The 133,881-nt window shown below is 40.0% G+C and overlaps 11 protein-coding genes across 16 annotated transcripts in view; 8 read left to right on the top strand and 3 right to left on the bottom strand.

Annotated features, from left to right (window-relative positions):
- Nucleotides 1-297, top strand: part of krt1-c5 (keratin, type 1, gene c5) — a 15,578-nt gene extending 15,281 nt beyond the window's left edge. The window contains exon 11 of the mRNA XM_073466555.1: nt 168-297. Coding sequence (XP_073322656.1) covers nt 168-283 — 116 coding nt within the window. The 3' untranslated portion in view covers nt 284-297. The remainder of the gene's footprint in view (nt 1-167) is intronic.
- Nucleotides 298-8,446: 8,149 nt separating this feature from the next.
- Nucleotides 8,447-35,067, top strand: shoc1 (shortage in chiasmata 1). The gene is given in 32 exon segments (XM_073465720.1): nt 8,447-8,532; nt 8,655-8,827; nt 8,924-8,996; nt 13,058-14,532; nt 14,986-15,118; nt 20,447-20,522; nt 20,622-20,751; nt 20,971-21,061; nt 21,150-21,340; nt 21,469-21,631; nt 21,754-21,859; nt 21,937-22,078; nt 22,175-22,270; nt 23,267-23,396; nt 23,682-23,776; nt 25,101-25,346; nt 25,628-26,098; nt 26,954-27,178; nt 27,321-27,515; nt 27,667-27,759; nt 28,531-28,712; nt 28,961-29,033; nt 29,269-29,338; nt 29,661-29,836; nt 29,935-30,040; nt 31,157-31,268; nt 31,593-31,714; nt 31,847-31,934; nt 32,202-32,333; nt 32,443-32,637; nt 33,832-34,585; nt 34,982-35,067. Coding segments are annotated over 32 exon segments (6,486 nt in total).
- A 5,224-nt stretch (nt 35,068-40,291) lies between these two features.
- Nucleotides 40,292-40,630, top strand: tal2 (T-cell acute lymphocytic leukemia 2). The gene has a single exon (XM_073465471.1). It carries the CDS (start codon nt 40,292-40,294, stop codon nt 40,628-40,630), a length of 339 nt encoding a protein of 112 aa, XP_073321572.1.
- Nucleotides 40,631-46,582: 5,952 nt separating this feature from the next.
- LOC140996263 (UDP-glucuronosyltransferase 2A2-like) lies at nt 46,583-62,860 on the top strand. 2 transcript variants are annotated; one of them, XM_073466604.1, is made up of 7 exons: nt 46,583-47,311; nt 57,137-57,763; nt 57,970-58,118; nt 58,275-58,406; nt 59,421-59,508; nt 60,378-60,597; nt 61,766-62,860. In XM_073466604.1, exons 1-7 carry the CDS (start codon nt 46,588-46,590, stop codon nt 62,055-62,057), a joined length of 2,232 nt encoding a protein of 743 aa, XP_073322705.1. In that variant the 5' UTR covers nt 46,583-46,587; the 3' UTR covers nt 62,058-62,860. The 2 variants fall into 2 exon arrangements, with proteins under 2 accessions (XP_073322705.1, XP_073322704.1); XM_073466603.1 differs by lacking the exons at nt 57,137-57,763; nt 57,970-58,118; nt 58,275-58,406; ... (1 more) ...; nt 60,378-60,597; nt 61,766-62,860 and adding exons at nt 47,536-47,684; nt 47,841-47,972; nt 48,669-48,756; nt 54,032-54,251; nt 54,654-55,084.
- A 1,237-nt stretch (nt 62,861-64,097) lies between these two features.
- On the top strand, nt 64,098-73,819 carry LOC140995804 (UDP-glucuronosyltransferase 2A1-like). 2 transcript variants are annotated; one of them, XM_073465913.1, is made up of 7 exons: nt 64,098-64,836; nt 69,771-70,397; nt 70,623-70,771; nt 70,861-70,992; nt 71,693-71,780; nt 72,865-73,084; nt 73,282-73,819. In XM_073465913.1, the coding sequence occupies exons 1-7, from the start codon at nt 64,113-64,115 to the stop codon at nt 73,565-73,567; spliced, it is 2,226 nt and encodes a 741-aa protein (XP_073322014.1). In that variant the 5' UTR covers nt 64,098-64,112; the 3' UTR covers nt 73,568-73,819. The 2 variants fall into 2 exon arrangements, with proteins under 2 accessions (XP_073322014.1, XP_073322013.1); XM_073465912.1 differs by lacking the exons at nt 69,771-70,397; nt 70,623-70,771; nt 70,861-70,992; ... (1 more) ...; nt 72,865-73,084; nt 73,282-73,819 and adding exons at nt 64,961-65,109; nt 65,266-65,397; nt 66,477-66,564; nt 66,781-67,000; nt 67,326-68,428.
- A 173-nt stretch (nt 73,820-73,992) lies between these two features.
- On the bottom strand, nt 73,993-82,843 carry LOC140995803 (uncharacterized). Of its 2 annotated transcripts, none has more exons than XM_073465909.1 (16): nt 82,635-82,843; nt 79,937-81,549; nt 79,753-79,848; nt 79,098-79,356; nt 78,602-78,930; nt 78,343-78,486; nt 78,139-78,253; nt 77,961-78,032; nt 77,738-77,875; nt 77,446-77,559; nt 77,288-77,361; nt 77,083-77,187; nt 76,147-76,262; nt 75,713-75,851; nt 74,658-74,778; nt 73,993-74,408 (listed from the first exon to the last, which is right to left on the bottom strand). In XM_073465909.1, the coding sequence occupies exons 1-16, from the start codon at nt 82,777-82,779 to the stop codon at nt 74,320-74,322; spliced, it is 3,669 nt and encodes a 1,222-aa protein (XP_073322010.1). In that variant the 5' UTR covers nt 82,780-82,843; the 3' UTR covers nt 73,993-74,319. The 2 variants fall into 2 exon arrangements, with proteins under 2 accessions (XP_073322010.1, XP_073322012.1); XM_073465911.1 differs by having other exon boundaries at nt 74,282-74,408; nt 79,098-79,353.
- A 317-nt stretch (nt 82,844-83,160) lies between these two features.
- On the top strand, nt 83,161-89,442 carry poli (polymerase (DNA directed) iota). Its single transcript, XM_073465914.1, has 10 exons — nt 83,161-83,345; nt 83,484-83,615; nt 83,719-83,883; nt 84,291-84,437; nt 84,646-84,882; nt 84,998-85,176; nt 86,534-86,625; nt 86,704-86,837; nt 87,150-87,370; nt 88,026-89,442. Exons 1-10 carry the CDS (start codon nt 83,252-83,254, stop codon nt 88,803-88,805), a joined length of 2,181 nt encoding a protein of 726 aa, XP_073322015.1. The 5' UTR covers nt 83,161-83,251; the 3' UTR covers nt 88,806-89,442.
- Nucleotides 89,443-89,532: 90 nt separating this feature from the next.
- LOC140995806 (ras-related protein Rab-27B-like) lies at nt 89,533-94,225 on the top strand. The gene is made up of 5 exons (XM_073465915.1): nt 89,533-90,850; nt 90,997-91,082; nt 91,711-91,814; nt 92,003-92,126; nt 93,334-94,225. The coding sequence occupies exons 1-5, from the start codon at nt 90,698-90,700 to the stop codon at nt 93,521-93,523; spliced, it is 657 nt and encodes a 218-aa protein (XP_073322016.1). The 5' UTR covers nt 89,533-90,697; the 3' UTR covers nt 93,524-94,225.
- Nucleotides 94,226-98,555: 4,330 nt separating this feature from the next.
- On the bottom strand, nt 98,556-102,086 carry LOC140996584 (alpha-N-acetylneuraminate alpha-2,8-sialyltransferase ST8SIA3-like). Its single transcript, XM_073467020.1, has 4 exons — nt 101,929-102,086; nt 100,899-101,021; nt 99,217-99,774; nt 98,556-98,838 (listed from the first exon to the last, which is right to left on the bottom strand). Exons 1-4 carry the CDS (start codon nt 102,084-102,086, stop codon nt 98,556-98,558), a joined length of 1,122 nt encoding a protein of 373 aa, XP_073323121.1.
- A 1,806-nt stretch (nt 102,087-103,892) lies between these two features.
- LOC140996098 (cyclin-G2-like) lies at nt 103,893-108,638 on the bottom strand. Its single transcript, XM_073466346.1, has 8 exons — nt 108,465-108,638; nt 107,754-107,877; nt 107,502-107,639; nt 107,032-107,282; nt 106,821-106,899; nt 106,630-106,728; nt 105,933-106,135; nt 103,893-104,779 (listed from the first exon to the last, which is right to left on the bottom strand). The coding sequence occupies exons 2-8, from the start codon at nt 107,874-107,876 to the stop codon at nt 104,668-104,670; spliced, it is 1,005 nt and encodes a 334-aa protein (XP_073322447.1). The 5' UTR covers nt 107,877; nt 108,465-108,638; the 3' UTR covers nt 103,893-104,667.
- A 372-nt stretch (nt 108,639-109,010) lies between these two features.
- LOC140996099 (coiled-coil domain-containing protein 158-like) lies at nt 109,011-120,105 on the top strand. Of its 3 annotated transcripts, none has more exons than XM_073466347.1 (23): nt 109,011-109,224; nt 109,347-109,404; nt 109,741-109,889; nt 110,159-110,346; nt 110,445-110,560; nt 110,639-110,960; nt 111,061-111,104; nt 111,858-111,968; nt 112,089-112,170; nt 112,479-112,598; nt 113,230-113,424; nt 113,572-113,808; nt 113,924-114,092; nt 115,488-115,640; nt 115,990-116,102; nt 116,405-116,563; nt 117,386-117,478; nt 117,657-117,779; nt 118,210-118,370; nt 118,667-118,729; nt 118,920-118,972; nt 119,334-119,496; nt 120,009-120,105. In XM_073466347.1, exons 1-22 carry the CDS (start codon nt 109,095-109,097, stop codon nt 119,453-119,455), a joined length of 2,961 nt encoding a protein of 986 aa, XP_073322448.1. In that variant the 5' UTR covers nt 109,011-109,094; the 3' UTR covers nt 119,456-119,496; nt 120,009-120,105. The 3 variants fall into 3 exon arrangements, with proteins under 3 accessions (XP_073322448.1, XP_073322449.1, XP_073322450.1); XM_073466348.1 differs by having other exon boundaries at nt 118,670-118,729; XM_073466349.1 differs by having other exon boundaries at nt 117,660-117,779.
- Nucleotides 120,106-133,881: the final 13,776 nt, after the last annotated feature.

A 133,881-nucleotide genomic window follows, 5' to 3' on the forward strand; every position in this document is an offset into this window, starting at 1 on the left:
AAAATTGTTAAAATATTACATTTTGGAGCAGACAAGCAAAACAAGCAAACAAGCACTCATGCAGACTTTGTATTTTTAGTAATTAACTATTAATGGTACTTTTTAGTCTGTCAAGTCAGTTTTTTTGTGATTAAAGTGACTTACTCTGATTTAATTCTGTGTTACAGAAGACCCCGATATAAGGACCAGGAAGATTGTAAAAGTCGTTACCCAGACCATGATCAACGGCAAGGTGGTGGATGAGTCCAGTGAGGTGGAGCAGATTGAGGAGCGCAAAAAATGAGCCCAATTGTGTGCAGGGAGGAATAATGTGTCCATAATTCAACCCAAAATGCCTGCTGGCTTTAGGTAATTTTTTGTCATATGTTTTACTTATTTTGCATCAGGTTTTAATGCCTTATGCTTGCTCAATATAATACTGAAAAAATAAAATTTAAGTTCTCTTTAAAATAGTCTTTTTCAGCAATATATTTCTTTATATATGATCACTTAAATGAAAGCAGAAACTCGTAATCTTAATGTAATGATCCTCTGAAATGTTAGAATAGTCTGTGTGATTATACACGTCCAAAGAAATGCCTTCAGATTGTGCTGGGTCTTCATTTGACACTGGAATTACAGTAATAATCACCTCACTTGATCAGACAAAGAATCTTAACTCCAGGTCCACTCATGAGCTGTTTTTGGGTTTGATTGACACATTTAACACAGCTCACACATCTCAAAGTCTTCCTCAGCAGATGGTGTTTGCTCAATTGCTCAAAATGTGAAATAAAGTTAGTCACCTGACGATTTCTTCTTCTTGTTTTCAAGGTCAAGAATGAGCTTTCACACTAAACCTTTAAAGGAATAGTTTGCCTAGATGAGAAGATTGATACCACTCTCATGTTTGGTATGGCAAATATGCAGGTGCAGCTTTAGGTCAGTTATCTTAGCGGACTGTTATCTATGAAGACTGAAAACCAGGATAAACCACTATCCTCTTTTGTCTAGCAGTCATAAAGTCTGTCTACCAGCACCTCTAATGCTCACTAATAAACACTTTATGTCTCATTTATACAAAAAACAAACTGTAAAAGTCTTTATGCTAAGCTAAGCTAACCAGCTGCTGGCTGTAGGTTCATATGAGAGCAGTATCAATCTATTTATCTTGTTTAATTTTAGGAGTATTTCCTAAAATTGTGAACTATTTTCTTTAATTATTATGTCAGAGGTTTTGTGGAAGGTTACAGTAAATGTAATTAATAGAAGTTCATCTTCCTTGTATGCGAAACTGTTTCCTATAGAAAATGTCTTGACCCTGCAACAATATCTACTGTATGTGCACGACAGTTTTCATGTGAAATAGTGATGAGAGTATTGTGATGTGCCGTAGCTTCATGATAGAAATAAACAAATCAACCAAAGCCAATGTACAGTGTCAATAAAACACAGTGTTTATAAATAAGTGTCCCCGTCATTTTAGAGAGATTTCAGCTCAAACAGAAACTTCAACTGATACTCGAGGAACATGATAGGAAGGAGGAACAAAGAAACATATGATTCTGCACCAAGAGGGCAGAAACTACCAAACCAACATATAGTAGTATCACGTAGCAGGCTTTTGTGTAAAGTATGTGAGTGTTGTGTTTCAGTGTCTTTCTCTGAGAGTTTGCGTGCACATGTACATGCAGCTTAGAGGAATTAAAGTAATGTTGGAATATAAATGCTAGAAATACATTTCAGGTGTGGACAAAGTGTGACGGAGCTCCATGAGACAAACAAAAAGGGCCAGAGCAAAATCCTAGACAACTGTGAATAAAAGCTGTTGTGCTGTTATTCTGGGTCACTGTGATAATGGAGGACCACTTTAGATGTCATGGAAACACGGAGACAATGGGCTCACAGTTCAACAACAAAAGTTAAAAATCGTGTCAAAGGTTTGTGTTCTTCACCTGAGACTTTCAAGCGGTCGACTTCAAGGAAGATTGGGCAGATTGCGTTATACTTTATCATGTATATAGAGTGTGTGTGTATGTGTTTATTATGTGTGAGTTTTTCTATATGGTTGTAAGTGGACCACCTGCACTGCTGGATGGCTTCTAATTTCTGAATGCCTAAAACTGAAGTAATGGTAAAAGGTTCTGCCTGACTGTATCATCTCTCACAATTTTAAAACAAAAAATGAACAAGATTGTTTGTTAAACAGCGATATTAAATACAATTTTAGAAAAAAAATTGGAACAAGATTATTGGCATTGTAATAGGTTGGAATATTCTCACAGCTCTTGCAGATTTATTTTAAATAAAATAAGACTTTAAGGACAGTTAAGCACTGCGATTACTCAATAAGCAGATTTGTTTAAACTGTGAAAAGGTTTTCAAATACAATCTGACTTTGCAAAATGATTAGTAACTTTAAAAAATGTAGTAAAAGTGCAATATTTCCCTCTGAAATGTCAGAGAGTAGAAGTATAAAGTAGCAGAAAAATTGGATAAAGTACCTTTACCTCTATCAATATTGTATTTGAGTAATGTACTTTCCACCTGTTCCAGTTAGCTGCAACAGCTACAGTGATTTAAAGGTGGCTCTGCCTTAATATCTCTCCAGTCTAAAACTATCATTTTAATCAAATTTTAATCTAGTGTTGTTTTTAAAAAACAAAATAGTGTGAGACACCGTAACAATCCCACACATTTCTTTCCCTTTTTTCTCACCTGTCATGAAGCGATTCAGTGACAAAGTGTTTGTGTTACTGTCTGCTCTGTTCATGTTCATGATATACTGGACAGACACACCTGCAGGTATCTGCATAGGTTCAGTCATATCCTTGGTATCAGCTCTATATACACCGTCTTTTGATAGAGTAGTAAATAACGCCTCCCTGTGGTGAAAAACATGCAGTGCCGCTGCAGGAAAAAAAAAACATTAAAAGCTGTAAATGGGCTATCTAAAAGTAATACCTTAATACCTTACCTACCTATAATATTTATTATATAACGCTGCAGCTTTGCATTTCATTGTATTTTATCTGCTGGCCTTAATGAGAATCTACCACAACAAATATGAAAATATGAAGTCAGAAGTGATGTGAGGACGTTGTGGTGAGATTGCTTCTTTCTTGCTTTAACAATTTTCTGGCACACTTTGGTGTGGAGCTCCTGTATCCAATAAGAAGATGTTTTCTGTTTTCCTAATTGTTTTTTTTAATTTTAATAATGCCTTCACAAATTAATACATACGCAGAGAAACAAACAAAACATTCAAAGGGTGGTGAGCCTTGTGTCTAACGGAGCTGGGGTTAAAAAACAAAAAACATTCTGTCCTGCATACAACACCCTCTGTCACCCTTATTCTCGACATTTTGACTTTTTCTTGAGATGCTAATGAAAATTAAAAAAACCCTAATACTCTTCTGTACATGACAGATGTTGTAAGTACAGAACCGAACAATGTTTACAATCTATCTGTAATTTAAAGAGATGACCAAGAGATGATGTCAAATTGGGGGTCAGTATCTTGCTCAAGGATACTGCCAGGTCTCTAATTCAGGCTTAAGGGTTACGGGGTTAGGGTTCAGGGACTTTAAGGAGGGTTACACCTAAGGACAATGTAGACTAACCAATTAACCTTTCTTTTTTGTACGTCTTTTGACTGTGGGAGGAAACCGGAGCACCCGGAGAGAACCCACAATGGTTAAGGGTTAGGGCTCAGGAGTTCAGGGACGAGCCACTGTGATCTGAACTCTGGTCTTATTCTTAGCTGAGCCTCTCATATCTGATCTGGAGAGCAGTGTGACTTTTTTAGACTAACTGATTAACTTAACTTTTTTTGCATGTCTTTGGACTGTGGGAGGAAGCCGGAGCACCCGGAGAGAACCCACAATGGTTAAGGGTTAGGGCTCAGGAGTTCAGGGACAAGCTACTGTGATCTGAACTCTGGTCTTATTCTTAGCTGAGCCTCTCATATCTGATCTGGAGAGCAGTGTGACTTTAAGGCAGCTTGTGATATTCATTGTTAATGTCACTCTGCCCTCTCATCAGATCATTGCTGGTGGAGCCTGAAATCAGTGTCACTGATGTGTCCAAACTGAAAGTTTGACTTTGCCAGGTGTTGTGCCTGAAGCTGGGATAAGCTGTACTAAGCTCTCTCGAGAGCCAGATTTGTGCTTTTCCTCCTGAGTCTCAGTCTGTCTGGTCAAACATTCCTTGAGCTCGACACGGTGCTTCTCACACTTGGTCTTTTCTTTTACCAGAGCAGACGAAATTTTATCAATTCTCCGCTGTAACTCTAAGTTTTTTGTGATTTCCTGTTTTAGCTTGTCTTTAAGTTTTGTCTTGCTCTCTGACTGTTGTGCTCTGAGTTCATCTACCATCTTCACGAGCTTATCGATGGTAGATTGACTCTCAGAGTTGGCCTCGTTTTTTTTTGCTCTCTCATATTCTGTCTCCATAGTCTTGAGTTTAGCTCTGATATCTGCGTTCTCTTTCTTTTGCATCTTTATCTTTTTATATGCTCTCGAGAAGCGATCATTCTCCTTCTTGATTGCCTTCTCAAGTCCGCTGCGAATTTCTGCTTCCTTCTGCTGCTGGTAGACAGCAGCCTCATAGTCCCTCTGGAGGTCACAGTTTCTTGTTCTCTCATCTCTGAGGTCAGAAACAGACCGGTCGACCGCATGCTGCAGGGAGAAAAAATTGCTGGAGGAGGCCTCCAGATCCCTCCGAAGCGTCTCAATCTCCTTCTTGTGCTCTTCAAGTTCAGCTGTCATTTCAGTGATTGTGACTTCCAGCTTGGCTTTTGTCTGCTGGAGCTCCTTTTGTGACTTCAATAGATCGGCCACTTTTGCTTGCATGAACTCTTTTTCAGCATGTTCCTTCTTAATGGCCTCCTCAAGTCTGCTGTCATTTTTCTTTGACATCATCTCTTCATGGGACTCACAGAAAGTGTGGTGTTTAGATTTAAGTCTCTCATTTTCTGTCTCCATAGCCTTGAATGAAGCTTTGAGAATTGCGCTCTCTTCCTTTTGCATTTGCATCTCTCTAGATACAATGGAGTAACGAGCCCTCTCCTTCTCAAGGGCATCTTCAAGTCTGCTGCGAGCCTCTGCGTCTTCCTGAAGCTGTTTTTCACTCAGCTGTCTCTTGTTTTCGGCAGCCTCAAGTTCATTTTGCAGGCAACTGATTTCAGACTTAAGGGCATTCATTTCGGCACAATTCACCCTGTCACACTCTGCTGCTTCTTTGGGCAGACTAGAGGAGGCCTCCAGATCCCTCTGAAGCTTCTCAATCACCTTCTTGTGCTCTTCATGTTGAGCTGTCATGTCAGTGATTGTGACTTCCAGCTTGGCTTTTGTCCGCTGGAGCTCCTTTTGTGACTTCTTTAGATCAGCCACTTTTGCTTGCATGAACTCTTTTTCAGCATGTTCCTTCTTAATGGCCTCCTCAAGTCTGCTGTCATTTTTCTTTGACATCATCTCTTCATGGGACTCAGAGAAAGTGTGGTGTTTAGATTTAAGTCTCTTATTTTCTGTCTCCATAGCCTTGAATGAAGCTTTGAGAATTGCGCTCTCTTCCTTTTGCATTTGCATCTCTCTAGATACAATGGAGTAACGAGCCCTCTCCTTCTCAAGGGCATCTTCAAGTCTGCTGCGAGCCTCTGCTTCTTCCTGAAGCTGTTCTCTACTAAGCTGCATCATGGTTTTTTTGGTAGCCTCAAGTTCATCTTGCAGGCAACGGATTTCAGACGCCATTTGCTGGTTTGCCTGAGTCGCGAACTCGAAGTCCTCTGCTTCCTTCTGCTGCTGGTTGAGAGCATCCTTCAAGGCACTCTGGAGTTTACTGTTTCTTGCTCTCTCTGCTTTGAGGTCAGAAGTGCACTGGTTGACTGTCTGTTGCAGTGCGGAAGCAAACTTTTTCTTGGCTTCAAATTTGCTTTGGAGATTCTCAATAATGGACCGCATGTGTTCAAGTTCATCGTATGTCGGTGGTCTTTCCACCTGCTGCTCATTAAAGGGAGCACAGGAGTAGTTGCCTCTGCTGGACACTGAGGGCTGCTGCTGGACTTTGTCCATCAGCTGAAATGCTTCTGTAGTCTCAGGCTGCAGCAAGATGTCCTTCTCAATGTCCTCCTCAACTTCTGTACATAACTCTGAACACTCTGAGACCTCACTTTCTTCTGAAAACTCCTCAATTCCCTGCATCATATTCCTCTTAGCGCCCTTTTCAAGCTCCTGTACTTCCCCTTTGATGTTTTTATCCTTCTTCTTCTTCTCCTTATTTCCAAAATTAATGTTATCAGAGGGATTCATCTTTGGGGTCTGTGGAGCGGCCAGGGGTGGGATGGAGGAAAATCTTCCTGTTCTAGGTGTGTCCAGAACACACTCCTGAGACTTCTCTGATATCTTAGATCCACCGCTCTGTGGACCAGGTTTTGATTGTTGGCAGGTTTTGATTGACTTTCCAATTCTCATCTCCTTCCTCTCAATCCCTGGGATCAGTGGAGGGGTCAGAGATGTCCTGGCCGGCAGGCCCAACAGGCCCGGCAGGCCCAACAGGCCCGGCAGGGAGACAAGTCGTCCTTTTCTGTTCATCTTCTTATCTTGAAGAAATTGACGCACTTTGCTGAAAATCTTGCTTCAATACAGCTGGGATAAAACCTGGCTTCGTATATTCCTGAACTGACTGCAACACCTCTACTACTGTGATGTGTGTCTTATAGCAGTGATCAGAGGAATGGAAGGAATGGTCACACTCAATCAAAGAGCTTCCCAGCTTTAGAATCCAGATCAAAGCCCCAGTTCTCAATTTCAATCAATAACATTCTATCCTGCTCTCCCATTGGTTGTTAGCCATGCTAATAGTGTCGGTGTAATGTATCCAGTCACATAAAATCAAAACCATCTTCATGTCAAATGGGACATGTGAGAAAGTATGTTTTCAAGTCCTCAAAGGCTTCCCCACAATGCATCTCCTGCATGGATGTCTTAGTATTATAATGGACAATAAAAGGTGATTAATGGAAGATTTAACAAATAAGTCAATGCATCAATTAACTGCTTTTCCTAGATGCTTCAAATATAATTTTCTTTGCAATTTTGCTATTAATGCTATCAATTAGGGTGAACGAACAACTGATTCATCCTCAATTAATGATCTTTGGCTGCGTCTCTGCTGGACACAACAGTTCCTGATCGACGCCTTGTCTTCACCACAACAAAACGTTGTCATTATGTAAGTTTGCCTTAATTATACTTGTACTGTTCTTTGTATGACTTTCACAGGTCAGAAAATGACAGCTGTTTTCCTGCCCAGATGTTCTCTGCTAACAGATATAAAGCTCTTGACTATGTTTTTGAGGTGAGTGTGTGGCTTGTTAATTTAGCCTGATTAATAGCCCGATGTTCTGTAGCCCAGTCCATTTTGTACTAACTTTTGGTCTTAATCCCATAATATGAGTTTGTGTTTTCTAAATGGGGAAGGGAATATTACAGTAAGGGAGGACAAACTCCACACCTTCTTTGACTGCTCTTGATGAGTATAAGTAAAAGTCACCATTTTCTGTTCTACTACTTTTGCCTGAGCATAACATTTATCCCTTACAACATAAAGTGTTTGAATAATCAGAAAAGTTGCATGAAATAAAAGTACTCAATTAAATACCTCAAATGTATACTTAAGCGCAGTACTTGGGTAAATGTACTTAGATGATCACATTCCACCACCACCAGTATCAGAGTAGACAGAATCAAGGAACGACCTGCTGTGAGACTGGACCATTTTCACACTTAACTGAATTTCTTCTGATTTCATTGAACAAAAACAGGCAGTCAGTATGAAATTCAATCTTTATCAAAAAAAAGTGATGATATTGACTTCTTTTACACTTGTTATAGGAAAGGTGATCTCCACCTGCAAACTCTTTGTCAATGGCTCTGTGCTCGATGACCTGGGAGAAATAACGCAAACAGTTAATTCACCAGAAAGGTGATTTAAAACCCCTCTCAGTGTGCACCATTTCAATCTCATTATGTTTCATAATTTGAGTTGTAATATCAATATTTATTTATTCCAGATTTAAGGTTACTCTGAGTGAAGTGAAAGGGGATGTGGAGCGGATACCCAGCTCTAATCCTGACTCATTGAATGATCTAGACTTGGATGAGTATATTTGTCTTTTAAAAGAGTCCCAGATCAAGGATCAATGTCAGGAATCATTTTTCAAGTTGACAGCTGACCAGATGAAGCCTGGAAGTCAGAACAAAGGTAACTCAACGTTCCTGGCAGCGCTTAAAGAATATCTGTCTCTTATTTACTCCCTTCCACTCAAGTAACTGATTTGACCGTGACACCGATCTTCTTTCTCTCTAAAAATATGTTTACATCTGTCAAAGATCTCCTCCTGCCAGAAGAGCTCATGGTTGTCAACTACTTGTCACAATTGAAGAGACATTTATCCACACTGAAAGCCATGTTGTCCAGGTTGAGGACCCTTCCTGTGGCCGACCCTCTGCTGAGCTCAAGAGGAGATACCCTCTCTGAGGACACCATATTCAGGTTTGAATGTTCAGTGGTTGTTGCATCCTCAAATATGCTTTTAAGGTGCAAGAAATGATTCTTACCTGCTTTATTGTTCCATTCATTTCCTGGTTTGTGTGTAATGTTAAAACTTGTTTCAGGCACTGTGCGTCTTATGAGAAGCCTCCTGATGTGACCGCCACTGATGTTCAGACGTGTGCAAACATTGACACAATGAATCTGAGCCAGGAAGATTACACTGCCTTTTCAAGCATCCATGTTGTTCCTGAACAGCTGGATGAAGACACTCCAGTCGTGGATGTGCTTCATAGAGGTGAAGACAAGATGAGATCTATTTTAGATCAAAGTAAAATGCACAGGCAAGTTAGATGAAACATTTTAGTCACAAATCTTCACGTTTCCCTTTCAGATGTATCAGTACCAGTAGACATTTCCCGTGAAATACCAGAGGACTCCAGCAAGATGAATAGAGGCCTGGTACAGTCAGAAGTGGCAGGTTAAAGTTACTGTAGGAGCCATTTTTTATGTTGTGCAGGTATTTGTTTTTCCACTAGGGGAAGTATATTTCAGTTACTTTCTTTTACCCCAAACCTTGCCCCAGCTGTTGTTGATCAGAAGTGTTGATTAGTTTGAGTGGAGTGGTGGTGGAAGACACACACAGTTTTTACACGGCAGCCAGAGAAACAGTAGAATCTCTTTTTGTTCTGTCAATTTACCTTATCCTTTTTGTTCAAATAAACGGGAACCTCACCCAAAGATATTACTTTTACAACTTTTCTTTTTTATTCGCTCTGGAGTCGAGTCAAGAACGAACCATCCCAAACCACCACAGGTGACAAGTTTTGCTTTTTGAATAGTCACCACACAAGTAAAAACTGTTTGCCCTGGATGGAGGACAAGTAAAGAGCTTTGCCCTGGATGAAGGAAACAGCATTGTTGGAAAGAGGCTGCTGCTGCTTGGATCAAGAGGAGGCCATGGAGCTTGCAACCCCTCCCTCCTGTTCATCAGACAGAGCCAGAGGAGAAAGGTAAAGGACGCAGCAGACAATAAAACTGCATGATTGAAGAAACTGAGCCTGTTTGAGTGATTTAATGGAACTGGACAGTCTTGATGCATTGGATTGTGGAACTGGATGTCATGGATGTTGATGAAATGAAAGTTAATTGGAAAAAGGAGGAAATAATCAGCACCTGTGAATGACTGCAATTGTTCTGCTGCTGACGTCACAAGTTGACATATTTACAGTGTGGAAATGGATGAAAATGCTGATGTTGAAAATGTTCTTGAGGAGCGTGTTGCAAAAAGTGATGTTCCAACTGCTAAAGGTGATGTTGCAAAAATTGAGGAGCGTGCTGTAAAAAGTGATGTTGAAAAAAGAGAAAGAAAATTAACTGCAAAAGGTGTTTCACTGCTAATTGAAAACCTGCAAAGGAACCGGAAGTTAACCTTGAATCAAGCATCCAAAATCAAGTTGCAGATCAATAATCTGTTATGTGACAAAATAACAAGTGATACTTTGTGCAGTGTTGAAACCCTTTTAAATGAGTTTAACAAACTGTGTGAAGCTGCTGCTGAAACTCATGGTGCATTGATGGAAATGCCACTGCCTGAAGAAGAATACAAAAGGCAGCAAACATGGTTTGAACAGAAGTTTAAAGCAAATGAGAAATTCATGTGTGATGTGTATAAATGGTTGAAGGATGCACCAGAACATTGTGACAAACAGTCTGTAATACAGGAGGATGAGATTCAATTAAATGCTGACCAGGAGGATGAGATTCAACCCAATGACAGTATTTCAAATGTTCTCCCCCCTGGAAAAACACGGGTCTCATCTAAGTCTAAATCTTCATCCAAATCTTCCATCACAAGTTCTGCATGCTTACGAGCAAAGGCTGAAAAGGCAGCATTGATCCAACACATGGCTGCTTTGGAGAAAAAACATGCACTGGAGGCTCAGGAGGAGAAACTGCATGCAGAACAGGAACGATTAAAAAGACAAAAGGAACAACTGGAAATGGAAACCCAACTAGCTGCTGCTACAGCTAAAATAGCCATACTGGAAAGCAGTATGGTGGGAAGTGGCTCTACACCATCTGATGGAATGAATTCATATTTCGATAAAGCCACAAAATCAAAAATGGAAATGTCACAGAGGTCAAAGTTTGAAACAGTGCAACAACCACTCTCACAGCAACCACCTTCACACCTTCAGGATGCACGCCCTAAAGAAAGAAAGTATGTACAAACACAGCCTACAGAAACCTTCACTTCAATACAACCTATGCAATTCCTACCAAGAGCACCAGGAGGCAACACAACTGTCTTCAACTCACTGCAAGGTCACAGGTCAAGCAATGTTTGTACCACGCCACAAATGAACACAAATGAAAATAAAATACAGGACATTGGCAACATTATGCAGCGACAAACAGAAATCACTGCTCAGCTGGTTCAACAACAACACTCAGCATCTCTTCCACCTCGAGCAATACCCATATTTGATGGTGACCCTCTACAGTATGGATCTTTTATCATGGCATTTGAACAGGGAGTTGAAAGAAAAGTCAATAATCTCCAGGACTGCTTGTACTACCTGGAACAACACACCAGGGGGCAACCTAGAGAATTGATCAGAAGCTGCTATCACATGTCAAATGATCAAGGCTATCACAGAGCCAAATACTTGTTAAAGGAACACTTTGGCAATGAAATGAAGATTGGGGCTGCTTACATGGAAAAGGCTTTAAGTTGGCCACCAATAAAAGCTGAAGATGTTGGTTCTCTTCAAACATACATGTTGTTTTTGAGAGGATGTTGTAACATGATGGAAAGTCTACAGTATATGGCAGAAATGAATGTACCATCAAACCTGAAACAGCTTGTGATGAAACTGCCCTACAAATTAAGAGAAAGATGGAGAGCAGCTGTTTGTGACCTACAGGAGAGACGTGGAAGTAGAGTTTTGTTCTCTGATTTGGTCAACTTTCTGGAACATCAGATCAAAATTCTCTCTGATCCTGTCTTTGGTAACTTGCAAGACACACAAACTGCTACATTTAAAGGAAAAGCTCCCACAAGATTTTCACCCAGGAATAAAAATCCAGCAACTGTGGCAGCTGTAAGCACTTCAGCAGGTATAAAGTCTGCACAAACACCGCTCATCCATGCCTTGTCTCTATCAAAAGGCAAGACCACATCATGTTGCATATGTAAAGAGGATCACGCAATAGAAGATTGTGTACATCTTAAGAACAAAGTGCATCGTGAGAAACTTGATCTTTTAAGGCAAAGTGGTGTTTGTTTTGGTTGTCTAAAACCAGGTCATATCAGCAAAAGCTGCAAGAAACGTCTAACGTGTGATGTATGTAACTTCAGACATCCCACAATGCTTCACAACCCAGCTAAATTCAGAGCATTTGAGCAATCAAGCAACACGGTTGTCCCTCAGCAGACCTGTGCTCGCACTGGGGCCGGTACGCAGAAATGTGTTCTCTCAATTGTACCTGTACAAGTAAAGGCTAAGAATGGAGACAAAATTTTGACCACTTACGCTTTTCTTGACCCAGGAAGCTCAGCTACCTTTTGTACAGAACGCCTGATGAGACAGCTGAACATGGACAGCATCCAAACACACATCTTCCTGCGAACAATGGGACAAGCACATACTGTAAAGACTCATGTTCTGACTGGACTGGAAGTAGCTGGTTATGATGAGAACAGGTTTCTAGACCTACCTGAGGTTTACACTCAGCAAACCATGCCGGTTACAAGACACAATATTGTAACAGAAAAGGATCTGAGAAAATGGCCTTACCTGGAAAAGATTAAAGTTCCCGAGCTTGAAGTTGGAGTGGATTTGTTGATTGGCACAAATGCCTCAAAGCTTTTGGAACCGTGGGAAATTATTAACAGCTGTAATGACGGACCCTATGCTGTTCGGACCCTATTGGGGTGGGTGGTGAACGGCCCACTTAAAGGAAGTGGAAGTGATGCAGGGAAGAATGGCTGCCCTACTGTCACTGTCAATAAGATCTCCATTGATAAAGTGGAACAGTTGTTAATCACGCAATACAACCAGGACTTCAATGAAAGGTCATGTGATGACGCTTTAATATCAAGAGAAGACATGAGATTTCTTCACATAATGGAAAAAACAATTCGCCTTGAAAACAACCACTATTGTGTTGATTTACCCTTTAAAGTTGATAATGTCATAATGCCAAACAATCGATGCATTGCTGAACAGCGAGTCATGAGTTTGAAAAGAAAGTTTCAGAGGAACACAGAATATCATCAGGAGTATGTGCACTTCCTAAATGATGTCATCAAAAATGGTTATGCGGAGCAGGTGCCTCAACAGCAACTGAATGGAACTGAAGGTAAAATCTGGTACATACCACATCATGGGGTTTATCATCCCAAAAAGAAAACATTGAGAGTTGTATTTGACTGTGGAGCAAGTTTCAAGGGCACATCTTTGAACAGCCAGCTGTTGCAAGGTCCTGATCTCACAAATTCCCTTTTTGGCGTTCTTCTCAGATTTAGACAAGAAGCAGTTGCCATCATGACCGATGTGCAGGCTATGTTTCACCAGGTTCATGTGTCTCAGAAACACGTTGATTTCCTTCGATTTTTGTGGTGGCATAATGGAGATGTGACACAACCTGTGGTGGACTTCAGAATGAAGGTTCATATTTTTGGAGCAACTTCATCACCGAGCTGCGCCAATTATGCCTTGAAAAGAGTTGCTGATGACAACACGGCTCAGTACAGTGACGAAGTATTAAAGACCATCAAGCAAAACTTTTACGTGGACGATTGTTTAAAGTCTGTGTCATCAGAAGAGGAAGCTTTGCAAATGGTACAAGATCTCACTGCTGCATGTGCCAAAGGAGGCTTTCGGCTCTCAAAGTGGATGAGCAACAGTCGAGCAGTTATTGCAAGCATCCCTGAAGAAAATCGTTCCAAAGCAACCAAAGAACTCAATTTGGATAAAGACAATTTACCTGTTGAAAGAGCTCTTGGATTGCACTGGTGTGCGGAATCAGACATGTTCATGTTCAAGATTGCACTGGAAAGTCGTCCATGTACCCGCCGTGGAATCTTGTCAGTGGTTAATTCTATCTATGACCCTCTTGGTTTCTTGTCACCGTTCACACTGCCTCCCAAGCTGATGCTGCAAGAGCTGTGCAAAAGAAAAATTGGTTGGGATGACACAATACCACCAACCTTTCTGCAGAAGTGGACACAGTGGCTGATAAATCTGCACAAATTGTCACTGTTAAAGGTGGAACGGTGCATCAAGCCAAAGAACTTTGGAAAGGTAAGCAATGCACAGCTGCATCACTTCTCAGATGCTAGTGAACACGGATATGGCGCTGTTTCTTATCTGAGATTGAAAGGCATCTCTGATGAAGTTAACATTGCTTTCATGATTGGAAAATCCAGAGTCACTCCCATGAAACAAACCACAATACCAAGGCTTGAACTCACTGCTGCTGTATTAGCTGTCAGACTGGATAAGATGATTACCAAGGAGCTGCAACTGGAATTGGACCAGTCAGTGTTCTGGACCGATAGCACGACTGTGCTTAATTACATTTCAAGTGAAACAAAGAGATTCCACACATTTGTGGCGAACAGAGTGGCTGTCATAAGAGAAGCCACAGAGGTGGCCCAGTGGAGGTACATTGGCTCTAAGCAGAACCCCGCTGATGAGGCTTCAAGAGGACTGTCAGCTGATGATTTTCTGAAATGTGAACGATGGCTCAAAGGACCAGAGTTTCTGCTGACTGAGGAAAGAACATGGCCAAAACAGGAGGTAAACAAACCTGCCGTCACCTTGGATGACCCTGAGGTTAAACAAGACCTCACAGTTAATGCTTGTGTTGTTGATGATGCATCCAATACCATGAACAAGCTTCTGACCTACTTTTCAGACTGGGAAAAACTCAAAACTTCAGTCGCCTGGTTTTTGAAGTTTAAAGATCTGCTTCAACAGCTAAGGAAAAACGGTAAAGCATGCAATAAAGGACATCAGCAACACAAAGCAAATATGAATGTTCAATCATTGACACGGGATGACTTACATACTGCAGAACTGGAAATTGCACGCCTCTGCCAACAGCAAAGATTTCACAGGGAAATCTCTCTCTTGGAGAAAGGCGCATCATCTGTGCCAACCAACAGTGACATCTACAGGTTGGATCCCATACTCCAAGATGGGCTGTTGAGAGTAGGAGGTCGTCTGAGAAAAGCATCCATGCCTGAGACAGTAAAACATCCAATAATTCTGTCTAAAGATCAACACATATCCAAACTTATCTTACAACACATTCACAAGCAAGTGGGTCACGCTGGACGCAATCACATGATATCTACACTTCGAAAAACCTACTGGATAACAAATGCAAACTCAGCCTGCAGAAAAATCATTGCTGATTGTGTTACCTGTCGTCGTCTTCAAGGCAGAGTTGGAGAACAAAAAATGTCTGACCTTCCAGCTGAAAGACTCCTGCCAGATTTACCACCATTTACTAATGCAGGTGTGGATTATTTCGGCCCTATTGACATCAAAAGAGGTCGCAGCATGGTCAAAAGGTATGGTGTAATCTTCACATGCATGACTAGTCGGGCAGTACACCTTGAAGCAGCCCACTTACTAACAACAGATTCATGCATAAATGCCATCCGACGGTTCATGTGTCGACGTGGGCAAGTCTACAACCTCAGGTCAGACAACGGCACCAATTTTGTTGGAGCTGAAAGAGAGTTAAGGGAAGCTCTTAAAGCCCTGGATCACAACAAAATTCAAAGTGCTTTGGCAAAAAGAGGAATAGCATGGACATTCAACCCTCCTGCTGCATCTCACTATGGCGGAACATGGGAGCGGATTATTCGCCTCATACGAAAGGTGCTGTATTCCATTGTCAAACAGCAAACTATGGATGATGAAAGCTTTTGCACTATCCTTTGTGAAATTGAAGCCATTCTCAACAGTCGCCCAATAACCAAACTATCCGATGACCCTAATGACCTGGAAACACTTACACCCAACCACATTCTTCTGCTGAAGGCCAAACCTCTTCTTCCTCCTGGACTGTTTGATGATAGTGATGTATACATCAAACGAAGATGGAGACAGGTATAGTACCTGTCAGACTTATTTTGGAAGCGGTGGGTAAGAGAGTACCTTCCACTGCTCCAAGAAAGACAAAAGTGGACAAAGCCACGAAGGAATTTTTCTGTGGACGACATTGTTATTATCATGGACCCTTCTGCTCCAAGAAGTTCATGGCTAATGGGTAAAGTGACCAAAACCTTTCCAGACAGGAGAGGTGTTGTCCGGTCAGTTCAGCTGAAGACCAAGACAGGCTTTCTGGAGAGACCTGTCACAAAACTCTGCATGCTGTTGGAGACATAAAGATTGTTATTAAAGACTGAAATATGGATTGACTTCTAAAGAAAGAAGATTTGATTTATGGACATTTACTTCTAAAGAAAGAAGAAGAAGATTTGCACACACATACACATCCTTTTTGGCTCCTTTTTGAAATATGTTTATATAATTGTAAGTGCACACCAACACAATTATGGGGCCGGTGTGTAGGAGCCATTTTTTATGTTGTGCAGGTATTTGTTTTTCCACTAGGGGAAGTATATTTCAGTTACTTTCTTTTACCCCAAACCTTGCCCCAGCTGTTGTTGATCAGAAGTGTTGATTAGTTTGAGTGGAGTGGTGGTGGAAGACACACACAGTTTTTACACGGCAGCCAGAGAAACAGTAGAATCTCTTTTTGTTCTGTCAATTTACCTTATCCTTTTTGTTCAAATAAACGGGAACCTCACCCAAAGATATTACTTTTACAACTTTTCTTTTTTATTCGCTCTGGAGTCGAGTCAAGAACGAACCATCCCAAACCACCACAGGTGACAAGTTTTGCTTTTTGAATAGTCACCACAGTTACAAAGACTGACTTGTTAGTTGATCATGTGTGGACATGTTGTTTTTTTGTTGGTGTTTCTTTGTAACTTTGGTTTTGAAAGGTGCTGTAGAAATACAGTTTTAATAGAAAGAGACAGTTGTTCTTACATTAGCGCTCATTTGGTGCAGTTTCATGTCAGTGTGAATATCCTAAAGCTTGTCACTCCATTGTGAAAAGTTTTACTGAGATGCAGTCAAAACACACAAATTCCCAGAGTCTGATGTCACTGATAAGTCCGAATGGTGTTGTTTTTGTCACCTTGATGAAATACTTGTAAAAATCCAAATATAGATGTTTCTCAGACTTTTAAGAGTCTATTAACTTGAGAGCTTCCCGTGAGGCCATACAAAAAGATTTACAAGCACAGGAGACAGCAGTTGTTTTGTGAAACCCAGAAAGAAAAAAAGTGTGAGACACCGTAACAATCCCACACATTTCTTTCTCTTTTTGTCAGATATAGAACAAAAGCACTTCTTTTTCTTAAGGTTGTCTTTGAACTACAATATAGTCAAACCTTCTGTGAGATCTGATGTAGAATCACCTGGCATGAAGCGATTCAGTGACAAAGTGTTTGTGTTACTGTCTGCTCTGTTCATGTTCATGATATACTGGACAGACACACCTGCATGTATCTGCATAGGTTCAGTCATATCCTTGGTATCAGCTCTATATATACCGTCTTTTGATAGAGTAGTAAATAACGCCTCCCTGTGGTGAAAAACATGCAGTGCCCCTGCAGGAAAAAAAACCCCATTCAAAAGCTGTGAATGGGCTATCTAACAGTAATACCTTCGTGAGGATTCAGCAGTAGTGGAGGAAGTATTCTGATCTTTAGTGAACGTAGTAACACTGCAAAGTATTGCAGTGTAGAAATACTCTGTTTAAATTCATATTAGCATCCAAGTATACTTTAAGTACCAAATATATGTTCTCATCAGGCAAAGTGGCTCATTTGGGTATAATATTTATTATATAACGCTGCAGCTTTGCATTTCATTGTATTTTATCTGCTGGCCTTAATGAGAATCTACCACAACAAATATGAAAATATGAAGTCAGAAGTGATGTGGTGAGATTGCTTCTTTCTTGCTTTAATGTTCTGGCACACTTTGGTGTGGAGCTCCTGTATCCAATAAGAAGATGTTTTCTGTTTTCCTAATTTTTTATCTTATTTTAATAATGCCTTCACAAATTAATACACACACAGAGAAACAAACAAAACATTCAAAGGGTGGTGAGCCTCTTGTCTAATGGAGCTGGGGTTAAAAAACAAAAAACATTCTGTCCTGCATACAACACCCTCTGTCCTTAGACCCTCGACTCGGATGAGGAAAAACTCCACGAAGAAAAAAGGGAGAAACCTCAGGAAGAGCAACAGAGGAGGGATCCCTCTCCCAGGATGGACAGGCATGACTACGGAAGAGTATTAGGGCCAGGGATGAGGGAAAAAATGAGAGGAGAAAGGTTTTTTTTCCATTATGCACTTCAAGAAAAAAGTCTAAATGTTGCATAATGAAAATAAAAAACTTCCTCCTGACATTTTTTTTCTCACCCCTGGCCCTAATACTCTTCTGTACATGACAGATGTTGTAAGTACAGAACCGAACAATGTTTACAATCTATCTGTAATTTAAAGAGATGACCAAGAGATGATGTCAATTTGGGGGTCAGTATCTTGCTCAAGGATACTGCCAGGTCTCTAATTCAGGCTTAAGGGTTAAAGGGTTAGGGTTCAGGGACTTTAAGGAGGGTCACACCTACAGACAATTTAGACTAACCGATTAACCTTACTTTTTTGTGCGTCTTTTGACTGTGGGAGGAAGCCGGAGCACCCGGAGAGAACCCACAATGGTTAAGGGTTAGGGCTCAGGAGTTCAGGGACGAGCTACTGTGATCTGAACTCTGGTCTTATTCTTAGCTGAGCCTCTCACATCTGATCTGGAGAGCACTGACTTTTTTAGACTAACGATTAACTTAACTTTTTTTGCATGTCTTTGGACTGTGGGAGGAAGCCGGAGCACACTCTTAATCGGTGGGATCAGTGGACGGGTCAGAGACATCCTGGCCGGCAGGTCCGGCAGGGGGGAAAGTGGACCGGGTTTTGATTGTTGGCAGGTTTTGATTGTCTTTTCAATCCTCATCTCCTTCCTCTTAATCTCTGGGATCAGCGGATGGGTCAGAGACATCCCGGCCGGCAGGGCTGGCAGGTCCGGCAGGGCTGGCACGTCCGGCAGGGGGGGAAGTCTTCGAGGTTTTGATTGTTGGCAGGTTTTGATTGTCTTTTCAATTCTCATCTCCTTCCTTTTAATCGGTGGGATCAGTGGACGGGTCAGAGACATCCCAGCCGGCAGGGCCCGCAGGACCGGCACATCCAACAGGGGGGGAAGTCTACGAGGTTTTGATTGTTGGCAGGTTTTGATTGTCTTTTCAATTCTCATCTCCTTCCTCTTAATCTCTGGGATCAGTGGACGGGTCAGGTCCGGCAGGGGGGGAAGTTGTCCTTTTCTGTTCATCTTCTTATCTTGAAGAAATTGACGCACTTTACTGAAAATCTTGCTTCGATATAGCTGGGATAAAACCTGGCTTTGTATATTCCTGAACTGACTGCAACACCTCTACTACTGTGATGTGTGTCTTATAGCAGTGATCAGAGGAATGGAAGGAATGGTCACACTCAATCAAAGAGTTTGCCAGCTTTAGAATCCAGATCAAAGCCCCAGTTCTCCATTTCAATCAATAACATTCTCTCCTGCTCTCCCATTGGTTGATAGCCATGCTGATAGTGTTGGTGTAATAATGTATCCAGTCGCATAAAATCAAAACCATCTTCATGTCAAATGGGCTATGTGAGAAAGTATGTTTTCATGCGATGTGACCCTTTAATTCATCTGCCAACCCCCAAGTCCTCAAGACTTCCCCACAATGCAACTCCTGCATGGATGTCTTAGTATTATAATGGACAATAAAAGATGATTAATGGAAGATTTAACAAATAAGTCAACGCATCAATTAACTGCTTTTCCTAGATGCTTCAAATATAATTTTCTACCAATTTTCGCAATTTTGCGATTAATGCTATCAATTAGGGTGAACGAACAACTGATTCATCCTCAATAAACGATCTTTGGCTGCGTCTCTGCTGGACACAACAGCTCGTTGTCATTATGTAAGTTTGATGCTAACTAGCACAGTCGGGTTATTCAAGTTTTATCTGCTCAATTTGCGTCGTTTAAGCTTTAGTTTCAGCAGATTAATGTACGAGTCCAAGGCGATGGAAAATAAGTTAGCCAAACAGCGTTGTAACTTTGCTAGCTTACTCGGAAAACATAGCTAAGCTAACTAACTAGCTAACCAAGCTAAAGTAGCTGTTGTAATAACGTTAGACATCTTAAGTAACGTTACTCTTTATTATCGGAGTACTTGTACTTGACTTGAGTATTTCCATTTTCTGCGACATTATACTTCTACTCCAGTAAAATTCAGACTGAAGTATTGCTGTTTTTACTCCAATGCATTCATGTAATGCCTTTTATTAATACAAAATATAAACAAATAAATGATCGTGATTATGATTAGACTTTATTGATCCTGGGGGGAAATACACAAGCCACAGTATGTGAAGTAATTAAACATTTACCCACCTTTATCAGCTAATCTTATGAGTAATTTACACATTAATGCATGACTATAATCTAGGGATATAACGTGATTCTGATGTCGGCCATTTTGCATAATGAGTACTTATATTTGTGTTATACATACATGTAAGTACACTTAAAATTAGTCAGGGATATGTTAGTGTTTCACTGGATTGCTTTTCTTCTGGGATTTGTGTTTTGTGAATAAGTTTTGGGGACCAAAATTAAGAAATTAAAAAGAAAGAATCATGACATCAATGTTTGCCTTAATTATATGTGTACTGTTCTTTGTATGACTTTCACAGGTCAGAAAATGACAGCTGTTTTCCTGCTCAGATTTTCTCTGCTAACAGATATAAAGCTCTCGACTATGTTTTTGAGGTGAGTGTGTGGCTTGTTAATTTTTCCTCACAGTTTGTCATTAAACCCTGATGCCATGTTGCCCTGCCTCCCTCCTTCGCCTGTCTGTCTTCCTTTCAGGCCACCACTAATCAGAACGTAATGATGAATTTGCTGGCGCTGCCAACACCTTACTTCACTGGCGCTAGTGACCTGTACCCCCACAGCGGAAAGCTGCCTGATGTCACCTACAGGACACCGTGGGTCAGAGGTACACAAGTCGACCCTGGTTTTGGCATGTTTTATGAGTCATGACGAGGGATTAGATTTAAGTTCAACACAATATATAGCCCGATGTTCTGTGGCCCAGTCCATTTTGTACTAACTTTTGGTTTTCATTTAATTGAACAAATTGAACAAACAGGCAGTCGGTATGAAATTCAAACTTTATCAAAAAAAGTGATGATATTGACTTTTACACTTGTTATAGGAAAGGTGATCTCCACCTGCAAACTCTTTGTCAATGGCTCTGTGCTCGATGACCTGGGAGAAATAACGCAAACAGTTAATTCACCAGAAAGGTGATTTGAAACCCCTCTCAGTGTGCACCATTTCAATCTCATTATGTTTCATAATTTGAGTTGTAATATCAATATTTATTTATTCCAGATTTAAGGTTACTCTGAGTGAAGTGAAAGGGGATGTGGAGCGGATACCCAGCTCTAATCCTGACTCATTGAATGATCTAGACTTGGATGAGTATATTTGTCTTTTAAAAGAGTCCCAGATCAAGGATCAATGTCAGGAAACATTTTTCAAGTTGACAGCTGACCAGATGAAGCCTGGAAGTCAGAACAAAGGTAACTCAACGTTCCTGGCAGCACTTAAAGAATATCTGTCTCTCATTTACTCCCTTCCACTCAAGTAACTGATTTGACTGTGACACCGATCTTCTTTCTCTCTAAAAATATGTTGACATCTGTCAAAGATCTCCTCCTGCCAGAAGAGCTCATGGCTGTCGACTACCTGTCACAATTTAAGAGACATTTACCCACGCTGAAAGCCATGTTGTCGAGGTTGAGGACCCTTCCTGTGGCCGACCCTCTGCTGAGCTCAGCAGGAGATACCCTCTCTGAGGACACCATATTCAGGTTTGAATGTTCAGTGGTTGTTTCATCCTCAAATATGCTTTTAAGGTGCAAGAAATGATTCTTACCTGCTTTATTGTTCCATTCATTTCCTGGTTTGTGTGTAATGTTAAAACTTGTTTCAGGCACTGTGCGTCTTATGAGAAGCCTCCTGATGTGACCGCCACTGATGTTCAGACGTGTGCAAACATTAATGAGGAGTTTGTTAAAGAGTCACTGATGAAGGAAGAGGTAGTTAAAAATGATAAATACCAAAAGGTGTGCTTATGTATGAAATGGTTTTAACATTGGTAATTTTTTCTCTATAGTCTCTGCTATTGCCAGTTGTAGTGGACACAATGAATCTGAGCCAGGAAGATTACACTGCCTTTTCAAGCATCCATGGTCGTATGAATGTTGTTCCTGAACAGCTGGATGAAGACACTCCAGTCGTGGATGTGCTTCATAGAGGTGAAGACAAGATGAGATCTATTTTAGATCAAATTAAAATGCACAGGCAAGTTAGCTGAAACACTTTAGTCACAAATCTTCACGTTTCCCTTTCAGATGTATCAGTACCAGCAGACATTTCCCATGAAATGGGAAGTCCAAATGAGGAGTCCAGCAAGATGAATAGAGGCCTGGTAGAGTCAGAAGTGGCAGGTAAAAGTTAGAAAGACTGACTTGTTAGTTGACCATGTGTGGACAGAAATCTTTTCTACAGCAGCTGATTTACCAAAGTTTACCACTGCTAGCAGCGATGGAAGAAGTATTCAAACCAAATGCTCGAGTAAAAGTCGCAGTACTCACTATTAAATCACAAGTAACAGTCCTGCATTCCAGATTTTACTTCACTTACTAGTACTCATTTTGCAAAATGGCCCCGATCAGTGTTATACTATTGGATCATTATTAATGATGTTTATATGTGTAAGCAGTACTGTTGTGTGTCTCAACATATTAGCTTCTGACAGTAATGGATGCTACACATCCTGAACAAAAAGAGAAGCCTGTTAATTTCTTCAATAAAATTAAATAAATACTCCTACGCCTTTCACATGTTGCTTCATCACATTTGCTCAGTGCTTGATTGCCAACAGGTGTTTCTTTAAATAATCAGGTGCTGATTAGCGGAGAATCCCGCGAGGTCATATTACCTTATACAAACACACTTCAAAAATCAACAGCAATGGGCAGCAGCAACTGCAATTCCACTATTCAAGTCTATAAACAATTTCCACTTTACAAAAGATACAACTCAGAGTACACAGTCTGGCTGATCCATCTACAATACTACAGAAGATAAGCAGATACAGAACGCATACCATTTCATAAAATATCATAGATATATCACAGAGTACAGAGTACATGAATTTCCTCACAAGAGACATGTCAAAATGGTAGAAAAGATTAGAAAAAGAGTGAAATACATTAAACTACGTCACAAAAGTCCGGATGTATGCATTGCCAAATGCCAACAATCTAATTAATTGAAAAAAGTAGAAATAATAGAATAATGAATAAATAATATAAATCAGGAAAAAGAGGTTATTATTACAGAATTCTTTCAATGTCAAACCCACCAACTACAGCTCTACTCACCTTTTATAAGTATGAGGCTGGTAGCTGCTATGTTCTTAAAAGTAATGTTCCTCTCAGGACGTGTGATCCCTCTGACTGAAATGGAGCTGGACATAACTTTGACGTCAACTCCCAAAACCAGTCCAACCCAGATCTGTCTGTCCACATGTGAACTCCAGAAGGAGGAGTTGTCACCGCACAGCAGACGGTGAGTGATGGTACCAAGTTACCATGTGGTCAGACTGGTAATACAGCCGTTATCCTGGTGAGATTTTCATATATTTTTTATCAGTTACTGAACTTACGGAAAGAAAACTCACTTAAATTGCTCTGATAGTCAAATAGTGGACGTGAAAAGCATTTCTATTACAAAAAAGATGAACAAAATCCTATTGAGACAGTAGCCACACAATTTACATGTCAAATTCGTCTTTTTAATGCAATTGTTGCGCCATGTAGAGAAACTCTTATATCATTAAGGATTGTCTTGTAGGTCTTTGGTGTCAACAAGCACTCAGAGAGAGATGGAGGCGGCACTTTGGAGGGCAGAGAAGCATCCGACCTCTGTGGTGGGCTTTGTGTTGGCAGGTAATTACAAGGTTTTGCTTTACAGTTTTGTAATTAAAGGGCCACTACTCCAATTCGCCATCGGTGATAAGCGTATGATAGCAAAGCTGTGAAGCTTACTCGTTTTTAAATTGAATTTTTTACAAACTTCCACAAATTCTTGAACAAACAAACATTCTGACAAACAGACAAATAAGATGCATTTAGGAACATTCACATATAGGTGCAACCTAATTAAAATATTCAAATAAAGATTAGACAAACATAGAGAAGTGTAAAAGACCCTAGCTAAATTTGTAGGCTTGGTCTGTTAACTATAACATGGGTTGGTTGTAATAAACACAAGATTGTAGTTTTCTTATCTGTGCTGCTTAGTTTAACATTAGCTGTAACATAACAGGATATCCAAAACTTCTATCCACAACAACTGGATAATTGGGCATCCTAGCACATAACCAAATAGCTTAAAGCAGACTGTTTTATTATGTTGTGTTGGAGTTTGTGTGTGATGTAGACGAGAAAGACAGACATGGGAATATCTCCTCTTGATATTATTTTAATGAAGATCAATCTTCAGTCGATATGTTACAACTCATATGAAATATCACATAAATATTCACTATGACGTTAAAACACAAGCCCACAGTGGACACAAACTGTAGCAAAAATGTAGATGAATATTTCATGTCAACAAAAAACTCTTTGGACACTTATTTTTACTGTAGGGTTCCACATAATGTGTGCATGTACTGCAACACTACAGCACAGAGTATTGTAGATGTAATAAAGAACACACCTGGTTCCTGGATATTTCTGGATTACACAAACACACACACTTATACACACAATCAGTGACACGTTAAAGTGCCTTGGCCTCCGTCATGAAGGGCTGCTTTAAGCTTTTCAAACCACCAGATGTCGTTGTTCTTCCTGAATTTAAAGCTTCAAATCGGTTTGTTAGAATGAGATTTAAAGGATACAACAGAGTTTTTGGGGGACACCTCTGCTTCTGCAGCCTCTAAGAAGCAGACATTCATTTATTACTATACAGTTGTATACACACATGCATGTTTATTAGCTCATTGTTCAGGATAATCCTTAGTAGTTTTCTTTAGGTTTTTGTCAGAAGAAAATTGTTTGCTGGTGCCTCATTTATTTAAAGTATAGGAATACCTAATATTTAAACATTTTATTGCAAATTGAGTTTGTTTAGTTATTTATAGTTAAACACAAAATGTTGACAAATACTATGTGAAAGGCTCTTTGTTTTAGAGACCTACAGTATACAACATATGTCTTTTACAAAGAATGTAATTTAAAATCTAATCTGCTGTTTTTCTTCCAGAGCCTCAAATATGTGACTCACCTGTTGAGTTCCATCCTCTGTCTGAGGCCTTGAAAGTTATAAAGTTGGAGAAACAAAATTTTGTCTGCGTTGATGACAAACTGCAGACTGAGACGGAGACAGGAGACCTGGAGGTTTATTTGTGTGGCAACTGTGAGTTCACGGAGGACACGAGATCTGAGTTTACCCCCACCAAGCAACTAGCGATGGAAGACTTCAAAAAACTGTCACCTGAACATGACGAGGGTGGGTAGTGTTTTTTATTGAATCAGTTTTGTTAGAGGATGGAAGTGAATATGGTAATTATATCAAAGTAGAGTGGGAAGTGGGAATACATACAACAACAACATATTTTTATTAGAACATTTATCTCTATTTATAGAAAGAGTTGCAGCCTAACCTCCTGATTATTGCTCTTTATGTATTGCATCCAACCAGTCTTAGTGATTTAGAGCATTAAAATTGTAGAGATTTAGAGATTGTTGCAGCAGATTTCTGACATATTATCTCGTCTCCTCTGGTCTCAGTCACAGACAGATTGATCCTAGTGAATCCTTCAAATAAAACTCAGTTTCCTCACCTGGAGAAATCTGAAGCAGTTGCTTTTCCTGCTAAAGCTTCTACAGATGGTACCCTTCTTCAAAGTGAAACAGAAGCTGACTCGTGTCAGGAGACCTTCCTGATGCACACTGTCAACACCTTCAATAAGGAAGTAAAACCTGCTGCTGCCAACAAAGATGAAACTTCAGACGAGAGGTTTTCAGATGTTGTAGCTGTGTTTTCTGCTCATAAGATCAACACAGAGGGAGACAACCGTAAGACAGAGCAGAGCGTCTACACTCTCGAGAAGACTGCATCCTCAACAGTGAAAATCAGAGACAATCAAAAACGTCCACCAGAGAAGGACCTGGACCCATTGTCCTATTTCATGATACTGAGATCTCAACAGACTGCTCCAGTTACTGCAACATCTCAAAGCTTAACCAGCACTAAGACAGGTTAACTTTTGTTGCTGCTGTGGCTAATTTGGTTGAATTGAATTAATAATGTGTTAGCGCCTTTATGTTTTGCAGCGTGATTTTTATACATTTTTCTCCTGATAACTTTGTTTTTTGTACACATGCATGTCACAAAAATGATTAATTGCAGCCTATTTGTAGGTAGGTATTTCACTTTGGTACTTATCCTACTTGCAGTGTGGTCTAATAACTCAGTTGTCACACACTGTGATCTCGTCTCTTCCTCTTTTTAGCAGTACCACCGGTGAACCAACAAACACCTGAGTTGCAGCCTCCTCCAGAGCAGATGCAAAGATCAGACAGGAAGCCGACATGTATGAGTGGTGCTGTCTCACAAAATGTTACCAGAGAGCAGATTTGATTTTGGTTTAAACTTTGGTGCCATCTGGTGGTCATATTAAGAAAATGTGGCCTCCGGATCTGTGGGCACAAGCCAATCAAATGCAACTTTGCACATATTAAGTATTATTATCTTAAATATTTTTATCTTGTGTTAATTTCTGTTGTTGTGTGGTACACGAATGTCATGAAAATAAATAATAACACAGCTTTAAATGGTTTGTCAAGTAAGCAATTAGATGATTGATATAGTTAAAATAAATCTGCAAAATATTTTGGTGGTCAAAAATCTTAATTAAGTGATTAATAGATAAATCACTAAAATGATCTGTAGAACAGTCCATCATGTAAATAACTGCTAGTTTATTTATTAATTTCATTTAAACAGTTTCAAGATAGATAGAAGATACTTCACTTTGGTACTTATCCTACTTGTAGTGTGGTCTAATAACTCATTTATGTCACACACTGTGATCTCATCTCTTCGCTTTTTAGCAGCACCACCAGTAAACCAACAAACACCTGAGCTGCAGCCTCCTCCAGAGCAGATGCAAAGATCAGACAGGAGGCCAACGTATATGAGTTGTGCGGTGTCAGGAAATGTTACCAGAGAGCAGAAATCAGCTTTTCAGTCGACGGGTCAACTTATCAGTCGTCCTGTCAGTCAGCCCATCCCTCAGAACAGATGGGACAGCAGAGTGGTACAAGTCCAGGCTACTGGTACGACACTTTCACAGCACCTTCACCTTCATGTATACCAAAACATGTGACTAAAACCGTCCTAGTTGGATGAAAGCATTGTTAAGATGGTTCAGATAGTGTTTGAAGTCTGTTTTTTAAACCCCTGTGTGCTGCCTTACAGACAGCCAGCAGCGTGCGTACTGTGAGCTGCTGGCCTTCGCTCAGCCTTGTTTGAACTCTGCCAGACAGCTGGGGCTCAACTTCCCGGTGTGGGGAGACTTCAGCTGCCTGGCCCCAGACCAAACACACTTCCTGCTCAAGCAGCAGGAGAAGGCACTCTGCAGGGCGCATGGACAGAGCGCAGAACTGGTCAGAGGTATAAAATGTAATTTCAAAATGCAAAAATAAATTTGTAAAGCCTAAAGATTACTGGCTTTTAACTGTGTATGGTAGTAATGAGATATTAATGTAGTAAATCTTCATAGGAAAAAGTATGAAATCTACTGTTTGTGTTGTGCTGCATGCAGATCAGGAACTGCTTTTGAACCAGGCGGGTCTGATACACATGCTGGTGACATTCAAGGAGCTGCTGCTGAAGTGCAACCTCAGTACTGCATTGGGTCAGTCTAAACTTACTTTAAAGACCACTTTAAAGCTTGGTGTCTAATCTGAACTAGTTCTATAGTTAAGATTTAAATGTTCATACTTAATATAGAAAAACATCCTCAGCTATAAATGTTTTTATTTAAAATGTATTAAGGGTTTAGCACTTTAAACTTTGTTTTAACAGGATGGAGTGGGTGTGGTTGAGCAAAGCAAACAGCTAAACAAGTCTCATTACGTTCAGTCGAAACCAATGGGAAAGTTAGGGGTTTTAACAGAAAAAGCTCATGCAAATGAACCGAAACACTTTTAAATTTGGCTTAAAATGTTATGGCCATGAACTGTAAGACCCTGTCGCTCAGAAGAAGCTGAGTGAGTATGTATGTTTTTAAAGTTAAAATGTTTATCAGAAGCAAAAGATCTTCATTGACTGTTTTTTTTTTTTTTGCCAAAACAAACTATATAAACAAACTCTTCTTTTTTTGTAACTGAATAAACAAACTGACCTTAAAGGACAACACAATTTCATACTGTTTTACCTTTCTAGCTTCAAACACTGTTCTAGGGACCTTATTTTCCTCTGAGAACAGCTTGTTTATTCAGTTATGGAAAAGATAAATATTTCTGAGTCTGTAAAACTACGTAGTGCCCCTTTAACTTAATCAAAGCTACGGTTATTTTCCCAGTTGTGATCCATCAGTGTGTGTTTAACGATTCCTGAACCCCTGACTCTAGAATAGTATATACCAAAAATGAGATGTTTACGGTCTTGTCCTTATGCACTGAAGAGTACCTGAAGCAGGCAGCTGAGGCGTGCACAGAGCCAAGTCTGAAGCAGCTGCTCAGGAGGCTGCAGATCATCCTCTACCTCAGTCACAAGGACCTGGAGTCCAACCTCAAACTGCAGCAGCTGCAACAGCTGCTGGCTGCATGGTTGCACAGCAGGAAAGAACAGGACACCGTGGACAAAGTCAGTCTTCACATTGAGAGGAGGAATATAGTTTTTTGTTAAATAATTAATTGTTAATTAATTGTGTACAAATTGTGTCACATACATGTATTGCATTTTGGAAACACCTGCTATAGTTGCAGTAGGTTAAGAAGATGAAGTAAGATAACATAAAATGCAATTATATTGTTCCATTAATCATATATAACAATATGATCACAATCACAATAAAATGTTTATTTGCTCTGGTCTTGGCTGTCTTTCTGTAGATTCTTGTCGTACTGTCAGTTGACTGTGAAGACAGCAGATCTATAATCATCAACAGCTTGAGCCAAGTGACTGGTGAGCAACTCTTGATCATTTTTTAGCCATTTCACTAATCAACTATCAACAGCACTACTAATAAACTAAAGTGATGTGATTTAATACAAACTAATTAACGAGGACCTTTTCACTTGTGATTCTGGGCTACAAACTCACAAATCACAACCCAAAACAAAAGAGTCATATTACTTGTAATAATAATTTTACAAACACATGATCATGAATGTGTCATGCTTGTTTTTTGTCATCTCAGGTGCTCCTGTAACTACAGTTTCTCCTGAGAAGGACAAGAATAAATTGAATGGTGCCAGTGTGGTCAGCAGGTAAAAATGTGCCCTATTTATCACAATAATTACAATCATATTTAAGAGTGTTTGTCATTAAATACATCCAGATTTTGGGGTAGTTATTTCATGTCTTGTCACTTATAAGACCTATACAGCAAATAACTGTTTACAGTACTCTTTAGTTTGAGGTTGTTGCCCCTGAGGCTTTCATTAGGGCAAAGTATCACTCCATACTGTACGAATAAAGAGCAGAAGTGCTTTGACATACCAGAGTAACAGTAATAGTTGCTGTGCTAAAGGAAGTTTTCAAGCTGCTATGTTGAAGTGTTGTTTTCACACTCCCATCCTGTTCCACCAGCATACGCGACAGTGTGTGTGTGGTGGTGTGTGAGCAGCATGTAGGTCCCGACTTCCCCTGGAGCTGTTTCTCCCTGGTGGTGGAGTACGACCATCCAGGCCAGTCACCATGGGTGGCAGTCTGCAGGGAGAGGAGCATCAGTCACCTCGCCTTTGACACAATCATGTCCGACCCTGGTCAGCTGCCACCAAAAATATGTTATACACACTATTATACAGTGATGTGTTAAGTGATTTGTTTTACTCTAACTATGTGTGTGTTTTTTCCCCAACAGAGAAGGAAAAGGCCTCGTGGTGCCTGGAGGACAATGTGCCGTATGTCTTGCTTGTGACAGAGGGGCTTCTCAACTGTCCACTGCTGCTGCAGACACTCGAGTCAGGGTACGTTTTCACATTCATCTAGTCTGATTTAATCATATCCAGCTAGCAAGAATGACAACAACCTACTATCTAATTGGACTTCCATTTTTAGACAAAACCCCCATGGGATTAATTGTCAGCAAAAATCGTTTTGACAGTTTTACAGTCCAGTAAGACTCCATGCCAACCACAAACCTCATGATCTGATTTCTATGTTCTACTGTAAGAGCAGGCTCTGAATATGATAACCTATTAAATATAAGTATGGATGGAGGCAGGATGAGGTGTCACTGAAAACTTTTGCTTTGTTTTCATTAAACCATTAGATATTGAAAAAGTAAAAAGGTCATCATGCATGACTTCTTATTGTATATATAGAAGTTCTTTACTTCTACCTGGCTATAGGTGGTTATTAAGGCTGCAAATAACAAGTGTTTTCAGTATCAATGTTTTCATTCAGTATTAATATTTTTGATGAATCATTTAAATAGAGAAAACAGTGAAAAATGTTCATGCGTATCCCGACTTTGTTCACTCGACATTTATATCAAAGAGAAAAAGCAACAAACCATTGTCACATGGTGGTGGCTGGAGCCAGAGAATAACTGTACCTATGAAATCAGTTATCGAAACTGTTGCCAATTAACTCTCTGGAGATTTAATAATTATTTTCATTATTTCAACTTTAGTGTTTATGCTACTGTATCTCTCTTGAGGTAAAACTTACTGTAATGAAGTTTCAGCTGGCTAAGGTGGTTTTTGAGGCATCAGGTCAGGACACAGAGACTGGAACTACTGAAGGTTTTAGGCATCAGGTACGAAGGCACAAATATACTTTGGTGTGGGGTTAAACAGTGTGTGGTCTTTAACAGCAGACTTATCCTCATTACGAATGTTATAAACAACAGTTACAAGTGACGGGCCCTGTATTAGTTAACTGAAGAGTCCACATAGTTTCTGTCATCTAGAGCCTTTTCTACACTCTACACTCCAGACAGGATATTATCTAAGAGGACAAGCTGAGAGTAAATCTCTGCAGAAATATTATTACAACCAGGCTTTTAAAAATGTTCAGCCAATAATAATTTAAATGCCATAGGTGGAAAGGTGTCTGTATGTGTGTGTGTTATGATACAGGTTTAACATAACTATGCTGGAGAGGAGCCACTGTCCGTCGTTGCAGATGCTCGGAGGGACTCATCACTACGCTGTGATCACTGTGGATGAAAGCACTGCTGTCATCATTCAGGTACCAGAGACACCTGCTGCATACAGAAGCAGAATCAGAATCAGAATCCTTAAATTGTCGTTGCACAAGTGTACAACGAAATTCTAGCAGCATCCGAGTATTTCACACAACAAAATAGAGTAAAAAGTGCAAGGCAAGTAAGTAAAATGGTACAGCCCTCTATGAAAGATACTTTAAAGGACAGATGCACACGAATCTATGATGCTGAAATTCTTCCATGTTGTTATCTTCCCCTACTGAGCTTCTTTGGTATTGCATGGGAATGCGTCAAAATACGTAATTTATTAATTAATTGTGTGTGATTTTGTGCGTGTGGGCGAGCAGGAGGAGGATGAACTGTGTCAGGAGCGAGCCAGTGAAAGAGTAGTGATGAGGCTGACCGCTCTCTCTTTGCAATACAACTGCTGTTGGCTCATCCTGCACTGCCCAGACAGCCAGGGAGGAGGGTCAGTGTCTACACACACACACACACACACACACACACACAGACACACACACACACACACACACACACACACACAGGCAGACATCTCATACATAAAGGCTCACCATCGCTGCTTCTGTCTGTGTGATGGCAGATTTTCCAGTGAATCCTTCAGCCACCTGGTGCTGGTTTATTCGTCTCTGGTTCTCTTCGGCATGAAGTCAGAGAGTCTAGATGTTAAGGTAGAACACAAACACAACACAAATGTATTTTTCTGACCTCAACTGTTCATGGTTTTTTACTATATATCCTTGTTTCCTAAGTCATAGAGTACTACCAGTCATATAGTGGTAAAAGTTCACCCCATCATTCGGTCGTTCTGTTTCATCATTAAAATGTTTTTTTAATTGACTCTCTCTGCCCACTATATCTCTTAAAAAATAAAGTTACTTGTAAATTACAGTGGTAGGAAAAATAACGATATAAACCACCTCTACTGTGTTTGTCAGGTGCTGATTGTGTCTGAGTTGACGGAAATAGCCAATTGGATCAGTCGCATCTGCTTCCACAGCCTGATGGCTGATGACAGGGACCCTCTCCACTACCTGGACAGAGACTGGCTGACTGTGATTCCCTCAAAGGTGATTTATCCATGCGAAGATGCATAGATCAGTCTAGTATTTGGTTGAGAGGGTTTTCCTTTGGCTTCATTAATGACTTGTAGGATCATTTCATGGTTAACGCCTGAAGAGAGGCTCCTGCTGTGCCTCCAACTTTTGTTTTCTTTCTCTCTAGGAGGAAAAGTCGCTACTCCAGTTCCCATGTATCAACCCTCTTGTTAGTCAGCTAATGCTGAGGAGAGCACAATCCTTCCACTGGCTCCTTGGGGCCTCTCTATCCCAGCTGAAGAAGCTGCTCCCTCAGGTGCCACAGAAAGTCCTCAAGGTGATCAGAGATACATCAGTACAGTTAATGTCAGTGGCTCTCAATACTGGGTCTGAAGCACACCAGAGGTTGACAAACTCCAATTTATGGGATGAAGAGATTTAAAAACTATGAATTATTTATTTATCATCCACTGATCTTTTTACAAATAGTAAGTTTGAATTAAACAAAAAAGGAGAAAAAGTATCTACACTTTCAACTATAATTGTTTGTTAATATGTTGACTCCTGCTAGCCTGGTTCCAGACTTGAATCACTGTTCGGTGATTCAAACAGTATTTCAGCTGGTTGAAGATTAGGGCGACCAATCAGAGTGTTGTGGGCAGAAAAAAAACACAGCTGTACAGGTTGTTTGTGCTTTTATAACCAAGAAACTGGCATATTTTCTCGACTGCTTAATTTAGCTACTCCTACTTAAAACAACCGTTACCACAGTTTCCGTGGCAACTGAAAACGATGTTGGCAGCAGACACATGTCATTTGCTAATTAACTGTTTCGGGCCAAACACAACAAAATGACCCCCCCTCCTCCCAGCTATGGTGTTGACTAACATGAACACAATGTCAGGATGAATGAATGAAGTAAAATGGTTGTTCAGTCTGATTATCAGACTAGATTCCTGTTACTTTTGTTGTGACTGTTTGTCTTAGAATAATCTAAAAAACACATGAACCTGCAGTTTGATTATCCAGTTGCAGAAAAGTAAGCCATCAAACACATTCAATTAAGTCATAGCAGCCATTGTGGTTTTCAAGTTGGGATAAAACTGCTTCATTCAACATGAAACAGTTCATGTGATTTATCATGTTTTTGGTGAGCTGACTAAGAATTTGGAATATTTTTTCAATTCAAATATCAATTAATCTAATGATTATTCTCTCAACTAATCACTGAATAAGTCTATGAAATGTCATGAAGTAGTGAAAAACACTCAACACAACCTCCAAAAGCCCAAAGTAACGCTTTCATATTACAAGATTTGTCCAACCAACAGTGGAATACTAAAATAAATCTCATTTACTAATGTGTGGCAAAGAAGAGCGGCGAATCCTCTCATTTGAGAAGCTAGAATCAGCAAATGTTTGCTCGAATGATGTTAAATGATTAACAGAATTTCAAAATGTGTGGCAAAATCATCTGTAGGTCAGTTTATACATGTCCAGTACTTAATAGTCCCTCTACTCCTGGTTTTAGCTGTTCAGTGACACCACCTCCCTATACACACGGACCGCAGACCCAAACCAGCCAGAGTCTCAGACGGTCGTCACTCAGACAAACCAACAAACCTGCCTGCCGAGCAGTCCATGGAGTACCACTGCTGACCCGAAGCACATAAACTCTGACCCTCAACCAGAACCCCCCACCAACCCCCATCCAGAACTATTCAGTAGTGGCCACAACGCCAGCTTCCTGCTCGGAACTGATTGCACCTTCTGTGATCCAGACTCCAAGGTGCAGAATGACGACACAGATTTCAGACTTGACCTGAGTTCCTCCTTTGGCAAGCGAGATGTTCACCTCAAGTGGAGCTGGACCAGCGGTGATCCATGGAAAGAGGAGGACAGAGGCAGAGATGAGGTGAAGCCTTCTGGATGGAGAGGCAGAGCTGGAGCAGTGGGGGGAGTTGTTGAGAGAGTAAAGGATGAGTGGACACCAACAAAGCTGGACAGTCCTTTCAAGCTGGACTCCATGTTTAGCTACAGCCCCATCCTGCAACAGCCAGCCGACAGTCACATGTCAACATACTCTACAGTCCAGCATCCAGATAGCCGCCACATTTTCTACGATCTGAGCCCTCCTGTAGAGGTCACGCTGTGGGATCGAGGGCAGAGCAGCAACCACGGCCTTACCAGTGGAGGGTCAACAGTTTCAGCCAACTATGGCTCCAAATGCTGGATAGGGCAAGAGAGGAAGAGGAGTGGTGAGGCTGCAGGTTTGGTTGGAGCAGGTGAATGATAGTGGCTGTAGGTGCTTTTCCATCCACCTGTTCTGTGAGAAGGAGAATGTAACCGTCTTCAAATATATCCATGAAACAAATGCCACATTTCTGTCATGTTATGCACAGTTTTTCATCATTTCAGGTTTGATTTGCGCTCTTTTTAAGTACATCATCTCGCTTCGCTCTCTTCCTCTGCTATAATTTGATGCCACCTTACTGAAGAATTAGTGCGTTCAGCTGTTTTTCTTAATAACCCAACTCCTAATAATCACATAACAGCAGTGAATGGAAAAAGTGCTTTTTCATATTTCTAGAAAATTGCTAAAATTTAAAAAAAAAATTGCCTTTTTAAAGCTTTATTGAACAGATTGAGGTATTTACTTGTGTTTTTTTGTTTTTTTGCAGTGTTGACACCACCGAAGAAGGGCAGGTTAAGCTATGAGAGGGTACCGGGCAGAAGTGACGGACAGACAAGGCTTAAATTGTTTTAGGCATGAATGCTTTGTCTCTGTGGGCTTTTTGAGAATGAAAAAAATGAGAGCAATATATCCCTACAGTTTTGATACATTCAGGTTATTAATTACATAAAAGTTGAGCTTCAGAGTTTTTATTAATAGGAATATTAACTTAAGTTAAAGGTTGGCTAGTTCAACTGCAAAAATTCTGCATTGCAAGCTATGTTTCCTGGACTTTTTTTGAAAAAAAAAAATTCTACTTTTGTAAATGTTGATGAGTTTTTTGTATAATTTTTCTTTTAAAACAGTTGGTTGCTATTGAGAAAATGACCGGGAACATACAATAAATATGTGAAGTTATTGCTGACAAAGTTATAAGAATTCAATCTATTTGGGCAAGTAGTGTATTATAAAATACTGATATTTTATCATTTTACTAATATTTCCGAGTATTTTGTGTGTTAGTGTTATAGTTTTATTATTACTGTTTAATGACTTTTATTTATAATGCTTGTTTATTATTATATGTTATTTAAATGTCCTGCCCCCTGTAACTCTTGTTATAAAGTTAGGAGTATGCCTTCATCAAAGTTGTAATTGTTGAAAATTCTGCTCATTAACACTTAAAAAGCATTACATGTGCTTACGACTACATTACGATACAATGTAAATGAGTTTGTATTTTGCTTTTCAGTAATAAATAAAGGGGGTATTACCAATTTCTTCTTACAAAATAAGCTTAAACATCAAGATTACAACTGTGTGCACATTTTGCTTTTGTTTTGTTTTTCCCTGCATATTGAGCATGCTCAGTAGTGAAAAACAAATTGTGATTTATGGTCGGAGGAGTGGGATCGGGGGTCTTTCCCAGCTAAACTGATAAAGCTTCTCATTTTAGCAGCTCCAATGGTGGGGCTATTTTTTTCCTTTTTCATTTAGTGAAGCAATCCCCTTATCATCGTCTCTCAGCATGTGGAGAGAGTGCTTATCTTCACGAGCCAGCAGAGTGAAGCCAGCTCCCTCAGGAATGATCCCCAGACAAAGACGACCCCCGGGGACATCGACTCCAAGCCTCCCTGCCTCTGGACAGCCATATCCAGCACTGGCTAGCCACCATCAATAACCCGCCAGGTTTTTTGTTTTTTTTAAACATCTCTCTCTCTTTCTCTGTCTGTCTCTCTGGCCTCTGCCTTCTAACAAGCAGTGGACAAACAAAGAGAGAGACTAAATGGTTTGTTTTTTAATGGCACAGGGACAAAAGCCTAGCCTTCCACACACGAAGGCTAGGTAAATAGCAGCGTAATGGTGCTGTAATTGCCCCTGACTATACTTTAGCCCTGGACTGAATTGGGCAGGAGATACATTGTGGGAATTAACAGGCTGTTTAAACCAAAGCCATCCTTTAGATCTGCAGCTGTAAAGGTCACACAGCTGTTATCTTTAATCACAGGCGGCAGTTAACTGTGTCACCTGTGTGTTTTCCCTTCTCTCTCAATAAGACCCAGAGCCCCAGCATTTGTTTGCTTGAACCTGCACTGATTTATGATGGGAAAAACAATGCATCCATGAAGGAAAACAGTCTCAGCAGAAGCAACACGGAGTATTTTGACACAGTAAACAACATCAGAACATTTAAATAAGATGAGGTATTGAAGAAAAATGTCCCATGCGGAGTCATCAGTGTTGAAATCACTCTACCAAATCCTACAAACAGCTATTTCTAGTCAACAACGGCCCAACAAGAAGTAACAAATGTATCCTCCCTAATTACAAAGTGTGCAAAATTTACAATCTGTTACAGATTAATTGGAATTAATTAAAAAAACCTCGATGTTTGTTGACAGACTGTATGTCTTTACAATTCACTGGGTGTGCTGGTAAATTATATGTTAATTACACATTCTTAAATTAATTTCCAACACTGACAACTTTACAGTATTATTGTAACATTAAAACAATATTTATTGTTATTAATTTACAAAGATGCCAACTTTGACTTTTTTAAGAAAAAAAAGGATTCATGAAGGGAAACCCAGACATGTTTCCACGTCACTGAATCACTTGGTCAGCAGTGAATCACCTGATGGTTGTATTGATTTCTACATTTTAGCTATCAGTGTATTGATCAGGACAATCTGTATCAGTGTAGAGCCAGACAGTCAGAGCTCATTTCGTTGTCATTTATCCAGAGTTTATCAGGGCGGCTGATAATTAATTGTGAACCAATAATTGGTGTCATAGCAACGCGACAAGTCTACATCTACTATGCTGCTGGTGTTGTAATCTGAGCAGTAAATACAAGAGTAAGCTGGCAAGGGTCTGCAGTGGGGTCATCAAACTAATCAGACGTTTACTGGCTGGTGTTTTTCTTAAAATTTTGTACATTGCATTTTATTATTTTGAGTATTCATACTGTCAGTGTTATGTGTTTGTATGTTTTCATGTTTTAATGAACTTTAGGTTGGCCAAAGACAATTTTCAAGTATATACAGCAGTGTAAATCTAAATCTAAAGAGAAGCTGCAACTAATGATTATTTTCAGTATCGATAAATCTGCCAATCATTTTCTCATTTAATCGTTTGGTCTATAAACTTAGAAAATGAGGTTACGATTTCCCACAGATTTATTTAGATGGTTAGTATTATTTGACCAAAACCTGATATACAAAATTTGATAAACGTTTATATCAACATTTTTCCACTAATCTATTAATTGAACAGTCTATAAAATGTCTCAAAGATATTTAGTTTCCAAAAATATAAGGTGGAAAACAGCAAATCGATTGAGAAGCTGTAAATATTTCCCGTTTTTGCATGAAACATGACTACAACAATTATCAAAATACTCGCCGTTTCTTTCAAAAAACTAATTGTTGTAACTAATAAAGCTACAGCGCCAAGTCTGTGTCCACGAATTGTCTAAAACAAACAGCAGTAACTTCAGTCAGTCATGCTCTTTGCTGACTGGACTTCATGTGTCATCAGTGTGCTTGCATATCAAAATGCTACACTTAATTCAACGTCATTAACTCCACAAGTGCCTTCCTAACTCATCACGCTTAGACTGCCTTCAGCTCCAACCTGCATGGCAGCTAAAGCCCAACAGATCAGGTGTAATTGCTCACTTGGCCTTGGTCGGTGTAATGAACTCATTGGTCAAAATGTCCCACAGCGAGTGTGTCTGCAGACCTTCAGCCTGCAGTGGAGGCTGGAGAGCCAAAGAGCGGTGGCGCCTGGCCTGCAGGTGCAGCCTCTTGGACGTGCAGGAGGGCCCATGAATGGCCGATTCAGAAAACGGCCCCCATCGGGCCTGTTCTCCAGGCCTGGGGCTAATCCCAGCCCCTAATCGGATTATGTAAATTCCTACTCCACACAGAGACTTTTATGGAAGGCTGCGTCTTTGAAACAACACTTGAAGGGTGTAAAAAGAACAGTGACAATTGGTTAAACTAGACTTGTTTTTTTATCTGAACGGAGGTTGAAAGTGGGAGGCAGAGAGGGGGGAGAGAGAGAGAAGTGAGGAGAGGTTGTAGGAGGTGAGTCAGGACGCTGCGCTCACCCTCTTTCCTCTGTAATTTATGTGTGGCCCCTTGGAATGGCTCAACAAGATTACCATAGTCATAACAAAACCCATATTGTTCGACTGTCAATCTGGATATGGTATTTTTACCTTTTGTGGCCCAATCAGGCTGAATTCAATAGCAGAGCGGCCGGTGATATCAAGGTCTTTCCCTCGGCGGAGGGGAAGGTGGGTTGTCCATGCCTAATGTCAGAGAAACAGAAAGGAACAAGTGTCCACAGCAGTAAGAGAAGGATCAGAGAGATGAACGTCTCAGTTTCACTTCAATAGGAATTTATTTGTCACCTTTAGAGCGAACCTTCAAGGATTAAATGAGCAATGAATCATAAAAGCAGCACAAATAGTCACTTAAAAGGCTGTTGAGCGCTGCAAAAAAAAAAAAAGCCAGAATCCCTCCAAATGTTGCACACAAACGCTTATGAAAATCATTTAAAGTGACGACTTATGGACAGTACGATTGTGAGGCCACCTGCATTGGTTGTAAATGGAAAAAAGAGAGGGGGGGGTGGTGTTTTAACACCAACCTCACACAATGCCACAGAGGCTCCACAACAGCACACGTCACACAATAGGGTTCACCCTGCTATAAAATGTGGGATGCGAGCATGCAGCAGTCTTACCCCTTCTCTCTCTCTCTGCTCCCCATCCCTCCCTCCCTCAAACTCTCTCTCCCTCTTTCACTCTCTCCCTCCCTCTCGCTCATAAGGATCTCTCTCAGCGAGCATGACAAGACGTTACTGAGTGGACATGAACACCGGACTCCTGGACAACTGATGACCTGCAGAGGACGGCTCCGCAACTGAGATTTTCTGCACATTTCTACACACGCACAGGTAAGAAATCAGTCATATATTCAAGGATGTATTTTTCTTCCCTTGGGGCCACGTGTTTCCGCTTTGATCACGTAAATAATTAATCAACAAGAATGTGTAATGCAAGGGTATATTTGCTTGTAGCCGTTGTGTAATGTTAAATAAATTATGTTCATTTATAGCAGACTTTGCAATCAGAAGAACAAATTATCATTTTATAATGATAATTTTAGAAATGTTTTTCTTAAAAAGCAAACTCAGTATTTAGCATTTAATAGCATGATATAACCATGTCAAAATGGTTTTAAATGCATTGTAATGCATGATATTCATAAACAGTGTTTTGTGATTCATTATCTGTTTACACATGAGCCTCCACTTATGGGTGTCCACAGGAAGAGTTTAAATTATTGACAAATATCTGCTTATAACTAAAAGTTTAAATACTGCTATAAATACTTAATACTTAAGGTTAAATGTTAAATCTATAATTTATATCGACAGCTTAATGTCTGGTATAAGCAAACAAAATCTATATAAAGAGGGAAAATATGAGGCTTGTGTTTAGCAGAAAACAGCAGCAAATGACAAAATTAACTCTGATAAATGAATTCTATCATCATGTGTTATGTGGCCAGTTTTTCTGCTCCAGGCTTACATTTACTTCATCTCCACCTTTCAGTCAGCCACCTCGGCACTGGGATTATTTTACGTTAAATCACTGAAGGCGAGCATAAAATCTTCCCATTTATGAAACTGGAACTTGCGCATGTTTGGCATTTTTGCTTTAAAATGTGACTGAAAATGAATTTTTCAAAATGGCTTGATTGCGGATTAATTTTTTATCAACTGATCGTTGCAGCTCACCATGACCAGGAAGGTGTTTACCAATACGAGGGAGCGCTGGCGCCAGCACAACGTCAACACCGCCTTCGCCGAGCTCCGTAAACTCATCCCCACCCATCCTCCTGAGAAGAAGCTGAGCAAGAACGAGATCCTGCGTCTGGCCATGCGCTACATCAACTTCTTGGTGCAGCTGCTGGAGAGCCAGAGCGGCCAGCCGGCCAGCCACTCCCCCACTGCTCTGCTCACCTTTCTCAGAGGAAACATGGAGCAACTGCACTCCCCTCCTCACCCCTGGGCCATGACCAGTGACACAGAAGTCCCCTCACCTGGATCCAGCTGCGACAGCTCTGAGGCCTGGTAGAACCACGGCCACAAACACACATTCAAAAAAAAAAGAAACTCTTGAGTGGACTTCCTGACCCTTTCCCTGGGTTTAAAAACTGATCTTGTCCTTTCTCAAGACTAATTTTTGTCTCTGCATTTGTCACCTGTGTGTGACTTGTGTTTCAATGCAGAAGCTGCAATATTGTGTGATATTTGTGGACTTTGGTTGAACATGTTGGCACAGCCTCCTCAAATATGATTTGCAGGTGAAAATTCATTTGTATTTTGCATGGATGTGTAAAAACCTGGATGTACAATATTCCCTTCATGTCCTCGTGTTAATATTCCTTGTTTCCGGCTGCCTGGAACTAATTTAGTTTTGCAATGAGAGGGTGTTTTTGCTGATGAGGAAAATGGAGGGGATTAAGGAATTTCTCATTTCAAGCGATAGATTCAGCAAAGCATTTGAATAGATAATGGCTCAGCCAATTCTCCAGACTGCAATCGTCTCAAAATAGCCAAGGGCACTTTTTTTTTTATCGACATGCTGTTTTTTTTACCCGAGAAGACTAAATCTGACCTTTACTTTCATTTATCAAGGTTATGTGACTTCAGAAGAATCAGTTCTGAGACGGACCGTTTCTCATTCCTTTTACATAACAATGTTTTTGTTGATTACTGACTTGCTGCACTGAGGGTTGGGCTGAGGAAATTCGGCAAAACTGACAATCCTCTTGCAGTAATTACATGCTTCACCTCACTAATATCTTCTTATTTAAATGTGTTTTCGTTTGAGTTTTTGTAAAATACGCATGTCATACAGCCAAAGATTATGAATTGATTGTCGACTGTGAAGTGTGCTAATTATCTTCTGATACCTCTTTTGTAAGTTATTTTGGTTTGCTTGTGAATATACAGTATGTTATTTATTTGAACTATTTATTTATTAAATGATTTGTTAAAAAAACAAACCCTTTATGAAATTGTTTTTACTCCAATAGTTACACACGCAAAAGTATTTTTTTAAAGCAGCTGAACATTGAACTTCTGAGCACTACTAACTTAATCTAATCATGTTTTGAGTTGTAGTTTGTTCTCACTGAAAAAACTAAAAAAGTATAATAAGAATACCCACAATACAATTCACAAATGAAATGGAGGAGCTGCACACAGCTGAAAAATAAATAAATAAATATTGTGGTAAGACAGCTCCAGGAAAAACAAAGAAAGAAAAATTGACGATTACATTCTTGGAAAAACATTTGATTGAAATGTATCAGCACACATACTGCATTATTTCCTGTTAGTATAAACAGTTAATGTACAAAAAAACCCACTTAACTGGAAAAACAGTATGCAAAGACTATTTAGTATGTAGTGTAGAGATTATTTCACACTGTGTAAGACACAAGGGATCTGAAGTAAAGAGCAGAGCTGCTGCCTCTTTGTTCGTGCTCAATAAGCCCAGAAACATTGGTCCACAAGTCCTGTGATGACCGTGTGGACACAAAGCTGACCTCTGCTCTCCGTTCACTGACCAGAGGCCTGAGAGAAGAGCGCTAAAAGTGACAGCTTAACTTGTGACCCGAGGGTCGGTGGTCATTCTGGAGTCAAACACTGCCCAGTTGACCAACGTGCAGATGGAGTTTTCTTCAGTAAAATGCCACTTTGTTACTGCACATGGAGTTTGATAGCACTGATGTCATAAATATTAAGTATAAATGCAGGAATTAAAGATGAGCCCACTGTTTACTCTTGGGATTTATTATTGAGTAATCTATAATCTGTATTTATATATTTGTGTGAAATGCATTCTTTTGCATCTCTTAATATTTTGGATCTTTTATTTCATTGTTACTCGGATGCAGACGCTTATTACTTTTTTCTGTTGTAGTTTGATGTTTTGTAGCTCCAGCACCTCAGCTAAGTTTGACACCGGATGAGCAGTATTTTTTCTTTAATTTTGAATTTCGCCTTTACCCGAAATTAACGTGACCGAGGGTCTACCCTCAATGATATTCTAGTTTGAATAAGGATAATTTCCAAAATATGCTTTTTTTCCCCCTATTAATCGATTAATTGTTTAGTCTAAAAAAAATAGTGAAAAATGCACATTATAATTTCCAAGAGTTCAAAGTGACATTACTTGTTTTGCAGAAAAAACTGTCAAAAACAAAAGATATAGTTAATATAACATAAAAAACAAAGAAAAGCTTAAGATGCTCACACTAGAGTAAGACTTCCACTTGTTCCATGATTAAAGAAGTTGCTGATTAATTTTCTGCCAATCAACAAACTGATCAATGGACTATCTGTTTCTGCTTCCTCCAATACCAGCAGTTTTGTTTGCAGCCGTCTCCATTTAAACCGAGGTCAGACATTTACATGCCTAATCGCTTATTGTGACTGTAGAAAATGTGCCCCGTTTTCAGGCAAAAGGCTGCAACGAACTGAGCTGAAGAGTAAACACTGAGTTGGTTTCGGGCGCTTTCACCCCGGCTGTTAAACTCTGGCTAATGGTGTGTAAACGGAGCAGAGGGCAGCTGGACACACTGACTGGAGGCCTGTGGGAACTGACAGGTGACTCTTTGTAAACATGCCAAAATACTAAATAAATCATATTGTGCTGGGAGAGAGAAAAACAACTGTACAGCAGCAGTTTGTCTCAAGCACGGCATGAATTTGGGAGGTATTTAGATCTTGTGTCATTTCACGGTGAATTGAACAATTTCATGGTGAGTTGAAATAATATGAAATAAACCTAGTTACTGCTTATAAAAAGATGGACTTCTTTGTAATAACGGATGTAATAAAAACTGCTCTTTATATGTTGAATGTTTTGGCGTAATTCAGATTTGTGCAATGTGCAATTATTCAATCACCATTTGAAACTGGATAGGAAGGCACGTGACAGCTTCTGCACATGTGCTGTCAGGCTGTGAAATGCATTTTGCTGATACACCTTATTTACAGAGATCGCCCAATCACAGTATGAGCATTACTGTGACCTCGACTTTCGAGCTGGATTATGAAACCCTGCATTGAAAATAATAACAAATCTGTACGCTTCTCATTCCCTCCACCAAGTATATTTTCCTGATTGACTATTCTCTCCCAAGTATGTGGGTAATCGTCTATTGAGAGCACATTTCCTTATCAGCGTCTAGCACACTGTCTGAATCTGTTATCACAATGGGCCAGATCAGTGCAGGCAGCCCCTCGCTCTCCCGGCTGAGGCGCCCATGAAAAAGAATTTCTGGAGTTGGGTGCCAACCGATAGGCCCTGAGCTCTTTATCCCCTTAAAGCCAATTCACACTCTGCATGTTTAAATATCTCAGCTCAACCCCTGCCCTCCCACTCCCGTCATGCACTCGAACCCCCCTCCTTCTTTCCCTTTCCTCTCGCTCTCTCTCACCCCCTCCACGGCTGCAAGTCCAAGCGTGGACTGTCGTCGCGGCCGACCTGGAGCCCGGATGGGTGGGTGGGATGCAGGTGCAGGCTGGTTGGAGGGTGAGAGAGGAGGGGAGTCATCCATTGTTGGGCTGGACAGCACCCTCTCTCCTCTGGAGCACCCTCTGATGGGGGAGCCCACTGACAATCACGCATCCTAATCTGATTATGCAAATATCTACTTCAAAAAGCAATACGCTGTAACCCCTACTCTGTGGTGGAAAGACAGAGTGAGGAAGACGGATGGAAGGAGAGGATGCAGCAGGAATGTAGAGAGGGAAGCGTAGATGGATGAATTCCCAAGAAAATTAAATACAAGGGCGAAATGCTGTTAGACTCAATGATTTCACAATTCTTTACGTAACACCCTGATATACCGTACCACCAGGGGAGGTCTGAGAACAACACAGTATACACTTACACACTCTGAATGGCCACTGACTCCCTCAACAGGGCATTGAATTCAATATTCAAATGCTTATTGTTTTTCCAGACGCTCCTGAATCCAGCGTCAAAAGGAATCTACAATGTTAATGAGGGGGACAAAGTACCCGCAGTTAAGATTTAGACGCCCAAACAGTCCGAGGTGACATTTCCCAACAACAACACAGCCTCAACACCACTAGTTCCTAAAGGCACGGTCGACAACCCCCGCCTCCACAATATTCACACCGAGCTGACCTCTCTGCCCCCAGCAAGTTTCTGACATCAGCTGTCTCATTCTCCTGCTAGATACAGCTCTAAAGCAGGACTACGAGTGCACAGCCATGCTGGCAGCTCTGTGAGACTGAGGCACCGCAGTACTTATATTATTATTATCACTCATACATGAATGTAAAAGCAGGATTTTACCATTGTAGTTGGTTCAGGTGGAGCAAATTTAAACTATCTTAAAGAGGACTGCAACTAACAATGATTTTCATTATGGATTAATCTGCTGATTTCTCTAATAATAGATTGATTGTTTGATTTTAAAAAAAATCGGTGAGGAATGCCGTCACAATTACACACCATTCTGAGTGACATTTTCACAAGGCTTATTTTGTCCAACCAACAGTTCAAACCTCAAAATGGTTGGGCTAAATAAATTAAAACAAATTAAAAGGAAAAGCAGTAAATCCTAACATTTGTGAAGCGGGAACCATTTAATGTTTTTGCCATAAATGATTAACAAAATAGTTGTTAAACAAAATTGACTTATCGTCTGTTCAAACAAATTGTTGAAACTGTAGTTGAATATACAGTTGAGTAGTTTAATTTATAACAAACATTTATAAGTACTTTATATGTCTTTGTATGCAAAAATCAAAGTAAAAAGTACATTTCCCTCTACAGTGTAGTAGAGTCGATGTAGCAAGAGATGAAAATACTCAATACTGGTAAAGTATCTAAAAATTGTACTTAAGTAGAGTACTTGAATAAACGCACTTTGTTACATTGCACCCTGGATGGACTGTTTATGTTGAACATCTTATTTAAGCATGTTAGCATGCTAACATCTGCTCATGCCCACAAGTACAACTGGAGTTAGTGGGATTGTTCTTTTGTTTTTGCAGGTATTTCGTCAAAAACCCAAGTATTGGACTATTATTTTTGTGGCGTTTTGTGCCTTTTTTCCCAGTGTTCTGTTTTCCCTCGTGTTTTCTTGTGCTCCTCACCAGCCTGATTTCTCCTCCACACCTGTCTTCTATCTGTTTAATTAGCCCAACTACGTATTGGGACATACTAAATCGTTTTCTGGCATTCTAGATAGTATGGTAATATGGGTATTAGAATGCAGACCATGACAGCCATGACAACAACTAGTCAGCCTTGTATGTTGTGTACATTTTACATTTTACATACAATGTAATACATTTAACGACAATCAATCCAACAGTTGTTATATTTCAGTCTGGACCAACATGGTGGCTTGTGTGGCTACTTTTGAAATATGCCTTCAAAACAAAATATTCTATATCACCATTCTATCCTACCCCCTAACAATCCTGAAGTAATAATAGTAATAGTAATAATCCCCCTCTCACAAAAACACCACCCTCACTTCAATGGTATGCAGAGGGAACTCTAACAATCATGCACATGCACACACAATTTCCTCAGAGTGCCCCAGCCCATGTAGCTGAAATCATTACCCGTTTTTGTCATTTTACTCCACCTCTCCACAGCTAACAACTAGAATCTGAGTATCTGGAGTCTGTTTTTACTTTCTGTTGTGGATTTCTAGTACAGGATAGAGACCATTCTTGTTGTTTAGTACTTCCTGTTAACATTACAGCCGCTATCTTTGTTTAGTTAATGATACTTGGATATTTCTTTTTATCATAGAAGGATCAGGTCACAGCAAACTTCACCGCGGACAAACCAGTACCATGAAGCTGGGGCAGCATATCTCTCCTTGTGTTCTGCTGGGTATGTGTCGTGCAGCATTAAGGGGAGCTACGAGCCAGAGTTCAGTCTTGTAAAGTTAATTATTATTTTTCTACAGCACCTTTTAAAAGCTATCAGGTCACATCAGGATTTCCCCCTGACAAACAGCCACCATGAAGCACAGAGAGCGTCTCTCCGTTTGCGTCCTGCTGGTACTTTGTGTGACATGGAGTGCAAATGGAGGGAATATTCTGGTGTGGTACACTGAAGGCAGCCACTGGATTAACATGAAGCCTGTGCTGGAGACGCTGGTGGACAGGGGACACCAAGTGACTGTTTTGGTTCCGAGCACGTCCATGTTCATGAACAAAAGTGAGCCTTCCCGCTTTAGTTATGAACCCTTCAACGTCTCTGTCTCAATGGAGGAAATGCAGAGGATAATGGAAAAGATCCTTCACTTCTCCATATATGAGATGCCTCATATGAGCTACTTAGAAATATACATCAAATTCACAGGTATGATGAAGAACAACCTGCTATACTCTTTGAAGTATTTGGATGGCGTGCTGAAATCAGAAACCATAATGAAGAGGCTGAAGGAGGGAAAATATGACCTTCTCCTGGCTGACCCCATCTACCCTGGAAGTGAGTTAACAGCAGAGATTTTGGGCATCCCCCTGGTTCTCTCCCTGCGCTTTTCCATAGCCCATAACTGGGAGAGAATGTGTGGTCAGCTACCTGCTCCACCTTCCTTTGTCCCCGGCGCTATGAGCAAACTGACGGATAAGATGGACTTCTCAGAGAGAGTGTGGAACTTCCTCTTCTACGCACTGCAGGATGCTGTGTTTGATTACATATATTGGCCAGAATTAGATAAATATTACTCTGAAGTCAAAGGTGAGTAACTCAGGAACAAGAAGCACTGTGTGTGACAACACATTTTCTATGGACAACACAAAGTTCAAGGATAATTTAATTGCTTTTGATAAATTACAATGATCTTTTATTGATTTGATTTTGATTTCAATTTGATAATTGAAGTCAATTTGAAAATTATCTATCTCATCTGAAGTATTGGGGATACTTTGCAATGGTTGGCTGTCGTCCATTACATGTGACAGGAAAACCCACCAGTGCCCGTGAGTTGATGGGTAGAGCAGACATCTGGTTGATGCGAACCTACTGGGATTTTGATTTCCCTCGTCCGTTCCTCCCCAACTTCAAATTTGTTGGTGGGATCCACTGCAGACCTGCTAAACCTTTACCAAAGGTAGGGCTGTCTCCGCTATCAAAGGTCTACTAATCTATTATTATACCACCACAGTATTTCTGATTACACAATAAAGAAAATCAGCCACTAAACTGCTGAGAAAAGAAAATAAATAGCTGGTTGGTTTGTATTGAGATAATGTTTCTGTTCTTGTAGGATATGGAAAAGTTTGTGCAGAGTTCTGGAGACGCTGGCGTCGTGGTCTTCACTTTGGGATCATTCATCAAGAACATCACCACGGAGAAGGCAAACATGATCGCATCGGCCCTCGCTCAGATCCCACAAAAGGTCAGTGGCATTGGAGCACCTTGGCTACAGTGCATGGTCACAGCCTTTGCAAGTTCAATTCTAGCCAGAGTCACAGGTCGACCTTTATTACATGTCATACCCCTCTCACCCGTTTCCTGCCTGCCTCTCTACTATCCAAAAAAAGACAAAAGGCCAAAAAAGAGCAGAGGACGATCTCTATGTGCCAACTGGCATTAACTTGAATGACCCTTAAACCCTTAAACACCCGATCGTATGAGAGTGCTTTGTTGTATATTTCAACGTTTTAGCTGATTGATTGCAGATTATTTGTACTTTCACATTTCTACTGACAGCTTTAACAGCAAACTGGGCAGTCATTTATTTCAGTAGAAAACACATTTGCAGGGTCTTGAAAGTATCTTAACATAGGCAAGCCATCAAAGTAAACATTCAGTGGTGTCACATGGCAAAGCAGCTGCAAGCCTATGGGTCTATTATATATCATGTTGGCATTCAATAAAAGCCAGCACCTTTGTGCAGGGTTAGAAGTTAATCAGCTTATGATAAGATAGGCGATCAACTGTAACACTTGATTTGTAGTTATGTATTAAAGTTATAATGACATGGCAGTTTTTTTCTGGTTGAGTCTGGAAACTGGGACAGGTCGTAAGGCATATATACCATTTAAGAATTAGCACTCTGTTAGTCTAACAGGGGTTTTGCCATTGTTTAAAGGTGCTGTGGAGATACAGTGGAGCAAAACCAGAGACTCTGGGTGCCAACACTAGGTTATTTGACTGGATCCCTCAGAATGACCTACTGGGTGAGTACAACCTTTATAAAAACCTACTGAGGAGGCCTTCACAACAGTAATCCTCATTTAGCCACATGTCAGCCAAGAGCAAACTGAATAAACCAGAACTGGCCTCATCTCTTGAGAGACCTGAAATTCAGGTGTACAAAGCTTGTTGCATCATACCCAAAAAGACCCAAGACGTGATGACTGCCAAAGGTGTTTCAACTAAGGGCGCATTCACACCAACAGCAGTTGGTGCACATTAAACAGTCCATTCGAACCAAAAGCTCTTAGTTCAATTCGTTTTCGTCGGTGTGAAAGCATCAATCGCACTCGGGTGCACACTAAATCAAGCGGACCGAGACCTCCAAAAAGGGGTGGTCTTGGTCCGCTTGGTCCCTCTGGTGAGAACGCGAACCTGGACCAACTCAGGTATAAACGAAATGTATAAACAGCATAACAGATTCTACAGCCTAGAAATCTAGACCCTAGCGGTCTGGCTTGTCAGGCTATAGCCTACCTTGTGGGTCTTTGGAAAGGTGCTTGTCTCATCATCACCATGACAGCACTTGTGAAAATAGCGCGTCTCCTCTCCCTGAAATGACACGCTATACGTCTTCGGCGAATCCAGTACATCTGCAGATTGTTCTCCAGCCGCAGCTCATTCTGAAATTGGATATTTTTGCCAGAAATGGCTGATATTGACAATATAAAAAGCAAGGACCAGCGCAAGTAACAGTGTACGAACTTGTCGCTCCATTGTGAAAGTCCAAATTGGCGCTTATTTCTACCGGAAGATGACGAAACATCATTCAGACCAATTTTGGTCCGTTTGCATGTGTGAACGCGTACCACACCGCAGTCTGTATGCTACAATGTAACAAATTTACTGCCTGGTGCGGACCAAATAATCGAACTAGCGGTGTGAAAGCCCCCCAAGTACTGAGTTAATGGTCTGAATATTTATGGGTCAGGGACAAATAAGGGTTTGCATTATGAGCAATTCAAAAATGTTTTAAAAGCTTGCATCAGGTTTGCTAAAATGTATATTTTGTATTTATGTTGGTTTCATGTTTCATGTGGTGTAACCACAACAAAAGGAGAAATATTAAATATTTTAAATAAGTGTACTTATGAAAACAGTTACTTAATTTTAAAATATCACATGAAAATAGATTTTATTAGGATTATTTTAAATTAAAATTGTATGTGTTTTTGTAATATAGAGCAGGACAAATGCTGAAAACACTTTGTTTTCTAAATAATATTTGACAAATTATGTATAAACTGTTAAAAAATATGTTAATACATTGCAAAAGAGGATTACATCTTATTCCACATGAATTTTCCTGTATATTATAATATTTTTATGAAAAATACTGGTTACACCAATTGACACAAACCAGTTACAACACCTGACTATGTTGCTTCTACAGCCAAAGGCCATTGTTTGTTGAAGAAACTGGCACTAAAATCAAGCATGACAGTGAACAAGGTCAATTGCACTTTTTTTTATTATTTTCAATGAAGAAAAAACTGGTCTCAGGGCAGAATTCGTGTTTTAAGGCAACGTAGTTGGAAGAAAGGGAGTCAACTGTCTCCTCTGGTCTCAGGGCAGAAGTTGTCTGAGGGCAGGTGAATCCCTCCTGGTCTCAGGGCAGAAGTCGTATTTTTCTGTTTTAAGGCAACGTAGTTGGACAAAGGGGAGTCAACTGTCTCCTCTGGTCTCAGGGCAGAAGTTGTTTTGTAGGATTTTGCTCATGGCTGTTTAGTCTCATCTGGTCCCAGGGCAGAGACCATTGTTTCCCACAATTTTGTCTGAGGGCAGGTGAATCCCTCCTGGTCTCAGGGCAGAAGTCGTATTTTTCTGTTTTAAGGCAACATAGTTGGACAAAAAGGGAGTCAACTGTCTCCTCTGGTCTCAGGGCAGAATTGTCTGAGGGCAGGTGAATCTCTCCTGGTCTCAGGGCAGAAGTCATATTTTTCTGTTTTAAGGCAATGTAGTTGAACAAAAGGGAGTCAGTTGTTTCTTCTGGTCTCAGGGCAGAGACCATTGTTTCCCACAATTTTGTCTGAGGGCAGGTGAATCCCTCCTGGTCTCAGGGCAGAAGTCGTATTTTTCTGTTTTAAGGCAACATAGTTGGACAAAAAGGGAGTCAACTGTCTCCTCTGGTCTCAGGGCAGAATTGTCTGAGGGCAGGTGAATCTCTCCTGGTCTCAGGGCAGAAGTCATATTTTTCTGTTTTAAGGCAATGTAGTTGAACAAAAGGGAGTCAACTGTCTCCTCTGGTCTCAGGGCAGAATTGTCTGAGGGCAGGTGAATCTCTCCTGGTGTCAGGGCAGAAGTCGTATTTTTCTGTTTTAAGGCAACGTAGTTGGAAAAAAAGGAGTCAACTGTCTCTTCTGGTCTCAGGGCAAAAGTTGTTTTGTAGGATTTTCCTCATGGCTGTTTAGTCTCATCTGGTCTCAGGGCAGAGACCATTGTTTCCCACAGTTATAACTGAGGGCAGGTGAATCCCTCCTGGTCTCAGGGCAGAAGTCGTATTTTTCTGTTTTAAGGCAACGTAGTTGGACAAAGGGGAGTCAACTGTCTCCTCTGGTCTCAGGGCAGAAGTTGTCTGAGGGCAGGTGAATCTCTCCGGGTCTCAGGGCAGAAGTCGTATTTTTCTGTTTTAAGGCAATGTAGTTGAACAAAAGGGAGTCAACTGTCTCTTCTGGTCTCAGGGCAGAAGTTGTTTTGTAGGATTTTGCTCATGGCTGTTTAGTCTCATCTGGTCCCAGGGCAGAGACCAATGTTTCCCACAATTTTGTCTGAGGGCAGGTGAATCTCTCCTGGTCTCAGGGCAGAAGTCATATTTTTCTGTTTTAAGGCAATGTAGTTGAACAAAAGGGAGTCAGTTGTTTCTTCTGGTCTCAGGGCAGAGACCATTGTTTCCCACAATTTTGTCTGAGGGCAGGTGAATCCCTCCTGGTCTCAGGGCAGAAGTCGTATTTTTCTGTTTTAAGGCAACATAGTTGGACAAAAAGGGAGTCAACTGTCTCCTCTGGTCTCAGGGCAGAATTGTCTGAGGGCAGGTGAATCTCTCCTGGTGTCAGGGCAGAAGTCGTATTTTTCTGTTTTAAGGCAATGTAGTTGGACAGAAGGGAGTCAGTTGTCTCTTCTGGTCTCAGGGCAGAGACCATTGTTTCCCACAATTTTGTCTGAGGGCAGGTGAATCCCTCCTGGTTTCAGGGCAGAAGTCGTATTTTTCTGTTTTAAGGGAACGTAGTTGGACAAAGGGGAGTCAACTGTCTCCTCTGGTCTCAGGGCAGAAGTTGTCTGAGGGCAGGTGAATCCCTCCTGGTCTCCTCTGGAGACTGTCTCCTCTGGTCTCAGGGCAGAAGTTGTTTTGTAGGATTTTGCTCATGGCTGTTTAGTCTCATCTGGTCCCAGGGCAGAGACCAATGTTTCCCACAATTTTGTCTGAGGGCAGGTGAATCCCTCGTGGTCTCAGGGCAGAAGTCATATTTTTCTGTTTTAAGGCAATGTAGTTGGACAAAAGGGAGTCAGTTGTCTCTTCTGGTCTCAGGGCAGAGACCATTGTTTCCCACAGTTATAACTGAGGGCAGGTGAATCCCTCCTGGTTTCAGGGCAGAAGTCGTATTTTTCTGTTTTAAGGGAACGTAGTTGGACAAAAGGGAGTCAACTGTCTCTTCTGGACTCAGGGCAGAAGTTGTCTGAGGGCAGGTGAATCTCTCCTGGTGTCAGGGCAGAAGTCATATTTTTCTGTTTTAAGGCAATGTAGTTGGACAAAAGGGAGTCAGTTGTTTCTTCTGGTCTCAGGGCAGAGACCATTGTTTCCCACAATTTTGTCTGAGGGCAGGTGAATCCCTCCTGGTCTCAGGGCAGAAGTCGTATTTTTCTGTTTTAAGGCAACATAGTTGGACAAAAAGGGAGTCAACTGTCTCCTCTGGTCTCAGGGCAGAATTGTCTGAGGGCAGGTGAATCTCTCCTGGTGTCAGGGCAGAAGTCGTATTTTTCTGTTTTAAGGCAACGTAGTTAGAAAAAAAGGAGTCAACTGTCTCTTCTGGTCTCAGGGCAAAAGTTGTTTTGTAGGATTTTCCTCATGGCTGTTTAGTCTCATCTGGTCCCAGGGCAGAGACCAATGTTTCCCACAGTTATAACTGAGGGCAGGTGAATCCCTCCTGGTCTCAGGGCAGAAGTCGTATTTTTCTGTTTTAAGGCAACGTAGTTGGACAAAGGGGAGTCAACTGTCTCCTCTGGTCTCAGGGCAGAAGTTGTCTGAGGGCAGGTGAATCTCTCCGGGTCTCAGGGCAGAAGTCGTATTTTTCTGTTTTAAGGCAACGTAGTTGGACAAAAGGGAGTCAACTGTCTCTTCTGGTCTCAGGGCAGAAGTTGTTTTGTAGGATTTTGCTCATGGCTGTTTAGTCTCATCTGGTCCCAGGGCAGAGACCAATGTTTCCCACAATTTTGTCTGAGGGCAGGTGAATCCCTCGTGGTCTCAGGGCAGAAGTCATATTTTTCTGTTTTAAGGCAATGTAGTTGGACAAAAGGGAGTCAGTTGTCTCTTCTGGTCTCAGGGCAGAGACCATTGTTTCCCACAATTTTGTCTGAGGGCAGGTGAATCCCTCCTGGTCTCAGGGCAGAAGTCCTATTTTTCTGTTTTAAGGCAACGTAGTTGGAAAAATGGGAGTCAACTGTCTCTTCTCAAAGCCATGCAAAATAATGATTTTATCCTAACCTCTCAGAGCTTTGATAATACAGTGGTGGATAAATCACCACTTCTTCATAAGAAATATAACACTTAACACCTTTAACACACATTTAACAGGCATTATGATGGACACCTATGTAAGCACATGGCCTCGGTGTGAAGATTTCAAACACATTTTTTAAAATAAATACTTATTTTTACAATTATTATGAATGATAAATGTTTTCCTGGGGTCATACCATTTGACATGTAACCCTAAGCACACCTGACCATACCCTAAAAATGTCAAATTATCAAGATTTCAAAGAGAGTTACTAACCTCGTCATGCAGCAGTTAGGCTAATCAGGGGTCGTCATTGACCCTAATGTCAATGTGATATTTAGATTTTTCTTTTAAAAAACTGCAAACAATTTTAATAAACTGTTTTCACTTTATCATTATGGGGTACTGAGTGTTCACTGATGAGGGAAAAATGAATTAAACTAAGTATAAGGCTGAGACAAAAAAACATTTTTTAAGAAAAGTAAAGGGGTCTGAATACTTTCTGGATGCACAATGTGTTTCATGATTTTTGTTACCCTATCAGGTCACCCCAAGACCAGAGCTTTCATCACCCATGGTGGCACAAATGGGATTTATGAGGCTATCTACCACGGTGTCCCCATGGTGGGCATCCCCCTGTTCGGTGACCAGCCAGACAACATGGTCCATATGAAGGCTAAAGGAGTTGCGACTACCGTGGAATTGAACTTTATGAAGACTGAGGACCTGAGAGATGCAATCAATACTGTCATCAATGACAAATCGTAAGTTCTCATATCTACATACCTACACTTTGTCTGTTTAGGGCTATTATAAAGTATTGAAAAACCATTTTCTAGCATTCCTCTTCTTGTTCTTTTGGTTTTTGGCAGGCTACATGCGTATTGATGTATTACTGCTGCCTCTTGCTATTAGACTTGAAAAGTACTGCACAATTGGTAAAGTTCACAAGGCATCACAATCTATTTATGTATTATGTACCAGCTTACTTCAATGTCAAAATGTGTACCGCTTGGCAGGTCTGTTTAATGGCTTCCCTGTTCTTAAAATAAAACTTAATTCCTTATTATCCCCACTCTTGTGGAGGCAAAGAAACGGCAGTATAAAAATTCAAAAACCGTAATGCATTTAACCACATTTTCACACTTGTATATCCACGTTCATAGGTACAAGGAAAACGCCATGTGGCTGTCCAGTATCCACCACGACAGACCAGTGAGCCCTCTGGATGAGTCAGTATTCTGGATCGAGTTCACCATGAGAAACAAAGGGGCCCAGCACCTGAGGGTCCAGGCCCATGAGCTCACCTGCTGCCAGTATCACAGCCTGGATGTCCTGGTCTTCCTCCTCGCCATGGTTCTGCTCCTCATAATTATCTTCATCAAGACCTGCAGTTTCTGTTTACGGCTGTGCTGTGGCAGAAAGGGAAAGACAAAGAGAAAGAGAAAAGCTGAGTAACTCACTGAATTCAAATGTGGTTGGGTTTTGTTTCACCCATCAGTTATTTACACAACAGTCCACTGGTTGTCCAGTTTGGCTAAAGCATGTAATGAACCACAATGCCCTGACTGGAATTTGTGGCTTGGGACGAGTAATTGTAACTACAACTAATTAGGGCAAAGAAATTTAAGAGAAATTCAAACAAGACTAGGTTGAAACCTAGCATATGACTGGACAATATATGGTTGTGTGCTAAACTGTAGCCAGATCACAATACCTTTCTTTCTCTCAACCTGAGGAGGATATAAATTCGGCTGCCATGTATTATCTGTTTATGTATGTGTTTGAGAATAAAGATGGCAGTTTTTCCTCCCCGCTGTTGTCAAGTGCTTGCTCATTAAGAGTATGATCTAGGATGATTGGTTGTTTGCTCTCTTCTGGCATTGCAGTCCGGGACAGCCTTCCACCTATTCTATGCAGTCAACCTCTAAAACAGGGTAAAGCTTGCAGATGGGACCAGTCTTTTTACCAGACGACAGAGCAATAAATCTTTAAATGAATATGTAAAATCTTTGCTTCTGTCAAATCTGCATTAAAGCATTGTATTCCATTGCCGTTGTAAATGGTGACATTAATGGGGTAATAATCTTATAATCAAGAGGTAATAAAGGTTAATGTTTCCACAATATTGGAAGCTACCATCAGCACAATACCCTCAAAATCACATGAAAATTCTTGGAAGTCAAAATTAGTAACTACCATTACAAATTAATGCATTTTTTACCTGGAAACAGCTTGACTTGATGTTTGACAAAGTGCAAAAAGTCACCTAAGTTTGGTTTGCGCTTTTCTTTTTCGTAAATATCTTCTGAATCATTCCCTCAGTTTAAAGGGAAGTTTTGGGATTACAAATTGGACATTAGCAGTCATGTTAAGTGACTGTTTTTTCGCTGCCACGATGCTCTTGTAGGAGGGATTTGGCTGTTTCAAAAAACATCTCTCAGTACTCATGTGTAAACAGATTTGTACAAAGTCTCGTGGATGTCCTCAAACGTATCTTTCAGGAAAATACATGCAGTCACATTTTGTTGAACCGGCTTGCATATTCTTACTTTGAATTCAAAAGGATCACCTTTAAAAACAGGTATTTATCTTGGAGGGTAGCTTGCCCTTTGTTGTTGCATCACCAACATCTCTATCAATTAGTCCTTCAAGTGCTGGACCCATACAGTGGCACCACCTATTGGCCACTACTGAAATGGCTCCAACATTGTCTTCATTAAAACCCACTGCTGCAGTGCCTGTTTAAAATGTGCCTGTTCAGAAAGAGTTGATTGCTTGGCCTCTGGTGTTGCTGCTTGCAATCAATCCATGATTTTCTTTTGATTAGTTGATTAACCTTATGATTTATTTACAGATTATTCGAGATGTTTTTATTACAAGATTGATATAACAATTAATTTAGCAAACATTTTGTTATTTTCAGTATATTATTATGATATTGACAACAACAACAATAATAATAATCATAGATCCTATTTCTCAGGCACCCAGACAGCTCACCTGTTAGTGTGCACCCTATGTACAGAGGCTGAGTCCACAGTACAAATGCAGCACAGTTTAAGTGTGCCTTCTAGTGATATAATGAAAATAGCACTGAATTATCTTTATTAGGTGATGATTTGTGTTGTGGTGATATTTTCACCTGCATTCCCTTTCTTATGGTCAGTAAAACAAACAGCACAACCAGGTTTCTCTGGGTGCTATACAAGGTAGTTGCTGTGTCCAAATTCCACTTGTCCAAGTCCATTTAGCTAAAATCATTATCTTATTGTGTCTTTTAACTCTGTCTGCCCAAAGCTAACAAGTAGAATCTGTGGATTTCCTATATGTGGATTTCTAGTACAGGTTACAGATTATACTACTAACTATTCATTTTACAGCCGTTACCCTTCACCTCAAACCGTTTGCTTGGGCTGTGTTCGTTATCTAATGTGTCATGCAGCACAAAGAGGAGCAATGAGCCAGAGTTTAGTTAATCATTACTTTTCTTCAAGAATCTTTTAAAAACAATCAGGTCAGCGTACACTTTCCCCATGACAAACAGCCACCATGAAACTCGGAGAGCGTCTCTCCGTTTGCGTCCTGCTGGTACTTTGTGTGACATGGAGTGCAAATGGAGGGAATATCCTGGTGTGGTACACTGAAGGCAGCCACTGGATTAACATGAAGCCTGTGCTGGAGACGCTGGTGGACAGGGGACACCAAGTGACTGTTTTGGTTCCGAGCGCATCCATGTTCATGAACAAAAGTGAGCCTTCCCGCTTTAGCTACGAACCCTTTAAAGTCTCTGTCTCAATGGAGGACATGCAGAAGATAATGGACAAGATGCTTCACTTCTCCATATATGAGATGCCTCATATGAGCTACTTAGAAATATACATCAAATTCACAGGTATGATAAAGGACAACATGCAGTACTCTTTGAAGTATTTGGATGGTGTGGTGAAATCAGAAACCATAATGAAGAGGCTGAAGGAGGGAAAATATGACCTTCTCCTTGCTGACCCCATCTACCCTGGAAGTGAGTTAACAGCAGAGATTTTGGGCATCCCCCTGGTTCTCTCCCTGCGCTTTTCCATGGCCCATAACTGGGAGAGAATGTGTGGCCAGCTACCTGCTCCACCTTCCTTTGTCCCCGGCGCTATGAGCAAACTGACGGATAAGATGGACTTCTTGGAGAGAGTGTGGAACTTCCTCTTCTATGCACTGCAGGATGCTGTGTTTGATTACATGCTTTGGCCAGAATTAGATAAATATTACTCTGAAGTCAAAGGTGAGTAACTCAGGAACAAGAAGCACTGTGTGTGACAACACATTTTCTATGGACAACACAAAGTTCAATGATAATTTAATTGCTTTTGATAAATTACAATGATCTTTTATTGATTTGATTTTGATTTCAATTTGAAAATTATCTATCTCATCTGAAGTATTGGGGATACTTTGCAATGGTTGGCTGTCGTCCATTACATGTGACAGGAAAACCCACCAGTGCCCGTGAGTTGATGGGTAGAGCAGACATCTGGTTGATGCGAACCTACTGGGATTTTGATTTCCCTCGTCCGTTCCTCCCCAACTTCAAATTTGTTGGTGGGATCCACTGCAGACCTGCTAAACCTTTACCAAAGGTAGGGCTGTCTCCGCTATCAAAGGTCTACTAATCTATTATTATACCACCACAGTATTTCTGATTACACAATAAAGAAAATCAGCCACTAAACTGCTGAGAAAAGAAAATAAATAGCTGGTTGGTTTGTATTGAGATAATGTTTCTCTTCTTGTAGGATATGGAAAAGTTTGTGCAGAGTTCTGGAGACGCTGGCGTCGTGGTCTTCACTTTGGGATCATTCATCAAGAACATCACCACGGAGAAGGCAAACATGATCGCATCGGCCCTCGCTCAGATCCCACAAAAGGTCAGTGGCATTGGAGCACCTTGGTAGCAGATTGGCTACAGTGCATGGTCACAGCCTTTGCAAGTTCAATTCTAGCCAGAGTCACAGGTCAACCTTTATTACATGTCATACCCCTCTCACCCGTTTCCTGCCTGCCTCTCTACTATCCAAAAAAAGATAAAAAGGCCAAAAAAGAGCAGAGGATGATCTCTATGTGCCAACTGGCATTAACTTGAATGACCCTTAAACCCTTAAACACCCGATCGTATGAGAGTGTTTTGTTGTATATTTCAACGTTTTAGCTGATTGATTGCAGATTATTTGTACCTTCACATTTCTACTGACAGCTTTCACAGCAAACTGGGCAGTCATTTATTTCAGTAGAAAATACATTTGCAGGGACTTGAAAGTATCTTAACATAGGCAAGCCATCAAAGTAAACATTCAGTGGTGTCACATGGCAAAGCAGCTGCAAGTCTATGGGTCTATTATAACTTTTAACGTAAAGCTAAGGGTTTTTTGGTTTCATTTTCAAACATTATAGTTCATAGTCAACAACATGCTAACAATGATGGACTACCATCTGAAGTAAGGTAAAGTATGAGAAATGATTTTGATTTCATGTTGGCAATCAATAAAAGCCAGCACCTTTGTGCAGGGTTAAGAGTTTATCAGCTTATGATAAGATAGACGATCAACTGTAACACTTGATTTGTAGTTATGTATTAAAGTTATATGACATGGCAGTTTTTTTCTGGTTGAGTCTGGAAACTGGGACAGGTCATGAGGCATATATACCATTTAAGAAGATTTGTTGGAGAGGATGCAGATGAGATCTTATTAAACATGAGGGAAAGTAACAAATCATATTGGATAGATTTTATATTTACACCAAAACCACAAGACCAACCAAAGAAGTGTCAAAATACAACCCTTCTCCCTTATTCTTTCAGCATGTATTTTTAAATGTACTGCGTATTATGACATAAAATTAGCACTCTGTTAGTCTAACAGGGGTTTTGCCATTGTTTAAAGGTGCTGTGGAGATACAGTGGAGCAAAACCAGAGACTCTGGGTGCCAACACTAGGTTATTTGACTGGATCCCTCAGAATGACCTACTAGGTGAGTAAAATCTTATAAAAACCAAGCCATGAGGTCCAACCAAGATAGCGAAAATTGGTGCGGCAACTCCTGTTTGCCAGATCCGAGCCACAAGCAGGCAATACCTTGGCCACATGTCAGCCAAGAGCAAATCCAGGCCACAGTTTATTCTATTCTGGTGGGCTGGATCTGGCGGCCCAAGTGGCGCCCATCATTCCATGCGGTATGAGGGCCAGATGAGGGTGTCTCGTACAAGCTGGGTTCAGAGACAAGACTGTGTCGAAGCACAGATTTGGGGAAGGCAGCAAAACTGCGTCAAGGACTCAGGTACTCGTCAGGGTGAATGGAAAGCTGAACAGTAAAAAGTACAGAGATATCGTTAATGAAAACCTGGTCCAGAGGGCTCAGGACCTCAGACTGGGCCAAAGGTTCACCTTCTGAAAGGACAATGACTCCAAGCACACAGTCAAGACAACACAGGACAGGCTTAGGGACAATACTGTGAATGTCCATGAATGGTTCAGCCAGAACACAACGAGACATCTCTTGAGAGATCTGAAATCAAGGTGTACAAAGCTTGTTGTATCGTACCCAAAAAGACCCAACATGTGATCACTGCCAAAGGTGTTTCAACCAAGTACTGAGTTAATGGTCTGAATATTTATGTCAATGTCATATTTCAATTTTTCTTTCGAAAAGCTGCAAACAATTTTAGTAAACTGTTTTCACTTCATCATTATGGGGTACTGAGTGTTCACTGATGAGGAAAAAAATAGTATAGTAAGTATAAGGCTGAGACAAAAAAAAATGAATTTTGAAAATGAAAAGTAAAGGGGTCTGAATACTTTCTGGATGCACAATGTGTTTCATGATTTTTGTTACCCTATCAGGTCACCCCAAGACCAGAGCTTTCATCACCCATGGTGGCGCAAATGGGATTTATGAGGCTATCTACCACGGTGTCCCCATGGTGGGCATCCCCCTGTTCGGTGACCAGCCAGACAACATGGTCCATATGAAGGCTAAAGGAGTTGCGACTACCGTGGAATTGAACTTTATGAAGACTGAGGACCTGAGAGATGCAATCAATACTGTCATCAATGACAAATCGTAAGTTCTCATATCTACATACCTACACTTTGTCTGTTTAAGGCTATTATAAGGTATTGAAAAAAACATTTTCTAGCATTCCTCTTCTTGTTCTTTTGGTTTTTGGCAGGCTACACGCATATTGAAGTATTACTGCTGCCTCTTGCTATTAGACTTGAAAAGTACTGCACAATTGGTAAAGTTCACAAGGCATCACAATCTATTTATGTATTATGTACCAGCTTACTTCAATGTCAAAATGTGTACTGCTTGGCAGGTCTGTTTAATGGCTTCCCTGTTCTTAAAATAAAACTTAATTCCTTATTATCCCCACTCTTGTGGAGGCAAGGAAACTGAAGCATAAAAATAAAAATAAAACATAATGCATTTATCTACGGAAGCCCTAAAGGGCCATGCATTCATACATTTAATTTCCTCCGTTTTCCCGTGATAATGAGTTAATTTCATTTGTTTCCTCGAGATCTCGAGTTATTATCTCGAAATAACAACTGCCGTTTTCCCGAGATAACGGGATAATTTTCTCGAGATCTCGAGATAACGAAACTTTGTTTTCCCGAGATAACGATATAATTAATTCAAGATGTTGAGAAAACAAAACGATAGTGTAGTATATTAAATCATTGCAGGAAACATCATTCAGTGTAGCAATGTCAGAGGAGCAGGAGCATATCGATCACAGCGTCACATATCTTTTCAATCAAGGCCTGACACAGGCTGAAATAGCATTATGCCTTGCTATTACAGACAATATACACATTAGTGTGCGTAATCTAAAAAAGACGGTTAGCAAAGCTTCAACTATATCGGCGGCGCAATCTAAGTGAGCCTGATGTCGTCGTTAACTACATAGCTGACCAGCTACGAGGTCCCGGGCATCTCCATAATCTCAGGCCTATCATATCACAGTCATTATCTCAAGATCTCGAATTAATTATATTGTTATCTCGGGAAAACAAAGTTTCGTTATCTCGAGATCTCGAGAAAATTATCCCGTTATCTCAGGAAAACGGCAGTTGTTATTTCGAGATAATAACTCGAGATCTCGAGAAAACAAATGAAACTAACTCGTTATCACGGGAAAACGGAGGAAATAAAATGTATGAATGCATGGCCCTTTAGGGCTTCTGTATTTATCCACATTTTCACACTTGTATATCCACGTTCATAGGTACAAGGAAAACGCCATGTGGCTGTCCAGTATCCACCACGACAAACCAGTGAGCCCTCTGGATGAGTCGGTATTCTGGATCGAGTTCACCATGAGAAACAAAGGGGCCCAGCACCTGAGGGTCCAGGCCCATGAGCTCACCTGGTACCAGTATCACAGCCTGGATGTCCTGGTCTTCCTCCTCGCCATGGTTCTGCTCCTCATAATTATCTTCATCAAGACCTGCAGTTTCTGTTTACGGCTGTGCTGTGGCAGAAAGGGAAAGACAAAGAGAAAGAGAAAAGCTGAGTAACTCACTGAATTCAAAAGTGGTTGTGTGAAGAACTGATGGTTGAAAAAAAACAACAGTCCACTGGTTGTCCAGTTTGGCTAAAGCATGTAATGAACCACAATGCCCCGACTGGAATTTGTGGCTTGGGACGAGTAATTGTAACTACAACTAATTAGGGCAAAGAAATTTAAGAGAAATTCAAACAAGACTAGGTTTAAACCTAGAATATGACTGGACAATATATGGTCGTGTGCTAAACTGTAGCCAGATCATTGCACCAGTCAGTGTTAAGGTCTATAATGTGACATTTTGGATATAAATGTTCATCTTCAGTTTTCCAATTTGTAAAATGCTTGATTTGAAAAACAAAACAAAACCCAAAAAAAAAACCTTTTGTATATATGATGAAGAATGATGACACAAATGACACTAATAGTGAATGGAAAAGTTAATTAACTAGTTTATACAAGGTGAAAGACGATCTCACATTACACATTCGTTTTCTCACGCTGTCTCACAATTTTTCAGCCTTTTCTTTGCTCCCTTAGAGTTCCTCATAGTTCGTGCTATGATCTGAGTTGGAGTCTTGAGCCTCGTCCTGCACATGAATTGTAAACTTGAATTGAGTCTTTGTCCAGTGAATGTTCCACTTCTCAGTGAACTGCTCTGCTTGCCTCACACATGAAATGATAATAATGTCAATTCATAATGTCACACAGGAAAGTGATCTAATACCTTTCTTTCTCTCAACCTGAGGAGGATATAAATTCTGCTGCCATGTATTATCTGTTTATGTATGTGTTTGAGAATAAAGATAGCAGTTTTTCCTCTCCACTGTTGTTAAGTGCTTGCTCATTAAGAGTATGATCCAGGATGATTGGTTGTTTGCTCTCTTCTGGCATTGCAGTCAGCCTTCCACCTACTCTAAACAGTCCATCCTCTAAAACAGGGTAAAGCTTGCAGATGGGACCAGTCTTTTTACCAGACGACAGAGCAATAAATCTTTAAATGAATATGTAAAATCTTTGCTTCTGTGAAATCTGCATAAAAGCATTGTATGCCATTGCAAATGGCGACATTAATGGGGTAATAATCTCATAATAAAGAGGTAATAAAGGTAAATGTTTCCACAATATTGTAAGCTACTATCAGCATAATACCATCAAAACCACATGAAAATTCTTGCATATTCTTACTTTGAATTCGAAAGGATCACCTTTAAAAACAGGTATTTCTCTTGGAGGGTAGCTTGCCCTTTGTTGTTGCATCACCAACATCTGTATCAATTAGTCCTTCAAGTGCTGGACTTCCGTGGCCACCCATACAGTGGCACCACCTATTGGCCACTACTGAAATGGCTCCAACATTGTCTTCCTTAAAAACCCACTGCTGCAGTGCCTGTTTAAAATGTGCCTGTTCAGAAAGAGTTGATTGCTTGGCCTCTGGTGTTGCTGCTTGTAATCAATTCATGATTCTTCTTTTGATTAGTTGATTAATCTTATGATTTATTTACAGATTATTCAAGATGTTTTTATTACAAGATTGATATAACAATTAATTTAGCAAACATTTAAAAAATGTTATTATTTTTAGTATTTTATTACAATATTAATAATAATAATAATAATAATAATCATAGATCCTATTTCTCAGGCACCCAAACAGCTCACCTGTTAGTGTGCACCATATGTACAGAGTCCACAGTACAAGTGCAGCACTGCTTAAGTGTGCCTTCTAGTGATATAATGAAAATAGCACTGAATTGTCTTTTTGAGGTGATGATTTTTGTTGTGGTCATATTTTCACCTGCATTGCCTTTCTTATGGTCAGTAAAACAAGTAAAATTTGTAGATTTCCTATATGTGGATTTCTAGTACAGGTTACAGATTATTTTACTAGCTATTCATTTTACAGCCGTTACCCTTCACCTCAAACCGTTTGCTTGGGCTGTGTTCGTTATCTAATGTGTCATGCAGCACAAAGAGGAGCCAGAGTTTAGTTAATCATTACTTTTCTTCAAGAATCTTTTAAAAACAATCAGGTCAGCGTAGACTTTCCCCATGACAAACAGCCACCATGAAACTCGGAGAGCGTCTCTCTGTTTGCGTCCTGATGGTACTTTGTGTGACATGGAGTGCAAATGGAGGGAATATTCTGGTGTGGTACACTGAAGGCAGCCACTGGATTAACATGAAGCCTGTGCTGGAGACGCTGGTGGACAGGGGACACCAAGTGACTGTTTTGGTTCCGAGCACGTCCATGTTCATGAACAAAAGTGAGCCTTCCCGCTTTAGCTACGAACCCTTCAATGTCTCTATCTCAATGGAGGAAATGGAGGGATTCATGGAAAGGTTCTTTCACTTCTCCATGTACGAGATGGATCATATGAGTTACTTGCAGATTTATATCAAATTCATGGATATAATGACGGACAACCTGCTATACTCTTTGAAGTATTTGGATGGCGTGGTGAAATCAGATACCATAATGAAGAGGCTGAAGGAGGGAAAATATGACCTTCTCCTGTCCGACCCTGTCTTCCCTGGCAGTGACTTAACAGCAGACATTTTGGGCATCCCCCTGGTTTTCTCCCTGCGCTTTTCCATGGCCCATAACTGGGAGAGAATGTGTGGTCAGGTACCTGCTCCACCTTCCTTTGTCCCCGGCGCTATGAGCAAACTGACGGATAAGATGGACTTCTTGGAGAGAGTGTGGAACTTCCTCTTCTACGCACTGCAGGATGCTGTGATAGATTATATATCTTGGAATGGATTAGATAAATACTACTCCGAGGTCAAAGGTGAGTAGCTCAGCCAGAAGAAGCACTGTGTGTAAAAACACATTCAAATTAAAAAATAATCTATCTCATCTGAAGTATGGTTGACACCTTGCAATGGTCAGCTTTCATCTATCACTTGTGACAGGAAAACCCACCAGTGCCTGTGAGATGATGAGTAGAGCAGACATCTGGTTGATGCGAACCTACTGGGATTTTGATTTCCCTCGTCCATTCCTCCCCAACGTCAAATTTGTTGGTGGGATCCACTGCAGACCTGCTAAATCTTTACCAAAGGTAGGGCTGTCTCCGCTATCAAAGGTCTACTAATCTATTATTATACCACCACAGTATTTCTGATTACACAATAAAGAAAATCAGCCACTAAACTGCTGAGAAAAGAAAATAAATAGCTGGTTGTTTTGTATTGAGATAATGTTTCTCTTCTTGTAGGATATGGAAAAGTTTGTGCAGAGTTCTGGAGACGCTGGCATCGTGGTGTTTACTTTGGGATCATTGATCAAGAACATCACCACGGAGAAGGCAAACATGATCGCATCGGCCCTCGCTCAGATCCCACAAAAGGTCAGCCAATCGGTTACAGCGTGTGGTTGCAACCGTCGCCAGTTCAATTCAAGCCACAATCGGTGGTCAACCTTTATTGCTTGTCATACCCCTCTCTTCCCTGTTTCCTGTCTGCCTCTTTACTGTCACTATCCAATAAAGGGGGGAAAAACCCTAAACACAGTTGTATTGGTTTTAATGGCGATGAGAGTATTGTGATGTAGAGCTGCATGTTTTAGCTGATTGACTGCAAATTACTTTTCCTGCTGACCGCTTTCACAGCAAACTAGGCAGTCATTCATTTTGGTGGAAAATCAACTCGCAGGGACTTGAAAGTAGCTCAAAATACAGTATCCATCAAAGTAAATGCTTAGTCGCTTTGTTTTTATGCTGGTGTTACATTGTTATCATATGGCAAAGCAGTTGCAAGCCTAGGGGACTTTTTTCTTAACTTAACTTAAATAAATATTCAAGGCTTTTTTGTTTTTATTTTCCAACAGTATAGTTTTTAATGAATGCTATGTGAGCGGTGATGTGTGACTAATTTTTTAAAAAGTCGTTGTTTGAAGCGGTAGTGTCAGTTGATGCGATGTGATTAACAATCTGAAGAAAGGTTCAAGGATTAAAGTGATTTTGATATCACGTTGGCATTCAACGAAACAAACACCTTTGTGCACTGACAGAAGTTAATTAGCCTATAATAAGGTAGGAGGTCAATGGTAAGACATGATTTGTAGTTATGTATTAAGGCTATAATGACATGGCATTTTTTCTAGTCGAATCTGGAAGTTGGAACAGGACGTCAGGCAAGGAGGACCACTCAAAAGTGTACAAAATATATACTGTCTAAGAAGATTTGTTAGAGAGGATGGAGATGAATTGGTTTTTTTTAAAATATGGAACAGTAACAAATGACATTGGACACCTAAGAGCACAAGTTAATTGTCAAAGATCGACCATTTCTGAATAAAAGCACTCACGTTTTGTTACAAATCACAACTAACTACTCTTCCTTATTATTTCAGCATGTACTATGAAATGTTTTTTTATGTCATAATATTAGCACTCTGTTCATATCAGTGTTTTACCATTGTTTGAAGGTGCTGTGGAGATACGGTGGAGAAAAACCAAAGACCCTGGGTGCTAACACCAGAATGTATGACTGGATCCCTCAGAATGACCTACTGGGTGAGTACAACTTACTGAAAAGACTTTTTAATTTTATTTAGTTCGACACTACAAAGAACAACAGCTTGATCCCAGATGTTGTGGTAGAGAAAAATAATTCAAACTGGTATAGTATAAGGCTGCTACATAACAAAATTTGAATTTTGTAAAAAAGTAAAGGGGTCTGAATACTTTCTGGATGCACAATGTGTTTCATGATTTTTGTTACCCTATCAGGTCACCCCAAGACCAGAGCTTTCATCACCCATGGTGGCACAAATGGGATTTATGAGGCCATCTACCACGGTGTCCCCATGGTGGGCATCCCCCTGTTCGGTGACCAGCCAGACAACATGGTCCATATGAAGGCTAAAGGAGTTGCAATTATCGCAGACTTAAACTTCATGAATACTGAGGACCTGAGAGATGCAATCAATACTGTCATCAATAACAATTCGTAAGTTCTCATATCTACCTACACTCAGTCTGTTTATGGCTATTATAAGGTAAAAGTTTTCTAGCATTCCTCTTCTTGTTCTTTTGGTTTTTGGCAGGCTACACGCTTATTGACGTATTGCTGCCGCCTCTTACAATAAGTTCACAAGGCATAAAAAGCTATTTGCACATTTTAGACTGACAAAACGTACCTAATGTACAAATTTTAGTTTTACAATAAAACTTAATATCCCCACGCTTGTGGAGGCAAAGAAACGGAAGTATAAAAATTCATGAAACATAACGCATTTATCCACATATTCACACTTGTATATCCACGTTCATAGGTACAAGGAAAACGCCATTAGGCTGTCCAGTATCCACCACGACAGACCAGTGAGCCCTCTGGATGAGTCGGTATTCTGGGTCGAGTTCACCATGAGAAACAAAGGGGCCCAGCACCTGAGGGTCCAGGCCCATGAGCTCACCTGGTACCAGTATCACAGCCTGGATGTCCTGGTCTTCCTCCTCGCCATGGTTCTGCTCCTCATAATTATCTTCATCAAGACCTGCAGTTTCTGTTTACGGCTGTGCTGTGGCAGAAAGGGAAAGACAAAGAGAAAGAGAAAAGCTGAGTAACTCACTGAATTCAAAAGTGGTTGTGTGAAGAACTGATGGTTGAAAAAAAACAACAGTCCACTGGTTTTCCAGTTTGGCTAAAGCATGTAATGAACCACAATGCCCCGACTGGAATTTGTGGCTTGGGACGAGTAATTGTAATTACAACTAATTAGGGCAAAGAAATTTAAGAGAAATTCAAACAAGACTAGGTTTAAACCTAGCATATGACTGGACAATATATGGTCGTGTGCTAAACTGTAGCCAGATCATTGCACCAGTCAGCGTTAAGGTCTATAATGTGACATTTTGGATATAAATGTTCATCTTCAGTTTTCCAATTTGTAAAATGCTTGATTTGAAAAACAAAACAAAACCCAAAAAAAAAACCTTTTGTATATATGATGAAGAATGATGACACAAATGACACTAATAGTGAATGGAAAAGTTAATTAACTAGTTTATACAAGGTGAAAGACGATCTCACATTACACATTCGTTTTCTCACGCTGTCTCACAATTTTTCAGCCTTTTCTTTACTCCCTTAGAGTTCCTCATAGTTCGTGCTATGATCTGAGTTGGAGTCTTGAGCCTCGTCCTGCACATGAATTGTAAACTTGAATTGAGTCTTTGTCCAGTGAATGTTCCACTTCTCAGTGAACTGCTCTGCTTGCCTCACACATGAAATGATAATAATGTCAATTCATAATGTCACACAGGAAAGTGATCTAATACCTTTCTTTCTCTCAACCTGAGGAGGATATAAATTCTGCTGCCATGTATTATCTGTTTATGTATGTGTTTGAGAATAAAGATGGCAGTTTTTCCTCCCCGCTGTTGTCAAGTGCTTGCTCATTAAGAGTATGATCCAGGATGATTGGTTGTTTGCTCTCTTCTGGCATTGCAGTCAGCCTTCCACCTACTCTATACAGTCCATCCTCTAAAATAGGGTAAAGCTTGCAGATGGGACCAGTCTTTTTACCAGACGACAGAGCAATAAATCTTTAAATGAATATGTAAAATCTTTGCTTCTGTGAAATCTGCATAAAAGCATTGTATGCCATTGCAAATGGCGACATTAATGGGGTAATAATCTCATAATAAAGAGGTAATAAAGGTAAATGTTTCCACAATATTGTAAGCTACTATCAGCATAATACCATCAAAACCACATGAAAATTCTTGCATATTCTTACTTTGAATTCGAAAGGATCACCTTTAAAAACAGGTATTTCTCTTGGAGGGTAGCTTGCCCTTTGTTGTTGCATCACCAACATCTGTATCAATTAGTCCTTCAAGTGCTGGACTTCTGTGGCCACCCATACAGTGGCACCACCTATTGGCCACTACTGAAATGGCTCCAACATTGTCTTCCTTAAAAACCCACTGCTGCAGTGCCTGTTTAAAATGTGCCTGTTCAGAAAGAGTTGATTGCTTGGCCTCTGGTGTTGCTGCTTGTAATCAATTCATGATTCTTCTTTTGATTAGTTGATTAACCTTATGATTTATTTACAGATTATTCAAGATGTTTTTATTACAGGATTGATATAACAATTAATTTAGCAAACATTTAAAAAATGTTATTATTTTTAGTATTTTATTACAATATTAATAATAAGAATAATAATCATAGATCCTATTTCTCAGGCACCCAAACAGCTCACCTGTTAGTGTGCACCATATGTACAGAGTCCACAGTACAAGTGCAGCACTGCTTAAGTGTGCCTTCTAGTGATATAATGAAAATAGCACTGAATTGTCTTTTTGAGGTGATGATTTTTGTTGTGGTCATATTTTCACCTGCATTGCCTTTCTTATGGTCAGTAAAACAAGTAAAATTTGTAGATTTCCTATATGTGGATTTCTAGTACAGGTTACAGATTATTTTACTAGCTATTCATTTTACAGCCGTTACCCTTCACCTCAAACCGTTTGCTTGGGCTGTGTTCGTTATCTAATGTGTCATGCAGCACAAAGAGGAGCAATGAGCCAGAGCTTAGTTAATCATTACTTTTCTTCAAGAGTCTTTTAAAAACAATCAGGTCAGCGTACACTTTCCCCATGACAAACAGCCACCATGAAACTCGGAGAGCGTCTCTCTGTTTGCGTCCTGCTGGTACTTTGTGTGACATGGAGTGCAAATGGAGGGAATATTCTGGTGTGGTACACTGAAGGCAGCCACTGGATTAACATGAAGCCTGTGCTGGAGACGCTGGTGGACAGGGGACACCAAGTGACTGTTTTGGTCCCGAGCACGTCCATGTACATGAACAAAAGTGAACCTTCCCGCTTTAGCTACGAACCCTTCAGCGTCTCTATCTCAATGGAGGAAATGGAGGACTTCTTTAATGAGTTCCTTCACTTCTCCATGTACGAGATGGATCATTTGAGCTACTTCCAGATTTACATGAGATACATGGAGCTGATGACGGTCGACCTGCAGTACTCTTTGAAGTATTTGAATGGTGTGCTGAAATCAGATACCATAATGAAGAGGCTGAAGGAGGGAAAATATGACCTTCTCCTGGCTGACCCCATCTACCCTGGCAGTGACTTAACAGCAGAGATTTTGGGCATCCCCCTGGTTTTCTCCCTGCGCTTTTCCATGGCCCATAACTGGGAGAGACTGTGTGGTCAGGTACCGGCTCCACCTTCCTTTGTCCCCGGCGCTATGAGCAAACTAACTGATAAGATGGACTTCTTGGAGAGAGTGTGGAACTTCCTCTTCTACGCACTGCAGGATGCTGTGATAGATTATATTTCTTGGAATGAATTAGATAAATACTACTCCGAGGTCAAAGGTCAGTAACTTAGCTACAAGATACACTGAGTGCAACAACACATATTCTATAGACAAAACAAAGTCCAATGATGATTAAATTGCTTGGAATTAATTACCATGATGTTATATCCAGTCACTTTCATCAAGTATTTGATCGTCTAAGTAAATAAAGCTTAGCTATTCTCTCATTTGAAGTATGGGTGGTACTTTGCAATGGTCGGCTGTCATCCATTACATGTGACAGGAAAACCCACCAGTGCCTGTGAGATGATGAGTAGAGCAGACATCTGGTTGATGCGAACCTACTGGGATTTTGATTTCCCTCGTCCGTTCCTCCCCAACTTCAAATTTGTTGGTGGGATCCACTGCAGACCTGCTAAACCTTTACCAAAGGTAGGGCTGTCTTGTATATTAGAGGCCTATAAATCTTTTATCATACCACCACAGTATTCCTGATTGAGATAATGTTACTTTTCTTGTAGGATATGGAAGAGTTTGTGCAGAGTTCTGGAGACGCTGGCATCGTGGTCTTTACTTTGGGATCATTCATCAAGAACATCACCACAGAGAAAGGAAATATGATCGCATTGGCCCTTGCTCAGATCCCACAAAAGGTCAGTGAACAATCTCTATGTGCAAACTAGAATGAACCTAAATGACCCCTGAACACAGTTTTGACGGCACAGTGGTACACTGTCGTCAAATGGCAAAGCAGTAGCAAGCAAAGGATAATTTTTAAAACTCTTCTTGTGAAAAAATTTAAGGCGGCTTGAACTGTCTAACTGCCGAGGCTTAAACTGCCATTTCAAGAAGTGACTTTTTAGACCAGTCACTTCTTAGACCAGCTGTATCAGATGATGTTATATAATAACACACTGTCATCTGAAGGTTCAACTCTCAAATTAGATTTTCATACCACTTTGGCCTTCAATAAAGCTAACTTCCCTGCAGAGTTGAAAGTTGAATCAGCTAATGATTAAGTAGGAGGTCAGCAGTAACACATGATTACATGACTTATGGTCATAAAGTTCTACAATATTGTGACATAAGGCAAGGAGAAACAATCAAAAGAGTGAAAAATATGTACCATTTAAGAAGATTTTATGGGAAGGGTGGAGATGGGATTTTTAAAAATAAGGTACAGTTACAAATCACATTGGATTTTATATGTATAACTAAAACCACAAGTTTATCAATGAAGAGTGACCATTTTTCTAGTAAAAGTACTTTAGTTTTGTAACAAAATACAATTTTTCCCTCTTTAATTTAGTATGCATTAAACACGTCTAAAGGTGTCTTTATTATTGTTTATAGGTGCTGTGGAGATACAGTGGAGAAAAACCAAAGACTCTGGGTGATAACACAAGGATTTACGACTGGATCCCTCAGAATGACCTACTGGGTAAGTACGACTTTCATATAAACCTACTGAACAGGCCTTTGAGACAGTAATCGTAATGACTTTTACTGTAAAATGAACTAAGGTATCCACCACATTGTTTTGTTTATTATCTAAATTTGAAAATGGAATAATCCTAAATGGGACATATAAGAGAGATCAAAGGAGTGGTGACGTAAGTACTCACATCTTTTACTAAAGTAAACCTAGCATTAGCAAAGTGAGGAAATACCCTGTTAGTAAAAGTAAATAAAATCACAAAAGTGTTAGCATTAATAAATACTTAAAGTAAACTTAACACTGGTGAAGTTAGCAGAAGTGTGGCTTAGTTTAATTAATTTATACTGCTGGGTAGCTTGTCAATGTCCCCCTTGGGATCAGGTCTTGTCTTATCTTGATAGATTTTAACACATCATAAATCATTTGATGATTATATTTTGTATTATTAATTGACATCTGTAACCAGTGACTTTAGTTATAAAATACTGTGAAGTAGAAGTGTAAAGTAGCATAAAATGGAAAGACCAGTACACAAGTACCTCAGAATTGTGTTGAATACAGTACTTGTTCTTTATACAACAGCTGTAGCCCACTACACACTTATCATATACATTACGTACTTATTTTTCTAGAATATTGCTTTTGCAGTCCATTTTAATAAAAAAAATTAACCCACCAACTATTTTACACCAACGAGAGAGGTTACAATACTTGTTGCTGTGCTCAAATTGCAACTTCAGAATGCCATTGCCAGCTTAACAAAAAGTAAATGTTTTTTCCAAAAGATGGTTATATTTTGTCTTGTGAAGTGTGCCTGGAGCGGTTTCTTCGGCCATTTCATCATCATAAACAGTTTTAAGTTTGGGGGCATTTACATAATTTACTTGATTGTGTACTTTTTTGTCACTTTAATATATACTTAAAACCTGCTTAGATTTAGTGTGTAGTGTGTAATTGTAGCACAAATACTTGAGGTTGGGGCTTGTGTTTATGACAGTCAGTCAGCATATGATAAAAGATGTGCTTTAACAGCTTGCCTCAATTGGAGAAAGTAAAGTATGGCTCATGATTTTTGTTACCCTATCAGGTCACCCCAAGACCAGAGCTTTCATCACCCATGGTGGCACAAATGGGATTTATGAGGCTATCTACCACGGTGTCCCCATGGTGGGCATCCCCATGTTTGCTGACCAGCCAGACAACATGGTCCATGTTAAGGCTAAGGGAGCTGCAATTATTGCAGACCTTAATTTTATTAAGACTGAGGACCTGAGAGATGCAATCAATACTGTCATCAATGACAAATCGTAAGTGCTATTTTGCGTTCACATTTACATTTACAATACAGATTTACGAAATGCCATAAAGGATCCATTATCTAATGTAGTATGGCAGGGTTCAGTTACCAACACAGAGTTTCAAGGTCACAAATTGATTAGAAAACCACTTGATGGCCTTTACCCCTCCTACATTGGTATATACTTATGTATATCTACATTCATAGGTACAAGGAAAACGCCATGCGACTGTCCAGTATCCACCACGACAGACCAGTGAGCCCTCTGGATGAGTCGGTATTCTGGATCGAGTTCACCATGAGAAACAAAGGGGCCCAGCACCTGAGGGTCCAGGCCCATGAGCTCACCTGGTACCAGTATCACAGCCTGGATGTCCTGGTCTTCCTCCTCGCCATGGTTCTGCTCCTCGTAATTATCTTCATCAAGACCTGCAGTTTCTGTTTACGGATGTGCTGTGGCAGAAAGGGAAATACAAAGAGAAAGGCTGAATAACTGACTTTATTCAAATATAGTTGTAAAGAACTGATGGGTGAAAAAACAACCGTTCACTGGTTGTCCAGTTGGTCTAAAGCATGCAAGGTAACCCCAGTGCCCTGGATTGGAAGTTGTGCTTTGGGATGAGTAATTATCACTTCTTTGAAACAGTCGGGGCAAAACAAATTTGAAAAGACATGTCAGTTTACAGCATCTGGTATTGTTGTGAAACGACTTTGTTACGTTTTTTGTTCTGTCACCATAAACTTGCATTCTAATATATGTGGTCAGTCTTCCTGTTTGCTCCTTCATGCATCAACAGTAATTACTTCAATTGCTGACAGCTGTGTGCCAATTTGCATACCTGCACCTGAGGCCAGTTTGACATCAAAAGCTGAATGTTCATTGGCTGGTGTAAGTGTAAGAGAGAAAACACGCACACAGAGTTTTCATTCTATGCCTTTACTTAATATTAATGACACCCCTCATGACCCAACAGGTTTTCTTGGCACACAACAGTGCCATTAACAATATTTATACAGACATGGACATATGGGCTGTAAATTATGATACAACAGAAAATATTGTATTAAGTAACAAAATCAAGTGATGTAATCCAACTAAAAAAAAAGATGAACAGCCCTACTGTATCATCAGGACAAAGCAAAAGAGCTTTACACAAATATCAGTGACTGTAAAATTTGCATAACAATATAATTTTTGTGTGTTTGTGTCTGTGGGTGGGTGGGGGTTATGGTGTTTTATTTCCATCATTTTTTCAGTTTTCCATCTTCTTTGACCTTCCATAACATAAGCTCCATGCAGGCAGCAGCGTCTTCTGCAGTGTCGTGGCCACAAACTGGTGAAACATTGATACAGCACATTTAAACAAGTTCAAATTGACAAAACATGCATTTGCTATCAATCAGGTACATTGTGTCAAATACATGTTAAATTGTTTTTTTAAAATTTGTAGCCTGATTATGATCCATTTCTTTATTTCAATTTTGAGTTTGTTTCCGATGTATAGTTGAGTTTAAACTCAATAGACATTCAAATAAAACAAACACTTGTATGGTGGCTGTGGCTATCCATGATGATGACCCACCACGCTCTTGGATGATCCTCCTGAGGTATTCGGCAGTGAGGTTGTTGAGGGTCAGCTTGTGAGGGGGGCCCAGACGATGGGGGAAGACCACTGTTGTGTCCACCACCATCCCATGGAGCAACTACAGTAAAGAGGAACAGACCTGACGCTCTTATTACCGAGACTAGCCTGTTTAATAAAGTCAATATTACTCTCTTTAATTATAAAGAGGTACACGAAAAAAAGAAACTCTAGCTGGCATAGCAGACCAGCTGGTGTGCAGCCCAAAACCTTCACCTTAAGTGTACTAGTACCACTTATGAGTCGCCTTTAAGAGAACTCAAAATTAAAACATTTGTGTAATTGTTTGGACCATATATAAAAGAACTAATAAAAAGAAGAATCTAAAGCAGCGCTACTAAAAAGCATAAAATGTTGATTGCCAACTACCATTTGTTAACCGCTTATGTCTTTTATAGAAAACGTGACCACACTTTCTCTTGTAAATGCAGTCATGTGTCCGACGTGTTATGATTTATGAGACTGCTTACCTTGACATAGTATTGCCATATTTACATCTTTTAATTCTTCTCTTAAAAACTCATCTTCCCAAAGACCTATCCACCTTATTCCTAGCCCCCATGATATGGGCGTGACTTCCTGTACCATCCCCATGGAAAATGCCGGTTCTGGTTAAGTGACAGGACACCAATTTCCCTCCTTAGAGCAATTGGTACAGTCCAAGAGGGTGAATACTACTACTTTCGAGTGAGTACTACCAACGCCATTATTGCCTACGCCACTCAGCCATCAGGAAAATTAAGTTATCTATAGATGATCCCATGAATTGTCAAAAAAAGTTTAAAAAAAAATAACTAAACTTAACAAATAAATATATTCACACATGAATGGTGCACAAAGATAGTCCTGAAGGTGGCCATGATAATTTTGACTGGCTTTTTGTTACAAATCTCTTTTACACAAACATGCTCACAGCCTTCTTTTGAAAGTCTTGTTCATAATCCCAGGTAAACCAGGAATTGAGAGTTATGTTGGAAAAAGCTTACAGTAGTCACCTTCAGGGCACAGAAGTCTGTTTCCAGGCCGTGTCCAATCAGAATGGTGTCGGCGCTAATGAAGCTCAGTAAAGTCTCCTGCACCTCTCTGAGGGAGGTGCAGTTACCCTTCACATCTTCCTCACTGATGCCTGAAAACCTTGACAAGTACAGTGTCATTGATACATAAAGTAGTCATTTAAGTACCTTCATTTGATCAGCCAGCCTATTGGTAATGATCATTGGACATTGGCCAGTGCCTTTCAGCTAGTGACAATACCACTTGCACAGCTGTGTATTCCATATTTTCTTAATTCTCTGAAGACAAAGTACAAGTGCTTTACAATCAACTTTTAGGCTTTTGCCAGTTTTCATATCAACTTTGGGTTATTTCCGAGGAGAGACACAGCTTATATCCTTATTTAAAGCAACAGCCAAGTTTCTTATTACATTACCTGGTGTTATAGTCGATGATCTCATTATCAGGTCTGACAAAGGTGTCATAGACGACTTGCACACTTGAGTTGATCAGCGTCACTCTGGACAGCTCCAGACCATGAATAGTGTAACACTATGAAGACAAACGCATAACAATATTGACTGTTTTCAGTGCGTACTTAAGTGGAAACAGACAGATGGACCACCAGTCAGCCTTCATTTTCCCAAGAGATTTTAGTGCCTGGTGGCAGACAACAATGTATAGTGACCCAATCTCAACACTGATGGGGTTATTTTTCTATAGCCATTACATTGTGCAATCAACATTTACTTTATAATGTTACGTTAAAGCAAAATAACTGTCAATCGCCAATCTAAGGCCAGCTAAAAATTAAACGTCAGAATTCTTTTTAACTTCATCCGTAGGTGAAGGTGATCTGGGTAGATGGGGACCTTGTTTTAAAATGTAAAAAAATATAAAAAGGCTGATAAAAATTGATTTGGAAAGACAATATTTACACCCATGTTGTGCAGTTGAGCTGGTGCACCCACTTAAGACGGGATGTGCACCAGTTTAGCAGCTACAGTAAGGATATTTGCTTAAAAAAGGGTGACTTGGATTACACCGGACAAGCTGTTTGAAGCCATTTTATGTTTTCTTTCAGTTGTTTTTTTAAGTTTTAACTTGTTTTGACTTTCCATCAACATGGGGGCGAGTAGATAATGACAGAATTTTGCTTTTTTGGTGAACTTTTCCTGTAACTTTATATTGTGGAAAGCTGAAAAGCTATGCAGTCATCATTGTGATGAAAGAACATAAAAGGATCTGGTGTTGAAATGTTTCATTCTGTCAATTAACTAGGCTACACTGTTGTTGTCTTCAAAAACTGTTTTACTTTTGTGTTACTCTGAATTCATGTGGATCATATACCACCAGTTTTAATCTGATTTACCATTTCACAATCCAAGGAGTAGACCCCAGGACAGCCTGTATTGGAGACTGGTCGGGGTACAGTTGAGACAAATCCATCCAGGCTGAGTGAATCATGGACATGCAACTGTTGAAGACAAAAAAAATATGAATTCACCTGCTGGTACATTGGCGGAGGTCTAAAGAGGAAATCAAGTGATGGAATAATCTACCACTTTTTTCCTTACCTGAAACACCTGACATCCAGGTGCTCCCATGACTCCCTCACAGCAACTGTAGCGGGTCTCTACTCCACCTGGCACTGTGATCAGTTATGGAGTAGGCTGTATAGTAATCACTTTTAAGCATTTTGGATGTTTTTAAAACTATAACTATATATACTCACCTTTATTCTTAACTGCTTTCCCATAGTGGTAATTACACTCCTCCTTACGGATGTGTTTGCCTGTTTTGCTCACAGAATATGTCGCCCCACATCGACAGCAGATCCTCTTGAGGGCTTCAATGAACAAAACAGAAAAAGACCATCACCACAGAGCAATGTGTTGAGAAAAGAAACCTTCACTGTAGTTAAGTATAGCACAGGTTAAGGCTGCCCTCTAGTGACATGATATGAGAATAGCATTAAATTGTCTCATAGTTGGAGTAAGAGTTATGGGAATATGTTTTCTACTTACGGTCTGCTTTGCCTTTCTTATTGTCAGCAAAAAGAATAGCAGAACCGGGTTTCTCTGGGTGCTGGACGGGATAGTTGCTCTCAATCAGCCTCTCCTCAGTCAAAATATAGTCCTTCAAACTCTCATACAATGCCTTATCTGCCAGAAACACACATTTACTGAGAAGCTGCCAACTAATTTGATGAAATGAAAATGCATTCAAAAGGAAACCAATTTATCTCACCATTTCCTTTTAACTTCTTCAAGTTAAGTGGAATATTGCCTTTGAATCTTTGGCTGCTGACTTCGTTTTCATCTGCACCAGAAAAAACATAAATGGATTACATATAACTAAATTATGTCTTACAATCGGCATCAATTACATGTTTCATGGACAGTTTGAGTTTTCCACAAGTTCTGACCTTTAGCAGCAACAGCACTTTGGTTCTTTAGCCTCTTCAGTGCATTCACTGCAACACTCATATATTTGAGTTTGTTCACACTGCGATTATACAAAGTCCTCTCTTCTGCAACTGCCTATCAACATTAACAGGGTAAGAATTAAATGGATTAATATCTAGACAGTAGTTTGTCAGTGAGGATGATATTAAGTGGCACAAGCTCACCTTCTCAAAGGCTTCATTGACATTGGCTGTTGTTTTGAGGAACTCCTCTGTGAACATGTTGACATAACGCTGTCGGGTGTCATGGGGCACTTTGTCTTTGGCAGCCTCGCCATTCTGCTTCAATTTACGTTTAGTGGGAACTGGCTAAAAGAACATATTTATCATTAATATTCAACAGATGAAATGGGTCTAACTCACACAAGACACAAGTTAAATTTCTTGAAAATTGCCACAACAAAGGCTGCTTTTTGCTTCTCACCTTAACCGTAGCAGCTGTAGGAATAGTGGAGGAAGTGGCCTGACTTGAATGTGCAGATGCAAAGGTCAGTGAAGGCTTGCGTGCCTGTGCCGGGATGAGCACCGGCGCTGTTGTGCGGTATCTTTGCACAGTGGTAGCTGCAGGTGGATAATATGTTTGTTTCATAGCGACAGCATTAGTCTGCACTTGACTGATTGGGGTTAGCACTGAAGTAACTGGGCAGGAGCTGGAAGTTACAGGCAAAGGGAAGGTGCCCTGTGGGAGGATCAGATGCAAGTTGTTGCCCATTCCAATCACTGCAGTCCCCAAAGGTATGTAGTTCACATAAGCTGTGAAAAGACAAACGCACATGCAGATATGATGCACTCAGGTAAAGCAACCACAAGAAAAAAAAAAAAAATTCTACTCCAAGTTTTGAAAGAAATGCTGCTTGACCCCACATTTTCATGGTAATATTTAAAATAAATCTTGTCCAGTACAGCCAACAGAAGCTTACCATTTTGCACATGAACAGGCTGCAGGTTTTCAGGGGTTTGAGCTGAAGCAGAAGGTGCGCTCTGGGCCTCTGGCCTCCTCTGATAGGTTGAAGAAACAAATGCCTGACCACCTTTAACTGAGGTGGTCAGCATGGAGGCTCTCTGCTGTACCTGCTGGATCTTGGAATTGACAGCAGGCTGGGAGGCAAATCCTGACACCACAGGCCCACGTAGGGGAACCAGCACCTGGGGCTGAGGTCTGTTTTTAACCACAGGCTGCTGAATGGAGTGAGTTAATCATAAAATGTTCTTAAAATTATGATTCAGGCTTGAAATTCATATCTGTAATCTCGAGGGGGTAGTAAGCCTGAGAAAAATTGCCTTTTTTGAAAATTAATTTTACATTACACAGTAACTATGCTTAAGTTCCATATTATCAAATCCATTAAGTTTTACTACATGAATGAATGTAAGTAGTTTCTTTGATCATTTTATAAACTATATCTTTGAATTAAAGATGGAAAAAGTAATGAAAAAAGTCATTTGCAGTGTGCAAAAATCTGTGTATTCTTAAAGCAATACTTTAATACAGATTTCTGTATTATTAAAAAGATGAGAGCCACCCCCATATATGAAGACTTAAGAGTAACCATGTCATCTGTATGTAGCATTTACCTCTGTATGTTTGGCTTCATGAGCCGTCCTCTTCTTTCCTGCCAGTGCTTGGGGTTTAACATTCAACTCTGCCTTCTCCACATCCATGGCTCCAACCTTAAAATGACAAAGTGAGAGTAGGGATCTTTACACTGTGGAAGATTTCTCTTCACCTTGAAATGTGAGTGTCTTACAGCATACTTACAGACACACTGGGCTGCACATCATTTCCCTTATCCTCGTTGTTTGCCTCCATGAAGATCCTGTAGCATTCCTCCATCGGGTCACTGTCAGACAGCTCAATTTCTGAATAGTTGAGCTCATCTTCATCGTCAGAGCTGGTATCAATGGTTATTACTTCCTTGTTATCCACTCTCCCCAAAAGCTGCTCAGTTGATGTGGATGATGATTCAGCTCTGCATGTCAAACTTGAAGCTGAAGAAATGTCCCAAGTCGGCCCATGGCTGCTGCCTGACACTGATTCTGCCGGCTCCAGGCAGCTTTCAGGTGGCGCATGGTTAACCGAAGCTTCACCCAGCATCTGTCCTGGAATTTTGCTTGTTGTTTTCTGGCTGTGGAGCACCATTGATGGTACAGATTTTGTGGAAGACCACTGATTACTCCCTCTGTTCTGTGCTAGCAGATCTGTTTTCTGAGCTTGCTTGGTGTGTTGCCTTAATTGTGAGTCTGAGTTAGCAGCTGGAGCTTTATAAAAAAGTGAATTCTTAGATGGAACATTATATGGCTGCATAGGATTCATTTTCTCAATACTACGGGGCAGCTCACACTGAGGCAATTCAACCTGAAACGTCTTTTCTTCCTTTTCTGCCACCAGATTTTTACAGTTTTGATATTTCTGGTTTGTGGTGGCAGGAGGACTTGCAGCTTCAGGACTTCTATCCACTATTACTTCAGCAGTCTTAAAATGAGTGATTTTATAGCTTTCTCTTCCCAGATCTTCTGAATCTCCAGTCAAGTCAACTACACTCCCATCAACTGGTATATTTTTGCGTTGTTTGTTTTCATCTAGATCAGATGAACCTGGATTGAATTCAGCACTGCAAAAACTATAAACTCTACTTTCTTCTACCGTGGGTGCAGACTGAGATCTGACCCTGCACGCCTCAGTGTCTGCAAGGCTCAGTGGTGGAGAATGATTTGAAATAGTTGCTGTTTTGATCTCAGTCCATTCCACAACTTTATCGTGGAGGGATTTGCCAGCAAGAGAATCAACAGGTCGCCCTCTCTTTTTGGCAGGCGAGGGAGGAATGTCAATAATCAAGACGCTGTCTTCATTAGAGTCATCAAGTGGCTCTGGAGATGGCAGTTGGGAAGGCTGAGGCTGATATGCGACTGGCTTCTTTTGGTCAGAAGGCACAGCTTTTCTTGCTCTTTTCAAACCTTTACCATGTTTCAGTTTATGCTTTTTACATGATGAACTGTAAGAGCTCAAGTCAGCAGAAAAGTTGGACAGAGGGTCATACTCCAAATCAGTCCTTGGTTTTGAGTTGTCAACCACGTACTTCTTTCCTCGGGAGAGTGTTTTAGTGGAGTTTGTGCATGAAGACCGTCCAAGAGAACCTCTGTCTACAGTTTTACTTGCAGTCTCAGACTTGGAAACAGAGTCATTAGGCACAGAGTTTCTGCTGTCTTGCTGTACGGTCTTGTAGTGCGACAGGCGCCTTTGCTCCTGCTCCACCTCGTGCCTTACAGTTTCAATCTCCTTGTTGATCCGCTCCAGCTCCTGGAGGCATTCGTCTTTGGTCTCATCATTCACTGGTGCTTCAGAGTCAGCATACAGATAGCCATGTTGTACTCCTGTTCAAAAGGGATATGAGATGGGGCTTACTAGCATTAGTGATATGACTGAAACTAGGGCTGGGCGGTATGGCCTTAATATCACAATATGTTTAGGTCATTTCCTAATATAGGATATATACCTCTGAATTTTGAAATCTTCCCAAAAGCACATGGACATGGTAGACAAAATCAAATATTTTAAACCAAAATGCCCTACTTCAATATCGATACTGCAACAATATTGTAATGATGACTATTGGTACTTTCGAAGAATACGAACAATGAGATTTCTGATCAATAATCATCACTAATGTGGATATAATGACTAAGTGGGTAAAGACAGGTATTAGAACAAGTAGAGCAACCTGGTAAGTTCAGAAAATGACATTTTTTACTGTCATGCAGCCTTTAAAACCAGGAGTAGACAACACTTATGCATATCACAATACATCAATATCCAATATCAAAAATGATTTATAGTCTGTTATCACAATAACAATATATATCGTATATATTTTCATGCCTAATTTTAAAACTACTACATGGTAAGATTGGGTTAAGTATAAATAAGCTGTGCAGAGTGAAGGTGTGGTGACCTGTGGCTGCGAGAAAACATCTTTACACTTCCATAAATTGTGTGTGTGTGTGTCAGAGAAACCATGCTTTTGATTGTTTTATAAGACCATTATTTTAACTGAAATGGACAAAAAAAATGCTTAATCTTAACAATACATAAATAGAAAGAAATCAAATAAAAACAATAACAGGAATCAGGACAAAATCAGGAGAAAATGTGATCCCACTACATATTAACTACATTTTAACCCTTCTTTTAAAGAGAAACTTGCAGCCTCATGCATTAAGGTATTAAGTGAGTTGGTTTATCTTCAAACTCGCCAAGTTTTTTTAAAAAATATTAACCGCTAGCGTTAACCTATGGCTTAGTTTACCCACTTTAATCTTAAATTACACTTTCTGTGTAATTTAATCTCAATTTACACTTTGTTTCCGGAAGGAAAAAAAAGCAGAATATGCAATTGAAAACTTTAAACAGGAAACAATTTGGGTTACGTTAGCTGGCTAGCATACCTCAAAACACTGACCTGCATGTATCGATGATTTATTGGAGGCACCGAACACATCCCGCAACTCTGTGGCATGTTTGTACAAACAGTGTGGCCTCTCACAAAGCCCACGTTTTGATATAGGACAATTTATGTCAGCGAAAAGACCGGACGAGGGAAACATTAGCAAAAACAAAAATGCCACTTTTCACGATGCGCAACACCGCTCGTTTTAGCTAATTAACCAACTGTCGGCAGGCAGGTGCTCCAACTGGAACATGTGGTGACGCCGCCTCAAATTTATAGGCTCTGCTAGGGTCGCGAGACGACAATAAAATGACAAAGTTTTTAATCCCTAAATAGGTATTTTTACGAGAAATAAAATTAAAAGTAACTCCGAATACATATAACACACTAACTTTCCTTTTTTTTAAATTTTATTTTTTATTTTTTAAAAATCAAATTAATTGCAGTTCCTTGTGTTGCAGCAATCCCTCCACGTCGGCAGATGGCGCTGCTGCGCAAACCTAAGCTGGGACCTACAGCGACAAAGTATTTTCCGTGTCTGGTACACTTGAACTACCGCAAGCACCACAACAGCAGGCTTACATGGCGTATTAAATAACAAAACATACATTAAGTCCACGTTGTTTGAAATGGATAAGAGCGAGGATGAGATGGAAGAGGATGAAGCCGAGTGGAAGAACAGTTTCGTGGATTCAGTCCCATTCAGCCCCGCTACTGCTTCTGGTAAAGTATGACAGGAGAAACTTTCAGTGACGGTGTGTTTTGGCTTTCAGTTGGCCTTTGACGTGCAGAGACGAACACGACTCTGTGTGTCGGCTATCTTCATGTTTCAGATGGTAATTATTGAATGCGTAATCTCAGTTTCAGGTCCGAGCCGCAGTAAGACAGCAGGACCGACACCTGCACACAGAGTCATTCTGCACTTCGACCTTGACTGCTTCTATGCTCAGGTGGAAATGATCAGAAACCCAGCACTGAGAGAAGTACCTTTAGGTCAACGGATTTAACTACTACAATGCTTCCTCTGTGGCTGTCAGATGTGTTTCTGTTAAAGCCCAGAATATTTTTGTGGTTCAATAATGTGTCTCATCTTCAGGTATTCAGCAGAAATACATCATAGTCACCTGTAACTATGTGGCAAGGGAGCTCGGTGTCACCAAGCTGATGTCTGTTACTAGTGCGAAGGAGAAATGTCCTCAGCTGGTGCTGGTTAAAGGAGAAGACCTGACACACTACAGAGAAATGTCCTATAAAATGACAGGTAGGCAGGAGCAGTGCATCACACATAAATGCTCTGCAAATAAAGCTTCAACTAAATACTACATTCTGCTTACTGTATGTAGTTTTTCAGCATTTATAGTAATATCCACCCCAAAACATGCTCAGTACGCACATGTGGCCAGTAAATCCAAGGTCCATTTGCTGTTAGGTGGTTGTCGCAGAGAATAATTAAGCTAGTGTTAGATGTTTTGCATTTCAGCAAGGAGCAAGAGAGTCACTCTTTTCTCAACGTCTCTTGCTGTACTGCCACTATGACTATTGCCTCTGCTTTACTCATTCTCACATACAGTGTACCCCACAGATTAGTGCAACAAGGTCATGCTAACATCATGTATATTTTCTGTTTGTGTGCTCTTCCTCCTTTACCTTTTCTTGTCCTCCATCCAGAGCTGCTGATGTCCTATTGTCCACTGGTAGAGAGGCTCGGATTTGATGAAAACTTCATGGACGTCACAAAGATGGTAGAAGCAAGGCTAGCGGAGACACAAGAGTCCAACAACTTGTCATTTAAAGGACATGTCTACAACCATTTCAGTGAGTCACATTTGTGCCCCTGGTGTATAGCTGTACATCTACAACATCTGGCTCATGGAAATCGGGAAATGAGTTGTGAAACAAGCCAAGATGCTTAAACTTGTCAGATATTTGCATTGCACTTTCAGTTTCCGACCACGTGAAAAGTTTTGAATTTCAGGTTTTCTCAACTGCACACAGCATGATTTTCTGTTCATTTCCTGCTCAGGTGCAGACGTTGAAGCCAGTGATCATCCAAGGTTGGCTTTAGGTTCACACATTGCAGCAGAGCTGAGAGAAGCCATCCACACCAAACTGGGTCTGACCGGCTGTGCTGGCATCGCCACAAACAAGCTGCTGGCCAAACTGGTGTCCGGCTCCTATAAACCCAATCAACAAACCACCCTGCTGCCGGAGAATGTCAGCGACATCATGGGCTGCCTGAGCGGTCTCCGCAAAGTACCAGGTGTAGATGTTCAGCTTATGTTTAACTATTTATCAGTTCAAAACTTTTGTGTGTGTTTTTTAATCATATCATGCATCCCTGTTGATACATTTGTGGTCCCTTCATGTATTCTTAGGGGTGGGTCACCAAACTGCTAAGAGACTTCAAGCCCTTGGATTGGTCAGCGTGAAAGACCTACAGCTCTTTCCATTGAATGACTTGGTGAGAGAGTTCGGAGGTCCCACTGCTCAGCGCTTGAGGAATCTGGCCCTCGGTGTTGATGACTCACCTGTCACACCTACAGGGGCCCCCCAGGTAGGAAATTACCAATGTGTACTTAAGACGAGGGGTGTATGGCTGCATCCAAATGTCTGGACTTCATCGCACCTGCAGACTTTGTGGGCGCATTTGCAGGAAGTCTGCAAGTCTTGAGGGCAGTCCACAAGGGCCCTCAAGCAGACTTTCTGCAGACTTTCAGGGAGTCTGCTTGGGCTGCAGACTTCACTGGACTTCACTCATTTGTTTATCTATAATTCACTGCAATACGGCGGTAACCTTGCAGAACATTTTATGAATGTGTAAAACAAATACTTTATGGTAACATTACTTGAAATGTGTAGACTAGAAATAATATTCAACCACATCATGATATGGAAAGATTTAATAGTATAGACTGTAGAGGTAAACAAAATGCATGTTATTATTGTAGACTTTAGGGCTGTCTATCAGTGGCTTATATTTGCCCTGCAGTCCAACAAACTTGCAGACTTAACGTTATGGCAGTGAACACGTCACGGTATACACGACTAAAGCCAATGAGGTCTCAGTCCGCAAGTCCAAGGGGTGTACATTTTGGATTCAGCCTATGACAGCATTGCCAGTACTCACACTTTGGCTTTACTTTCATGCTGACAAAACAAATGTAGGCTCCTTTCTGTGTGTCTATATTGATAAAGTACATTTTTTATTTTAGTAAAAGCCCAGATATCTGTTTTGTATTACTGCAAGCATGGAACTTATCTAATCATTAATTACATTTAAAAAAAAAAAAAAAAAAAAGCAATGGATAGTGGGCCTAATAATGAAAACACAACTTACTTAGTTGCCTCAATATATGTATATCTTTTTCCTATGAACAGGAATTTCAGTGTTTCGTGAACTATAAATATAACACACAAAATAATAATAATCAGCAAGGTATATTACATAAAATGTATTAATTTGTATTTAAATAAATAAAAATGTTACTCTCTCCCAAGTGGATCAGGCCATTTAGATAGATTAAATTAGAGATGTCTGACTTTGAAATTTTACCGAAACAATTTTTAATTTAATTTGTGGTAAAGCATTAAAAAGTCTAGAAAATGGAACTTTTTACAGCCCGTGTAGTTGGCGTGTAGCACCATTCTCTATTTTATCAGTTGAAAGTAAAAGTAGGTGTTTGGGTGTCTTATTGCACAATTTGATTTGATTTGATTTGATTTGATTTGATTTGATTTGAAGAGTCGTAACAGCCAGAAAATCAAAGTAATTGTAGGGTTCAGTTATCCAGGCAAACTCATAAACCTTGTTGATATCATTAATGTCATAGTTCCTCATTAATGTCCCTTTTAATGTTAAAATGTGATATTTTATCTTTTTTCCCCCTTAATTAGTATCCTTTTTGTTTCAGTCTCTCAGTGACGAAGACTCCTTCAAGAAAATGTCATCCACTAAAGAGGTTTTAGAAAAGATTCAAGAACTCCTGAGCAGTCTTGTGGAGAGGTGAGTTATTTTGTCAGTTCTTTTAAACCTGTCATCCGAGCCACTGAATCTAACCTTTGTCGTCTATTTGAAAACTAGGATGCACAAAGATGGCAGGCAGCCTCAAACCTTCCGGCTTACCATCCGTAGATACTCAGCGACCAACAAGTGGTTCAGTCGGGAGAGTCGTCAGTCTCCAATCCCCAACCACATAGGACACAAGATCACCTCTGGTGAGCTTGTGGACAAAAAAAGCAACACTTTTCCAGAAGGAATGAATATGTGGCTTTATACAACAAATTTAAAATCAAAATTCACCATGACGTCTAGCTTTGACTGGGTCATAAACACAAAAAAGCCTCTGTAATGTCAGTGAAGATTCTCAGTCATCTAAGTCATGTTGTATCTAGATGTCTAGTTGTAGTATATCTAGATCAGCCTATGTTACATCTCATCCTGTCAACCCTTACCTCTTAAACTGCTCCAAAGTAAGTATGTTAACCCTCTGCGGTTGTTTTTTTACTGTCTCTGCAATGTCTCTATAGGCAGCACTGATGATTCTGTGGTTCAGCTGGCCCCATTGGCAATGAAACTTTTCCACAAGATGGTGGACAGCAGCGCAGCCTTCCACCTCACCCTCATTAACGTCTGCTTCAGTAACCTGCAGACGAGGGGAGCTGCCACCAGCGGAAAGGGCTCCATAACATCTTTCTTCACACACAGCACGTCTCCCAGAAAAACACAAATCTTCTCAGCTCAAAGCCAGGTAGTACACTGAAGTCATGCAGTGTAATCTAGCTTATTTTGATGGTATCTTCATCAGGGTATCTGCAGGTTTTGAAAGGTTTTAAGAAGTGTTGAATTCAGATTTCTCATAACAGGCCTAAAAAGTCTTAAATTAGATTTACAAAAATCTTAAATATTTTATTCCAATGTTTGTTATGAAGGTTTTTGTATCTGATTTTGGGCTGTTGGTAGACATGATACAAGTGCGATTGTTATTGGGCTACAATTATCTATCAGTTCTAAGTACTATATCGTAGGCGACTGGACTTGTTTCACGTTCTTGAAGATGTCTCGCCTCTTGGATGAGAGGTCACATTAATTTGATTAGTGATGAATCATATATGAATATACCGCTGGGAAGTACAGAAAAATGTCAGATAATAAGAAGTAATTCGAGGCCATATAGTTTCTACTGGTTTTCTGTCATATAGTCATTCTCAGGTCAGTTTGTTAAGAAACAGATATTAAATAACATTTTATATGGTATTAAAAATGTCTTCAAAAGTCCTACATTTTAACTTGTTAAACCCTGCAGACGCCCACTCTGCTGTTACATGATTTTGCCTTCTTAGAAATAGTGTAAGTACTCGGAATTTCTTGAAATCAATTGCTCCTCCTGTTTTATTCTCCAATAGGATGGTTCCTCTCAGAGCGGGGATAGTCACTTAATGGACCATCAGTCCAGTGTGATTACTCAACATACCACACAAAAGACAGCAGCCACAAAAAGCCCTCATAGCTCTGAGGCAGCATTACATGGGTTCAAAATAGAACAAAGCCCTGATGTTGCTGGAGAGGACCCTCCGCTTCAGGAAGTATCCTGCTCTTCAACGAGGTCAGACTTTGATGAAACAAATACAACAGTGACTCATCGTTTGCCCCCAAATGTTGACCCAGAAGTGTTCAGCCTTCTCCCTGAGGAAATCCAGAAGGAGCTGTTATCTCCTGCCTACTCAGACTCTCTCCCCAGCTCTTCAATGAGCTCAGGCAAAGCCGTTGATGTCCCCAACATAACAGAAAACAAGTCTTCATATTCATTTACAGACTCACCAAATATTAAAGACATGAAAGAGCCTGTGAACAAATCGGATCCATCTAACAGGAAGACCATAGCTAATAACCACAGTCCTGCATACGTAAGTGTATTTCCAGGAGAAAACGTCATAGGAGAAGGGAGGCTGTCATCCCACCAGTCTTCTGACTGCGAGTTCCCAGGAAGTGTGGACCCTAAGGTGTTTTCTGAGCTTCCGCCAGATGTGCAAAGGGAGCTGATGATGGAATGGAAGCAACAGAAGCCGGTCCTGAAGACCACCTCGTTCAGGAAACCAGGGAAAGGCTCGATGGCCAAAGACAGAAAGGCTGCAGGAAAAAGCAGTCAGGCAAACAATTTGTTCAAGTATTTCAAACCTGCTTAGAGAGAGACACCACTTGCAAACAGCAAAAATGTGCATTAACATTAACAAAATAAAAGAAAATTGCATTCGGAAAAATGTTACAATTAGATCCACATCGACAGAATCAATAATTGATCGATGATTGTGTGAATTCATTAGACATAACAAACTACAGCCTTAAAAATGACCATCGAGTGTGAGCCAAATAACTGGGGGTTCATTTACAAGCTTTCAGCGCTTCCCAGCCAAGGTTCAATGCTGTAGAAGAATATAGAAGGTGGGCATTAAAGATTTTCTACCATCTCTGAAAAGAAGTCATGTTCAGGCTCCAATGTTGAGTTTTATCAACATTACTGACAATGCAACAAAAACAAAACATAGAAAGCATGAGCTTGACAAAGTTTATAATTATTTGAAGTGTTTTTTGTTTTTTTTTGTCCACCCCTGTATGTCAGTGTTGATATGTACATTTGTTGCCTTTTTGAAATAAGGATATATTGTTTATAAAAGTTCATTCTGATTTCAAAGCACTTACAAACTGTTAGATTTTTGTTATGCTTTGAACATTATGTGTGAAATGTCCCTTTACCTGAAGTGACCTTTTTATGTTAGCCTTTGTAAACATCGATCAAAGTAAACTGGAACTTTAATATCTTTAGTTTCATTGTTTTCGTATTGTTTTCACATTGTTTAGAGAAGCAGGATTACTCCACTGAGCCTGTAGAAGTGGGGCCCGCTCCTTGGTTGGATGATTTCCACTGAAATCCACAGAGGCACACATTATTCACAGACAGGGGCCACAGTCCAGTTTTCAAAGAGCTCTTTTTTTCTCATGAGAAATACCAGAAAACACAAGGTCTGTAAGCACGGCCTCACTTGGTTCTTTCTGGCATGAAACTCCTCCCTGAATCACATGTAAGAAGGGGAAAAGGCTCAAGATGTGTCGTCGCATCATGATAGCGATTATTTTGTTTAATCAGGACGAGCTGAGCAACCTCTGAATGGACTTTGGTACTTCCTGCAGATAGACTGGTAAGATGCTTCAATTTTTTAGTCTTTTCGGGGAGCTGTGAAACTGTTTGTGGGTATTTGAGTCTGGGGGTATTTTAGGAAATCACCATATACTGCTTGAAAGTGTTGTCCTTATTGAAAGGTTTTTGGTCAGATAAGACTGCTGTAGGTTAGAGGGTTGATTACTCAGCCTCTCTTCACTCTGCTGATTGCAAAGAACTCGATACCATTAATCATGCACATGGGAAATGACTCTACATTTCATGGAAGTATCCCGTGTCCTATCAATGCTGTGCTGCTGGAATCTTGAGTTGCATGACCATGAATATTTCCTGAATGCACTCGCCAGCAACACAGATCAGAATATATACTAAAGAAAGTAAAATCTTCAGGATTGTTTGTGCCCTGGAGATCTCTCCAGCGTCTCTTGCATAACCAAATCTGATTTTCCATGCTGACTTTATTGGCCTGCCTGGCTTCAGCTGCAAGTGTAACTGAATCATTGCAGTGACCTTAGTGGCGTCATGCAGTGTTGAGCTGTCTGCCCACAGCTCTTCAAGTCAATGAAAGGAGTTCTGTCTGCCAAACAAGAGTGTTTTTGCGAACAGCTAAGTCTGAGAGAACTCTGGTGAGGCATTTGACTGCTCATGTAGAAGCCAACCCCAGTCATGTGCTAGTCCCTCAGCACCTAATGAGCAGGGAGGTATGACGTCCCGCTAAGCCTGTGCGGTGGGCCTGCACCCTCAGACTGAAAACTGCAGCAGGGTGGAGTTATTTCACCTTTCTTTTCTAGTTAACTCACCCACTTTCAAGCTTTCTCTTAACTCATATGGTTCGTTAGGTGATACATCAAACCATCATAGTATTGTACAACTCTGTGGCAGGTGGAGCTCAGCTGCACAATGGCTGACTGGGACTATGACTATCTGATTAAGCTGCTGGCCCTGGGTGACTCCGGGGTGGGAAAGACCACCTTTCTCCACAGGTACACCGACAACAAGTTCAACCGCAAGTTCACAACCACAGTTGGCATTGACTTCAGGGAAAAGAGAGTGGTAAGTGATGCTTAGTCCCTTATATGTTTATAATAACATACACATAAGGCCTAAAATCCTGTCTTCACGTTGTGTTTTTTGACTTAAAATATATGTAACTCAGTTCAGAAGTTGGGAAGATTATCATGCTCTGTGGTTTGGATCAGATGTACACAGGGAAAGCTGCTGATGGAATGACTGAGAGGAACTTCAAGGTCCACCTTCAGCTATGGGACACAGCAGGACAAGAAAGGTAAATCTACCTCATTTTTACATTTAGACATGTTCATTTCAAGCCCTAATGAGAGGGAGCCCACCAAACACATCTTCCTTTAGCACTAAACACTAACTACAGCTGAGGCTGACGGGAATGTCATTAGTTTTGCTGATCTGCAAATTAAAACTTCACCCTGATGGTGGCACAAGTGGAGAAGTATTTACAGTTCATCCTCAGGTGAACATGAATGTGTGTACCAAATTTCACGGCTATTCATCCAACAATTAAGACATTTCACTCAAATTCACAAATCTCAAATCTTAGCCTCGTGGGGGTGCTAGAGGAAATGTTATGGGCTCACCAAAGTCAGTAGGATTCATCCTCTGGAGAAAATGAATGTACATACCCAATTTTTTGCCAATCAATGCAACAGTTGTAGAGATACTTAGAGCTAAAAGTGTCAACCTGCTTGTGGCAACAGAGAAGACAAGGGATCACCAAAGTCAGCAAGATTCAGCCTCTGGGGACGATGAATGTTTTTACAAAATGTCATGGCAATCCATCGAACAATTAATGGACAAACAGACCGACCGATCGCTAGCATGGCAAAAAATCTACACATAAGGAGCCTTATACTGCATAACAAAAGTTGTCCTGCTTTCAGGTTCCGTAGCCTCACTACAGCTTTCTTCAGAGACGCCATGGGCTTCCTGCTGATGTTCGACCTGACTAACCAGCAAAGTTTCCTCAACGTCAGGAACTGGATGAGTATGTGTCATCTCAGCTGCCTGCTCTGCTCCGGCTCAGTACTCTTCTATTAAATCAATGCTTTCCTCTCTTGTTGCAAAGCTGCCTTCTAAACCGTGACTAAGGGAATTTCCAAACATCGTTTCAAGTTTGCTGATGCATGACTGTTTGCATCACATGGGTTTAAATGGCTTCCTCTGTTGGTTTAGGTCAGCTTCAGGCCAATGCGTACTGTGATAGTCCAGACATCGTGTTGGTGGGCACCAAAGCAGACCTCCGAGATCTGAGGGATGTTCATGCCAGGCAGGCCAGAGATCTGGCAGACAGATACGGGTGAGGCATTAAAAAACGTACTAAGTGTGTGAGACTGTGAAGTGTAGCCATCTATCTATCTCCATCCATAACACCCGACTTGCCTCATGCTTACTCCACATAAAGAGACACAATTATTTCAGTACTCAAAAAGGTGTTTCCACACATATTATTACAGCTTGATTTAAACTGACAAATTTGTTTCTTAACTAAGTCAGAATTTGGAATTGTATAGTTTTACACTTTACATCATTATTGTTTACAAACCCTAATAAATAGGCCTAAAAAAAAAAAACTGTGTCATGAATTAAAAACTCCAATGTCCTTAAAACCTGTCAATCAATGTGAATATAGACGAGAATAATTGGCAACTACTCTGTTATGATATTAAACTAAACTTCATTGTTTTTAGTAATTTCTGAATATTTTGGACCAAAGGACGAATCGATTAATCATTTAGCAGATTATTCAATAATGACAATAGTCTTAGATGCAGTGTTTTGCAGTTTCCTGTTTTGGTGATGGGGCTCTTCTTTTATTTACATTTGGATCACACATTGTACCTTTAACTCGCCAACCCCTGCATGTCAGGTTTGGTTCGTTTGGTTAGTTTCAACTTGTTACTGCCTGTTTTTTTTTTTTTCTGCTGATTTTGAGACTGTTTTTCCAACAACATGTTGAGTAATTTAGCTTGGACATTTTCAGGAGTTTTTATAACTAAAGTATAATTCAATGAATGTCATTCACAATATTTTACAATATTTTGTCAGCCCACTGTAGATGATGAAGTACAAAATGTGCTTCTTTCACTAGTAGACCATGGGATGGTGCTAGTGAGCTGTCTTTCAATCCTGCTCCAATGATCTCCCTCCTGGAGGTTTGGAACCTGTGGGTTGGAGCTCATCAGGGGTTGTACAATACATATAGTATTTGAAAAGAATAAAATAAAATGTTTAGACTATTGCTAGTTTTTATTTTTTTCTGGTTAAATACTGAAAAGTTGTATCTCTTCAGACTTAGAAGTAAAAATGAAACAATATAGTACCACTCAAGACCAACAGATGTATACAATCAGTGACATGTTTTACAAGTAAATTCTAGAAATCAAAAAAGTTGTAAACCATTGATTTAGTAGCTGCTCAAGCACACGATATGGTCACTAAATGTCAGCTTATGTTGGATCCAAACTCTTAACTCCTCTCCTAAAATCCTCCTCTGTTCTCGTCAGCATCCCCTACTTTGAGACGAGTGCAGTGACGGGCGTCGATGTAAACCAGGCGGTGACCACCCTGCTGGACCTGGTGATGAAGAGGATGGAGCACAGCTCTCACGGGGGCCGTGGCTCCGAACCCAACGGTAGCCCCGTGGCCAGCAATGAACTGGTCGTGGCACCTGTGAGGAGGAGGTGTGCCTGCTGATGTTGCCACCGACAACCACTCTTTTTCACATTTGCACCAATTAACACTGCATCTTTAAAATGTCACTGTTTGCTGGAGCTTGAACAGGGTGCCTGCTACTGTCGGTACGACAGGAGATCAGACTAGAACTTTGGAAATCTGTCCATTTTCATTTGAAGCAATATTGTTATTACAGTGTGAATTCCTATCTTGGTGTTTGCTGTCTGTAACATTATTTATTCACAGCCTGTGCATTGTTAAGTGAGAAAGAGGAGGGAGAGGAGGGAGATTGTATATAGCAACTAAATTATGCATTGCCTTAAAAACTGTGGCTGTGATTCAGCCCAAAAAAAAAAGTTAATTATTTTCAAATAGGTCATATCAGAGAAAAATACCATTTTTATTTGACACATTTAGGCATTGATGGAAGGAATATGCAGGCACATAACGTATATTTATCATGGAGTATAATCAAAAAACATTTAAGACATGGTTACATTTCTTATATGGATGATTGTTTTTGTTAGAACAACCAAGATAGCCAAAGTCCCTTACATGATTTATGACTTTTATACGACATGTACATAAGCAGCCAAGCTTTTTTATGCATTATGGAACAAAGTTGCCATGCAGATCGAACACAAGTACAAGAATGTTAAAGGGTTGTTGGAACGAATCCTTTATAGTGCTGCATTTCGAATAAAGACATTTATGTTTAGGTTATGTATGTCACGGTCTTGTCATTTAAAATGTAATGCACAAACAGCTATACTGTTTTTCTGACTGGAATTACAATCCTCACAGACTTTTTTTTTTTTAGCATCGTTTTTGTTTACACACAGTCTACACATTGACTTAGAAAATTAAGAGAAACCTTTTGGAGGAGGAAAATGTCCAGCATTCATGTCAGCGCCAGTGGATTTTGGGAGGACATTCATGGAGTCACAAATAAATTCCACCACATTACTTTAGCTGAAGCCATAAAAGCAAACGTTTGTGTCAGAAAAAGTGATATTTAGGAACAAATTCAACGTCAAAAAAGGATTTTCCACTTCTTCTTCTACAATAATACTTGTTAGTTGTCATACAGCTTCCAAAATCCCAAATCAGTCTATCTGTATCAAACTCAAGTAGCATTTCTCCTCTAAACACATGGTCTTTGGTGTACCTACAAAACATTCCTAATGAGGGAATTATTCCTAAATCTACACATCTATGACATCAATTAAATGGCCTTAAAATCAGCTGTTCAAACGTTTTCAACAGATATGTGTTTTCAAGGTAGTTATGGTGACTGAGCTGTGATTTGGAGACGAAGACACGAACATTTACTATCTGAAATGTTCATCTTGCCTAAGGAGACAGACAAAAAACGCTTTGTATGGGACAGGATGTCAAGCGAATGCCTACCACGCTAAATCTGAATGAGCACAAAAGCACACATTACATCTGGTTAAGTGTGAATGACTGCCTGGCTCTGTGTTAAACCTCACCCTGAACCAGAATTTGCAAGAAGGAGCACGTGTTGCAGAGTCATGAGATGGTCATGTGGCCAGCTTTCACTGTTTGGGCCCAGTCGCCCTGAACCCCATATCCACCAGTCTGCTTCAGTCTGGCGTGATGGGGTGGACTGTTTTTGAGAACCCAAGTTTATCAACATTTACAAAAAAATAAAGCTTGTTCATTTTTAAGTTGATCTGTAGAGGTTTGGTCCCATGTGGAATATAGCAGTAGGGTTTTTTTTCACCTTCAAACATCCCTCATACAAATATATTCTTAAGGAATACACCATCAGAAATACAAACAATAGCAAAGAACAAAATTTTACCTTCAAAACAATCTTCAAAAAGGTTGTATAAAACTAGCCTATAAGATTTGTTAGTGCCTCACATGCAATGCCATTTAAATGGATCATGCGCTTTATACAAGATGCAGTAGGTCATATAACATTCATTCATTTCTCTGGTTTATGTCACAGATACTGGAATTGATGTGGTTACATGATGAAAAAATATCTTTCCCCTGGCCAACAAAACCTCTATAACAAATAGTGAATTCTAGTATTTTTGTAATTGAAATATTGGTAAACTTCAGGCTTCTTTGTTCGTGTGTGTTAAAGAGCTGAAGATATTGTGTCCAAAATGTGTAATTCCTGATGTTTTTAGCCACGCTAGCGCCATGATTTAGGTCACACATCGGTCTTTGTCTGGTACTAGGGGTGTCACTGTATGTATACCGATAATGACAATAATCGCAATATCATTTACTTTCCATTCTCACATTGTCATAGTAGGTGGAGGCGATGCATGACTGACGATAGCTAGACACTATACCCACAGTGCAGGTAAATATTGCGATAATATTCTTATCGCCATTTCTTTTGGCCACGATTATCATGTAGTGAAAATCTGAGAATTACAATTGTCTCTCCATTTTCTTCGTTGATCCAACAGTTGTCAGTTCAAACTTTAGAGATTTATGCATCACAGAATGAAAACTGGTTTAAACTCACAAAACAATCCTCACAAAAATATTAGTAGCTAAACCACCAGGTGTAGGCTAACTGTTGCGCAACTAACTGGACCGACTCACCAAGCCAACGTTAGCTTTCGAGTCCACCTGTTTGGATTTAAGTGTAAAAGTAATATAATACGGAATTCATTTAACGGTGCAACATATCCTTGGGGCAATTGAAATTGTACTTGACAACAGTAACACAGTACACCTCAAATTATGAAATGCATGCCTTTAACTTTAGACTAAATGACCGAATAACAGATTTTTGGATATTTACTAATCATGCTAAACTACCTACATGTACAAAGGATCGGCAGTTGTCTGCCTCCTGAAAACTTTTACTATTGAAAGGAATATTAAAGCTTATTTTAATAGTATACCAGTGAAGATATTGGGCTTTAAAGGAATATTTCGCCAGTATGGGAAACATGATTATTTGCAGGAGTTAGTTGACAAGATAGATATTATTCTGATGTCTGAATGTCCAGTCGCCTATATGGATGTATTATACACCTGGATACGAGGGTGCCGCTCAGCCTCGCTTCTAATTTTGCCCAGTGGCCTCTCGCGGTATTACAGCGAAAAATTCCCCTGTAAAACTGTTGAAAAGACCTCGAAATGCGAACAGGGTCGATTATGACTTTTTCTATTATGATTTTAGATTTCGGTTTTTTTATTTATTGATCTCGGTTTTATTTTTGTAAATCTTTCCTTGAGCCAAGAAAAGCGATTAAAAAATGTCTGATGTCATCACAATGTAAAGTCTATGGGCAGAGCGGGAACTTGCAGGCAGAGCCAGCGGGAGAAAACTCGACTGCCCATATTCACTGGGCCACATAACCAGGAAGCAAACCTGGAGGCTAGAAAACTTTTTTGGTGCGAGGCAAGCGATTCTCTCCAGACTGAATAGGCGACATCTACATATCTAGTTCTTCTGTATAAATCTGTGGTTCGGCATGAAGCTGGAGCCAGCAGCCAGCTAACTTAGCTTAGCATAAAGACAGGAAAATTTAGGAAACAGCTAGCCTGGCTCTGTCCAAAGATAACAAAATCCGACCACTAGAAACTCTAAAGCTCACTATATATATATATAACTAATTTGTTTCATACTTACAAAACATTTTCTTGGCCCGGAGCAGAAGTAACTTCCTGAGGTCTTGAGGTCTTTAATTTTGTAGCTCGCTAGTTTGAAACCAGCTAATCTGTAGTTAACACAAACGTAGTAGCCTAATGGTTTTAGGAAAAGCAGGTGCGACCATAGCCCCACTAAGTGACTCTCAAGTACTGTCGTAACAATAGGTGGTGTTTTAACAAAACATGCCGCTGTTCTCAATGTATTTCCAGATTCCTCAAAAGCTTTCAAGAAATACCTTTTGCTGAATTCGTACAACGTGAGCCAAATATAAGAATTTATATTTATCTATTATCTATGTTACTTTCTGTTATTTAAATGTTTTTCTTGTGTTGTAGGAGAGCAGAAATATGGATGGGAAAATAGCAACTTTGGAAACAGGTTTAAAATCTTTTTCCACTGTTCAGCGTAAATAATAAATATGAAATGGCTTCAGAATAGAGGAAAGTGTTGTGAAGTGACATTTGGGGGTTTTCTAAGATTGCTGGGTAATTAGTTTCTGTTAAATCAAAGCCAGTGACTCTAATGAGGCTGCTAGCGTGGCTATAGACTTGTAGTCTTGTTGGAAGATAATTCAAATGTCTTATACTTTCAGAACCTAATGTAGGCTGATACCACTTTCTAAAATTCAGTATTGTAATGACAACACACGATCGTCTGTCCATGAATTTATGGCTTATTGTTGGAATGTTGATTATTATTCCAAAAATTTGAAGAATCTCAACAAAATTTGGAGTGGACAGTCACACTGTCTACAGAGAATAAAAGACACACAAGTATATATATATATATATATGTATATATAGAGAGAGAGTACAGTCTTGTAAACAAATACCATCTTCCAGAGCAGTGCAGATTGTCTGACACCTTGTGGGGGAAAAAAGGCCTGGAAAAACAGGAACTGCACCTCTTTTGAGGCATTTAATCTGATTACAAAAAAACACTGATCTAACTCCTTCCCTGAGATTAGGCAGTGATTTCAGTGTACAGAACCAGTATACTGTTGTAAAAGGCGATTAATCAATCAATACTGTGTTAAACAGAACTGGAAGAATTCCCTGTGGACTCCAGTTAAAATAGACGTTTGTTGTGTTCGAGCTGTTTAGCCACGGCCAGCAGCCATGCAAAGGAGAGTAATGGAAGCAACTGAGCAGCGTAAAAGTCCTAACTGTAGCACTGAAGATAATAATATACCGAATGAGCAACACTGCTGTGATAAGTCTGTGATTTACACCCCGAGTGAGCCTGACATCTTCATGTGAAATTACAGCGTGACGTGAGTGTGTGTTTGTGGAATGAGGGTGTCATAAATTGCCTAAACACTTATCATGCAGTGTGGGTCACAACAGAAGTTTGAGCTGAGCGGATGTATCTGGGTCACGGTCTCTGGAGTCACCTCTGTGTCTAAGAGCAATGCGTCAGGCTGAGTTTGATCACACCTTCCCTGTGCAGCTTGTAGAGCAGCTTGAACTCGCTGGGCAGCTGGTGGGTCTCCTGCCACTTGGTGGTGAATTTGGTCCCTTTCTTGTCGTAGTAGTGGTAAGGCAGGTCCTTGCCCGTGTTTGGGTCCCAGCCGAAGGGCCAGAAGCCATAGAGGTGGATCTCGTCGCACATGGCGGAGGCCAGCGTGTACATGAGGATTCCAGTGCTGAGACGTTTGGGGGAGAGGTTTTTAGTCTTCCAGTATCTGTGAGGGGAAAGATGGATCAGGCATCCAAAAATTAATCCACACAACTGTGATTTTCCCCACTATAATCCCACTTCCCTTATGACTGCACTGTACGTTCCCTATGTGCTCTATTTAATTTTCCCTGTCAATTAATGCATGTGATTATGGTTTTATCATCAACAGAATTATACTTTGAGCAGGGCTGCCCAAAGTGGGGTCTGCAAACTAAGGTGGGTAATAGTTCTAATAAAAACAATTAAAATGAGGGAGAAAAAAAAGTAATAAAAGTTAAATCCAACGTGTTTTAACTTGCAAATCACCCAAAGTTGAGGCCCTGATACAGTTAGTCTCCTAAGTCAGTTATTTCAGGTAACAATCAGATCATACTTTACTTACTTGTTGACATCGTGCATGATGTTCCCCGGCCAGGCCAGTTCAACCTTCAACTGGCCCTTGTGCTCCACAAAGAAGTCCACCAGGGTCCTGGTCACTGTGGCCGACGTATGAAGAAAGAATGCAGGGATCCACAGGATGGCTCCCTCCAGCTTCTTCAGGTTGAGGAAGAAATTATTCCTGTCTTGAATGGTCAGCAGGTTATTGTAGTACCTCTCCAGGATGCTGGGGTTAAAGGTGGTCAGGTTGGTCTTCTTGCCCACATCCTTGGAGTAGACCTCCGTGGGGGCGAAGTTGCAGCGGAAGACGAAGTCGGCATTGTCGATTTCTGGGCCGCAGTGGCTGCCTGTCAGGATGCCGCTGTTGCCCACCACAGAGCATATGCTGTAGTGCTTGTTGTGGATGGGAGAGGTGTCTGGGAGCAGGGATTTGAAGTTGTTGCTGATGGAGAAGACATACTTGTGGCTGGAGTAGTCAAAGTGCATCAGCTGGCCGACACGCACACTGTTCTTTGTGAGGGAGAAGTTGTTGGGAATGTCGATGTAGTTGAAGATATCTTTCCTGAAAAAAGAAAAATACTTCACCACTGTTCAAGACAGCTAGAGGAGATTTACCTTGATATGTACGGTCCCAGTCTCGGTAAAAAGCAATGTGATGCAGCCACAAGACATGGTGCACAGTGGAAAGCTATAACTTACTGTGCAGCTGTTACTGACAGAGTTGAAGCGATTAGTATGATTAGTCTATCTACAGAGAGTAATCAGCAACTATTTTGAGAATCAATTTATCGTTTCAGACAAAGATATGCTGCTTTCAAAGTTTTATGTCATCATAAATTGAATATTTTGGTTTATAGATCAGATTATTAGTATATTAATCAATAAAATAACTGATCATAAAATGACAGAGCTGTCCAACTATACATTCAACCAGCAGTCAAAATGCAAGAGATGAATTTCCTTTTTCTGGGGATTTTAAAGGAAATAAGTATTGAGTGCTAAAATAAGAAACACTAAACATTGATGATATGTAACTGTTAATAATCCTCCCTCCTGTCCAGTCATAAGTTGGCAGGACCCAGTTTCAGGCTTGAATCATGCTCAGTCTTTTCTGCCATTAATGAATTATTACATAGAGCTTTTATAATTTGATGCTCTGTTATAAATTAAACTACCAACAATATATAACCAGTACAGCTGCAGTGATAGGCCGATTAACCAATGATCCGATTGACAGAAAATGAATTGAAAACCATTATGATAATCGTTTTTTTTTTCATGCGTTTCTTTTTAATCATTTTGGTAATTTAAATCAATTTTTAATCATTTTGAAGTTTGGACTATTAGTTGGACAAAACAAATATTGTGTCACTTCAGAAGGATTCAAGGAGAATTATTTTATCAATTACAGTTCACACCTTCTCACTATTGTCTATATTTTTTACAAACCAAACAATCCATTGATTAATGGAGAAAATCAGCAGATGAATCCATAAGGATAGTTAAAAATGAGCTCCACTCTAACCAGCTACAGCAGCAAAATGCTGCTTTTACAAATCTAAAGATGTAACAGTCACAGGGGACACGTCTCTGCATTGACTTTTTACTATCTTTTTTATGAAAGATACCGACAGGTGCAAAACCTTCACAAAGAGTAGAAAATAGCTGAGATTTCAAATCTCTTACCTCTGCTGATAAAAAGCAGTCTTGTTAAACTTCCATTTGGACGGCTTTCCTTGGAGCTCCTCGTTCAGGGCATTAGTTAGGGGTATAAAGGAGGGGTCCAGGAAATTCATGGCAAACTGAGACCTGTGGACAACAATCACAAAAAGTATAACTGTGAGACGCCATGTGTAAATGATTTACTTTGGTGTGGTCTCATCTCATATAGGATCATTGGCGAAATGTATTTAGACATGAAGTATTATTATTCGAAAACAGTAGAATTAAATGCTAATTATCCTTTAAAATGCAACAGACTTTCAAATCTGAAACATTGAAAAGTGAATCCATTTTGTAATATCTGCATTAATCTGATCTGGTACCACTTCTAATGAGAGATGTAATGGTTCAGAAGCTTTATTAATTGGTTGATAAATAACAATTTACAGTCCATTAGTACACAACAAAAACAACTGAAGGATTTTAAATTTCCTTTGACTGGTTGGACCAGAAAAAGGTTGGTGTTGGATCTGCAGGTTAATCTGTATACCTGACATTGATAGATTATTGATCTGGCCAGATATCTCTCTTTTTTTCTTTTTTTAAAGAAATCAGATTGTGGATCAGATAAATTCATTTAAAATGTGCTGCTTTGGTTCTGCTGTAGCATTCAATCTGCAAAGTAGGCCTAACTAAAGTTATCAAATAAATGTAGTGGAGTGGAAGTATAAAGTAGCAGAAAACTGAAAATACTCAAGTAAATGTACTTAGTTATGCTCCATCACTGCAAATATTTGGCCAGTGAAGCTGACTGTGACTGTGATGATGATGATGATGCAAACCTCACAGTCCTGTGTCGCCCATGACAACAACATCAGCACCTCGGACAGCTCACTCGCTGATCGACAGGGAGAAGCATATGGCTCAAAGTGAGGGGAAAGTGATGTGTTGAAAACCTGTTCATCACATCCAGGTCGCATCGTGCACACTGGGCCCCGACTCCTCTGTTTCTATTTACAACAACACATTCAAAAAAAAAAAACAGTATACTCACCGAAATCCTGCATGGAACATAATCCTCGGGCCTCCCATGTAGTATTTAGAGGAGGCGAAGAGGCTGTCTTTTCTCAGGGACACATAGCTGATGAGCGACAGGATGAGCACGGCGACGCACAGAATAACCAAACCCAGGGCCTTGGCGATGCGGACCATCTTGGGAGCGTTTTCATTCCCTGTGTGTAGCTGCTGCGAGGCGTTGGCCTATGTTGTCATCGCCGGGAATGCACACGGCCCGTCTGCACAGTACAGACACACTGGCGCTCATCGGCTCATATAGTCGTATAAAATGGACGGCTGCTGCTGCTGCTGCTGCTGGTGGTGGTGGTGGTGGTGGTGGTCGGCTGCATGGTGAAGATGCCGTGGCTCGGTCCGCTCTCATTCCTCTGCCCGCCTGCCTACCCAGCACCCCCTGCCTGCCTGCCTGCCTGCCTGCCTGCTGCTGCTGCTGCTGCTGCTGCCTCACAGTCCGCTGTGACTCCCCTCCAAGCTGCCGGTTTAATCAAGGAGATGGAGCAGAAATGCGTGTCAACACATCCAGCCAGCTAAAAGACAAGCCCCGTCCACCAGCACCATCATCATCACCACCACCACACCACCTCCACCCCCTCACTCACACACACACACACACACACACACACTGAGCCTCCCTGCACCTCTCAGCATTAAAGAGGGCTTGTCCAGTAATAAATTGAATGAGATGGAAATAGAGATGAGAGCAATAGACAGTCAAATCCTTCACCCATGTGCCCTCTGATCTTTAATCTGAGCATTACTCAAGTAGATTCGAGGTACCTGTATGTCATTTTGATGATTCAATTTTAATGCCACTTCTCTTTAAAGGGGCACTGTGTAGTTCTGAAAAAGACCTTCAAACTCAGAATTTGAATATTTACAATATTTTTTCCATAGCTGAATAAACAAGCTGTTCTTAGAGGGAAATAAGGTTCCCCAGAACAGAACCGTTTGAAGCGAGAAAGGTGGCAGGGTCCGCCACATATAAACAAAGTGAGTTTGAAACTGCGTTGATCTTCAACGTCAGTTCGTTTATTCAGTCGTGAAAAATTAAGAGTTTGTTTATTTAGTTTGTTTTGGCATAAAACAAATCAGTCAATGCAGATCTTTCTCCTCCAATTAAAAGTTCTGACCCAAAACTACATAGTGTACCTTTAAATCTAACAGGAAATGTATCACTCATGAATAAATACTTAAAGGAGACCGATTATGCTTTTTTGATTTCTGGTGTTATACTGTATGTGCTTGAACATGTAAAAGGTCTTGAAAGTTAAAAAGCCCAAAGCTCGTACCAACGGGAGCTCCTCTCCCACAGAAAACACTGCTCCCGAAAAGCCACGTTAGTAGTCCCGCCTTTAATTATGTGACCCGGTGACATCACACTATATCACCAGTGCCCATCTATTTCAGTTGTTTATGAGAATGCTGCAGCGCTGTTTTGCTGTGAAGCTCCAGGAATGCTTTGTGGACTACAAAACTTCACCTGACTTTCCATCAGCGTGGAAGCTAGTAGATCATGACCAAATTTTCATTTTTTGGTGAACTTATCCTTTAACTTATCCTAATACTGTTTATGTATAAGTCCTCATTAATTAAATTTAATCAGACTGTTATTTCATTTATACACATTGACTCAACATTCAAGAACAAGTTTGCAATAAATGTCTATACATGGAACTTTTTTGAAAATGTACATGTAATCAAAATACATAAGGTCACCGTTTTAGGCATTACTTTTTTGAGTGTAATTTTTACTCTTTCAGGTTGGTCTCAATGGATAAACAAGTATGGTCCCTGATGTTGACTTCCTGATCTTTCTCTTCGTGACCTGGGTTTTTTACTGGTCTATTCCAATTAAATGCGAGTGTTAACACAGATTCATAAAACAAGTAGAGGCACTACAAACCCCAGATTAGCAATACAATTGAAACAAAGAAAGAAAACAAGTTTTATATATAAAAAAGCACTTTTCTTTTTATTTGGAGGGCCTATTTCTGACCCTTTCAACATGTTTCACATTATATCCAAATACAACACACATTATGTAACATTCACAAAACATAAAACTTTTTCGTCTTTTTTTTTTACAGGTTATGTACATTTTTTTAAACTTTTTTTTTTACAGTAAGCTTATCTTGGTAAACATGAACGACATCCATTCATAACATGTATTTCAATGTTTCCATGCATATACAGTCTGGTGTTTTCACACTACAATGTCTTCTATGTCACATTTGAATTGTGTATAACATACATTTGCAGAATACTGTATGATGATATCGAGTATAAAAACTAAAAAAAAAAAAAAAAAAAAGATTGAGGATGTGCTAGTTTGGTAGCTGGTATTCAACAGTGATGGTACCTCATGACTGACATCCGTAAACTCTCCCTTGTGCTTCACTGTCTTTCCTGGAATGTGCCGAGCTCGGACACAAACAAACACAAAGAGAACATCTTGGAAAAAGACATTCAGATGTACTACCATCGAGCTGCCGAGATATTACAATTTTGCATAATTACGATATGTTTTGTTAAAAGACAGACAGTAAACTGACTAAACACAGGCACTTCATGACTGAAACCTGTCACTTGGGATACCTACGGTGCACACGGTATGATGAGTGAAGCACACAGGTTTGCTCTGAAACATGGTGACCACTTTAAATCAGTAACAATTCAGGGGGAAAAAACACATCCATCACTACTGCACAGTGACAACGCATCACTTTCTGCACTTGAGAAAGGCGGAGGGGAAGAAGGCTCCTTCGCCATCACTTCCTGGCGAGCCGCATGGGCTGTCTTCTCCGCAGCTCATGTCCTCGCAAGAGTCCTCACTACAAGAGAAGAGGAGGCTGTTAACACTGTGCATAAATCCAAATCCACATATATATATATATGTATATATATATATTCATGAACTATTGTCCTCTACTACGTACTATTCTTTTACTGTTGTAGGATCAATCTGTGTTGCTCATAGAGATGGGGTTCATTAGGATTTAGCAAAGCTGAGTCCCTTATTGAATCTTATTATTTACCTTTCAACATTTGTAAGTAACTAAATTTTAAAATAACCGGAATTCAAAGATGTCTTATCACCTTTGATTGCCTGAGAAGCCAGAGACATTACAGAGACAGCCTAATTAATGTTCACAACCTGTAGGTATGACCTGAGCAGCAGAATATAGGATAAGTTAATTAAATGTATCTTACAAATGTAATTAACAGTTGTAGCCTGCTGTACTACACCAGCTATTTTCTGAAAATACTGAAGATTCAAAACTAGTAAATTGATCAGAAGCGGACAGCACAATCGCCAGACAAAAGCCAGCTGTGGCTGAATTAACGTCAATTTGTTACAGCTGATCTAATCTGCTGCTGGTGATGTTTGTTATTTTAACCAGCTACAGCAACAGTCAGCTTAATATATAGGGCCGTTACATTTGTTTTTTATTATTTCAAAAACAAAAGAAAAAAAAAGGATGAAAAATAAACTGTTTGATAAAAAGTTTGTAAGCGTCAGAGCTTAACAAATCTGAATTTTTTGTCAACCGGGGACCAACTCCAAAATGAAACCAGCTACTGCAACCCAACCCTAATTTTTCACTGTGGAGAAATTAAAAGCGAACATGGGGAATAGGTTCTCCAGGCGGCAACAATTTGGAATAATGATAATTACGTTTGGCATAACACATGTATTGTGCCTACAATGCACTGGTCTATCAAAAGTATTCTGTGTAGTGGTACGATGGTCTTCTCCAGTTCTCATTTAACCATTCATGGATCCAGTTCAACTCTAACCTGGAACTTCAACTACTTTAATTACTCTTAGCAGCTTTGACTTTTCTGAGTCATACATTTTAAGGCCTCCAGTAGTCTGTTGCCATTCAGGAATAACCATTTCGTCGATATGTCACCATCATAGCGGAGTACATTCGGTCAGTCAAAACGCAGCATGAAGGAAGTAGAAAAAACTTGTCTATTAACCTCTCACTCTCGTCCCAGCTCCCCTCAGGAATAGTGGGCAGGCCAGGTACACTGAAGTGATTGGCCTGAAGATTCTGTGCTGTTCTCCTTGACACAATCCAAACAAGCTTTTTGTTGTCTGGTTTGTTACATTCGCTTGAGCAGTATTCAGTCATGCACTTGGCCACAAGTTCCTTCCAGTAGAGCAGGTCACTGTCGCTGATCTGTGAAGAAGACAAACAGGAAACATCTGAGAGGCTGCAGACAGAAATAGTCCTCAAATATGCTGTCATCAACAAGTCATGTGTTGTTTTTTCTTTCCTCTCCACATACCATATGGGGATGTGGTATTTTGAATATAACGCAAAGAAATGTAAGAAATACTGGAATATAAAACTGACCTTTTTTATATTAGCTTCATAAGAGGTTTAAAGGCAGCTCAATATGCCATACGGCTAAAATAGTGACACAAAAAGCAAATAATGGAATTGAAAGTCTTGGTTAGGTATCGGGAATAAAAGTAAGTCCTTGATATGTATTTTTAATATGTTATGATGTTATGTTATTTTTAATATATATGATATTTGCATTACTATGTTCTCTAATACCTTTTGATGGATATTTTTTACTTTATGCAGACGTTTTATAGAGCAAACAATACTGATTAATTGAGAAAATAATAGGTTGTTGCAGCCCAACAGGTCTACTTTTTGTTTACCTTTAGATATCTTTGGAATTGCTGCACAATCTTCAACAAGGTGATGGACTGGAGGGCATCAAACTCCTGAGCAATGAGGGACAGTGCCAGCACCGATGGCTGTAAAGGAGAAAAAGAGCAGATCAGTAAGACCCGGGACTCAAAATGAATGCTGCTATGCTGTGAAATTGTCGCCTGAGAACAATCCTTACTTTTGCTTTAGAGAAAACAAGACGGCATAAGCAGGCTTTTAGCTGGGCTTCCAGTCTCGCAATGCTTGGGATCTCCTCCCTTAAAATATAGAGGGAATCCTAATGTGATCCGCCAGTAGACACCTCACAATGCAAGAATCTATTTGACCAACAAACTGGGGCAATGCATCAGCAGTGACAGGAAAAATAAGCAAAGGATAATGGGATTTACCTTCCAGCAGACAGAGATGTGAAGGCTGAGTAGTAGAGGTGTAGAAAGGTTAAGGCTGTGACTGCTTTGGGCTCCACACTGAGCTTCTCTGAGATGATTCTCTCCATGCGACACAGGTCTGACACAGTGAACTTGCTTTGGCTGATGCGAATTAGTTCTTGGGTGGGTGAGACATTGCTCTCTTCCTCAACCATTTTGGCAGCAATGTGAAGACAGCAGACTCCAATACAGGGCAAATGCTTGGGCTGCACCTATAACAACAACACATCAGCGATAAGTCTGAGTCAACGTCCCATGATTCAAGGCCAGACAAGGTCACTCTCGTGCTTTCCTTCTTCTTACTGGTGATATCAAACGTGCAAATTTGTAATAACTATAATAAAAAATCTTTATTTATGCAGCACCTCTCTTAACGAGGTTCCAAAGTTGACATATCATGCTACTCTTAAATGCGTTGTTGAAACTCCTACCTTCATAATAGTGAGGAATCTGTCAAGCAAATTGACAGCTTGAACAAATGTTTGGGTGTTGTAGCCAAAGAAACTGGTCAGGCCCCACAGCTCTTCCACTCTGGCGTCTCTGCATTTCGCAGACACCGTGCTGTGACTCTGAAAATGCACCATAAAATGTTAGACGACATCCCTGGAAATAGCATCCGTTTTAAGCCGACCCATATGTCCGCACAGGCGGCCAGAAAATGCAGAATTAGGTCAGTGGGTTACCTCTGCAGAGGCCGACTCCATCAGCTTCAGGCCAGTCTCTCTGGGAAGAAAGTTGTACTCCCTCGCACAGCATGACTTCAACTCTTTCAAGAGCAAGCTGTCAATGGCTTGAAGATCCCTCATCCTGGAAAACAGCATATTTCAATGGTTCTGCATTGCAATCCGAGAGAATGTTAAAAGCTGGTTAACGCAGGAAAACAAAAGATATTGTCCTTCAGAGACAGTGAGGCGAACAAGGGATATAAATGTTTTCTCCTTGACCACACCCACTGGTGTCAGGTGTCGCTGGAAGATCCCCCACCGCCCAAAGACCTCCACATTCCTGCTCTAATGTGAGCATAAGATTGTTGTTGTACAATATTATCAACTGTTAAATCGGAATAATGTGTAAAAATGTGTATATGCTAAAGCGAAGCACGCAGAGTTAATGTTGACATTAATCTGGGTTAGTGATAACTGTGAAAGTCTATTGAACAGAAAGTAGGTCACATAACTTATCAATCACAGAAGGGGCGTTATAACACATTTCAGAAGAGGTTGAATTAATATACTTTAGACTGTTACTTCATTCGGCTCTTGAAATATTAAGTTCAGGTAAATAACACCCATAAATGCCAAAGAGCCGAAGGCATCATAAACACACATAACGTCAATGTTAGCTAATTTAGCTAGCTTGTTGGCGTAGCTATCAACGTACGGTTAGCTATTTACCTTGCCCAAAAGCCGCCGTCGTGCAGGAAAATAGTGGCACTGCAACTTAGTTCCACTTCTCAGTTCTTCATGTCTCCATTTTCATTATTGATTATGGGCGGCAAATGTAAAAAAAACAAAAAAACAAACAAGACCCTTGATCCCCGCTATTGAAAAAGAGGATCCGCCTCCGCCCTGGAGAAACAAACAACTGCTGACCCGCTAGTAAACGCCAATGTCCATCATGCACCGCTCCAGACGCCTTTACGTCAGAGTAAACGGTAGGAAAAAAGAGGAAGTTAACGTATTATTTCAAAGTGTCGGCGCTAACGTTACTTTTACTATAATTTTAATGTCAGCTTTACTTAACCAAATATCCGACTTATTGACTGTGATTGGCAAGTAAGACAGTATAAACTAGGTTAAGTATTAGCGCAGATACACCCCAAATTATCGATAGCATAACGCTAGCTACGATTTAGCCACGGATGATGTTTCCATGGTGATGGAACTTTACGTTAACGACAGTTTACCATGACAACATACTAGCTAGCTACTGGTGTTAGCTTCGAGGAGTTGCTAGAATGTATAACCTAGCTAATTAATAGTTAACTAGCCACGCCAGCAGCTTGTTTACTAATGTGAAAAGAGATGTCGTCGGGGTTTCCGCCCTCTGACCCTCAGAGTTGTGGGCTTTCTAGCAACAATGGCGCTCATGTTATACCATTTCAATCTCCACAGATAAATACAAAACTAGCGCAAGCAGCAGCTCGGACAACAGGTAAGTTGCAACAAAGTAAAGGGGACATCTGTGTTTGCTAACTTGCTAAGCGGACAGTTTTGTTAACTTACAGTTAGTGATTTGTTCAGTTATTTACGTCTTTCGTTCAACTTTCTTTACAGAGACCCAAGACGCCTCTCTTCGGCTGAGATTTAACAGCCTGACACTGGATGAATTAAGGTAGCTAGCGTTAACAATCATGTCCATTTCCTTTTGCTTTTCAGACCTCCTCATTTCACGCGGTGCCAAAATGCCGCCTGCTTTCTAAAAACCAGCTCGTTAGCTTTTTTTAATATTTGAGCTCAACTCATGATCAGCTCTGTGTTTATTCTTGATTTCATGTCGTAATGGATGAACAAAACAGACAATCCAGGGGATACTGTGTTAAGCGAGAAATCTTGTTTCCAGGAAGGTCCCAAGTTATGAGAAGACAGGCTTAAAACATGTAACATAAAATAAACAAAAAAATAAGTAGTAAAACCAATCTGTTACCTCCTAATTCATATGTTTTCACAGTGAGGAGCTTGATAGGCGCACCAAAGAAACCCAGAAGCTTCAGGATGAGGTGGAAAATGCAACCAAGCTTACCTTGGAGAGGTTTTGCTGCGCATATGGCACCCTCACTTCACCTGGACAAAGCTGCCACAACCACAGGTTTGATGTCTGTGAGTACAAGCATCATCACCCAACATTTTGTTTTTGTAGCAGTAGCCAGACAGATGAAAAATATGAGTTATATCAGGGCTTATTTATTTCACTTTTCACAACGCTCAATGTATGATATAATGACTGAAAACTACACAAAGCTAAAGGTTCTTCTCAGTTATCCAGGTGATTTGATTTAGGAAAGTATCTAAAGTATCCCTATTAGTATCCCCAACTCTTAACTTTGACAACAATGTGTACTTTTATTCTTCCTTTGCTCTTTTGGCAGATGACTCACCTGCAGATTCCACCATTCTGTCAACCCACCAGGAGGCAGTGACTCAGCCCCTGATCTGTCATCTGGATGGTTTAAACCAAGGGGTGGCCCAAAGAGATATCAGATCTAGTGGAGCGGAAGTGATTGAAAATACAGTAGATGACTGTCTGCAACAGCTGTCTGACTTGAAGCTCAGCAAGGTTCATACTTTTATTCCAGCCATCAGTCTTATATGTTTGATGCTGTCTGAATTACTGAATTGGTTTTCTCTATGCAATGAAATATTTTATCCTCACAGACACAGACGCACAATCAACCTGAACAAGAGCCGTTCAATTCTGACAAAGCCATCATGAACCTGCAGACTGAGTTGCATAAAGTCCAGATGGAGAAGAACGTTGTGTCTGACCTCAGGTGAACAATTGAACACAGATTTACTTCTGTGGAAAAAGTGTTTAAAATCACTTTGACCCTCAGATCTTTTATTTGTAGATTGAAGGATTCGAGGATGCATGTTGATCAAATGGAAAAGATGCTGTGCATGCTGGAGGAGCTCCAAAACATCAAAAGGGCCGGGGACCAGAAGCTGCAGGAGACGGAGGATGAGGCGCTGGCGCTTAACAGGAGAGTAGAGACATTGAAACGAACTGTGAAGGAGATGTCCTCTTCACTGTTAATTCAAGAGAAACAATGTGGAGACAATGGCATCAACAATCCTAATGTCGCAACATGTTCAAAACAGCTATCGCCAGCTGTTAAGTTAACTGAGGAATTTAACGATGAAACAGACAAGTTACAGGAGAGACTTTTTTTGGTGAGTACTAGAAGTCCGTTACAGACCTTGTTCATAAGTGTTTTTTGGCTCCAACTTTCCTCCTATTATGTCTGATTTCTTTTCATTTGTGTTATGGAAGTCAATAGAACATCTGGGGAGTGAAGAAAATCAGCAAAAGGAAAGGTAATATAATGTAGAACAGCAAAACTGAGTTGATTGATTGTTTAGTCAACTGAAAAATTGTTTTGATATTGTTGATTATTTTTTTTAGTCACTGTTCAAGCAAAATCTGGTTTCTTCTTCGTGAATTTGAGATTTTTCTGCTACTCTCTTCAGATACAGTATGATAGAAATACCAATTTTTTGGGGTTGAATGAAGACACCACCTTGGATTTGTGACCTTTTTAAATTACGAAGTGCATATTTTACAGGCTCAAGATTAGTCAGCTAATTGAGAAAATAATCACCCAATTAATCAACATTGAAAGTACTTAATTGCAGCCCAGTTTTAATGTTTGTATATTTGAAATCATAAAATGTGTTACAACCAACATTCACCTTGTGAGTCTGTATGTGTGTGGGTAATAATGACAAAATGTGGTCCTGGAGACACCTATTGTAGTGGGGACTAACAGTAAGTGTAGAGGGGTGAATGGTAAAGGATGTGAGGGTGGAAAATAGGCTGTCATTGCGTTTAACTTGTTAACCATCAGTCATCGAGCTTTTCCGAACCAGTCAGTCATCTCAGTGTTACAGGCAACTGACAGCCAGTTAAACTATGGTGTTTTTTTATTTTATCCCTACCAACTATTCCACGCTATCTGCCACGCATTATTGTATATTATAAAAAAAGAAAAAATGCCCTAAGTACAAAAAAGTGGTAGTATTTTTACCATAGAAGTGATACTAAACACTGTTCACTATGCTTTGTACCAGAATGGAAGACCTGATTGCAAGTCTGGGCCAGGAGATGGCGCTGTTGACTGACAAACTGAGCTCATCTAGAAACAACAGTGTCAGCTTAAGTGTCAAGTTGGAGCTTTTCAAGTAAGTTTTCTTCCCAGTTTATTAGTTTTTCTCCAAGAGTGTTTGCAGTCTAAATGATCAAACAATGTTGAATATCTGATTTAATGTATGTACACAAAAATGTCTCATTTCCATGTCCAGGGAACTTGCAGAGAGACAGACTTCACTGCACCAGTGTCAGATCAGTGAACTTGTGTTAACCCTATCCAACTATAAAGATAAGGTATGGAAGAATGTAAAAAAATATTGTGAGTTATTATGTCAGCAATGACACACTGGGGTGCTAAAAGTTAATATGTGTCCACTTCACTAGATTTATAGATCAGTAAAACCAAAGTGGCTTAAAGACTAGACGGACACAAGAGCCACCACGTGAACTTTACAAGGAATGTCTTGGTCTGAAATTCCATCCATGATTATGATGTAATGAATGTGTCGACACAACACTGAAGAAACTCCAGTCTTGTCAAGAAAATCAGGATTCTTCCATGTCAGAATGAAAATATTTTTCTGTGATTTATGACATTGTAGGTTGGTTGTCTGGAGCAGCGGCTCATTCAGGCTCAGTTCCAGCTGGTGGAGGCCCAAACAGAGAAAGAACGATCTTTACTAAAGGAAGAAGAGCTTCAGTCCCAGCTTGGCCAACTTAAGGTGCTGCTGCAAACCAATGGGAAAGCAGCATTTTAGTCTTACTCTTGTCCTCATATAGGTGCATGTTGACATTAAAGAACACTTGAAGCTGAAGTATCAGTTTTAGTTGATGTAATTTAAATTAATCGTGGAGTAATATAAAAGGGCTGGCAAAGTGTAATCTGCTAGTGGAGTATCTTAAGACACTGGTGGGAGGACTCGAAGAAGATTTCCATACCCAGATGGAGGTTACGGTTAGGGGGTGGGCTTTGCTGGCTGTACTTCTTCCCTAATAATATATACTATACTGTACATTTATTCACACTAGGGCCATCTGTATCATGGGCCAATAAAACGCTTTGTCTCTTAACAAATTAGATTTTGTCCATTTGGCCTTTAGGCTCTCCTTTAATGCCAACAAAAGCAGGCTATGTGTTGCTAAGTTAAGGTTATTTGAACCTTGTACATTTTAAGTGGTACATGTCCTTGTTCTAAAGTCCATGGCACCTATTCATTTTAGTGACATTTTTACCACCTGACTCACTACATTGACATTCTCCCACCCATCCATTAGATCAGTTTTGTTCACACTGTGAGAAGATTATTATTTTTCTGTCCGTCAGCCCACTGTGCCTCTTTCTTTATACTCTAGAGGTGTGGTAAGCAGCAGCAGTGTGAGCTCCTGGAGGAGTTAAAGGCCCTGAGTCGACGGCTGGAGGCGGCCTTGGAGGAGAGAACCTGCCTGCAGGCCCTGCTGGAGCAGAGGGCCCAGGAGGGGAGGAAATCCCAGGAACTCCTGGAGAAGAAAAACATAGAAGTCCTACTCAGGCAACAAGAAGCTCAGCAGGTAATGAAAACATGGAAGGTAAGTAAGTGGGATACTCATCTAAAGGAGATCATACATTACAAATCAGAGATTTTAGATTATATATAAATCATGATCTTGTACCTTCCCATTTTGATTAGGTTGAATAAGCCTAAGTGTTTTTTTCAGCATCTTGCCAGGTTGGAAGAGGCTCAGAGCCGGTGCCAGACCCTGCATGCAGATGAAGAGACATTAAGGCTGAAGCTGGATGACCGAGAAAAGATGATAGATATACTGAGGTTGCAAATGGAGAGCAGCGTCCAGATGACAGTGCAGCACAATTGCACCATCGACAACCTTCACCGGGAGAACAGCCTCCTCAGTAACCAGCTGAACCAGCACAAGATGCAGATTCAGCAGCTCAGGGTCAGGAGCATGGCACAAAACTTCACTATAACTAAACTTCCAGACCCCACCTTGATCATTACTAACCTCCTGCTCTTTGTCTCTGTTCCTTCCTCATGTGCCATATGCTGTTTAGGCTGAGTTAGACCAGCACAAGTCAGACCTGGCTGCTGCGGAGAGAGAGAGGCAGCGGCTGCAGGCCTCTGTGGCTGAACAAAGTCAGCGTGTCCGGGAGGAAACTCTGGAGAAACAGCAGCTCAACACCCAGCTGGAGCTCCAGCGCCTGCAGTTACTCACCCTCACTGGTGAGTTGAGCTTAACTAAATATTAATCACCACACAGGAGACTAATATCTATTATACAAACAAAACTATGCTTATAAAAACAGATGGCACATTAATAATCCACAAACCAGACATTCCACTTCGGGGCTGCAACAAACCATCATTTTCATTGTCGATTAGTCTGTTGATTATTTCTTGATTAAAAATATAAAAAAATTTTGATAAATGTTTCCCAAAAGGCAAAGGATAACGTCCTCATGTCTTGTTTTAACCACAGCCCAAAGATATTCAGTTTACAGTCATTGAGGAGTTAGGCTACTAGAAAATACTTATATTTAAGAAAATGGAATCAGAGAAATACCCAGACTGATTAATTGACTATCAAAATATTTACAAATGTATAGATTACAAAAATGTAAACAGGCATAACCCAAGTAAACATATGCAAACATGCAACAGTTGGTATCAGTTAACACAACGTAAATCTGATTCAGTTAATGCATAAATAATGTGAAGCCTGTAATCCACATAAAGTATGAGGCTGTGTAACATAAATTATTTTTATTTTCTCTTATTCCATTGCCTAAAAAGTATTCAGTTAAAGCTCCACCCTTAATTCTAATCAAACCTGAATCTGGATCTTGAAAAATATGAAACTCTTTTTTTTTTTTTTTTTCAAACCAAGAGCTGAAATGGGTTTCCAAAGTTTTTTCACCTCAAGGACCCCTAAACTGACACAAATTAGACTACGGACAGCCATTTGAATCCCACATCTTATAAGAATTTTGCTTTCAGATATTTTCCAACAGAAAGTATATAAAACCTAAGACCAAAATAGTCAAACCTTCTGTCATTGTGTTACTTGTGGATGGAATTATAGTGACAATAAATGATTCCCCTTTTTGCTGGTGACCACCTGGAATTCCTTCAAGGACCGCTGCAGACCCCACTTTGAGAACCACTGATATAAAGGACAATAGAGATTTTAAAAAAAAAAAAGCATTAGTTTTCCAACCCTGTCAAGATCATAATCTTGTTTGGTACTCCTCCTAGACTGTAAAATACTCATGTGTTCAATGATTACCACACCCTACAAATTTCCATTTGGAATTTTGTCTTATTGTCTATGACCTGTAGGACTTGTATTTTCTCTGAACAGTGAACTAGTGTAAACAGGTGCTTTCATTCACTAGGAATTACACTGTACCGTTCCTAGAAAGACTTCAGCTCTCACAGTTTTTTTGCCAAATCGAATGATCTTCTTGTCCTGCTGTGTTAAAATAACAAAGAACCATGTTTGGTATGTTTTCACTGTCAACCAAGCCCTTCTATTGTTGTATGTGTTTTCTTATGTGTTAAAAGCGTGTTCCTCTTGGTGGATGTAATTCATGTGTGTTTGTGCGGGCCCGATTTCAGAGGAGCACCAGCAGCTGTATCAGCTCCACAGCTGTAAGAAGGAGGAGCACGAGGGTGTGGTGCTGAAGCTTCAGAGTCAGCTAAGGATGACTCACAACGAGCTGGGCCAGGTCAGGAGCACCCTGAGGACCCTGGAAGGAGCTGATGGACACGGTTAGATAATTTAAACTGAGACTTAATTAAAAGATGTCATCTACAAAGAAACATCTGCAAAGATTCTTCTGATTTACATCCAATTTTTGATCAGCTAAACAGATAACAGTGATCTACTTGGATCCTAATGAGATCCAGGAATGCCGGCAACTCCAGCACAAAAGATAATTAGTATAGTTCAATGAGATAGCAAATATTATTCTTCCTCCTCTGCTGCACTCCAGTCTGAGAGATATAATCTGTCGTGTAACCATGAACATATGTCCTTGTTATGTGCAAAGCTGTGATCACCCCCCGCTCTCTTTTTGTCTCTGCGTCGCTTCATCTTTTCTGTTTGTCTCCACCTCAGGCCTCCAAGCAGCCATGGATATGCAGGAGAAGATCACTGCCAGGAGGGAGCAAATCGACTCCCTGCAGGGCAAAATCCAACATTTAGAGGAGACTGTGGAGAAGCTGCACCAGGTGAAAAGCTTAACGTACCAGTGACCAAGTTAGTGATCAAGACGGTGTATGCAGATTATGTTACACAAAATACTTTTTAATTCATTTATTTACTTTTCAGATCTTCTATAGCATTTTGAAATATTCATGTAATTTTATGTCCCTTCTGTGTGGTTTCTTGTCTAGATTTGTTTTCATAGTGAACATTTTCAATTAGTCTACAGAGAAAACTTTGCCCAGTCTCACAAAATGATGCTTCACATGCATTTTCACAACTACAACCAGCATTTCATTTTTATGTCAACTCTCCTTGTCTTGTCCAGGAGAAGCGCTACCAGAGCCTGGAGCAACAGCGTCAGCTCCATGAGCTTACCTTCGTCAGGGAGGAGAAGAGACAACTGAGCAGTGAGCTGGAGGCCCTTCGCTCCAAAGATAAACAGTTAAGGGACCGAATCGGCCAGCTGGAGGCAATCCTTCACAAGGTGGTGTTCACTTACACGTCATTCTTGTCATTATAATACCAGCAATTGATATCTGGTATTTAGAGTCAAGTCAAGACAGTGGTCACCAATTTTTGTTGAAGAATAAAGAGCAATGAAGAATAGGAATTTAAAGTGAAATATATTCTGTCTCTGTCTCAAAAAGTCAAGGTCATTGCGCACTAGGGCCATTGAGGTTAAAGTAGCTGTGTCTCATCAGCATATTTTTTTTGACTTTTGAAAGTATTGCATTAGAAAAGGGTAACAATAAAACATCCTCAGTTTGGGGGATGGGGGATGGAAACACCTTTTCTGTCATTAAACATTAATCACAATTTTCCCAGTGACAAAATTCCTCAATATTTGCAGGTTGCAGGAATAATTCCTGCAACCTAGTTTATAAACCAGTAGAGGAAAATGCTCCTTATTTGCATTTTCTCTGTTCTTTCTCTTTTTTTTCATTGAGCTATATGAAAAGTTTGCTAGAATTTCCATGGCAATTAGACAATTAGGGCAATTAGGAAACAAGGCTAGTGAATGGCAACGTCCCTGCTTTGTGTTAAATCAGAGAGATTTGTTGCATTTCTTCATCTCCCTTCCCCCTCATTTCTGTCATTGTTTACTGTCTACTGAAGAAAGAATAATTAAACAAAAAAGTATTCAGTTAGAAAAGGTCTTTAAAAAATGGGCTGATATCTAATCAGTTTTATCTCCCTCTGGAAAACATTATATATGTGGGTAAAACAAAAACCTCATCAGCCCTTTTTGTCTCCGTTTATGTCTATCACTGTGTTATTGTTTCATGAGCTCTGTTATTTTCCACAGATGTCAGAGAGCTTTGCAGACTGTCAGGATTTCATCCAGCTGCAAGAGCAGGACTTTTACCGTCTGAAACTCAAACATGCCCTGGACTTAAAGGTAGCGCTGGTTGCATACAAAGAGTATTTTTGTAAGATGGAATCAGGCTTATTCATCCTATACATGTATGTAAAATATGCCTATATTTAATTTGGATGCTTTGTGCTAAGAGTCTCATCTGCCTAACCCTTACCCTTCAAATAATCTTGAGTTATAATCAATTTTATCTTCTCTGGAGGAGTTTCAAGGTCAAAATTTGCACACGGCTCTGAGTATACCTTCACCTGACCTGGGCTCCCCATCCCCATCTACAGTCACTGCTCCACCCTCCTCCCGGCAAGCCTCCAACACCCAGATCCTGGTACATTCAGGAACTCCCTATATCTCTCTTATCTCCTACGGCTCCAGCCCGTCAAGTGCATGTGTGAATCATTGTTTATTTGGCTGCATAGACACAAGCTCAGCACCTTTTGCTAGGCCTTTAAATCAAAAACATACTCGTCATTACATTCCTGTGGCAAGGAGAGAAAGCTGACGGTAAATCATTTCAACACAGCATTGAAAAACTGTTAGCTTTGTTTTGTGTAATGGTGTTATAGTCCTACTACAGTTTTACATGTTTTCACTAAGATCTTGTTGTTGAAGAAACTGATTTTGTGAGATTGTCCTGCTTTCCCTGGTTTGCTGTTCAAATGGAAGCTAATCAGACCAGCTGCTTATAATATAGACACCACCACAGCAGCACACTGACATTGTCTTTCCCTCCTCTCCCCTCTCTCCTCCTCTGGCAGCTGAAGCCAAAGAGGCAGCAGGAGAGCCCGGCCCGGGAGCTCAGGTCTCTCGTCAAAGAGCTGCGAGGGGTGATTTCGGAGAACCACAGACCACACACAGATAACAACGCCACTAGCAGCAGAAGGAGGTCTGCACCGGAGAGAGTGCACAGAACCACATTGTACGTTTGGCTCTGTTCCCACACACTGCAAGGATTAGCTTGGCTCTTAGGCAAGCTTAGGTCACATCTGAAAATCATGTGATGCTACTCAGTGAGCAGGAAGAGGGGGGGGGGGGAGATCCATATATGAGTGGTTCCAGTAATTGCACTGTATGTCACTGCTTGTGCTGTAATATAGCTGTTGATTATGTATATGTATATGTGTGTATATAATATAATGTTGTGGACTCATATAATGTGATGATTTCTTGTAAAATGTCTAATTGTATTTTTTAATACTTCTCTGCCACCTACAGCAGTACTGACAAGGCTGAAGACATAAAAGCTGGCTCCAGATTTAGAAGAAAAACCTGCGGCAGGTAGGGAGCGCGCCCAAACTACCTGAGTGTTTTTGTTTACATGCTCTTTGAATGACTTGCCTCGAAGCTACGAGATGATCACGCCACACGCGACCTTTTAGCCCTCATGCAACATGCAAGGCCCCGTAAAGTGCTACAAGCTGTGTAATGTGATGTAATATGTGTCTGTTTGTGCATACACTGTGTACAGCGAGCCACATTTCCTGAGGACAGCCGAGCTGAACGGCAAAATAATCGCCAAGAGTGAGTTTTCAGAACTACTTTGTCATGCAATCCAACATCAACAATCCTTTTTCCCCAATATATTTCAGTTTGTTGTTACTCCCTTCATAAATGCAGTGTTCATTTGCCATACAAATAAGATGAGAACACAAGATAACATAAGATGAGAGCTGCAACGATTACTCAACAGAAAAATAACTGACATCTGTTTAAATGATTGATTAGTTGTCCATTCATTCATGGGCATTTTTACTATTTTCTTACATTCAGACATTCTAAAGACCATATAAATTGAGAAAATGATGTAATCAATAACAAAATAATCATTAGCTAAATTAAACACAACACAATGTGGAGTTTGAATATGTCATGCCTTTTGTAGGCCCTTTCATATCGAGTCCAGTGGCTGCAGCGAGGTCCACTTCCACCCTACAGCTTCTCTCACTGGGCCGAAGGTCACCCGTCCACTCTCTCCTGACCTCTGACCCAATTAGCCAACAGTGACAGACACAACACTTCAGAGCTGAGGCTGGCTCCTCTTATCAGTGAGTTGTTAATATTGTACATTATAAACACAGTTTATCATATCACTGAACACAGTAGAACAAATGTGATTTATTAAACTAAACAGTTTCATTTTTTTGTTAGAGGAAAAAGAATCCAGGACATCATGTTCCATGTGCAGTGATTATAAGATATGTGCTTACACTTGTGGGTTTTTTCTTCCAAGATACAGAATTAGCTGTATATTAATAAACTGTACACAAAAGTCAAATGCTAACACTTGATCAAGAACAAATGATGATAAGACAGACGGACAAACATTTTCTCACGTTGAACATATCATCAGCTGGAGCCACACACAAGTCTCAGACGTCAGGAGGATGTAATGAGGCAACTAAAATGCATTGCAGCAATAGAAGGTTCCTGTTACACTTGTCCTTCAGCACCTCACAGACTTCATCGTTTTCATAAAATTGTGTTTTGATTTATCATAATCTCTGTCATCCCATTCCTTAGAATTAATTTAATTACATTTTTTTTTGTCTTTCAAAAGGCTCCCAAGATGAAGTTGGCGAAGAATGGTTTTATAAAATCACCAATCAGGCTTGTTTTTGTAATATATTGTTTAAATAAAGTTTTTTAAAAATGAATATGTTTGAGTTGTTATTTTGTAGAAGGAATCCAAATTTTGTTTTGCATAGTGTGGATGTGTACATACAGTGTTACAAGCATGATACAAATAGTAGGAATAGTTAGAAATAATGCAGAATCTATAATGGCTGTTAATTTCAGGCAACAATCCAACTTAAAACCTCTGCTTACACACAGCACTTAAGTGTCCATGTTTCCTTACTGTACGCTGAAACAGACCCAACCTTCTGAGTTTCTGGTTCTTTTTCAAAAAAAGAATTACTGTGACTTACACACTTCCTTTTTTTGTTTTTACAGTGTGGTTTTAAACAGCATTTCCTGCTGTGAACTCATACACTGCTCTTTCGAAACCCCTCCTCTAAATGTATAGTCCTTGCCTTTTAACGTTAACAGACATAGTCCATTGTGGATTGGATAACTCCTGACAGCTAAGGTTACATACATCTGTTTCAGCTCCTCATTCTATCAACAAGACAATAATTGTCTTGAGATTTGGAGGCAGACGGTAGTGCTAATCTTATCACTTGTTGAAGTCCAGCTTTGGATTTTTCTAATCGGCAGCCATCAAAAATTATATTTAACTTTTATTTTTTGGCTTAGGATTCTGTAAACTTCACTCTTTTTGTACTTTATTTGGCTCAAGGGCTTTTGAAATGTAACTGTCCAGTTTGTCTGTAGCTGTGACAGGATTTCATTCGTGTCCTGCGGAACTGATGGCGTCCTCCACTTGAATGGGGGAAGTCGGTGATGAAGAGTCACTGTCAAAACTTCTCAGTAACATTTGTCTCTTCATCCTGCAACAGTCAAACATGAGTCCCATCATGTATCACAATTTTATTATTATATTCTTGTGTAAGGTCTGGCAAACAGTTAAACTAATGTGATCTTTTCACTTCCTTTGCTCTTACCGGTGAGGCAAACCATTTAGTGAAGAGCTTGGCAGCTGATGTCATGTCCTGATTGGCTCTCAGTTGGTTCACTGTGACCGTCTGGCCTTTCTTGATACCATTTCCTTTTATTTGTAGCACATAAGGGTTTCTGGGAGTTGGACTTTGGACCTTGGGGCTGCTGTAAAATATTTAAGATGTACTGTGTAGAGTTAATACAGACCAAATCTTGTATTTGTTTATTTTCCATAGCCAGATACTTTTGAATTGGGTATTGTGTCAAAGTAATGTAGATTATATTGATTCTACCAATCCACTTGCCAGTGTACTCACATTTTATTGTGTTTTGTTCCGCACACTTCTTCCTTACTTGGCTCTGTGTCTTCCTCATCTTCTCTTGTAGGCGTAGGAAGTGCAGAGGCGCTACTTACGCACATGTCTGGATCCAAAACAGATACCACCTTATCAAATAACTGGATAGACATGAAGACACCATGTAAATGTGTTCTGATGCAGGATTTATTTTAATTCAGGCTTCATTCATTCATCTGCCTACTGGTGGCTTCAGGTGCTTCATCTCCCCTTACCTCTGGGGTCATGTGATCCTTATAGTGTGGGAACTTAACTAGAGGATGCTGTTTGAGTTTTTCCTCCACAGCAGCCACATATTCTCTGCGAATCTGCTTTTGGATCATCTGCTTTGAGAAGCAGGCATGCTCTTTAGACATGCACCTTCTCTGCTTTTGACTGGAGTTGTTGTTTGAAGTGTCATGGAAAATGACTGGTGAGACACCTATCTGGGCCCCTGATGGGACTGACGAGCAATCACCGTAATCCTCGAGGCTCATGTTTACAAAACGGCAACAGCTGCTGACCGATGAAATCTTGTTTGTCTGTGCTTTAAGATACTTGGTCTGCAACCTCTCCTTGTACCTGAGGATATACAAAACAATAAAAATAGAACTTTACTCATCTACTGAAGCATTTGAGTTGAACTTTGTAAAGCAATAAAAGTATATGACACAATACAAGGATAATGAGTAACAGGTATGCTAATTTGAGAGAAAAAATGAAGGTAATGAAAGTTTTTCAAAATAGATGTAAATGAACATGGGTCATTGAAAGTGCTTGAATTTATAAATATTGTTCAAGAATAGAAATATCTCTTATTTTACAGGGTCAATATGTAAGAATTTTAGTTTAAAATAAAAAAAATGAATTCAATTTCAAACAGATTGTGATAAAGTATAAAAAGACAGCTATGTATTGTGTTGCAGAGATATCTACATAAGTTAGCATGCTAACTAGCTACCCCCAGGCCTGAAAACCTCTTTCTCCCAGCAGTCCCAAGCTCCTGTTCTTGTGGTGTAAACACCAACACTCCCCTAGTCTGGCTAGCTGTATGGCCAACTGAGCTAAGAAGCTAACAATAGCTACAATCATGGACATATAAGCAGAAAACATTAAGCAGTTACTCTGGTGATATGTTGCCCCTATTTGTTGGTAGTATGAAGTCAACAGTTGGCCAGTTCTTGCAATTCCTGCACGTGCATCATTGTTTCAGGTGTACCTTGCAAGCAAGTGAGAAAGCTCATGTTAAGTGAACCTTAAACACGGTATGTAATTTCTGCTGCTAAGCTCTCAATCAAATATCTCCAATCACTTATCCCATTAATTTGTGTCCATATAAACTGATAAATATATAATTAATTAAAAGACAAAAGTCAAACACCTTACAAGATTTTGACATGTTGAAGTGGAGACAACCGGCTTTTACTTCACTTTGACTTTTAGCATGAGCAGACTTTCACTGCACTTGAGTATTTTCCATTTTTGAGGAAGGGGTTGACTGTGTGTCAGCCACACATACAGTACTGCACGTTGCTCTCTTGAGTTGTCTTTTTATATCCTCCTTTATGTTTTGCCAGTTGGACGCTCAGCTATACTCGGTGAAGATCAGGCGCTGTGTCGTATCTCTGACAAAAAGTAGATGATAAGACAATTTATATTCTCTATCGAGGGCCTCTTGGACATAAATCAGGCTACTTTGATGTGTCGTCTCTTCATATTGTTTCACAATTGGGTTTTTCTGTTGGTATCTCGTAGATGGATAGCACTGTGCATGGTGTTCTTTTTGTGTTTGGACTTTATGATCCTTAAACGACATTTACTCCTTGAACACTCTTATCGTCTTTCTAAACTTGAACAGTTTTTGTAAGACAACCCGACATTAGCTCATTGTGATATCATATTTTGCAGCGGTGCATTTTGAAATCAAGTCAAGCGTTTTGTTTCTTCTTGAGAGAAACTAAAGTAGCCTCTGCATTTTTAGCTGTTTCTACCAGATTCAGTAACAGTCTGCAATGACACACTGTTTCCTCCTAGAAGTTAAACTTTAAGGTAGCATTAGTTGCAGCTCTATTCAAACCATATCCAAGTATGGTCGGAGATTTGATTTCTGATCAGCAATAGAGACTTTTTACAGAATAGGATTATCACGTTTAGGAAAACCACTCAAGGAGGTTACATTTTCACCATTGTCCATTTGTTGGTTGGTTTTTTCTCTCTTTCTTTAACATTGTTTCACATTTTTGTTAATGTCTCAGGGGCAAAATGATGACGTATGGCCTAATTTAGCTGGACTCTTTAGACTTAGCTATCCGTCTCTTTCTGTCCCTATATACATCTTTGGGTGTATGTGGGCAATGCTACAAATAAATGAGCAGGACTGTTTCTTACCGAGATGGGATCTTTAAATGATTTTAGCATGAATACTGACCACTTCTGTTTCAGTCATCTCAGTTTTTGTTGATAATGCTTCTGGCTCAACTGCACATTCTTTTGCACTGTTGTATGTTTGAGGAGTTCAAAATACTAACAGTGTATTTTTGTTCTTCTTGTCTCTTTGACTTTGCCTCTCCGCTTGGCTGGCAGAGGGTGTTATATCAGAGTGTTCAGGGCTCATCTCAAAGGTATTTAAATCTTAAACCAGAGTAGGGGGTGGAGCAGCTGCCTTCCCTCTCCTCAACAGAAAAAATACTTCAGCCTGTACCAAGTACTGTGGGTCTATATGAAGCAGCTCAGTGACCATTTAAATAGCAGTCTCTGCATGCCTTACAGGATATACTCCAACATGTTTATCTTATCTATTCCTGCCTCTCCCTTTTCCTTCTTCTCTGAATTCTAAGTATTTATGACCTGCCCTGATTTCCTTCTAATTCTACGTACTCAGATGGATTCACTTCAGGTTGCAAGTTATAACCCATGACATTTTCAAGTACATTCTGACACAAGCTCAAATGTTTTTTAATTATGTTAATATAGGCTTACATAGGCTGTGTATATTAAGCCCCCAAAAGAAAGACCTGACTTACCAAGGGAAGATGGGCTGACTGTTTTTTGACTCCATTCCTTTTTATCAGTAGGTTGTTTTTTATATAATTTTCTGTTTTAGAAAACAGAAATAGACTTTTTCTTCAGTAAAGTTCCATTTGCAAGGCTCGACAGTCAACCTGGCTCATGGCCTGTTCCCAAGTTTGTTTTTTGGTAACCATGCCAACAGCGGGGGATGTTGGGAGGAGGGTAGGGTTTTACGTGGAAACAAGTGGACAGTTAATTGTTTTACATTAAATCAAACGCATAAAGACATCTTTACGTTCGGGTAGTATTGGCAAAGCAGTAACACATCTTGTTAAAGAAATACACATTAATTTTAAATAGAAGTTTAAATTTAAATCAGTGCTATTCTCTCACTATGGTATGTATGGACTTTATATAGTGTAGATATAGTTAGAGTATAGATAGCCAAGGCGCACAGTGACAAATTGTGAGTAGTGATATTCAGGGGTGGAAGAAATACTGAGAAATATTTAAGTTTGCTGGAGTAAAAGTTGTAATAGGCCTACCATGGGAAAATACTGCACTGCAATAAAGCTGTCACATAAATGTAGTGGAGTAAAAGTAGAAAGTAGAATAAAATGGAAATACTTAAAATGTCCTCTTAAGTAAAGTACTTGAGTAATTGTACTTAGTCACATTCTACCACTGGTGATATCTGCTTACATCTAAGTGCATTTACAGTGTTTAACTATGTGGTTACAGCTGTTGTGTGGTTTGAGTGACAGTCACTATTATATAATGAAAATAATTAACATAACTTAACCAGAAGAAGCAATGTTAAAGTATATATATGAGCCAGGCTGTTTCTCTCATCTTACAGAATGAGTGCATGAGCGAGGAACACAAATAGAAAAAATTATAGTCATAAAACAGAATCAAATAATCTGTTCTGTGTGACTGTCTGAGCACTAGGGGGCTCTCCTTGTTAGAAAATTTGCGGTTGAGGTTATGCCATCCTGAACCAGAGCCAATGCCAACATCATCTCTTATCACGGTTGATAAAAACCTTTGATTGTTGAAAGATACTTCTTAAATATGACCTAATTTCAGCAGTGGAATATGTATGTAAGTACTTTACTAAAGTGGGAACAAATCAATGTACATATACTTCACAGGTAAAAGCCCTAAAAGTGCATAGACCTAAGTATTATCAGATATGTGCTTAAAGTATCTAAGTAAAGGTACTCATGTGTTATGTACATATTCCCTACTGTTTAAGCAGAATGTAAAAGCTGTAGCTGGTTGAAGTGGAGCTAATTTTAACAGCCTTTGTGTACTTCTACTTAAACTTCTTTTTACATTTTAAAGCATATTTCTTTTAAAACGAGTCTCAATCTGCACAGAAAAGTGAAAAAAAAAACATTCACACAGTTTCTTGTATTAACATCAAATAAAATGGAAATACTAAAGTAAAACACAATCACCTCAAATTTGTAGATATAGTACTTGAGTGAATGCGCTTATATTCCCGGAAGATACTCGAGACAAATTATGACAACATAGACAGTGATGTTGTTGTGTTGACTGGACCGAATCACATGTCATTCCCTTTGGGGCCGATGAATTAACTAATTAGCCTGAGTTCAGGTCCCCGGACTCTCCCGCTGTTCAAACACTGGGGGAAACACTGCAGGGACAGAGGGACCACTGTTTCCCTTTTTTCAACGGTGGTGATCCCTATTTATAGCAACAAACTAACTTAGTAAACAGTTTCAATGCAGTCAGTGAACTGTCTAATGCGCCATGTCAGTTTGTTTGCCAGCGACATGGCTGGCCTGAATGCAGCCACAAAACAGTGACATTTGAATGCACACTTGAGAATTGAAACCCTCACAGCTTCGATTCTTTGTGTACTCTGTATTAAGTCTAGTGGAATTAACCAAAAAGATCCTGTTTTTGATGGAGCAGGAGCACCTGTTGAATTAAAGACAACACATTTCCAAAAGCTTTATTTTTATGATTCTTTATTCTTCATTCAGGTTGTAGTCATAAATCAAATCCAATAAATATGCAGCATTTTAAAAAAACGTGAAGAATTCAAGGCCAGAATGAATTTGTTTATCACTCCAGTCGTCTTCCTCGTGCTGTCACAGGACTGTCAAGAGGTGCTGACGTGATGCAGCAGCAACACTTCTCTATGAATGGATAATGTAGTCCTGTTGCATCAGCATGGCGGCATTTCTCGGAGGAATTTCCAACTTTTAAATCGAAGATGGAACTTCCCACATGTGACTCTGCGGCTCCTAACAAAGTGTTTTAGCAGCTTTCTCCCACATACCAAAGTCAGACTGGGGTGACATACAGTGACCTGCAAAGGCCAAGTGTCATGTTAGGCGTTTCCTTTCTTCTTCTCCATGAACTGCTGGTGACCTGAATTAAAAAATGCCGCGAGATATACTTTATTTGTTGGGATTTGAACCCTTTCAGTCTGTGTGAAAGTGCCATCTTGGGCCTGCTGTTGCCATATAAGTACAGAAAATAAGCTTTTTACAAGCAGCAAATTAAATTCTTTGGCTGCAGTTGTTTAATGTTTTTATTCCTTAAATGAACAGCTCTACCTGGCCTTCTAAGGAATTTGAAAATTCTGCCATGCTTGGGCCAGTAAAGGTGATTTATTCCCGCCTGGATAAACTCAAACACACATGCTATGAACACGGCCGCCTTTGATCTTGAAAGTTTACATTTTTTAGATGCAGTTTTCGGGCATACGTGCTCACAAGGAGATCTACATCCGTTCAGAAATAGTTTTATTCTTTGCCATTGTCTCATTTTCTCATCTATCTATTTGACTGCAGCGAGGAAACGCCTAAAACTGTGTTTAAAGGTTCCACCTTTCTTTCCTCTTCAGAAGGATTTCCTTCTCATGCATCCTGATGCATAAATATTGAAATACGACACCTGTGTAATTGGTCATTGTCTTCAGACTGCTCTCTAAATGGTTGCATGAAGATGGCCTGACTTGGGAAAGCTCAGCCCCTTTGGAAGAAAAAAAAAAACTGAGGGTAAATATTAGGACGTGGATGACTTCAGGGCGTTTCATTTGCTGATGTGTGATCAGTGCAGAAGTAGTGAATAAATAGAATCAAGAACAAATCCAATTTTGATGCATAAACCAATCCAAAATGATGGTAATCATTTAGATTTATTATTTCAGTATATTTGCATGTATCTCATCCATAAATTTTAACAGTAAAAGGAAGCCACTGTTGATTATTTGTTTAGTGACGTGCATTCTTGTGTTTGTTTATTTACACCACACATGCAAAATAAAATAAATTAAAAAAGAAAAAAAACAAAGCGACAGGACGACTTTAATTTTCCTCAAGAGACTTTTTTACATCTCATAAGCAGGAATAGTACAATCGGGGGAAACTGGTGCAATACACAGGAAATGTTTTTGTTTATGGTCAAATCAGAGAGCTTGGCAGCACGCTGGCTTTCCAGTACAAAAAGAGTTTACTGACGTTTTAAAACAGTCTTGTACTTGTAGGATGTTGAGCAACTGTAGAAAACAATACACCGAAGAGGATGTCCAATAATTCCTAACACGCCACCAGTATATGGCACAAACAGTCAAGGTTATGACCCCACTTGCCTGGGTTAAGGTGCACTATGTAGTTTTGGCAAAGAAATTTCATCAGAAAAGAAAAATCTTCACTGACTGATTGTTTTATACTTACACACTAAATAAACAAACTAAATTAACTCTCTTCGTGTTCATGACTGAATAAACTGAATAAACAAACTAACCTTAAAGGACAACACAATTTCATACTGTTTTACGACCCTGCCACCTTTCTAGCTTCAAACAGTGTTCTGGGGACCTTATTTTCCTCAGAGAACAGCTTGTTTATTCAGTTATGGAAAAAAAAATATCTGAATTGGTATTATTAGCTCATCAATATTGTACATATAAAATTCTGAGTTTGAATTTCTTCTCCAAAACTACATAGTGCGCCTTTAATGTTTGTTTTTGTATAGTTATTTTAGTGTATTGCACTGCTAACTCTGTTTAAGTAACTACTTGTTGATAAGTTGGGCCAAAATTAACATCTGTTTTCATTATTGATCAACCAGAGCAATATTTTTTAATTGAAAATGTTTCATTAGTCATTAAAAACTGTCCATCACAATTTCACACAGCTCAAGGTGACATTTTAAATAGTTTATTTTGTCCCAACAGCAGTCTAAAAGCCAATGATATTCACTTTATAAATATATAAACCCGAGAAAAGCTGCAGATTCTCACCTCTGGAAAGCTAAAACTAGAGAATGTTTGATGATTAACTCTAAAAAATGAATCAATTATCAAATTATTGCCATTGATTTTTGTTTATTGTATTGCAGTGTTCTCCCTAAATTTTATGGCTGAGCTGCAGCACCTAAGCCGATTTGGGCACCTCTGTGTTTTATATTTTAAAATTGTTATACTTTTAGATTATACAGGTAGAATTTTTGCACATTGCACATGGTATTTCCTTGTTATATTCCATATATTTCTATAGCTTTCTTGTACATGTTTGGTATTTTAGTGACTCCTAGTATTCTTGCCTATATTGATATGTATAGATGTGTTGTAGTTAGCGTTGGATGTCTTGACTATAAATGTAGCTGCAGTAACAAAGTAATTTCCTGTAAAGGACCAACTAAGTAACTGTCTGTCGAAATGAATGTAAAATAAATGTGGAGAGAATCAAAACTAACTCAATTACTTTTCCCAGATCGAATTGTTGTAGTTGGTCCTCAGTAGTGGACCAAAATCCTGTGAAATTCCATATTTTTCATAATAAAAATTGTTTTTGTTTTATTTCAGGGAAGACCTCCAAACCCCCTGCCAAACATGTGCACCTAAGTCTTCCACAAATGTAAGAAAAACACTGCATTGTACATCCACTGTATTAATAATATTAATATACTGCAGCCAGTTAATATCACACATGTTTTAAGACTTCCATGTTGGCTGACATTTTCTATTGAAGAAGTAATACCGCCGAAAGCTTTTTATCATCCTTTATTCAATATTAACTGTCTTTGTTTATGCAGCCTCACAAAGCCAGAGAACATCTTGCAACCTCAGTTTCCACCTCACATGTAAATGAGTGAAGCTAAATTGTGGGCCGGCTCTGTCAGACAATGCATATATTGTTGCGTAACCCCCCTCACAAGCCCAGGGACAGCGGGCTAAGCCAGGTCACCCTGAAAAATTCGAAATCATGACGAATGCTTTCCATGTTTTCAAAATATGTTTCTATGGAGATGGACAGCATTATTTTTCTGCCTTTGTAATGTGGTGTGACAGCGTTTTCGTCCTTGAAATCTTAAATTAAAACTTTGTAGTTACATGCGGGAACAATGAGTCGCTGTCTCCTGTTACAAAACACATTAGCTGAATGGTGGGAAATGAACCACACCTAGGTGGACAAAGACATTCTATGGTTGGTCCATCACTTAACTGCTGTTGAGTAAATAAACTAAAGTCATACCATGAGAAAAGCATATACAATGCATACAATAACAAAGCAACATATTTATTGTTCTTCAGTGTAGAGTAATGCACACAGTCTAAGAATAGTCCGTTACAAGTCCTCAATATATTATCCATCTGTTTTATCATACATCACATTTTAAGTTAATAATCATGCGTTGGTCAAGGTAGAGCTGATTTCACTACTTTAACCACTTTATGTACAAGCATTTAATTAAGTAGTGCCTCCCAACCTAGGGGTCCAAATCAGAATCATGCAATGTTTAATTGGGCACAAAAGAAGGAAAAAGTTCTGCTTCTCTTTCTTCTCTTTCTTTCAGTCATTGTGTTTGTGAATAATATAATAATGATGAATACTTTTACCTCTTTGAGCCTCAGTTATTTAAATAACCTATTTAAAAGGTTTAGAGGGGATATCGCTCTTTGGTGGAAATGCTAACAACTCAAAAGTCAAGTACCGTTATGTGAATATAAACTGTTGATGGGACTAATTTTGTGTTCAGGTGCCGTTAAACCTTTGCAGAAGAAGGCAAAATGAGAAGACGTAATTACAACAGCAACAGTCAAGCCTTGAATGAACAAAAATAATTTGGAAACCATAGTGGCAATATTCTTTTTTTCATTTATTCACTTCATCGTTCCGCAACAATATGATGACCGTCTCCAGTCAGATCAACAATAGCTGAGCACTACCACTCGGGAGCCAGTTGGAAAATCAAACTCTCACCAAAGTCTCAAGATAAGAGTGAAAACATCTTGTCCATTGAGAAAAGCCTTCAGTGACATTCATTGCTGTTCGTTTAATTGAACATAATCTCCAATTCTAATCTAACAGATGTTAAAGCAGCATCTACGCTAACCTCTTGAGAAGTCGCCATTGTTATTTTCAACTGAACAGTCGCTTCTCTTGGTGGTCGTCGCACCTAAACCACGCCTGTGGCTGCCATTATGTCCACATGGGATGCTGATTGGACCAAAAGCCACTGTGTTCAGACACAGCGTTTAGCGTGAAGCTTGAATCCTGCCTCAACAAATCCTGCTGCCTCGCAAAGCAATGTTTCCATTGCACTTTATTGCATCATGGTTTTATTGATTACCTACCCCAAATTTTCCAACTCAGCCAAGCTTTAAAACTTCCAAATGGATGAAAATGTGAGAAGGGGCACAATTTATTTTTCACTCACTAGATTTTGGAAAACACAAGTTCAAACGTAATTAATAAATTGTATTTTATACCATTATGAGGCTTTTTTATTGTAAATTTTGACCTGAAGAGTAGCTGCCAAATAGATTATGTAGGAAGTATAATGTATCTCTCTGAAATCTGTGGATAAGTATAAAGTACAAGCATCCCAAAATTATGCCCAAGTAGGGTACTTTCCAGTACTGGAAAAAAGTACAGGACATTTTATCCAGTCTCTCAGCTTTTCTTCTGCACGCACCTTTTCAGATTTCTCATATTACCTAACATTTCTTTTGTCTGCTACAACACAGCAAGTTCTTTCGGTCACTGTGATCCTCTCCAAGGAGAGCAAGGAATGGATTAACCCAGAAATAAATTCAGTGTAGTGTACTCTTCCCATAGCACTTAATGGCTCAGTTTGCATTAATCACCTTCCAGTGAAAAGGTCTGCCACTCCCAACACGTCTCCACTCCCACAACTATGCCTGTATATCAGTCTCTGGCCTTACAAAGACTGTCTCAGCCTCCAAAGTACCGTGACTTAATGTTTGGTACCAGGCTCCACCGTGGTGCAGCCCCCGTGGGGTGGACGACACCGCTTACCATGTCACGTAGTATTTACAGAAAGAGTTAATGTTGTTTCTGTTGCGCTGATGTAAGGAGGGAGCTGCAGATAGGGAGGACAGCTGATGGAATGTGACTGGTGGACTGTGCGGTTGGTTTTTACATTTTTCACACCGTACAGACAGGAGAATCTTGCCTTCAAGTAGAAATACTTCTTCAGAATTTTATGTCTTAGAAAAGCTGATTTGACTTGTTTTAAAATTGTCTGGTTTAAACACAGATTTGGAAGGCCTTACTAGAATAAAATTGGTAGTTTTCCAAAACCATAAAAATCTGTGTGTCTTCTTTAAGGAACCAGGAGCAACAGATTTGTTTTCAGTCGTGATAGTAAATTAATTTTGCTTATCATCTTAGATTTACCAAAAACATTCTGGCTCTCCTTCTTTTAAATTTATCCACATCCAAACTCCATCTCCTGAGAACGAGTGTGAGATTAAAAAAGAAAAACGCAAAATGTTAACCTTGAAGATTTTCAGATTTCAGACTTTTCCAGTTCCTTGGTTTCATTCCCGTCAGCCTCAGCTGTACTTGGGTTCAGCAAATTAGCTAATATTACTAAGAAGGTGAACATAATAAACATTATACCTGCGAAACATCAGCAAGTTAGTATAACCATTGTGAGCAAGTTAGCATGCTGACGGTAGCACTTAGCTAAAAGCGCTGTTTTGCCAAATGCTGTGTTCCATACAATTTCAGGGTTGGAATTTCCTAGTTGAGATTCCTGACATCTGCCCCGAGTTCACAAGTTGGAAGAAAGACATTTCCTGATTTCTGTGGAACACAGCATTAGTGAAGCCCCATAGAGATGCGAGCAAGTCTACAGACTCTTTGCTCTCGTTCCAGCTAACTCGGAACTCGAACATTTCCGACTTCCTACTTGGAAATGTTCAAAGGAACGCCGCAAAAAAGTCTGAATTCCTACTTGTTAACTCGGGGCACATCCGTCGACCCCAACTTCATGAGTTGTCTGATGTCAACAATGACAGCACTCATGGTGTGAATAGAATATAGTGAATAGAATATTTAGATACTTTACCAAGTATAAAAGTGCCATATCAAAGAGAAATCATTTTGTTACGGTCACAAACGTGTTCACTTTTGACGTCTTTGATGTCCGAAGCTGGAAGTTTCAACCAGGAAATTCTGACCTCCGACGTTGGACGCAGCATTAGACTTCACTATTAGTATTTGACCCAGTATCTGGCTCAAACACACATGTTTATCTTTTTTGTTGCACTAATTCATCACCTCAGGCAGCTTTGTAAACCAGGGCGTTGGCAGTGTTATTTGCACAGTACAACAAATTGTTATTTGAAGTACATGTGAGTCTGAAAGACATGACTCATTGTTTGCATACTGCGTGCGTTATTTGACATCTTATTCATCAGATTAATGGCACACAGTGAATCCACCCATCAAACCTCAAACAGGGTTTACTGTTTAGTTGTGACCACGTCTGCAGTCAAACCACATTCTGTTAACTTGATAACAACTCTCTGTTCACTAATGGAGTGAGTTACTGATTCTCAATTTAACTATTATTATAAGTACTGGGTGCGTGAGGATGGTGACCTTAAATTACTCCTAAACACAATGTGAAGTAAAGCCCGCATGAGTGAGCAAATAACCCATTTTGCATGGTTACCATGGACGACTCCATAGAGCTGACTGTGCAGAATGTATGAAACATTCAGAGAATACTTTCTCTTCCCGATACATGAATGGACATCTGTGTGCAAATAAATGTGCTCGCTGTTCAGCTGCATTTGCACTTTTGCCATGTCTTCAAAGTGCAAACCAAAGGCTATTGGTGCAAGTTTTTTAGTGGGGGACAAAATTTGTCAGAACACAATGAATGATTTGTGGGGATGACAGACACCATTTCGAAGAACTTGTCCAAAATTATTTCGCCTCTGGATAAAAGTCTCCTTGTTGTGGTACGTATGAATGCTCGCTTTATTCTCGACATGAACCCCTTTTATGATGAGATATTCACATAAAAAACATTCTCGAGTCATCAAATAGCTTTGTGTGTGCCTTCAAAGCTGGGTGTCTTAGCGTCCAACGAGTCCAAAAACAGAAGAAAAAAAAAATCAGTGTCGCTCTGCTGACCAAACATAAAAAGAAACCATTACAAAGGTTGAACTGTTTTACCCCTCTTCACCCTCCCACCCTTTCTTTTGGCAGAAACAATGTT

This window comes from Pagrus major, chromosome 5 (assembly GCF_040436345.1).
Source record: "Pagrus major chromosome 5, Pma_NU_1.0".
Lineage (NCBI taxonomy): Eukaryota > Metazoa > Chordata > Actinopteri > Spariformes > Sparidae > Pagrus > Pagrus major.

What these genes read in the sequence shown, in the direction of transcription:
- tal2 (XM_073465471.1), top strand. Translation starts at nt 40,292, where the DNA reads ATGACCAGGAAGGTGTTTACCAATACGAGGGAGCGCTGGCGCCAGCAC.
- LOC140996263 (XM_073466604.1), top strand. Translation starts at nt 46,588, where the DNA reads ATGAAGCACAGAGAGCGTCTCTCCGTTTGCGTCCTGCTGGTACTTTGT. An exon ending in ATATTACTCTGAAGTCAAAG is followed by an intron (nt 57,764 to 57,969) that starts GTGAGTAACTCA and finishes TACATGTGACAG; the next exon opens with GAAAACCCACCAGTGCCCGT. An exon ending in ACTGTCATCAATGACAAATC is followed by an intron (nt 60,598 to 61,765) that starts GTAAGTTCTCAT and finishes CCACGTTCATAG; the next exon opens with GTACAAGGAAAACGCCATGT.
- LOC140995804 (XM_073465913.1), top strand. Translation starts at nt 64,113, where the DNA reads ATGAAACTCGGAGAGCGTCTCTCTGTTTGCGTCCTGATGGTACTTTGT. An exon ending in ATACTACTCCGAGGTCAAAG is followed by an intron (nt 64,837 to 69,770) that starts GTGAGTAGCTCA and finishes GGTACACTGAAG; the next exon opens with GCAGCCACTGGATTAACATG. An exon ending in CCCTCAGAATGACCTACTGG is followed by an intron (nt 71,781 to 72,864) that starts GTAAGTACGACT and finishes TTACCCTATCAG; the next exon opens with GTCACCCCAAGACCAGAGCT.
- LOC140995803 (XM_073465909.1), bottom strand. Translation starts at nt 82,779, where the DNA reads ATGTTTCCCTCGTCCGGTCTTTTCGCTGACATAAATTGTCCTATATCA. An exon ending in ATGTGCAGCCCAGTGTGTCT is followed by an intron (nt 79,849 to 79,936) that starts GTAAGTATGCTG and finishes TGTCATTTTAAG; the next exon opens with GTTGGAGCCATGGATGTGGA. An exon ending in GCCTGTTCATGTGCAAAATG is followed by an intron (nt 78,931 to 79,097) that starts GTAAGCTTCTGT and finishes GTCTTTTCACAG; the next exon opens with CTTATGTGAACTACATACCT.
- poli (XM_073465914.1), top strand. Translation starts at nt 83,252, where the DNA reads ATGGATAAGAGCGAGGATGAGATGGAAGAGGATGAAGCCGAGTGGAAG. An exon ending in CAGCCCCGCTACTGCTTCTG is followed by an intron (nt 83,346 to 83,483) that starts GTAAAGTATGAC and finishes GCGTAATCTCAG; the next exon opens with TTTCAGGTCCGAGCCGCAGT. An exon ending in ACTGAGAGAAGTACCTTTAG is followed by an intron (nt 83,616 to 83,718) that starts GTCAACGGATTT and finishes TCTCATCTTCAG; the next exon opens with GTATTCAGCAGAAATACATC.
- LOC140995806 (XM_073465915.1), top strand. Translation starts at nt 90,698, where the DNA reads ATGGCTGACTGGGACTATGACTATCTGATTAAGCTGCTGGCCCTGGGT. An exon ending in CAACGTCAGGAACTGGATGA is followed by an intron (nt 91,815 to 92,002) that starts GTATGTGTCATC and finishes CTGTTGGTTTAG; the next exon opens with GTCAGCTTCAGGCCAATGCG. An exon ending in GATCTGGCAGACAGATACGG is followed by an intron (nt 92,127 to 93,333) that starts GTGAGGCATTAA and finishes TGTTCTCGTCAG; the next exon opens with CATCCCCTACTTTGAGACGA.
- LOC140996584 (XM_073467020.1), bottom strand. Translation starts at nt 102,086, where the DNA reads ATGGTCCGCATCGCCAAGGCCCTGGGTTTGGTTATTCTGTGCGTCGCC. An exon ending in ATGTTCCATGCAGGATTTCG is followed by an intron (nt 101,022 to 101,928) that starts GTGAGTATACTG and finishes TGTTGTCCACAG; the next exon opens with GTCTCAGTTTGCCATGAATT. An exon ending in ACTGCTTTTTATCAGCAGAG is followed by an intron (nt 99,775 to 100,898) that starts GTAAGAGATTTG and finishes TTCTTTTTTCAG; the next exon opens with GAAAGATATCTTCAACTACA.
- LOC140996098 (XM_073466346.1), bottom strand. Translation starts at nt 107,876, where the DNA reads ATGAGGGATCTTCAAGCCATTGACAGCTTGCTCTTGAAAGAGTTGAAG. An exon ending in ACATCTCTGTCTGCTGGAAG is followed by an intron (nt 106,900 to 107,031) that starts GTAAATCCCATT and finishes CTATATTTTAAG; the next exon opens with GGAGGAGATCCCAAGCATTG. An exon ending in AGCTGGGACGAGAGTGAGAG is followed by an intron (nt 104,780 to 105,932) that starts GTTAATAGACAA and finishes CTTCTCTTGTAG; the next exon opens with TGAGGACTCTTGCGAGGACA.
- LOC140996099 (XM_073466347.1), top strand. Translation starts at nt 109,095, where the DNA reads ATGTCGTCGGGGTTTCCGCCCTCTGACCCTCAGAGTTGTGGGCTTTCT. An exon ending in CTGACTTGAAGCTCAGCAAG is followed by an intron (nt 110,347 to 110,444) that starts GTTCATACTTTT and finishes TTATCCTCACAG; the next exon opens with ACACAGACGCACAATCAACC. An exon ending in TGCAGATTCAGCAGCTCAGG is followed by an intron (nt 113,809 to 113,923) that starts GTCAGGAGCATG and finishes TATGCTGTTTAG; the next exon opens with GCTGAGTTAGACCAGCACAA.